The sequence below is a fragment of the Notolepis coatsorum genome (genome assembly GCF_963971535.1).
Source record: "Notolepis coatsorum genome assembly, chromosome: 6".
NCBI lineage: Eukaryota > Metazoa > Chordata > Actinopteri > Aulopiformes > Paralepididae > Notolepis > Notolepis coatsorum.
The window spans coordinates 172,511,217-172,628,716 of record NC_140170.1 but is presented as its reverse complement, the minus strand read 5'-3'; the positions used below and the strand labels follow the sequence as shown (position 1 = coordinate 172,628,716).

Sequence of the window (117,500 nt, the reverse complement as noted above, 5' to 3'; positions counted from 1 at the left end):
ACAGTCCTAGCTGTGTGAGAAAAACTGACCTTGCTAGCTGAAAGGGCAGTCCTAGCAGTGGGATAAACTACACAAAAAAGTGGAGGCCAAGCAGAGGGACCGGGTTAGCTGCTTGGGCCTGGCTAGCTACAGGGCCTATGCCAGCTGCAAGGCTGCATTAACACAGAGGCTGTGCTAACAGCCGGGGCCAAGCTAGCAGACCGGGGCCATGCAGAGGGAAACTGGGTCAGCCGCCAGGGCATGGCTAGCTACAGGGCCCATGCCAGCAGCAAGGGCTGCATAAACATAGAGGCTGTGCTAGCAGCCGGGGCAAGGCTAGCAGACAGGGGCTCTGCTGAGGGACTGGGTTAGCCGCCAGGGCATGGCTAGCTACAGGGCCTATGCCAGCAGCAAGGGCTGCATAAACATAGAGGCTGTGCTAGCAGCCGGGGCTAAGCTAGCAGACAGGGGCTCTGCTGAGGGACTGGGTTAGCTGCCAGGGCATGGCTAGCTACAGGGGGGTCAAACAGGGCAAAACGGGAAGCAAACAGGGGAGCTAACCGGGGAGACTAACAAGGGAGCTAGAGGGAACAAGAAAAAAAAAGGCAAACTCAACATACACAGTCTGTGCTGGCTGGGGTCGTAGACTTGGTGGGGTCGTACTGTTATGGTTTGTAACCGACCCCAATCGCACAACACAAGACAGGTATGGTGGTTTGCCAAGAAACAGATATTTATTGTGAACAGGGAAAAAGGGCACTGTCCCTTTAAGGGAGAAAACACAAAACACTGGAATAACGCCTAAGGGAAGGTTAAGGGAACGCCTTGGGACAGAGGAACTAGAGACTAGGTAAACCAGGGACAAGGAGAACTAGGGAGAGAGGACTAGGGACTAGGAGAACTAGGGATAGAGGACTAGGGACTAGGAGAACTAGGGATAGAGGACTAGGGACTAGGAGAACTAGGGATAGAGGACTAGGGACTAGGAGAACTAGGGATGGAGGACTAGGGACTAGGAGAACTAGGGATGGAGGACTAGGGACTAGGAGAACTAGGGATAGAGGACTAGGGACTAGGAGAACTAGGGATAGAGGACTAGGGACTAGGAGAACTAGGGATAGAGGACTAGGGACTAGGAGAACTAGGGATAGAGGACTAGGGACTGAGGCCCGCGGAGGCGGGCTGGGGTACAGGGAGGAACTGGGGACTGGTGGGAAAACATCTGGGCCGCTCCAGGCGTATGCGTAAAGGTAAAGGGATAGCAACGGGGCGAGGGCATCGCCACCGGGTGGCTGGCTGTCCGAGCCGAGGGACAGAGTCCTGGAACAGTGGCGGTGGCGAGGATGTCGTCCACCGGGTAGCCGCTGTCGGAGCCGAGGAACTGAGTGGCGCGCCACACCTTGGTGTGCGCGTCGGAACAGAGAGACGCATCGGGGTGCGTCTGAACAGTGGCGGTGGCGAGGGCGTCGTCCACCGGGTAGCCGCTGTCGGAGCCGAGGACAGAGTGGTGCTGGAACAGGCGGCGGTGGCGAAGGTGTCGTCACCGGGTAGCCGACTGTCGGAGCCGAGGAACAGAGTGGTGCGCCACTGCTTGAGTGCGCACCGGAACCGAGAGACGCGTCGGGGTGCGTCTGCGAGGAGGAGTGTGCCAAGCACGAAGGTCTAGAAGATGCGCGTTGCGCGCTGGTCTGGAGAGCGTGCCAAGCTCGAGGGTTCTTGGAAGATGCGCGTTGCGCGCTGGTCTGGAGAGCGTGCCAAGCTCGAGCGTCCTTGGAAGATGCGCGTTGCGCGCTGGTCTGGAGAGCGTGCCAAGCTCGAGGGTTCTTGGAAGATGCGCGTTGCGCGCTGGTCTGGAGAGCGTGCCAAGCTCGAGCGTCCTTGGAAGATGCGCGTTGCGCGCTGGTCTGGAGAGCGTGCCAAGCTCGAGCGTCCTTGGAAGATGCGCGTTGCGCGCTGGTCTGGAGAGCGTGCCAAGCTCGAGCGTCCTTGGAAGATGCGCGTTGCGCGCTGAGGACTGGAGAGCGTCTGCGCTGGTCTGGATGTGCGTCAGGACGAACAGCTGCGCGGGGGTCTGCAGTGGAACGCTGGGGTGCCTCCCGTGGAAGTACAGGGAGCGCAGACCAGTCTCCCCCACAGGCAACGGCGACAGCTGGCGAAGGCTGGAGCAAACATCTCGACGCCGGAGAATGGAACAGCATAGGCAGACAGAGGATCTCCCGAAAGAGTCTAGATGTTTAGAGAATATGACTCGGCAAGTATACAACACGACCCCAAGCCAAAACGAGGGGAAGCGCCCTGGTATTTAAAGCCCACAGGGGGACTAATTAGCCTGCCACCACAGGTGCGAGAGATAATAGAATATCAAACAGGTGTGGCCACTAAGGGTAAGGAACGAGAGGGTGGGGGCTAGAGAGAGTGAGTAGGGAATTCCTAACAGTAGGCTTAAAGAAGACAGAGAATAGGGAATTCCTAACAGTAGGCTTAAAGAAGACAGAGAAAAGGTAGTGAGCAGCGGGCAAAACCTCACACAACTTCTCTCAATCATTCCAATAATACACAGTTGGATGTGTTAGTTTGGTTGGATGCACTTCAAGCTGCTTCCACATGGAGGCAACTTGTCTTTTTTGTAGTTGTGGGAACTACTTTTTCTGGCGGATGGTTTTTTCAATAAATCTTCGATTAATGTGTGTTTATTGTATAGAAATAAGGTTGGATGAATCTGGCAGTTGTATAAAAGCTTTACACCACGTGCAGTCGTGGTTTGTGACCAATAAACCATGCCTAGGGGGGTCTAACGACCCTCGGCTGCGCCTCGGGCCTAACGACCACCCCTAGGCATGGTTTATTGGTCACAAACCACTCCTGCGTGTGATGTAATGCTTAATAACACATCCAACTGCCTTTCAACTAAGGCATCCAACCAACTAACACATCCAACTGCCTTTCAACTAAGACATCGAACCAACTAACACATCCAACTGCCTTTCAACTAAGACATCCAACCAACTAACACATCCAACTTTTCTTTTGTTTTTAATTATGAAGTTAGAGGTTATTGGAATGATTGATTGATTGAAAATAGTATTACCAGATGCAGAATGGGTACAATACAGTACGGCTCAATACACACAATTGTTAAGGGGATGCAGACCTACTTTCTATAGAACTTCATTCTTAGATGCTTCTATAGAAAGTAGGTAAAACAAATTAAAACGTTTTCTTTGCCCTATAAGAAAAAAAAAGTTTTCTTCGCCCTATTTTTTTATTTATTTTTTTAGCCTAAACTTAACCAGTTGGAAACCAGGCGTACAGTAATAAAATTAGCAATCAACCAATCAATCAATTCAATAGACCATGCTCACTTAAAACAGCGCTGCTTCTCTCTCAGTCTGACTCCCCCGCTGTTGCAGACAGGAGTGTGTGTGTGTGTGTGTGTGTGTGTGTGTGTGTGTGTGTGTGTGTGTGTGTGTGTGTGTGTGTGTGTGTGTGTGTGTGTGTGTGTGTGTGTGTGTGTGTGTGTGTGTGTGTGTGTGTGTGTGTGTGTGTGTGTGTGTGTGTGTGTGTGTTTGTGTGGGGGTGGGTGGGTGGGTACGCCAGCGTCGGACAGTGTGAGAGTGAACGTTGCAGTCAGGGAGAAGGAAGTAGAAATTTAAAATAAAATTGCAAATAATCAATCAATCAATCAATCAATCCGCGATTTTTCTTTTGTTCTAAAATGACTCATGACCCATCAATTACATCATCCAACATTGTTTAAAGGACTAAGACATTCACCTTGACAGAATCGCTTTATATTTAGTCGTTATGACGCTATCAACATATCCATTTGTTAAAGATTATTGTCCGCCATCTTGTTTTTGCCGACGGAGTGATCCTGGCGGAGTGATGTGATTCGGTTGTGGGCGGGTCCTGGGACCAGGACCGTAGAATGGTCCCAATACATACGTGTAAATGGACTGTTTCAGCCAATCAGAATCGATAAATTTGCATGCCGTTGTATAAATAATAGTAAAAGACAGTAAGAAGGTTCATTTTCTTTTTCTTAATTCAGATATTGATTGAAAAGTATGTTTCTATTCAACGGTGGAACATTTGGTGGGTTTCAGCTGTTTGTTCCACCACATGGAGCGAGGACAGAGAATAGCCTGCTTCGTTTTAATGACGCCCAGGAGTCAGAGATATTTATATTGAAACAGGATGAGTTGGAGGTCAAACAGAGATATTTATATTGAAACAGGATGAGTTGGAAGACAAACAGATATTTATATTGAAACAGGATGAGTTGGAAGACAAACAGAGATATTTATATTGAAACAGGATGAGTTGGAGGTCAAACAGAGATATTTATATTGAAACAGGATGAGTTGGAGCAGGAGCAGGCAGGGTTTCCAGAGGAATAGGTGAAAATCTGTAGAAAATTCGATTAAAATGCAATGTCATCATACAGCACAACAAAAGGAATTTGGCATCTAACCAGAGTTTAAATGTAACAGTAAAGTGCATGAACAATATACACTACCCCAACACCCATTACCCTAAACCGGGTTTGTACCCCAGAGAAGAGCTGTGGGAGGGGATGTAGATGGTACTGAGGCCAGCCTGCCCGTCAGAGAGAAGAGCTGTGGGTAAAAGAAGCTAGAGTTAAATGGCCTAAGGGATTTGAAAATGGTTTAAAGGAACCATGGCTTAAAAGAACAGTGGTAAATAAATTAGAGAAGATGGGAGACATTATTTATGAATATGGTGCTGAAAGATTTGGAATCATTGAGAGAAAGAGGGTGGAGAGATTGCAGTCAGTTATGTCCAGATGGCAGAAATAAATATATCAATTAGTGAAGGAGAGGAGACAGCTAAGAAAGCAGTGGGGAAAGGCATCGATAGATGAGAATGTTTTGCAGGAAGAGCTAAGAAATCGGCTCAGGAGGGCAGAACAACTTAGGAGGAAGAGAAAGAAGAAGGAGCGAGTCAGGACAACATTTTATAGGAATCCATTTAAATCTGTTAAAGGAATGTTCAGCCAAGGAAAGGGAGGACAACTAAAATATATATTAGGCCACCAAGGTGGAAGGAAGTGGAAGCTGTAGTAAGGCAAAGGCTTCTTCAGCCCCATGGGCCAAATGGAGTTCATAAACGTGTGCCTGGTGTACTTAGATTCTTGTGGAGGTTATTGAGAGTAGTATGTGACAATGGTACCAAGAGCTTGGTGTAGAAAAAGTCCTCACTGTTAAGCCAGTTTCGGACCATATCCCTCCTGAATATACAGTAGAAGGTAACTAAATGAATTATTTAATAGGACACCACAGGGCAGAAAGCAGGGATCCCAGGGTTTGCTGGCTGCATATAACACACAATGTTATTCTGCCTACTTTTATATATGAAGTGCCAATATCAAGGTAGAAAGGCTGGAGATCGGTTAATTCATACATTAGGAAATGTCTAGGAGTTCCTTGGTGTATTAGTAGTGTGGCATTGTATGGGAAAGGGATTGTCCAGCTACCAGCAACTAGTCTAACAAAGGAGTTTAAGTTTGTGAAGGCGAGAACAGAGTTATTGCTATCATTGCTATATATATATATATGGTAAATATAAATGTAGCCCCATGGGATTGGGTACTTTGACTATGCCACCCTTTAATAATGAGTTAAAGGGAAACTCTTCAGAACCTTGTGTAACAGGGTGGATTATCCCTGCTTCGTGGGAACGGTTGCTGGCAGTCACAAGGTAGCTGGACACAGTAGAGCTCCGTCTGACTGCACCCTCGTCTTTGGGCCTGGAGCGTCAAACCGGGACCCGGTAGTGGGAGTGAATGGGGCCCGGGATTTACCAACCTGGTTTGGTACTCTGGTCCTCCTCGCCTCTCCGGGGCGGTCAGCAGTACTCCCCAACTCGCTCTCACTTCCTTGATTACCTCCGGGGCCCTCCCACACCTAGTGACTGATATGCCTAAATGGATTCGTCCCTCCCGCAAGCAGTACCCTCCCTTGATGACCACTAGAAACCTTACAATGAAAAGGGGAGAGTTGGGTAGGAAGGGGTCAATCATATATACGTTACCCACACCAAAAGAGTTAATACTGGGCACAGGAATGGACACGCACACACAACAATTCCCGTCTTAGTTGTTTAGTATTAATTATACTGGGCAGTGACAAGTATTACTGCAATGAGTCAAATGGCATACACTATCATTATTCCTGATTACTAATAATTAGAATAATAACATATATAGCACTTATACCATAATACCTTCGACCCCAGGGAGAAACAGTTGGAACAAGACGAGAAGTTAAGAGGCATGACAGTCAATCAAACCATACACTTTATCACACTCAAAAGAACTCAAAAAGAAGCAAAAGGGTGGGCCCACTAATACCTTGCAAAAGTCCTATCTTAATGCCGGCATATATTGTTTGGGGTTCCCCTTATGAACTGTAATAGCAACGCTGACTTCCCCCGCGGGCTGCACCACACTGTGTATGGTGTAAGGCTCCGGAGCATAGATGCTCATTTATACTCATCCAAAATGGCCGCCTCGCAGCGCCACTGTCGTCCGGAAGGCAAGATGGCATCGAACACTCTCGGCGAGGACACCAGCAGGCGGAGCTGGAGCAGAGAGGCAGTGCTGGCTGAGAGCGTGTGCTGGGCGATGACGACCTCTGCTGGTCGGGGCGAACTCCCGTAGGCTGCAGGCAGCCAGGTGTAGATCTGGTCACCGGTAGCCAGGGCAGACTGGTTGCAGGCAGCCGGAGCAGACTGGTTGTAGGTCCACGCGCGTATCTGGGCTCGCACTCTATACCGTCACACTGCTACTGTAACCCGACTGCTATGGACTCCGATATGCTGTTAGCCGCACGTTACTTATACCGCCACACTACTACTGTAACCCGACTACTAGGAACGTTAGTGCTTTGTTCCGTACCGTTTGCTCACACACTATCGCTGGTACTTCTAGGATATCACGTCAACTAGCAAGTACTCCTTATCACCCGTCACTATCTCACGGGGCTCTTCCAGTTCACTCCTTCAACGGGGCTCTCCCGGAGCACACGCCCGTTGCGACTGTTCATGGTCAAGTTCACTGCCGAAGAGGCTCGCCTTCCGTCTCTCTCCTCCATATATCTCCTCCCATCTCTCTCCGACACTCTCTGCCTGCTACCGCCCCCTGCTGGTCCCGCCTACTAGTCACACAGGGGAAAGGATGGTAGAATAGAATCCAGTACTGCCGTTTATAATCCATATTTCGGCAGGTAGAAGAAGGAGAAACTCGCATCATTGTTCGTGAGAATATCAATGATGTCTTTGTGCACACAGGGGAGATAAAAAGCAAGTCAGCAGTTCTGAATAATAGACAATATTTTCAGGCTGCTACACTTGGTTTATCAAATTAATGACAGAAACAGATTGAAAGTAAAAAAAATAAAAATGAATAAATTATCAACATTTATTGAACAAGAGCAATGCATGTAATCCATTAGTTAATCACCATTTCAGTGATTAACTGAACAGCAGCTTCTCCCTCTAGTGGTAACTGGGCTGGGCCTGGGGAAGAGGACAACCTACCCTGGTAGCTAGCAAGCTGGACTTCAGTAAGAAGCTTGAATCATTTTGTGAGAAAATACAACACTCCTTGTCACTGCACACTAATATCACTGCACGCTAATATCACTGCACACTAATATCACTGCACGCTAATATCACTGCACGCCAATATCACTGCACGCTAATATCACTGCACGCTAATATCACTGCACGCTAATATCACTGCACGCTAATATCACTGCACGCTAATATCACTGCACGCTAATATCACTGCGTCACTGCACGCTAATATCACTGCACGCTAATATCACTGCACGCTAATATCACTGCAAGCTAATATCACTGCATGCTAATATCACTGCACGCCAATATCACTGCACGCTAATATCACTGCACGCCAATATCACTGCACGCCAATATCACTGCACGCTAATATCACTGCACGCTAATGCACGCTAATATCACTGCACGCTAATATCACTGCACGCTAATATCACTGCACGCCAATATCTCACTGCACGCCAATATCACTGCACGCTAATATCACTGCACGCTAATGCACGCTAATATCACTGCACGCTAATATCACTGCACGCTAATATCACTGCACGCCAATATCACTGCACGCTAATATCACTGCACGCTAATATCACTGCACGCCAATATCACTGCACGCTAATATCACTGCACGCTAATATCACTGCATGCTAATATCACTGCACGCCAATATCACTGCACGCTAATATCACTGCACGCTAATATCACTGCACGCTAATATCACTGCACAACAATATCATTGCACGCTAATATCACTGCACAACAATATCACTGCACGCCAATATCACTGCACAACAATATCACTGCACGCTAATATCACTGCACAACAATATCACTGCACGCTAATATCACTGCACAACAATATCACTGCACGCTAATATCACTGCACAACAATATCACTGCACGCTAATATCACTGCAAGCTAATATCACTGCACGCTAATATCACTGCATGCCAATATCACTGCACGCTAATATCACTGCACGCTAATATCACTGCAAGCTAATATCACTGCACGCTAATATCACTGCACGCTAATATCACTGCACGCTAATATCACTGCACGCCAATATCACTGCAAACACAAAGTCATACGCCAGGTGGACTAGAAACACAAAGTCATACGCCAGGTGGACTAGAAACAAAATCAGTAAATACAAAAATGTAACCGTCAGGGACTAAAACAAAACACACAGTAAGAACAGCGGAGGAAATCTGTTCCCTGAAAATAAACAACCTTTTGATTTCATCAGCTTGTTTGATTATTCATACAATATAAAAGAAACACTTAAATCAATACCCTTTATCCTACAATAAATAAACAATGTAAAATGGCCAAAGCTTTATTTCACTGTTAAAACTAGATGCATGTTACCGTGCATACCTGCCGCACTGGGCCCAGATCCCTTCCCAGCACGCTCCTCCAATGGCCACCCGCCATCTTGCTAAAATAGAAAACAAGGCTCAATGTTTTTCCTCATGTAAAACATTTAACCTTAACCCTTTCACTGCCACACGACAGCCGGTTAACCCTTTCACTGTGACAATACAGAAGGTTAGCCCTTTACTATCACACAGCCGACGGCGATGCTCCATCATTAGCATCATTAGCTCCGCATTTGCGGAGCTAATGATGCTAATGATGGAGCATCGCCGTCGGTTGTGTGATAGTAAAGGGCCAACCTTCTGTCGTGTGGCAGTGAAAGGGTTAAGTATAAAAATGCCCATTCAACTTTGCTCACCGGTTGAATCCACCGTCTTCAACAGAACAAGACTCAGCTGCATTGAGCCACAGTAACGCAGTAAAACGTTACCGACTGAAACAAAGCCAATGTATCATTTATAATCACTCAAGTCAATAAAAACCTCTAAAAGGCAATCAGAAATTGATCATTGATCAAACAAACATCCAGCTGTTCTGGACGAGGGAGTGCAACAAGCGCTCCCTCAGTATTTCCTACGACTCTAATTCATACCAACACCAGGTGCCACCGGCTACACAAATGAATATATATATTTAAGCAATAGCTCACGACAGGCCGTGGTACAGTATATGGTTATTATATCACAGCTTTGCGTCGGGCCGACAGCCCCTTAGCTGTGATATAATAACCATATGCCATGGTCTGAAGTGAGCTATTGCTTTTATAAAAACGGTTACCAAGTAGGCTATGGCAATAACGAAAGTAAGACACACTTCAATTTAAATAGAGACTGGGGTTGATGCATGCCCAGTTTAACTGGGAATCCCTGTTCAAAATGAGGTTTAACTATCGTAACCGATCGTCCTGCTATATTCCTTTATCTGTAGTTTTTCAGTCTCTCCAGTTAGTAGCTCGATTAATAAACTTAGTGGATTGTGGCAATAATAAAATAAGCTGGATAAAATCATCGTTTTATCTGTCTGATTCAGAAGACGCTATCAGCCATTTTGAACCTCTCTCGGTCCATATATGGGCATACTGTATGCCGTGACACGAGGGCTTCCCCAATCATGGCACCAAGAGGATTCCTCCTTTTAACTGGGCCTGTGTCAGCCCCTGTCTCCTCCGTATTCCAGACCGTCTCATTTAACAAGGCTAACGTTTTTTTTTATAGAGTGATAGTGACTTGTGAAAAGGAATCATAACTGTGGATATACACTCATTATACCATGGCTATGAACCAATCAAATTGTTTGATTTGAGCTACCCGTGTTATAAATACGTATCTACAGCATAATAGTACCACACTCTTGTTCCAGAGCAGAGAAGTACAGTTTGTATCTAAGTCTAACTGTGTGTAAACCAGACTGATTGATTGATTGATTGATTGAAAACAGATTGCAGAATGGGTACAATACAGTACGGCTCAATACAAAACAACTGCTAAGAGGATGCAGACCAGAAAAAATACTTTCGTCTTGTTTACATCGGGGTCCCCCATTTTCAATTAATCAGGACATTTATGACATACAAGACATACATACAGAACTGTGTAGTAAAAAGAGATCACAAAAAATCAGAAGGGGAAGAAACTGTACATTGGTTCCAACAGAAGCACAGATCAAAGTGTTGAGCCTCTCTCCCATTTAGTTTCCCACTAGTGGTGGTAAATTCGGTTCATTTTATGGACTCGGGTTAGTCGGAGTCACTCACTAAAGTGATCCGGTTCACTTGAGTCACTGAGTCCCCCCCATATGGTAAGAATCCACAAAAGCTATGATACTAAGTGGTACAGTCCTAAAGTAGCCTATAAGCCTATTTTTGTCTGTTGTCTAACAATTATAATAATAATATAACTATAGTTTGTTGTTGTTTTGCGTACAATAAAATATGTATTACTAGTCTATACCACTATACTACTGATAATAATAATCATAATTGGTTAGTGGACTACTAGAGGCTCCCATAAACAGCCAAACGAGGATCGGTGATACAGCCTTTATCAACTACACCCCAATACTATGGAACAAACTACCCAAAAACATCAGGGAAGCCAACTCGCTAGATATCTTCAAAAGACAGCTTAAAACCTATCACTTTGCTCAGGCATTTAAATGAAACATCAGGGAGACTTGATATCTTGACAAAACATTTATTTTACCTGCACTATTCTTATTCTGCCTACTTTTATGCACTTCCTATCAAATTCATGTGTCAGTTCTATGCACATTTGATCTCACTACCTCTTATGCGATACACTTCTCTGTTGTAAATGTTATTGTATCTTATTATTTTTATTGAACTATTTTATCACACTTTTTTACTCTGTCTATTCTATTTGATTATTTTTATTACTGCCTATTTTAAAACTGAATCAAACCGTAAACAGAGAGGCCTATGTTAGATCCTAATGTGAAAAACTGTGATTTGCCTTACCTTGCTGCTACCTTTAAAAAAAACCTTTTTATGCACTTTATTGTCTATTTTCAAAACTGAATCAAACCATAAACAAGGTGGCCTATTGGGATGTTAGTGTAATGTGAAAAACTGATTTTATGTGCTTATTTTATGCCTGTCTTTTTTCTGTTGTGAAGCACTTTGAGCTGCAATTTTTGTATGAAAGGTGCTATACAAATAAAGTTTAATTATTATTATTATTATTATTATTATTATTATTATAATAATAATAATTATTATTATTATTATTATTATTATTATTATTATTATTATTATTATTATTATTATTATTATTATTATTATTATTATTATTATTATTATTATTATTATTATTATTATTATTATTATTATTATTATTATTATTATTATTATTATTATTATTATTATTATTATATATTATAATAATAATCACCATCATCATCATCATCATCATCATCATCATCATCATAGTATATGATGAGTATAGATAAATATATCAGCCACATAACGAACACCAGTGTGTTCCCACTTGTTTATTGCAATATTTAACTTATTACTTAGACACACTGACTGGAGTGAAGTTAGTGAACAGAATTCATTCAACCTTTATTTATTCACAAAAGGCACAGAGGTTTCCCTCTTTCTCAGCGATGACGAGATTACATATACATAATTATGATCTGAGTCTGCGGTGTTTCCAATGAGTCCGCTAACCTGAGTCGTTGAATGAATCATCTGAGTCTGCTGTGTTTCCATGAGTCTGTGCAGGTGCTAAGTCGCATTGTGTACTTACTCTAGCGGGCAGCACTGCAGTAGCCAGCCAGTCAGACAGAGGACTCATAGGATCCGGGTTAATGGAGACCCCGGACCTGTGATTCCTGATTCAGTACAAAGATTGGGATCTTTAACTCATTCGGCGCCAGAGGGCGCTGTTTACTGTTATTGTTGAAAGGCCAGCGCTTTAAAGTATACGAATACGTTGCGGTGTTTGCAGGGCTCAAACTATATTATATATCATAGCTATGGATATAATACTATTGCCCATTTGACATTGAGTATCTATCGTTCAATTTGTGAAAAATAAATAACTTTTTCATCCATACATTCCCGTTTTATACTGTAGTGAATATGAGTATAGTTTTAGAGTAATCCTGTCTAATCCCAGAAAACGCCGCTATGCAGCAATACGTGCATTTCACAAAAAAACGTGCCGTTTCTCGCCTGTATACGCTACTATTTCTAAATCAACACTATATTATAGGTATTATGTTTCATCATGAATACATGAAAGGGTGGGGTCGTTTTTCTATGCTTTGATTGTCACCAACGGAATACGTTACACACACACATTACACACATACGCTCGGATCGCAGTGAAGGAATTCTTGGATCAACGCAAGATTGATACTAGGGATGTCCCGATCCGATCACGTGATCGGGATCGGGGGCCGATCACGTGATTTTCAGAAGATCGAAAAAAAAGAAAAGAAATAATTTATTTTTTTAATTCAACAAACATGACCATGTTCACATCTTAAACTCATACTGAGGCCTTAGTTTTGGTTTTTAAATTGCATATCATCATTCATTTATTTATTGTCACACAGAGCAGAAGAATTCTGCCAAAACAAACGCATTTCCTTTGATTTAATTATACATCAAATGATTTATGTCAAGGATGAGGGACATCCACTAGTTGCAGAACTTGCAGTCACCTGATTTTTACAGACGATGGCGCCATTGCTCTCATGAAGCAGCAGGTTGGAGGCGGAGTTTTTAGATTACTCCGGTTGCAATGCCTCGCTTGAATGAAGTTAACTTTTCACCTGGATAACGTCAAGATTCAGGGTGAATGTAATGTGAGAAATTGGGATGGGAGAAAAAAAATATCTTTATTTTAATTTTTTTTATCGGATCAGGAAATATCGGTATCGGTAGATACTCAAAATCACATGATCGGGATTGGATCGGGACCAAACAAATTTGATCGGGACATCCCTAATTGATACCATATAGCCCTTACCTACCTAGGATGTACTCCAAAAAGAATATTCCAATTATCTGATCGCCATTCCAAGTATGTCGATCGTGTTGCCAACATAATTCACCAAAGAACATGAACCGGGAGTGCTTGATTCTCCTCAATCAATGCGTTATAAACGCTTGTCCTGCCCGACAAGGAAAACTCCGCCGGACACTTTTGAACAGGAAAAAACTAAATTACGTAACCACTACACCTCCCTTTTTATGTTTATGTTTTTGTTCGCTGTGTACTGAACAACAGGCTGCCTACTGGTAAGTGTAGTTCTTTTTTTACGACAAATTAAAAACCTTATAACTACCTTTGTTTCAACCAAAAGTCGTTTTAGAACACAGACTGTGTCTCCTGACAAGAGGTGGCTGTCAAAGTCCATAGGAATTTGATGACATTTCCTCTATAGCACAAATAGAATTGCCTTGTGTTAGCAAAAAACAGCCAAAGTCTCACACAAGCTACTTACAAGCTACTTACAAACTATTTACGAGCTACTTACAAGCTACTCACAAACTACTCACAAGCTACTTGCAAACTACTTGGAAGCTACTCGCAAGCTACTTGCAAACTACTTACAAGCTACTTGCAAACTACTTACAAGCTACTTACAAACTACTTACAAGCTACTTGCAAGCTACTTACAAGCTACTTACAAACTACTTACAAACTACTTACAAGCTACTTACAAGCTACTTACAAACTACTTACAAGCTACTTACAAGCTACTTGCAAACTCTTACAAGCTACTTACTGACTGTACAAGCTACTTACAAACTACTTACAAGCTACTTACTGTACAAGCTACTTACAAACTACTTACAAGCCACACCATTTTTCTTCTTCAGATACTCTTCTAGTGGGAAATTATATATATTATTTAGTGTTTCAAACATTTGAAGCTCTTGACATGCAAGTGATCTTTTTAACCCTCCAGTCACCCTTGTCGCAATTCTCAGCAAATAGCCTTTTTTTCATGTGTGTGTGTGGATAGCGTTGGCTATATTTTATGTATATGCCAGGAAAGTAGCTCAGTCTCACATCTTTGACTCACATTCCAATAATCCATGTTTTTTTTCTTTTTTTAAATCACTATTAAAACACTTTGGGAGCCAGCCGTGTTTTCCCTTTTACCCCCTTGAATGCCACCATCCACTCCCAATGTTATCGCCTAATCTATTTTTAAAATTATGGCTGTGTCTAATCTGCCCGTCGCTTATCAAAGACTCATTTTCCAGTCAACATTGTCAAGGCAGATTGTTTTTTTATCGCTTCATTTCCGTTTGATAGCATTTTGAAAATCACTTGTTTTCGCGGAAAAAACAACCCTATGATGATAATCGTCTTTTACTGGAATATTCCAGAACGTTGTCATTTGTCGGCCTATTTATGAATCGTTTTCAAATAAACGCTAGATGATCGATAGTATATGTGTGCGCACGCACGCTCGTGCCGTGCACTGATAATCGCTGCTCTTATTTCCTGATGGCTTTTACAGTCAAAACAGCTATATCACATATAGGGGAAACACTTATATATCCGTGAAAACGAGTCTGATTATCCTAAGACTGATAACATAGATTCCTTACCTGAGGTCAGATGGTATCCAAATGGTTTATTCCAATTTCCGATCGCCATTCAAAAAAATCGATAATTGTATTGATCCACCGTGTGTACAGTAGAACACATATTCGCCGTGGAACCAAGGCTCCAGAATGAACTCTGGTAGACCCCGGTTACATCAGTGAGAAATAAAATGTGGAGTCAGAAATCCATTCTCCCATTCACTTTCATTGAGTCCAATCCAAAAGGGTGATTTACCATCTGGGAGACGATAGGGGGCGCTTTTTTCACATCTGAGCGCCGGCGGTGCCTGGATCTCCAACGGTAGGCTCGCTTGATGCAATATGATTTCAGAACGCTAATCAAAAAAAAAAAAGAGAATACTTGTGACGTGGCATTCAACGGTCGGGGGGTAAACCCGAGAAAAGCCGTGAGTGGCATACAAAGTGTTAAGCGAACTGCATAAATGTGTCACACCTTCCACCCTAATCGCAGAAATGAACAGGTTAGGGTTAGGTTTAGGGGGTTAGGGTAAACAAGAATACCCGGAAGACTCTGGCAGGAGCACTCATTCAAGGGTACTGCGACTATGCTTGCACCTCATGGTACCAAAGCACCTCAAAGGCGCTAAAAACTAAATTACAAACATCTCAAAACAAACAGGTCAGACTACTGCTTGACCTTACTCCTAGAACCCACCTCACCCCTGCCTACTTTGACAACCTAGGATGGCTTAGAGTAGACGACAGAGTACAGCAACTTGCAATGGGCCTGGTCTATAAGATACACTACACGACCAAGGTACCCATGTACATGTCAAAATACTTCCCAAAGGTCAGTGAATACCACGATCACAACACCAGAGGGAGCTCCACAAATCATGTTAAACCCAGATTCGGCTCAAACAAGGGACTAAACACGTTTCGCAATTATGCCACATCAATGTGGAACGCCCTACCCAAAGCTGTAAAGGAATGTGAATCACTACCCACTTTCAAAACCACTCTCAAAGAACACCTACGGGAGACTGCAATTCGAAACTGCCTGTAAATGTCCTAACCCAACCCCCTCCAATGTACAGTAAATTACCAAGTATGGTTTTGTCAATATTCCAATGTACAGTTTTGCTTGTACAGTTGTACAGTGTCCCCCACCCACCCCTCCTACCCAACCCCCCACCCCACCCCACCCACCCAACCACCTCCAATGTACAGAATATGAATAAATATTCGATATGTATGGTGAGGACTGAAGTTAATAATGATATTCATAAAAGAAAATTGGAACAATACATGAAAAAGATATGTTTTTGGCAAAGGGCTAAAGGTGTGATTTTTTTAAAGGTTGACTCAAGGGTTAAGATGGCCGACCCTTGATTGGTAGCCTTTGACGAGCTGATGTTGAGTGGGTCAATAGTTGTTATTCAAATCACATCACAGTGGGATATCTTCAGTACAATCTTTACAGCAGGATATCTTCAGTACAATCATTACAGCAGGATATCTTCAGTAAAATCATCACAGCAGGATATCTTCAGCACAATCATTGTTCTATTCATCATCTACCCTTCACATTTTCCAATTTCTCCACAGATACACAACTTGTATGGATTTTTATCCTGGCGCTTAAGCCCATATATCAAATGACAAAAGCTATTCCGGGAGACAGAGAGGATCAGACTGAGAAACACTATTACATGAGACATTCAGTTAAACTGAATTCCCCCATGAAGGATAATAATACAATACATAAATCATCCTTCCATCCATCCATTGATTCATCCATCCATTGATTCATCCATCCATCCATCCATCCATCCATCCATCCATCCATCCATCCAACCATCCATCCATCCAACCATTAATTCATCCATCCATCCATCCTTCCTCCAAATTAATATAAATCTGTTTTCAGATGAATAATATTACTTATAAATTATCTAAAGACAGTAACATGCCTTACAGCATAGTAATATGTAGATATATGGCAAATATATATAGTTATGTAGATATATGATAAATATATAGTTATGTAGATATATGATAAATATATACTGTAGTTATGTAGATGTATGATACATATCTAGTTAAGTAGATACTGTATATGATAAATACATAGTTATGTAGATATATGGTAAATATATAGTTATGTATATATATATGATACATTTAGTTATGTATGATACATATAGTTATGTAACTCTCACATGTATATAGTTACATAATAGTTATGTAACTCTTTCCTCTTTCCTCTAACATCAAATCTGTTGACCCCCCCCCACTCTGTCCCAGTCCATATCCTCTGCCCTCCCCTGACTCCGCCCCCTCTATAACCTCGACGACTATGCCCCTGATAACCATTACGGTCTCATTCCCCATCTCCATCCCCCTGGTGGTACACCCCTGAACTCCGCACCATGAAGCAGGCCGGCCGTAAAACTGGAAAGATAAACCCATCTCACTGTCCACGCTGACCTCTACAAACAACACATCTCCTCCTACCGTGATGCACTCCAAGCTGCCAAATCTGCTCACTACTCCACCCTCATTAACAGCAGCAAGCAACCGAAACCCCCGGACCCTCTTCTCCACTGTTGAGAAACTCCTCAATAACACACTCTCCTCCCCCGACCTCTGCAACTCGTTTCTCCACTCTTTCAATAACAAAATCTCCCAAATCAACAGCTCACTGACCGTTTCGCATCGGCCCCCTGCTCTTCATCGGCTACGTCCCTCTTGGTCACATCATCCGCAAATTTAACCTTGACTTTCATTGCTATGCCGACGACACACAAATCTACATCGGCACAAAATCCTCCCAAAACCCACCCCTCAGTCACATAGAGTCCTGCTTATCTGCAATAAAAACCTGGCTGACCCATAACCTTCTCAAACTAAACAGTGACAAGACTGAACTACTCCTCATTGGCACCAAATCCACCCTCAGCAAATCCGGACCCATCACACTCACCATTGAAGACTCAACCATCACCCCCCCCCTCCCTGGTTCGCAACCTCTGCGTCATCCTGGATCCATCCTTCTCATTTGATCCCCATGTCCGCTCCATCATCAAGACCTCATACTTCCATCTCTGCAACATCGCCAAAATCAGACACTGCCTCCCCCCCCCCCCCACTGCTGAATCCCTCATCCACGCCTTCATCTCCTCCCGCCTAGACTACTGGAACTCTCTTCTCACCGGCATCACCTCCCGCTCCCTCCATAGACTCTAGATGGTTCCGAACAGATGGTTCCGAACACCTGGTCCTATGATCACATCACTTCTGTCCTCCACTCTCTCCACTGGCTCCCGATTAAGGAATGCATTAACTTCAAACTACTACTTCTCAGGGCGGCTAAGTGGGCAAGGCGCTCGCCACTAACGCAGGAGATGCTGGGTTCGAGCCCAGCTCTCTGCGTTGCTTCCGGCTTGGCTGGTCGTTCATACTAATACAATTGGCAGTATTAGGGGGTGGGAAAGCCGGTGGATGGGGATCGGACGTTGTGGACAGCGACACCTACAGGTCGGTTGGTGCGCTTGTACAGCAGAATCAGGAAGCAACGGGGGGGGGGGGGGGGCAGCGTGAGCCTCCCACGCATTACTCCTCGCCACTGAGAGATCGCGCTGTGCAGGTGAAAAGATGCGACGGCTGCCTCCTCGAGTACCGGAGGGGACACGTGATGCAAGGCTTGGTCCACATTGCAGCCGACCAGTGGGAGGCCATGGTCTAACAACGTTCGAGACAGGGGAGGGTAGAATTGGATATACGAAATTGGGATGGGAGAAAAAATAGAAAACGGGGAGAAAAAGTTGATAAAATAAATAAAATTACTACTTCTCACCTTCAAAGCCCTCCATAGCCTGCCCCCCCCCCCCCCCCATATCTGACTGACCTCCTTCTCCCTTACCGCCCTAACCGATCCCTCCGATCCTCTTCCACTGTTTCCCTCACCGTTCCGTCATCTAAATGAAAAAGTTTTGGAGACCGAGCATTTTCACGAGCTGCACCCCGACTTTGGAACACCCTCCCTCAGACCATCAGAGACTCTCCCTCACTCTCCACCTTTAAATCCCGACTCAAAACCTACCTGTTCTCCCAAGCATACAACCTTCCCTACCCATAACCACCCTCCTCCAACCTACCACCTCCCTTTCCCCTTCCCTACTTTCTCTCCGTCTCCTGCCCCTCCCACCCCCCTCTCAGTTGCCTTACTTCCCTGATTGTCTCCCCTACTGGCTTTTGTATTTGTTGTTTGTTACTTGTGGTTTTATGTCTTGTGTATTCATGCTGTTGCTTGTTCCCTGTGGTTCTAGGTTTCTCTGTTCTTTGTTTTACTTATTGTCAGCGTCTTTGGGTTATTGAAAAGCGCTATATAAATAAAATGTATTATTATTATTATTATTATTTCTTTTTGTATTTTTTTTGTATTATTTTTTAAACAAACACATAAACAAACATAAGATAAGATAAGATAAGATAAGATATTCCTTTATTAATCCCCTTGGGGAAATTCGTGACACACACATACAGCTCAACGTCTCATTAATGATATTAACAACAACACAATCATTAAATTTTTACAGTAACAATGGCACAGCATAAATTCAACAGACATGTACATTTGTTGACACATGTCATCATTACAGGAGGCCTGAGACACTGTATGCGATAGTCGGCTGCATTCCACCATGTAGAAACACAGTGGATCGCGCCTGGTGAACTGGAGGGGGGGCGGAGTGGAGGGGGGGGGGGGGGCATTGGAGATTCGGGTAAGGAATTTGGTTGTGGAGCAGTTAAGGGGGGCCCCCACCGTCGCGCATCAGAGGCAGCCTGCCACGGCGTGGCGCCAGTTGAGTTACAACAACAGGGGCGGATGGGGGGGGGGGGGGTGGGGGGTGGGGTGGGGGTAGGGGGGGCCTCATCAATCTTATCGCTTCCAGACAGTACAGTCTGTCTCCTCTTTCCCAGAAATCACACATCGCCGGAGAGTCAACTCCTCCGCGTTGACCTTGGCCTCGGTTCGTTCCACAGCAGAAAGGATAAGGAGGGTGTGGGAAGGGGGAGGGGGGGGGGGTGATAACATGACATGCAGCTCGAGGCAGAAATGCCGCATATAGTCAGAATCAGGTCAATTTTGTCTAATCATCGTCACCATCGTCGTATCCCCTATTACGGTACGGTGGCATCTTTATTTTCACGTCCCTAATTTCCGACGTGATATCCAGTATGGCCTGTGACCGCGAAAGTTCCTCTGCATGGTTAGAAGCAAGTCTCTCAAGAATTGTCTTCAAGCATGACTGTTCGTCTACGTGGTAGAGTTCGCCTCTTTCCAACATGGTCTTGGAGCTCAATTGTTCATCACCGCGCAGGGTACTTAGGTCAGCGATTTTCTTAAACAGTTCCATTAGGTTTTCCTTGATCCCGGCCAGATCCCTGGCCAGGGAAATCAACTTCTTCCGAATTAGCTTCAGGCAGTACCAGATCCAGCAGCTGACGGTGCCCAGGCCGAGCAGCATGACAATTAGAAGATATACGTCCTCAACGTCGTTTATCTCCAGCGGGAAAAAGCATATTGCGAGCCAGGTCCCGTATGAATTTATGGTGTATCCCGCCTGATAGCTCCCAAGAGGGCATAATGGGTCATCCGCATTCTGCTTCCTTGTAGAGAATATGCGATCAATCGCTGTAAAAGCCCAGCTTATTAGATCCATATTACGGTCAAAAGTCGAGTTGAGTTGAGGATTCTGCTGTAAAAAAGAAAGAAGAAAAAGGTCAAAAAAAGCGTTTCCAGCGAGTGCAGATCTAGGCTCCGGTGAAACGAGCTGTAAGGGCTGGTACGGACGTCTCCAAACCGATAAGAGAGAGGCCTTGAGGTGTTTCTCTGGAGGAGGGAGAGGAGATAAAAATGCGACTGCTCCTGGGAAGAGAGTGTGTTGGACAACACACGATAAGATATACAAGCATTAGTTGACAGTGCACATCCAATGAAATCACCATTTAGTTAATTGTCTTATACAGGATATACCCCTAATACCTGTTATCTAAAAACCTATACTACAACCTATTATTATTATTATTATTATTATTATTATTATTATTATTATTATTATTATTATTATTATTATTATTATTATTATTATTATTATTATTATTATTATTATTATTATTATTATTATTATTATTATTATTATTATTATTATTATTATTATTATTATTATTATTATTATTATTATGTAGATATATAATTATGATACATATATAGTTATGTAGATATATGGTAAATATATAGGTATATATATATATATGATAAATATACATTATGCTTTACTGTATATGCCCCCTCTCTCCCCCCCCCCCCCTCTCTCCAGGGCGACCATCTCTCTGGATGTTCCGGGGGGGAGGAGGAAGCCGGTCTCCACCACCAGGAGATCCAGGAGTTGACCGAGTACCGCGTGGAGGACCACTCCGCCGACTACGGCTTCATCCTGGCCCTGGTGTTCCTGGTGAGCGGCATCGTGCTGGTGGTCATCGCCTACACCATCCCCCGCGAGGCCAAGGTGGACCTGGACACGGTGTCGGCGCGGCAGATGGAGCGCCTGGAGCTGTTCTACGCTCAGCTGGGCTCTCACCTGGACCGCTGCATCATCGCCGGGCTGGGCCTGCTGACGCTGGGCGGGATGCTGCTGTCCGTCCTGCTCATGGTGTCCATCTGCCGCGGGGAGGCCGAGCGTGGCCGGGCCTTCGTGCGGCCCAAGAGGACATACGGCTCCGTCAACCTGCGGATGAAACAGCTGGCGGGCGGGGAGGGGGAGGGGGAGGGCGGCGGCGAGCGTCGTCTGGTGGAACGTGAGGCGGACGAGGCCAAGGCGGACTCCAAACCAGAGGCGGGAACAAGCGGGAATCATCCCTCCTCTTCATCCGCTGCACATGGAGTCAACTAGGTCTCCTTCTCTCGCCCTCTTCCTCGGTGGCTGGTCTGTGACAGGGTTCTCTCGCCCTCTTCCTCGGTGGCTGGTCTGTGACGGGGTTCTCTCGCCCTCTTCCTCGGTGGCTGGTCTGTGACAGGGTTCTCTCGCCCTCTTCCTTGGTGGCTGGTCTGTGACCGGGTTCTCTCGCCCTCTTCCTCGGTGGCTGGTCTGTGACAGGGTTCTCTCGCCCTCTTCCTCGGTGGCTGGTCTATGACAGGGTTCTCTCGCCCTCTTCCTCGGTGGCTGGTCTGTGACCGGGTTCTCTCGCCCTCTTCCTCGGTGGCTGGTCTATGACAGGGTTCTTTCCTACTGACTGACACTTTAATTCAACAGGGATGCCACACGCTGCTAGTGGAAACAGGAAGCACAACTTGAGCACAAGACTGTTAACTGGAATAACAAGTGATTATGGGATATATTAAAAAAAAAAAGGAAAAGGTAGCACATCCCAACATGTTTATCGAAAATGATGAAGTACTTACATTTCAGGTACTCAGTCATTTTTTCTTTTTTTTTTTTTGATATTTTTTCCCCCACCTTTTTCCTCCGATTTTCTCCCATCCCAATGTTAGTCGTTATGCCAATTCCCAATCCCCTTCCTGGTCGCTGCGCACTTACCCCCCACAGTCGGTCTGGGAGAGTGGAGGCTATCACACGCGCTTCCTCCGACACACGTCTAGCCAATCAACTGCTTCTTTTCACCTGGCAGCGCGGACTCTCACTGAGAGGGCGTAACGTGTGGAAGGATCACACTACCGCCCTTAGATCCTATCCGCGCTTAGCAGGCGCCCCGCCCGAACTGTAGGAGTCGCTGTTTACAACGACCCGGACCCACCCTGCCAGCTTCTCCCACCCTCTAATACTGCCAATTGTATTAGTGTGAACGGCCAGCCAAGCTGGTGACAACGCCGGAGCTGTGAGCTGGTGACGAACAGGCGAATCCAGCGTCTCCGGGGTTGGTGACGAACGCAATCTCCGCTACGCCACCTGACCGCCCCCCAGTCATTTTTTTATTAATATTTTGGGATGTACTACCTTTTGCAGTTTTTTTTTTAATTTTTTTTATATGTTGGTCGGATGACTTTGGTTCAGCACTCCTGTTGAGGTGCAACCCTTCCCTCTACAAGGTATTATGGGATGTTCTGTTGGACACAAGGAGAGGTGACTGGATCGGAGCCTTAGAGAGGAGGGTTTGTGACCCGAAAGTTGCTGGTTTGAATCCCAGTGAGGAAGATCTTTATGGAGAAAGTGAACAAGACGCACTCTCACGTCCCACAACAGCTACCATCGAAGTGCCCCTGAGCAAGGCACCTAAACTGTGTTGTGGGAGGTGGTGGCTTCTGTTCCAAGGACCGACATCTAGAATATAATCCAACACGAATGTAATGTTGTAATAAAAGGCAGAGCTGAGATGAAAAGCACATGGTGACTGTCTGCTAGAGGCCTCAGCACGTAGCTCACACCCTCAGTAACACCACGTATCTATCAAATATCTATCCATGGATCCATAATGGGCTAAAATATGAGAGTGAATCTGCTTTCTCTAGTATGTATTATTAGTATATCTAGTATGTATTATTAGTATATCTAGTATGTATTATTAGTATATCTAGTATGTATTATTAGTATATCTAGTAGGGGTGTAACGGTACACAAAAACCACGGTACGGTACGTACCTCGGTTTTGAAGTCAAGGTTCGTTCGGTACAGGTTTTCGGTACAGTGGGGGAAAGTTTGGCTTTCCATGTTCCACTCAGGGGTGATGTAGTGTGCAGTAACGAATTGTACTTGTAGGGCTGTCAACGAATATTCTATATTGAAATTAATAATCGATTTGTAAAACAATAAAAAAAAACACACTGAAACGGTTTGGTTCGGTACGGATACGTGTACCTTTACACCCTTAATATCTAGTATGTATTATTAGTATATCTAGTATGTATTATTAGTACGCTGTCAGACATCCAGAAGATAAGCAAGTGACATCACCGCTGAGGAACATCAGCACTGACAACTATGAATATTTTCACCACAGTAAAATATCACTTTGAGTAAATCCAATACTCACATCATAACCTTAAACACCCAATATCATGTTGAGTAGATCCTGCTGGACGCCTCCTCTTCTTTAGTGTCAGATCAGGGTTCTACCTGCAGAACTCAAACCACTGTCAGTATTATGAATGACATCATGGTGCAGTCTGTATTACATTATGAATGACATCATGGTGCAGTCTATTATATATGAATGACATGATGTAGTCAGTATTATGAATGACATCATGATGTAGCCAGTATTATATATGAATGACATGATGATGTAGTCAGTATTATATATGAATGACATCATGATGTAGTCAGTATTATATATGAATGACATCATGATGTAGTCAGTATTATATATGAATGACATCATGATGTAGTCAGTATTATATATGAATGACATCATGATGTAGTCAGTATTATATATAAATGACATCATGATGTAGTCAGTATTATATATGAATGACATCATGATGTAGTCAGTATTATATATGAATGACATCATGATGTAGCCAGTATTATATATGAATGACATGATGATGTAGTCAGTATTATATGAATGACATCATGATGTAGTCAGTATTATATATGAATGACAGGATGTAGTCAGTATTATATATGAATGACATCATGATGTAGTCAGTATTATATATAAATGTCATCATGATGTAGTCAGTATTATATATGAATGACATCATGATGTAGCCAGTATTATATATGAATGACATGATGATGTAGTCAGTATTATATATGAATGACATCATGATGTAGTCAGTATTATATATGAATGACATGATGTAGTCAGTATTATATATGAATGACATGATGTAGTCTGTATTATATATGAATGACATCATGATGTAGTCAGTATTATATATGAATGACATCATGATGTAGTCTGTATTATATATGAATGACATCATGATGTAGTCAGTATTATGTATGAATGACATGGTGCTGTCTGTATTATATGACATCATGATGTAGTCAGTATTATATATGAATGACATGATGTTAGTCTGTATTATATATGAATGACATCATGATGTAGTCAGTATTATGTATGAATGACATGGTGCTGTCTGTATTATATGACATCATGATATCGTCTGTTCCAAGTAAGGTCCTCTTCTGGTCATTAAAGTCACATGTCACCATGAGAGTTCAGGTGTCCATCCAGGTTTTTCAGATGAGCCTGTGACAAGGATGTCATCCACATAATGCTGGCCTCCAGGTGAAGCGCTCCGTATTGGATCCATTGCTCACTGGAAAGGTGAAAGAGCTGATGTAATGTCGAAGGGCAGACAGCGCTGTCTGTACGTCCCTTTGTGAGATGATTCTCAGCAGCTCCTTTGGTTTCTCATCAACATGCACTTGGAGGTAGGCTTGGTATTGGGTATTGTTCTGACTTCCTGCAATGGGTTAACAGTAACCTTGAAATCCCCACAGATGTGGATGGAGCTGTCCTTTTTTTTTTTTTTTTTTTTTTAAACTGGTACGATGGGGGCACTAACACTAATGAGCACCCCACTCTTCACCCAGAGACTCCAGCTCTGCTTCAACCTCTGATTTGAGTGTGTAGGGAACCCGACAAGCTTTGAAAAGCGCTGGCTTGCTCCCCGGCTCGAGGCTCAGTTTCACAGTGGTGTCCTTCATACCAGCCAACTCTGAACACGTCCTCATTAATGTCTGTTCAGAGCTGCAGTCAGATATGACTCATGTCATCCGTATAGCAGGCCGGTCCACGCACGGACAAGAAGAAAGGGGTCGTTTTCCATGCACTACATACAGTGGCAGTGGAGCTGTTTGCTCGTTAACCCTTTCACTACCACACTACAGAAGGTTAACCCTTTCACTACCAAAGGGTTAACCCTTTCACTGCCACACTACCGAAGGTTAACCCGTTCACTACCAAAGGGTTAACCCTTTCACTGCGACAATACAGAATGTTAACCCTTTCACTACCACACTACCAAAGGGTTAACCCTTTCACTGCGACAATACAGAATGTTAACCCTTTCATTACCACACTACCGAAGGTTAACCCTTTCACTACCACACTACCAAAGGGTTAACCCTTTCACTGCGACAATACAGAAGGTTAACCCTTTCACTGCCACATGACAAAGGGTTAACCCTTTCACAAACAGTCTGTAGTGGTAGTGAAAGGTTAACCTTCTGTAGTGTGGTAGTGAAAGGGTTAACCTGCTGTAGCGTGGTAGTGAAAGGGTTAACCTGTAGTGTGGTTGTGAAAGGGTTAACCCTTTGTCATGTGGCAGTGAAAGGGTTAACCGTCTGTAGTGGTAGTGAAAGTGTTAACCTTCTGTATTGTCGCAGTGAAAGGGGTAACCCTTTGGTAGTGTGGCAGTGAAAGGGTTAACCTTCTGTATTGTCACAGTAAAAGGGTTAAGCCTTTGGTAGTGTGGTAGTGAAAGGGTTAACCTTCTGTATTGTCGCAGTGAAAGGGTTAACAATTTGGTAGTGAAGGGGTTAAACATTTGGTAGTGTGGTAGTGAAAGGGTTAACCCTTTGGTAGTGCGGCAGTGAAAGGGTTAACCTTCTGTATTGTCGAAGTGAAAGGGTTAACCCTTTGGTAGTGTGGTAGTGAAAGGGTTAACCCTTTGGTAGTGTGACAGTGAAAGGGTTAACCTTCTGTATTGTCACAGTGAAGGGGTTAACCCTTTGGTGGTAGTGAAAGGGTTAACCGTCTGTAGTGTGGCAGTGAAAGGGCCAACCTTCTGTATTGTCGCAGTGAAAGGGGTAACCCTTTGGTAGTGTGGTAGTGAAAGGGTTAACCTTCTGTATTGTCACAGTGAAGGGGTTAACCCGTTGGTAGTGTGGTAGTGAAAGGGTTAACCTTCTGTAGTGTGGTTGTGAAAGGGTTAACCCTTTGTCATGTGGCAGTGAAAGGGTTAACCGTCTGTAGTGGTAGTGAAAGTGTTAACCTTCTGTATTGTCGCAGTGCAATGGGTTAACCCTTTGGTAGTGTGGCAGTGAAAGGGTTAACCCTTTGGTAGTGTGGTTGTGAGGGTTCGCCTGTCCCTGGACCCTTCTCCTCTCCTCAACATCCCCCACCCTTGCACAGACTTTTCTCCTCTCCTCAACAGCCCCCACCTTTGCACAGACTTTTATTCCTGGCCTTTGTGTTGTCCCCCATGTGTTTTAACATTGTGTTATCTTTAGTCTTGTTCCCTTGTTAATTGTTTTATTTGTCCCTTGTATGGTGGTTGTTTACTCTGTCTAGTGTTCAGTCTTTTCTTGTGTGGTTAGGTTAGTTTGTTTTCCCTGTTTATTTCCCCAGAGTGTTTGGTCTTGTGTTCCTCCCCATGTGTGCCTCGTTGGTAATTAGCCCTCCTGTGTCCCATGTCTTAATTAGTCTGTCTATATATGCTGTGTGTTTCCTGTCCTCCATTGTCGGTCCATGTTGGAGATCCCTGTCTTGATGTTTCCTGAGTATCCTGTCCTTGCTGTTACCCTCGTCCTTGCGCTGTCATTCGTTCCTTGTCTCCCTTTTTTCAGTAAGTCTAGCTTTTCAGTTTGTATTATCATCTTTGTTTTCGTTTTTACAGTCTCGTTTTATTAGTGTTTATTTTGTAGATTAGTTGTGCCTTTCCCTACCAGCTCTGCTGTGGTTCCTCTGTTTGTTTTTGTACCTGCTCCCGTTTATGAGATTCTTTGTTTTGGTTGCTACCCTTTTTGAAGTAAAGACAATTTTTACACTTCACCCCTGGCTTCACGTCTCGTTCCACTCGTCTGCCTGTTCTCTCCTCGTTCTGTTCCGCGATTGGGTCCTCAGACAACACTATCCCTAACAGTGGAGTATTGTCGGTTAACCCTTTGGTAGTGTGGCAGTGAAAGGGTTAACCCTTTGGTAGTGTGGTAGTGAAAGGGTTAACCCTTTGGGTTTGGTAGTGTGGCAGTGAAAGGGTTAAGCTGGACATCCGTCTTGAGGATGACTCCAGAGGCTGCAGAGGGGGACGTCGCTGTGCTTCCTTTAGACACTGTTTGACACGAGACTGCTGCTCCAGTGTCCGTTTCCATGTGAACAGGCTGCCTGTCCTGGTAACACCCAATAGAGTTTTCAGCCATTCTCTTTTTTTTTTTTATATTTTTTCCCCTACTTTTTCCTCCGATTTTCTCCCATCCCAATGTTAGTCGTTATGCCAATTCCCAATCCCCTTCCTGGTCGCTGCGCACTTACCCCCCACAGTCGGTCTGGGAGAATGGAGGCTATCACGTGCTTCCTCCGACACACGTCTAGCCAATCAACCGCTTCTTTACACCTGGCAGCGCGGACTCTCACTGAGAGGGTGTAACGTGTGGAAGGATCACACTACCCCCCTTAGATCCTATCCGCGCTGAGCAGGCGCCCCGACCGAACTGTAGGAGTCACTGTTTACAACGACCCGGACCCACCCGCCAGCTTTCCCACCCTCTAATACAGCCAATTGTATTAGTGTGAACGGCTAGCCAAGCTGGTGACAACGCCGGAGCTGTGAGCTGGAATCCAGCGTCTCCGGTGTTGGTGACGAACGCAATCTCCGCTACGCCACCTGACCGCCCTATTCTCTTCTTCTTAACCCTTTCATCACCACACTATAGAAGGTTAACCCTTTCACTACCACACTACCAAAGGGTTAACCCTTTCACTGTGACAATACATAAGGTTAACCCTTTCACTGCCACACTACTGAAGGTTAACCCTTTCACTGCCACACTACCAAAGGGTTAACCATTTCACTGTGACAATGCAGAAGGTGAACCCTTTCACTGCCACACAACAAAGGGTTAACCCTTTCACAAACCATCTGTAGTGGTAGTGAAAGGTTAACCTTCTGTAGTGTGGTAGTGAAAGGGTTAACCTGCTGTAGCGTGGTAGTGAAAGGGTTAACCTTCTGTAGTGTGGTTGTGAAAGGGTTAACACTTTGTCATGTGCCAGTGAAAGGGTTAACCGTCTGTAGTGTGGCAGTGAAAGGGCCAACCTTCTGTATTGTCGCAGTGAAAGGGGTAACCCTTTGGTAGTGTGGTAGTGAAAGGGTTAACCTTCTGTATTGTCACAGTGAAGGGGTTAACCCTTTGGTAGTGTGGTAGTGAAAGGGTTAACCCTTTGGTAGTGTGGTAGTGAAAGGGTTAACCTTCTGTATTGTCACAGTGAAGGGGTTAACCCTTTGGTAGTGTGGTAGTGAAAGGGTTAACCCTTTGGTAGTGTGGTAGTGAAAGGGTTAACCTTCTGTATTGTCACAGTGAAGGGGTTAACCCTTTGGTAGTGTGGTAGTGAAAGGGTTAACCCTTTGGTAGTGTGGTAGTGTTCTTCCTGAGACACACCACTCGTGTCGGCCACGCCCTCTTCCTGAGACACACCACTCGTGTCGGCCACGCCCTCTTCCTGAGACACACCACTCGTGTCGGCCACGCCCTCTTCCTGAGACACACCACTCGTGTCGGCCACGCCCTCTTCCTGACACACACCACTCGTGTCGGCCACGCCCTCTTCCTGAGACACACCACTCGTGTCGGCCACGCCCTCTTCCTGACACACACCACTCGTGTCGGCCACGCCCTCTTCCTGACACACACCACTCGTGTCGGCCACGCCCTCTTCCTGACACACACCACTCGTGTCGGCCACGCCCTCTTCCTGAGACACACCACTCGTGTCGGCCACGCCCTCTTCCTGAGACACACCACTCGTGTCGGCCACGCCCTCTTCCTGAGACACACCACTCGTGTCGGCCACGCCCTCTTCCTGAGACACACCACTCGTGTCGGCCACGCCCTCTTCCTGAGACACACCACTCGTGTCGGCCACGCCCTCTTCCTGACACACACCACTCGTGTCGGCCACGCCCTCTTCCTGAGACACACCACTCGTGTCGGCCACGCCCTCTTCCTGAGACACACCACTCGTGTCGGCCACGCCCTCTTCCTGAGACACACCACTTGTGTCGGCCACGCCCTCTTCCTGAGACACCTGCCATCACTGTTGGTCTGGAGTCCACTGTGGTATGGGATGGGGTCGCTACCCTGGGTAACCGGGAGTCTCCGGTCTCCGTTATACCTCCCAGATTTACACCTGAAGATCCCTGGGCCGGCTCTACTGCCCTGACAGGCTGATGCTGCTCCGTGGAAGCCAGCTCCTGGGGGCAGGGGCCACAGAAACGACCCAACAACCCGTCCTGCCCTGGAGCTGTCAAACCGCTGTTCACTGCTGACCCAGGATGCCGGCAGACCCCCATCCGGAGATGAAGTCCTCCTCTGCTACTCGCCTCAGTGAGGGATGATGCTGCCAGGAGGAGTGTGGGCGCTGAAGGCTCCTTTCAGTGAGGGATGATGCTGCCAGGAGGAGGAGTGTGGGCGCTGAAGGCTCCTTTCAGTCAGGGATGATGCTGCCAGGAGGAGGAGTGTGGGCGCTGAAGGCTCCTTTCAGTAGTGAGGGATGATGCTGCTGCTGCCAGGAGGAGTGTGGGCGCTGAAGGCTCCTTTCAGTGAGGGATGATGCTGCTGCCAGGAGGAGTGTGGGCGCTGAAGGCTCCTTTCAGTGAGGGATGATGCTGCTGCCAGGAGGAGTGTGGGCGCTGAAGGCTCCTTTCAGTGAGGGATGATGCTGCCAGGAGGAGGAGTGTGGGCGCTGAAGGCTCCTTTCAGTGAGGGATGATGCTGCTGCCAGGAGGAGTGTGGGCGCTGAAGGCTCCTTTCAGTGAGGGATGATGCTGCCAGGAGGAGGAGTGTGGGCGCTGAAGGCTCCTTTCAGTGAGGGATGATGCTGCTGCCAGGAGGAGTGTGGGCGCTGAAGGCTCCTTTCAGTGAGGGATGATGCTGCCAGGAGGAGTGTGGGCGCTGAAGGCTCCTTTCAGTGAGGGATGATGCTGCTGCTGTGGAGGAGTGTGGGCGCTGAAGGCTCCTTTCCTCCGGTCCGGAACCTTCAGGGATCCTGTTGTTTAAACCGAATATATATATTTATTTATATATATATATTTAATTGTATTTGTATATTCTCTAATATTCCCTGATATCCCTTGTATATTCCTTGTACAATATGCATTGAATATCCATTCTAGCCTACTGAACATCCCATAATAGTCTCCATTCTACTATTGGTCGAGACCTTGGTGCCAGGCTGCCATACCCCCCAGACCCAGTTCAAACGTACCGCTCAACATGTACGAACAAGTCCTAGTTCCGCGTAGGAATCTGGCTACCGCACCACTAATGGGACTATTTGTTCATAGTGCGTATATATACTGCGCTACTAAAGTAGGACTTCCTTTTCAGTCCAGTTTCTTACCCTCCAATAGAGTCACAGACGTAAAGCCTCCCCGCGACGCCACGTGTGGGAGTAAGGCCAAGTTCGGCCTACCATCGGTATTGAGACATCGTGTATATTAATATTTGAATAGTCATATTTGGCACTATATCGTCGAGTTGGACGTAGTCTATTAAGCTAATAATAGTCTGTTAATATATAGTGCTTCGTGCGGTGAGAATACTACCGTAGTCAGCACCCCATCGTTTCGGGCAGAAAACTGGCTGTTTATCCAGGATGATCGACCCCATGTGAGATTGCACCCGAGGAGCCCCAGAGCCGACGAGCGAGTGGACCTGTATACCGGATTATTCTACCGACGACAGCCCGCCTTCCCAGGCACGGATTATGCTTTGTATACGTTGATTATTCCATGGATAAAGACCCCCGACACTGCCGTGTGTTGGAACCCCCCCCCCCTGGAGAGGACGCAAGGTGAGGAGACGCTCTGCAAGACGAGGTCGCTTCACGTCTCTCCTCCGTGGACCGGAGGACGCCGGCTCACAGAGAGTCCACCTGCTTTCATCTGTGGTCCAAGGATCGCCGGCGCATTGAGCGGCACTACAGTGGGTTCACCTGGGATACCCTTGGCCGGATGAGGCAGCCGGACTCTACCCCCCCCCCCCTTCCTACTCCTGTCGGCTTACAAGCGACCGGATTAACCCCCCCTAGTGTATCCAGTCTATAATCATTAAAGTATCCATTGCTGTTATTCCTTAACTATTCCAGGTCGTATATGTACCACCTGCGCCTTCAGAGATTGGACATTCTCTATTGATATACCGACGAATACTCTTGCCATAAAAGTGCATACTAATTCCCATTCATAAATGTGATTGATTTGATTAAGTGCTTGCTCTACACACCATCGCTGTGTAGAAATAAAGACCTATTTCTAATTCGTACATTTGTGTTGGATCCGTTTCATCTACGTGACAGTGTTCATCATAATATATTTATGCCGAGTACTGGGTGGCCGAATATTAAGTACAAAGGTAGTGGTAGTAAGTATCATATCTAGTAATACAGTCAGGGAATTGTACCCCTCAGTTACAATTGGTCCTTCGAGCCGGATGGTAATCAGTGTAATATTAATATAGTGTTATTAATATTGAAATGGCCTATGATGAACACTCCACGAAACGATCCTCCTAACCAACGCCCGCAGCGCGAACGACGGCTCCCTCAGTACTTAGAGGCTTACGCTGTCAGTCAACAACCTAGTCTTCTACTAACAGTAAACGCGGTAAAACTAGAAAGTAAAAGTATGTCTAACCCCAACGCCCAGACTACCCTGACCATAGAGGCCCCTACGGGTTCTAATGTAACTGACCAAGTTCACGGTGGGGACCAGTGGGAACCAGACATGACTTCACACCCCGCCAGTACTGAAGAAGTAGTCCCCGATGAGTCCCGGGAGGAATACAGCGCTACCGAGAGGGAACTCGGCACGGAAGAAGACGGGGAGAGCACCGTGGAGATAGAGCTCCAAGGCTCCGCAAGGAGTACCCCGAGGGAAGGCTCCCCTATACAACCGCCTTCTCCCAGCGAGGCAGAGAGGACCCTACAGCAGGCCTTCCTCATCAGCCTGAACGCCGCTGCTGAACGCGACCGACTGCAGATCCAGCAGCGGAGCGAAGAAGAGCATATACGTCTAGAAATAAGACGCATTCAGAGGGAAGAGAATGTGGCCCGAGACCGAGCAGACAGCCAGCGAGCAGCTGCTGGTGCTCTACGGGACGCAGAGTGCGACAGACAGCAAGCGCAACTAATAGAACAGCTGATCAGACGGACAACACCCTCTCCCTCCGCCAGAGGCTCCAGGAACTCGTCTAGACACACCTCCAGGGCGGCATCCCCTAGCCGAGTAAACAACCCTGAACTTGACCAACAGACGAGGTCTATACCCCCCACAGACCACCTCCCCCCACCGGTCCAAGCGAGACCTAGCAACCGGGAAGGAGCAGCATATCCTGTGGAGAGGCTAAACCAGAGACTACAAGCACTGGATGACCTAACTGAAGACGAAGAGGAAGAGGAGGAGAACCACGCCCGACGACAGCACAGTACTCTACCGGACCAGGAGGTCCGGTACAGCCCAGGCTATACTCCCGCGGAGCTGCGCTACAGACCCCCGACTCTATACCCGGGTGAGCACGACGCACGACCCGCACCGAGGAACAGCACCTGGACAAGCGGGCCATGGTACACTGCCGGTACCAGCCCATACCAAGGAGCGGGAGGAGACTCGCCTAGGAGGCCTCTCCCCCAACGCTCGCCGATGTATCCACAGTCAGCGTCATACATTGGCACGCCTATGGTACCCGACTTCACCCAAGAGAACCGGGCCCAGTATACAGAACTCCGCATGTGTCTGGAGACCATGTTGGTGGATGTATTGGATGAACGCCATAAATACGCCATCCTACTGAAGCACTTAAAGGTACCCCGCGCACATAATATAGCGCTCGCCTACGCGACTTCCACCACCCCATACACAGCAGCGCTGGTAGCATTGGACCAGAGGTATGGGCGCATATGGGATTACGTGATCCAGGAGATCCGACACATCGACCGCTTACCCCCAGCAATAGACAATCGAGCACTGGACGACCTGTCCATCAGAGTGCAGTCCCTGGTAGGGATGTTGGGAGCGCAGAGAGAGAAGGGGAGGCATGAACTTTACGCCAACTCAAATGTGGAAAGGATCTTGGAGAAGCTGCCGCCCGCTCGACAGGAGCGTTTTAGGCGGCAGAGAGACCACCGAGACCCGAATGGCCCCGAACCGAACCTCCTCGATCTAGCGGACTTCCTGGCGAGCGAAGTCAGCAGCCTACGGCTAGATACATTCGGACGGAGCACCCCTGGCTCCAGAGAAGGAACCAGACGACTAAATGATGGAAGAAGATCGGTGACTGTGATGCACCAATCGGAGTCAGTACCGAGCAGCAGGAGCCACAGTACCCCCTCCAGAACGGAGAAGTGGAAGATAGTGTGCCCCTACTGTGAGAAAGAACACTGGCTAGCGCAATGTGACTCCTTCCCCAAGCTGAACGCGGAGGAAGCAAGTCAATGGATAAAGTCCAACAAGCGCTGTTTTCGCTGTGCGCGCTCACACATGGCAGCCGAATGCCGCTTAAAGAAAGGGTGCACCAAGTGCGATGGAGCCCATCTGGACATACTTCACGACAGTAACAGACGGCGCCCTTCACCCGCACCATCCAGCAGCAAAGCGAGCGTCATGTACATCGATCCCGCCAGCAGCAGTGGAGCCCGAGTACTCCTAAAAGTAGTGCGTGTGACACTAAGCTACCAGAATAAAGTCCTGGACACTTACGCCGTCCTCGATGACGGGTCAGAGAAGACCCTTCTGCTCGCCTCCGCTGCGGCCCAGCTAGGGCTGCGGGGAAGCGAAACCCAAATGACAATTCGGACAATAAGACGAGATTTGAAGACGATAAAGGGCGAGAATGTCTCATTCTCTATCGCAGCAAGCGGCCAGCCTGAGCGACGGTACCAGATTACAGACGCTTTCACCAGCCAAGAAATAGGACTGTCGCGGTACACATACCCCGTCGCCAAGCTGATGGAGAAATATGCACATCTGCGCAAGTTACCGATCCCGCTCATAGACAATGCTATGCCGACCCTGTTGATAGGCTCCGACCATGCAGACCTCATTGTCCCGATAGACCGGGTTCATACCGGACTCCGAGGCTGTCCTGCAGCAGTCGAGACCCGTTTGGGATGGACTCTCCAAGGCCCGCTCGCCAAATCTCTCAACCGAAGTACAGCCACTAGATGTCTCCACTCCCGAGTCACGGAGGGAGAAACCGCACTCCTGCAACACGTAGAGCGGTTATGGACCTTGGAACAAATGCCCTTTAAGAACGGAAAGAAAGACATTCGCTCTAAAGATGACATTTACGCCATTCACCTCCTCGAGACAGGGACCAAGAGAGTCCCGGTCAACGGCGTGTTGAGATACGCCACGCCACTCCTGCGGCGAGAAGGAATGCCTACTTTCCACGCCAAGACAGACGCCACAGAACGGTACCTGCTGAACACGGAGCGGCGCTTAGCCAAGAACCCCGCCCAAGAGAGTGTATACCGCGCTGAGATTGAGAAGCTCATCACAGCGGGACACGTCACAAAGATGGACATTAAAGAGGCTGACCAGACCACTGAATCGTGGTACGTGCCTCACCACAAGGTCCATCACAACGGTAAAGACCGCATAGTATTTAACTGCAGCTACCAGATCGGATCCCAAAATCTGAATAAAGAGTTACTGCCCGGTCCCACACTCGGCCCCTCCCTACTCGGCGTTCTACTCCGCTTCCGCCAGGAAAAGGTGGCCATCAGCGGGGACATTAAAGGAATGTTCCTGCAGGTGAGATTAGTAGAGGAGGACAAGCCCCTGTTACGGTTCCTATGGAGAGAGAAGCCAGGAGATGAGCACCCAGCCATCTACCAATGGGAAGTCCTCCCCTTCGGAACGACGTGCAGCCCCTGCTGTGCTACATTTGCACTACAGAAACATGTAGCAGAGGACCCAGCAGCGGACGAAGAGGTCCGACACAGCGTAAAGAACAGCTTCTACGTAGACAACTGTCTACAAAGCCTTTCAACCCAGGAAGAAGCCGAGGCTCTCCTGATTAAACTCCGCGCCTCATTGATCAAAGGCGGCTTTGATCTCAGGCAGTGGGCCAGCAGCGATCCGCAAGTACTACGCAGCCTCTCCTCCGAGGACAAGGCAGCCAGCAGCGAGACCTGGATGGCTACAATCCCGGGAGAAGCCCAGGAGATGACCCTGGGATTGGTGTGGCGATTCAAAACAGATTCGCTTCACTACAGACACAAGCCCCTGACTACGGAGCAGGGAAGGCCGGCGGCGGCGCCGACCACCAGACGGAGTGTGTACACAACACTCGCCCGACAATATGACCCGCTAGGATGTATTCTACCGTACACCACCAGGGCAAAAATGATTGTACGAGCATTGTGGGACAAGGACCAGGGCTGGGACGACCCCATTCCCGCACACCTTGCATCCACCTGGAGAGAGTGGGAGATGGAGCTCCACTCACTCCCAGGCGTTAATATGCGCCGAAGCTACTTCCCACCCACGGTGAGGCCAGAGACATGTAAAATGGACTTACACGTCTTCAGTGACGCCTCAGAGGTCGCATACGGATCAGTAGCCTACTTGCGGGCCCAAGAAAAGGGGGGAGAGATCTACACAGCATTTGTCCTCGCCCGCTCGAGAATAGCCCCACGCAAGCAACAATCTATCCCACGTCTAGAGCTCTGCGCAGCCCTAGCCGGAGCGCACCTAGCCACGCTCATCCAACGTGAGCTCACCATACCGGTGTCTAGAACAATCCTGTGGTCAGATTCCACGACAGTACTCGCCTGGATCAAATCGGACTCATGCAAGTACAAAGTCTTCGTGGGAGTCAGAGTCACCGAGATTCAAGACTTAACCGAAGAGTTAACCGGAGAAACAGAGTGGCGCTACGTTGATACAAAACAGAACCCAGCTGACGTCATCACCCGGGGGATGCCCCTGGATGACCTCACCCGTCGCAATGTCTACAGTGACGGCCCAGCATTCCTAAAGCTCCCGGAAGGAGAGTGGCCCACGCCTATCCCGAGGGAAGCCAGTCAGGAGGAGGCTGAGAATAAGAAGCCTGTGTTCTGTGGATTGAGCACTGTTATCTCCACCGACCCTAACATAGACGATTGCACGTCCATAGAGAGTGCACAACAAAGAACATTCCTGCGGTACCACCCGGAGTGCAAGTCCCCCGCTGATATGTCAGCAGCTAACTACGAGGAAGCAGAATTGCTTCTACGGCAGCGAGCCCAGAGAGACTCGTTCCCCGATGAATTGGCCTGTCTACAGGGAGGAAAGCCCGTCCCATCCGACAGCAGATTAATTCATCTGGCCCCCGAGAGCGACGCTCATACCCTCATCAGAGTGGGTGGTCGCCTACGCAGAGCCCCCAATCTACCGGATGACATTAAATACCCGATCGTATTGAACAGCCGACACAAGGTCACAGAGCTGATTATAAAGAAATACGATGAGGATGTACATCACGCAGGAGCAGAAAGAGTCTTCGCGGAAATCAGACGTCGTTACTGGATCCTACAAGGAAGAGAGGCGGTACGACGCTTCCAGCGAACATGTCTAGACTGCCGCAAGTGGCGCGCGCAGCCCAGCATACCAAGGATGGCTGACCTTCCTCCATGTCGCCTCCGAATCGGTGACAAGCCATTCCACTCAACGGGTATGGATTGCTTTGGCCCGCTGCACATAAAGAAAGGAAGAGGAACCGAGAAGCGGTGGGGTATTGTATTCAAATGCATGACCACCAGAGCGATACACATCGAGCTTCTCCCGACCATGAGCACAGACTCATTCCTTATGGCCTTCCGTAGATTCACATCACGGAAAGGAAGACCGTCTACCCTATTGTCCGATCATGGGACAAACTTCAAAGGCGGCGAAAGAGAGCTGAGAGAGAGCTTCCAAGCTATGGGCCCAGAACTTAAGACCCACCTCGCTCCAGCACAGGTTGATTTCCAATTCAACCCCCCAAACGCACCCCACTTCGGTGGCACTTGGGAACGAGAAGTGCGCTCTATAAAGACAGCCCTGTACGCAGTACTTGGGGCCCAGACTGTGGCGGAAGAAGTCCTAATGACAGTCCTCACGGAGATTGAGGGAGTACTTAACTCGAAGCCCCTCGGATATGTCTCCAGTGATGTGGCGGATATCGACCCAGTTACCCCCAACACACTCCTGATGGGGCGGCTAGATCCCGCGTTACCCCAGACAATGTACCGGCCTGAAGAAGCGAACGGCCGACGAATGTGGAGGTACAGCCAAGTATTAGCCGACAAGTTTTGGAGCAGTTTCCTACTGCACTACCTACCGTCTCTACAGACCCGCCAGAAGTGGGTAAAGGAGAGAGACAATTTGACAGAAGGAACAGTCGTCATGATTATTGATCAATCACTGCCCAGAGCTATGTGGCCGGCCGGCCGCGTAAGCAAAGTGATCACCGGTGCCGACGGCAAGGTCCGAGCAGCTGAAGTGCTTGTCCAGGGTCGCACTTACACCCGTCCCGTGGCGAGGCTCATAGAACTGCCCCGACTCCCAGACACAATCGATGATGACCATGACCCTATAACCCTATGACTTTGTGAAGTTGACTGACCCCTACAGCAAACCCTTATGTGTAAATAGACAACGCGATTAATCTGTCTCTGCTTAACTGATTAGGTCTGGGACCAATCAGGGGGTGGCTGTTGTGAAGGGCCAGATTAAACCGAATATATATATTTATTTATATATATATATTTAATTGTATTTGTATATTCTCTAATATTCCCTGATATCCCTTGTATATTCCTTGTACAATATGCATTGAATATCCATTCTAGCCTACTGAACATCCCATAATAGTCTCCATTCTACTATTGGTCGAGACCTTGGTGCCAGGCTGCCATACCCCCCAGACCCAGTTCAAACGTACCGCTCAACATGTACGAACAAGTCCTAGTTCCGCGTAGGAATCTGGCTACCGCACCACTAATGGGACTATTTGTTCATAGTGCGTATATATACTGCGCTACTAAAGTAGGACTTCCTTTTCAGTCCAGTTTCTTACCCTCCAATAGAGTCACAGACGTAAAGCCTCCCCGCGACGCCACGTGTGGGAGTAAGGCCAAGTTCGGCCTACCATCGGTATTGAGACATCGTGTATATTAATATTTGAATAGTCATATTTGGCACTATATCGTCGAGTTGGACGTAGTCTATTAAGCTAATAATAGTCTGTTAATATATAGTGCTTCGTGCGGTGAGAATACTACCGTAGTCAGCACCCCATCGTTTCGGGCAGAAAACTGGCTGTTTATCCAGGATGATCGACCCCATGTGAGATTGCACCCGAGGAGCCCCAGAGCCGACGAGCGAGTGGACCTGTATACCGGATTATTCTACCGACGACAGCCCGCCTTCCCAGGCACGGATTATGCTTTGTATACGTTGATTATTCCATGGATAAAGACCCCCGACACTGCCGTGTGTTGGAACCCCCCCCCTGGAGAGGACGCAAGGTGAGGAGACGCTCTGCAAGACGAGGTCGCTTCACGTCTCTCCTCCGTGGACCGGAGGACGCCGGCTCACAGAGAGTCCACCTGCTTTCATCTGTGGTCCAAGGATCGCCGGCGCATTGAGCGGCACTACAGTGGGTTCACCTGGGATACCCTTGGCCGGATGAGGCAGCCGGACTCTACCCCCCCCCCCCTTCCTACTCCTGTCGGCTTACAAGCGACCGGATTAACCCCCCCTAGTGTATCCAGTCTATAATCATTAAAGTATCCATTGCTGTTATTCCTTAACTATTCCAGGTCGTATATGTACCACCTGCGCCTTCAGAGATTGGACATTCTCTATTGATATACCGACGAATACTCTTGCCATAAAAGTGCATACTAATTCCCATTCATAAATGTGATTGATTTGATTAAGTGCTTGCTCTACACACCATCGCTGTGTAGAAATAAAGACCTATTTCTAATTCGTACATTTGTGTTGGATCCGTTTCATCTACGTGACAGTGTTCATCATAATATATTTATGCCGAGTACTGGGTGGCCGAATATTAAGTACAAAGGTAGTGGTAGTAAGTATCATATCTAGTAATACAGTCAGGGAATTGTACCCCTCAGTTACAGATCCCCTCTACTGGGAGGGAGCCTGTTCCTGCTGTCTCCCCTGATGCTGTCTCCACTGGTGCGGAGGCTGCCGCTGAAGTTGTCGTTGTCGCCGTTGGCAATACAGTGGCTACTGGTATCATCCTTGCCCCTGCTGGTTCTGCTGCTGCTAGTTCCATTGGGGAGGGAGGCGTGGCTGGCACAGTTGTTGTTGTTGTTGATGTTATTGTTGTTATTGTTGATGCTGCTACTCCTGTGTGTTACACCCTTATTGTTGGTGACTCCATTGTGCTCCATGTATCTGTAAAAGACTGTGAAACCATGTGTCAGTCGGGTGCTACAGTGGAGGACATAACGTACACGCTGCCACGCTTGCTGCCAATCCCCCCGCGCCTTTTGTCTCTTGATTGTTCACGTTGGGGGGCCAGCGATATCAAGGTTGAACAATTAGACAGTCTGGTAAGAGCTACTCTCAGGCCCTCTGTTCTAGGTGTTCCCTATATTGATCATTTCATGTTGTTCCATAACAGACATGAACTGTAAGTAAAAGTAAAGTAAGTAAAACTTTATTTATATAGCGCCCTTTACAGGAGTAATATATAACTATATAAATATCAATAAAATACAGTTAGAGGAAACATAAGAAAAAATTAAAAAGAATAAAACATTAAAATGGGCTAAAACAACAGAATAGACAACACAAAACAAAAACCTCTTAAAAATGAGGGAGCGGTTTTCATGTTTAGGGGGAGGGCGTTCCAGGGCCTTGCGGGGCTGTCACCGCAAAAGCTCTGTGTTTTTAGCCTGGTCCTGGGCACCACCAGGAGCTCCGGGGTCGGACATGAACTGTATAACAGAGATGGAATCCATCTAAATATGGAAGGAGTCAAGTTGCTCTCATTGAACATGCAACTCACACCGAGGTCTGTCCTGTGGGTGACGTCCACCCCTACGTCCCCCGTGTCCCCTGGGGGCCCTGACTGATGCTGCTGACGTCCAAGCCTTCCTACTATAGACAGACACCGTGATGTTTTTATTTCAGAGTAGAAATATTACAGTTATATTTACAACCTAGGATGTGAAGAGCCAGTGGATTTAACAGTGGAAAACAAAAAGCACAAGAAACTATAGTCACAAAACAAATCTAGTTATGTCACAATTGTCACTGGTGGAACTGTTACCTTTTGATTTTTACAAACCAGGACATTGTAGTGATTTGTTGGTTTGGCACATTCATGGTTAATCATGACATCACAACATCTCTTTGCTAAACAGCTTCAGGGTAAAAACTCCAGTCAGAGAAACAAGATACACTTCATATGTGTAGCAATGAATGTACAGGAATAACAGACAGGCAGACAGACAGCCAGGAATAACAGACAGACATGAATAACAGACAGACAGACACGAATAACAGACAGACAGACAGACAGACAGAAATAACAGACAGACAGACAGGAATAACAGACAGACAGACAAGCAGGCAAACAGGAATAACAGACAGACAAACAGAGTGACAGACAGACAGGAATAACAGACAGATATACAGAAGGACAGACAGGAATAACAATGAATGACAAACAATATTTATCACACTGTCCTGGCAGATAGTTCGAAAAAAGAAAGACAACCTGAAATGAGACACTTTCTTGGTGTAAATGTCACGACACTCTTTGCAGCTACAGGATATACATGTCTGTCAGCTCAGTAAAATCAATAAACTTAAACTACATGACTTTGAAGTTATTCATTTGACATTTGTTTACAGTGCAGTTTGATTTTAGAAGGTGTTTCTGGTCTAGGGAACTGTTCATCTAAGGGTTTCTGCCTGTCTAGAGAACTGTTGTCCTAAGGGTTTTTGGTCTAGAGGAATGTTGGTCTAAAGGTTTCTGGTCTAGAGCAGGGGTTCTCAAACTTTTTTATACCACCACGAGTCCGACCCCATTTTATTTAGGATTTTTTTTGGCGACCCCACACTTAACGCGTAATTTCAACGTGGAATTAAGGAATATCAAAATAAAAGCAGTGTTGAACTTGATCATGCATATTTATTAGACAATTTTATTACAGCAGTTATCGATACACATTTATAAAACTAGGCATATTTAGCCAAAATATGTTGCCAGAACAAAAAATAGATAGACAGGAGAGGATAAAGGGGATTGTGGGAGAAGAGAAAGGAAGGAAGAGGGACACTTTGGGAATGATGGAGGAGTGAAAAGAGAGATAAATAGAGAGACAGAGAGAGAAAGAAAGAGAGAGAGGGGGGGGGGACTAGTGAACATGGATGAGAGGAGAGGAGGCAGAGAGTCCTTGACCAAAGACACAGAAAATCAATCTTTATCTCGGCAGCAGTGCAATGAATCCGTTTCTATAGAAATAGTCTATTTATATCAAGGTCTCCTATTGGAGGAGCTGTTATCAAATGTCATAGAAGGTCGTTGAGAGCAGGAGAGGAGATATGAATTCTTAAAAAGGTTGTGTCACTTTAGACATCTTTGTGTTCTGGTCAGCAACATTTACATTTCAACATTACTTTCAACCCAGCCTGTTAGAGAGGTGATACCAGCCTGTTAGAGGTGATACCAACCTGTTAGAGGTGATACCAACTTGTTAGAGGTGATACCAACCTGTGTTAGAGAGGTGATACCAGCCTGTTAGAGGTGATACCAGCACCGCATGGCTGGCACTGAAAGTGTTAAGACTGAGATCCTGTATCAACATCTTCTGAACTTCTCCTTTAACTCGTTGAGCCCCTTCCGGTAAATTAGGCCTAGTACGCCAGCGCTTTAATCAATGGGAGGACGGGAATATTTGCGAGTGCTTAAAATATATCTTAAATTATGGCTATGGGTCTAATACACCTGTCGCTTATCAATGAGTTGCTTGCAGTCAACATGTATGAAACGGATATTTTTTTCATCTGTACATTTCCGTTTTATACCATTTTGAATACGAGTATAGTTTTGGAGATTTCTAGTAATTCCAGAGAAAGACGCGATAATAGCCCTTTACTGGAATACACAAAACACGTTGTAATTTTTCGGCTGATTTATGAATAGTTTTCAAATAAACGCTAGATTATCGATAGTATATGTGTCCTTATGCACGATACAGAAGCGGGCTGAAAAATGTATTATCCGTGCCAGCACCAACGGCACACACACACACACGTTGTGATTGCTGTGAAAAAAACATCTGATTAACCCAAGACTGGTAACATAGATTCCTTACCTCACATCTGATGTTCTGCAAAAAGATTAATCCTATTCCTGATTGCCATTCCAAATATTGATCGCGTTTATTGAGCCAACGTTATATCTCCAAAACACATAATCTACGCTGCTCTGAGTGTCCCCAGTCCATCTGTTCTAACGATACTGTATGCCCGAGAAGGAAAACCGGATTTATTTTTTTATGCACATCCCGTCAATCAAATGATGTGCAATACCATCCGGGAGACGATAGGCGGCGGTATTTGCCCTTTTGCGAGCTCAGACCCATTCCCAACGATAACATCAGGTTGGATGGATGAAAATGAATGGATATCGCTAATAAAAGAAATAACGATTAAAACCCGACTATACTCGTGATTGGCGCTCAAGCGATGGAGCTAACCCGACTATCATGGTTGGCGCTGAATGAGTTAAGACGGAGATCCTGTATCAACAGTCTTCCCCTTCGTTTTCATTTGGCGGAGAGAATAATTGTTACTGGATTTAAACTTTTCAGACACCAGTATTTAGATGCAGTAACATTAATTCCACAATGAAGCGACAGAGAAGGTCAAAACACCAGCTTTTATTGTAGAAAAGTAACGATGAGTCAACAGGAACACGTTGATCTGTTCTGCATAAGAACATTATGAAGCAGAGCTGATAGAAACACAACATTATGAAGCAGCGCTGATAGAAACACAACATTATGAATCAGAGATGATAGAAACACAACATCATGAAGCAGAGATGGTATAAACACAACATTAGGAAGCAGTGATGATATAAACACAACTAGGGATGTCCCGATAATTTCTTTTGCTCCCGATCCGGATCATGTGATTTTGAGTATCTACCGATACCGATCTTTCCCGATCCGATTATAATTTTTTTTCTCCCATCCCAATTTCTCACATTATATTCACCCTGAATGTTGACGTTATCCAGGTGAAAAGTTAACTTCATTCAAGCGAGGCATTGCAACCGGAGTAATCTAAAAACTCTGCCTCCAACCTGCTGCTTCATGAGAGCAATGGCGCCATCGTCTGTAAAAATCAGGTGGATGCAAGTTCTGCAACTAGTGGATGTCCCTCATCCTTGACATAAATCATTTGATGTATAATTCATTTGATGTATAATTAAATCAAAGGAAATGCGTTTGTTTTGACAAAAGTCTTCTGCTCTGTGACAATAAATAAAGGAATGATGATATGCAATTTAAAACCAAAACTAAGGCCTCAGTATGTTAATCTGTAGACCGTTTTCGCCTAAAGGTACATGCCTAAGTAAATGGAAGATTGCTCCACTTCTGCAAGGTCAATTTGCATGTTCTTGGTATCTAGGAACATCTAGGGACCTGGGGGTATGTATTTCCAGTGTCAGAAATATTGTGTCTGTTACTAGGCTGAGTAAATTGTAACGAATAAATTAATGATTAATGATTTTGATGATCAAAAATTGATAAATTGTCTGACAAAAAACCTAAGCAAAATGAACCGCGGGAAGATGATTAAACAGAAGGATTTGTAGATACAGTAATTAATGATAATCGACTTTAATTATAAATTCATATTTGACCTTGACCTTATTATGGCCAAATCATACATCTATGGATAGGGAAAATGCTCCTCTTTCCAATGGCAGGGTTGAATCTGGATTTAGTCATTTCTTGCAGTTTCTACGATAATTAGCATTTTCCAATAAATTTGTATTTCCGATAAAACATATAAAACATCGGTAAAAATGAAAATATACACTTTGACTACTGTTTTTGATAGGGTTATGGTCTTTACTCTTGGCTACAAAAAAATTTATATTTAAAAACATTGACCTCTTAACATCCAAGGGCCCACATGTGGACGATTCTTTGCCGACCTCTAGTGGCTCGGGTGTGCATTTCTTTTAATGCAATATATAGATAGAATTAAAGCCCTATTTGTTGCCTGTCGATTGCCCTTTCAGGTGACAAAATCCGTTCAGCGGTTCTCGAGTTACGTGCCGATATGTGAGGCGTGCCCCAAAGTACGCAAAAGTACACATTACCACCCCCGACTCCCGGGGCTCTAGCTCCGTCAATCATTTGGCGATCTCGAAAATCTTTGCACAGGGTTGTAGCCAATGAGTGTGGCTTTCCAATGATACCCCATGATATGATAATTGGGGATCTAATATGGTCTCTATTGATCAATTTATGATAAAGAAAAGCATGGTCCCGCTATAGGGGGACCTTAAGGCTTAACAGGTTAAGACGTGAACATGGTCATGTTTGTTAAAAAAAAAATTAAATTAAAAAAGGGAATGCCGATATTTTTTTCTCCCCCCGGGGACATCCCTAAACACAACATTATGAATCATCATGAAGCAGTGATAGAAACACAACATTATGAATCATCATGAAGCAGTGATGATAGAAACATAACATTATGAAGCAGTGATGAAAGAAACACAACATTATGAATCATCATGAAGCAGAGATGATAGAAACACAACATTATGAAGAGCTGACAGAAACACAACATTATGAATCTGAGATGATAGAAACACAACATCATGAATCAGAGATGATAGAAACACAACATCATGAATCAGAGATGATAGAAACACAACATCATGAAGCAGAGATGATAGAAACACAACATTATGAATCAGAGATGATAGAAACACAACATCATGAAGCAGAGATGATAGAAACACAACATTATGAAGAACTGATAGAAACACAACATTATGAATCAGAGATGATAGAAAAAAAACATCATGAAGCAGTGATGATGGAAACACAACATTATAAATCATCATGAAGCAGAGATAGAAACACAACATCATGAAGCAGTGATGATAGAAACATAACGTTATGAATCATGAAGCAGTGATAGAAACACAACATTATGAATCACGAAGCAGAGTTGAATCACACCGATCAGTGAGATGGCTCAACGTTAGTTCTTTTAGAAAAATACTTCTAGGTCAGAGAAGAGAACTCCTGCACTCCGTCCTCAGGTCCTTGTTTGAATAAAGCACAGTGTGGAGGAGCTCTCTCTTCTCTGATCTGTGGACATTTCCTCCTACGCACCTGTCTGCAAGAGATTGAAGGTGTGCGTGACTTTTAAAGTCAAGAAAGATACTTTTTAAACATCACATCATCTTTAAACACCACATCATCTTTAAACACCACATCATCTGCATAGAAAGACACTTTATGTTCTTTACAACATAAATGAAAAAGTTTGTCAAATCCAAGACTCACCTGACTCAGCAAAAACTAACAAGAACACAAGCTTATTTATTGCAATTATTGTTCATTACGCTGGGAATCTAGTTCCACAGACGCTTCTTTCATTTCAGAACAAGCTGCGATGAGGCACTGGACATCACCAGGCCCTGCTGAGAGCAGAATTTAACTAGTCGTTACTAAAGTCTTACTTAAAACTTGTAAAAAGAAAAAAAAAATAAAGAAAACGCATCATTGGATGAATGAAAAGACAATCAAACAGATTAAGATATAAACTGTGTAGATACTACACACCAACACACAGCAATGCTGCTCTGACATCCATCAGAAACACTCATTACAGGAGAAAACTATTAAAACCAACATGTTAATGAAATAAAAGCGTTTACTAAGAAAATAAATGTAGACAAAAGCTGAAGATGGCAGACGGGCTGTTCTGGGATCAGGATGTGGAGGAAAAGGCCTCTGTGGTTAAAACAACAAACAGACCTGATAAAAGATCACAGCTGGACCCATTCATATTATTAAGACCCAGATTAATGTCCTATTCTAGTTCCTGGTAGGGCTGTCCCCGATTAAGGATTTGGATGGTCGACTAGGATTGGCCAAAATTTGCCGTTAGTCGACTATTTATTTTAAACTTTTTTTCTTTTTCTTTTTTGTTATCATTCCATTTGGGCTGTGGGGGTGCTTAATGTCTGAAGGAGTCGACTGAAGGCTTCTTGTCCTCTGCAAAAGCATGCAATTGGTCCACTGATGGATACATCTTGATATTTGTCTAGTCTAGTGTGTTCATTAGATGGGTGAAATCCTCTTTCAGTGCCTGTTTTCTTAGGCAGTTAGCCTCTGGTATGCGTGCCATTAGCTTTTTTCTTTTGGAAAGAATGAAAAAATAAATATATATATACCGGTATATATATATTTTTTTATTATATTCGACTAAGAGGTTGGCCAGTCGACTACGGCTCCTTTCGACCGATTAGTCGACTAATCGATGATTAATAGGGGTCAGCCCTAGTTCCCGGGCTCCTACGTGATCGCCATGGTCTCCACACCATCTCCAAGACATTGACACTCAATAGAGTATCTTCTACTATACAGCAGGACGTGTCAGTGGCTCTGTCTCTCAGACACCACGTCCTGAAGGCGTCTCAGCAGGATGTCCTGACTGCCGTTGTTCTCGGGACACGTCCTCTTACTGGGCGAGTCGCATGTTGATGACATCATCAAGTCCCCCTCCATGTTGAACGCCCTCTTCCTGCTGACGGAGCCCTGGCGAATCATCCGGTTGATGTCCGATAACTCCTGGAAGAACAGAGTGGGGCGTGGTCAGCTCTATATATTATATATATAACTAGTGGACACAAATGGGCGTGGTCAGTTCTATACACATGTGGCATGCTCTATCACAATCAGTCAGATGTTGCAACAGCACATTTCCAGAAAGAAAGTGGAGGATTCATGTCAACATCTTGATTTTTGGTAATTTTTTAAGTCTTAGCTTTCAGAATTAAGTTACAATTAAGTAACAATTTCTTTTCATTAGACATCTTTTTAGGAGATTTTTTATGAGAAATATCTATACTAAACACAGTATTAAGACATAATTTACAGATAGGCAACAGGCAACAGTGTGTAAGGTACAAGTCCTAGCCACTGAAAACAAAAACAAAAAACGAAAAAACAAAGTTTTGACTGTCTCCCTCTATAAGTTAAATTTATAAATAAGGTCTAATGTCAAAGTCCTCATTGAGTCCTGTTGGTGCCATAGTTTTAAGATACACACAGGTCCATTGAAAGTGGAAAAAGGTAAAGAAAGTGATTTCGGTATGGTACAGCAAGGCAGTGGGAATGAGCCATTAGAGGGACTTAAATCGATCCTGTAGGTGTACGAGTTGGGCGACGGTTAGTGTGCATGTACCTTAACCCATTGAAACCAGGAAACACATTTGTGTGTATATGCAGGCTATATAATGCATTTATAGCAGGCGTTTTGGGTCTAAATGGGTTAAGAGGACCCATGTTGATCCTGTATGAGTTAGGGTTAGTGTGTGTGTACCTCAGAGGGACTTCTGTTGATCCTTTATGAGTTAGGGTTAGTGTGTGTGTACCTCAGAGGGACCTCTGTTGATCCTGTATGAGTTAGGGTTAGTGTGTGTGTACCTCAGAGGGACCTCTGTTGATCCTGTATGAGTTAGGGTTAGTGTGTGTGTACCTCAGAGGGACCTCTGTTGATCCTGTATGAGTTAGGGTTAGTGTGTGTGTACCTCAGAGGGACCTCTGTTGATCCTGTATGAGTTAGGGTTAGTGTGTGTGTACCTCAGAGGGACTTCTGTTGATCCTGTATGAGTTAGGGTTAGTGTGTGTGTACCTTAGAGGGACCTCTGTTGATCCTGTATGAGTTAGGGTTAGTGTGTGTGTACCTCAGAGGGACTTCTGTTGATCCTGTATGAGTTAGGGTTAGTGTGTGTGTACCTTAGAGGGACTTCTGTTGATCCTGTATGAGTTAGGGTTAGTGTGTGTGTACCTCAGAGGGACTTCTGTTGATCCTGTATGAGTTAGGGTTAGTGTGTGTGTACCTTAGAGGGACCTCTGTTGATCCTGTATGAGTTAGGGTTAGTGTGTGTGTACCTTAGAGCAGGGGTTCCCAAACTTTTCAGGCCGGGACCCAGAAAATAAGGCGTCAGAGAGCCGCTGCCCAATGCACATCGTCAGGCTTTTTTTTTTTTTTTTTTTGCCTGGTGACAGATTTTTTAAGCCAAATATCACTTCAATCCTATTAAGTTAGTTCAAGTTAGTTATTCATTTATATGTGCTATTTATGAGAGGGCTAACTTGTTGCAAAATAATAATGATAATAATAATAGCAGCCTCATTAAAATACTATTGTTGCTTCGGTTGTTTTCAGCGTTTTATGTGCATAATCTGTTATTTAGTTTGAAATGTTAGTTGAAATAAGTAGATTTTTCGTTTGTTTATTTATTAAGTTAATATAAAACCATATAGTCACATTTTAGAATACAATAGAATAGAATTTTAGAATACAACTAGAAACACTGTCCTGGCCTGCTTCTAAGTTCAGTGGCAAAAAAATAAATAAAAATAAAAATCTTTTTTGGATTTTTTTTTTGTGTGGAAATCATCTCGCGGCCCTCCCGTGGCTGCTCGCGGCCCACCTTTGGGTCGCGACCCCGACTTTGGGAACCACTGCCTTAGAGGGACTTCTGTTGATCCTGTATGAGTTAGGGTTAGTGTGTGTGTACCTTAGAGGGACTTCCGTTGATCCTGTAGGTGTACGAGCTGGGGGTGAGGCAGGAGGAGGAGCTCTTGTGAGGAGAGACGTAGAGAGAGTGTCTCTGAGAGATACGACGCGGAGAGAGGGGCTGAGAACGCATCGAGGGGAACGGAGACAGAGGAGGGACATCCATCTGGAGGAGGAAGAGGATGTTACCACGTCAACATGATTCACTTGACCTTTGTAGGACGGATAGCGGTGTAAACCCTCAGCAACATCAGTGCAACTTGACATTTATCTTCTGGCCGGGCCGGGGACGACCACAGGGATTTTCTCTGTGAACAGGAAATATCATATGCGATTTATGTATTACAAAAATGTAAAAGGCTTAAAGGAACACGGCAACATTTTGGGAAATTAGCTTACAGTCTTCTCCAGAGAGAGACAAGAAGATAGATACCAGTTTCCTCTCTGTGCGTTCAGTAGAAAGCTATCTGGCTGCACGTTAGCATAGCTTAGCACAATGAATGGAAGCGGACATGGCCGGTTAGCCTTCAGGAGAGGTGTTAGTTGGACAATGCCTAGGCTAACCTTGGCCATGTCCTCTTCCATTCATCGTGCTAAGCTAGGCTAACGTGCAGCCAGATAGCCTTCTACTGAACGCACTGAAACTGGTATCCATCTTCTTGTCTCTCTCTGGAGAAAATGTTGGTGTGTTCCTTTAAGTCTAATTTCTAGAGCATGAATGTCTCTTCCCCTTGCTGTTAAAGTTACACAGAGCAGCCTTAACCAGGCTAGGAGCTCAGTGAGCTATGTCTGTTGTCATGGAGACATGGAATCACCTGTGTGTGTGTGTGTGTGTGTGGTGTGTGTACGTGTGTTACCCTGTTGTCATTGGTTGCGTATCTGAGAGCGAAGCTCTTCATCCGCTGAATGAAGACCGAGTTATAGAACTGTATGAGGTCACCGCGCTCCTCCTCTCCTGATTGGTCAGAACCTGCCTCTCCAGCGCCCTGATTGGATTTCTCTGCAGCTGAGAGAGAAAGAAAATGGGATTGGATATTCAGAAATAATAAAACAATCAACAAACTAATAATACCAATAGCAGAATTATATGTACAATAATGAAGATATTAAAAGATTACCATATTGACCTGAATATAAGACACTTTTTTTAAATGATTTGTAGCACAAAGCCAGTGATATCATATGCAAGTAGACATTGAGAGGAACCCATAGACACCAAACCTGTCCTACTAGCTTATCAGGGGGGGGGGGGGGGCGAAATAAGTTTAACTTTCTTTACTGCAACACATCCAATCACTAGAGAGAATTGAAGACCACCTCACTTTTCCAGGTGTAATTTGTGGCCAAAAGAATATTCAGGTCAATACAGTAATGAAGCAAATGAGGTGGTTTTATTCAGGTCAACACAGTAATGAAGTGTATGCTGTGGTTTTATTAAAGTCAATACAGTAATGAAGTGTATGCTGTGGTTTTATTCAGGTCAGTATGGTAATGAAGTGAATGAGGTGGTTTTATTCAGGTCAACACAGTAATGAAGTGAATGAGGTGGATTTATTCAGGTCAGTATGGTAATGAAGTGAATGAGGTAGTTTTATTCAGGTCAATACAGTAATAAATGAATGAGGTGGTTTTATTCAGGTCAATACAGTAATGAAGTGAATGAGGTGGTTTTATTCAGGTCAATACAGTAATAAATGAATGAGGTGGTTTTATTCAGGTCAATACAGTAATGAAGTGAATGAGGTGGTTTTATTCAGGTCAATATGGTAATTAAATGGTTCTTACAGTCTCCTCCTGAGGCCAGATCCACCTCCATGTTTTCATCTGAACCCTGCTGATCTCTGGACCTGCAACACAGCAACACACTACGATACACCTACACAGACACACAATGAATAAGGACATTGAAAAGAAAAAAGGAAAAGAAAAAAGAGAACAGCCAAAAGAAAAACAAATAAACAGGCAGCTGGTCTCAGATCTGTGGGACATATAAGATAAGATAAGATAAGATATTCCTTTATTGATCCCCTTGGGGAAATTCAGGCATCATAGCAGCATGGGGGATGGGGGGGGGGGGGGGTAAAGGTAGTAAAAACAACACAAGCAGTGTAAACAAATAAGTCAATATAATTTACTATCTAACTAACTGAAAAAATACAGTATTCACAGTGTCACATAAGGTGCAGTATGCATAAGGTAGTGTTATAATTTACTATCTAACTAACTGAAATATACAGTATTCACATAAGGTGCAGTATTCACATAAGGTGCAGTATGCATACGGTAGTGTTATTGTCCTCCTTGGGTTCCTATTAGTTCTAGTTGGATGTCTGGCCGCAGTCCCTGCCCACTGTTGTGGAGCCTGATGGCCGCTGGTATGAAGGACTGTCCGAGGTGGTTAGTTGAGTGTCGGGGGGGTATGAGTCTGTGGCTGAACGTGCTTCTCATCTTGACTAGCTCATCGTAGAGGGGGTGGGAGGGATTCTCCAGGATGGCAGCCAACTTCCTTCTCATCCCCCTCTCTGCAATCACCTCTAGTCTGACCAACTCGACTCCCACCACAGAGCTAGCCTTCTCTTTTAAATATTCCACAAATGGAAGGTGTGCCTCAGGGCTCAGTTATGGGTCCTGTCCTTTTTACCCTTTATATTAATGATATTGTTTCTGATACAATGTCCATTTGTATGCAGACGATACAATAGTGTACTGTATCACTGCCACTGTTCAGTTGGCTACTGAGAAGCTGCAGCTTTCTTTTAATGGCCTCCAGGAAGCTTTTATTGTTCTAAAAGTCTTAATGCCAGTAAGACTAAATTGATGCGGTTTTCTAGAGGTGGAAATAGTGTTTATGACCTCTTGCATTGAATTAAATGTTCATTTAAGTTTCATTTGCACAACCTTGCCTATAAGCTGAGACAGAAAGTGGGCTTATTATATTATATATAACAGAACCGCTTTCCTATTATTAATAGGAGGATTGTTGAAGCAGTTTCAGACTATGGTGATGCAATTTATAGGCATGCTGCAGCTTCAACACTCTGCCCTCAGATTTATCACTGGGGACAGATATATTTACCATTGTGTCCTTTATAATAAGGTAGGTTGGCCTTCTCTTTCTGACAGGCACAACAATCATTGGTATTTGTTTATTTTTAAAGCTCTTATTGATAAGCTACCTCCTTATATCGCATTATTGTTAGAATGGAATTTTGGAACCTACTTGACCCGTTCTAGTGACTGGCTGGTTCTTGAGCTCTGAACGTGGACGGACCATCAGCCTATTCTTCTATTCTTGCTCCAACCCTTGGAATGACCTCACTCTATAGTTGGAAGTTCTTCCAACATTTACTGAATTTAAGAGAATGATTTCTGATCACTGTGTGTCAACTTGTGACTGTTTTTGTCATTTATTTAAATTTGTATTGTGTTATGTGACTTTGTTTGTTTATTTGTCTTTCCTTGAATGCAAACTTGAATGTAAACTCGTTGTGAGTGAAATAAAGGTTTGAAATGAAATAGAATGAAATTAAATCTTGTGTCACTCACTGCCTCGTGGTCGCTTGCTATTATTCCTTCTGGCCACCAGACCTCTGAATTCAGGTCAAGTAGATGCTAAGTATTAAACCACTTCATCACAACATCATTAGAATTAGTTTGAATGAAAGGCGGTTAGGTGGCCGAGCGGAGATTGCGTTCGTCACCAGCCCCGGAGCTGTGAGCTGGATTCGCCTGTTCGAATCCAGCTCACAGCTCCGGGGTTGTCATCAGCTTGGCTGGCCGTCTGCACTAATACAATTGGCTGTATTAGAGGGTGGGAGAAGCTGGCGGGGTGGGTCCGGGTCGTTGTAAACAGCGACTCCTACAGTTCGGTCGGGGCGCCTGCTAAGCGCGGATTGGACTTGAGGGGGATAGTGTGGTCCTCCCACACGCTACGCCCTCTCAATGAGAATCCGCGCTGCCAGGTGAAAAGAAGCGGTGATTGGCTGGACGTGTGTCGGAGGAAGCACGTGGTAGCCTCCACTCTCCCAGATGATCTGACTGTGGGGGGTAAGTGCGCAGCGACCAGGAAGGGACTGGGAATTGGCATACGACTAACATTGGGATGGGAGAAAATCGGAGGAAAATGGAGGGGGAAAAAGACCAATAAAAAAAAAAAAAAAATTGTTTGAATGTTGGAGTATAAGTGAAGAAAAACAGGAGCCGTCCTTCCCTGCGTCTGCTCCATGCAGGGTGGAACCCAAGTCCACTTTTTTTTTGGATCTACTTTTTCTCCCATTTTTCTCCCATCCCAATTTCGTATCGTCCAATTCTACCCTCCCCTGTCTCGGACATTGTTAGGCCATGCCTCCCACAGGCCGGCTGCAATGTGGACGAAGCCTTGCATCACGTGTCCCCTCCGGTACACGAGGAGGCAGCCGTGGCATCTTTTCACCTGCACAGCGCGATCTCTCAGCGGCGGGGGTCTGCGTGGGAGGGACACGCCGCCCCCGTTGCTTCCCGATTCTGCTGCGCAGGCACACCAACCGACCTGTAGGAGTCGCTGTCCACAACGTCCGATCCCCACCCACCAGCTTCCCACCCCCTAATACTGTGTATGAGTGTGTGATGGTGTGTGTGATGTGTGTGTGATGGTGTGTATGAGTGTGTGTGATGGTAGTGTGTGATGGTGGTGTGTGATGGTAGTGTGTGATGGTAGTGTGTGATGGTGTGTGTGATGGTAGTGTGTGATGGTGTTGTGTATGAGTGTGTGATGGTGTGTGTGATGGTGTGTGTGATGGTAGTGTGTGATGGTGTGTGTGATGGTGTGTGTGATGGTAGTGTGTGATGGTGTGTGTGATGGTGTGTGATGGTAGTGTGTGATGGTGTGTGTGATGGTGTGTGATGGTAGTGTGTGATGGTGTGTGTGATGGTGTGTGATGGTAGTGTGTGATGGTAGTGTGTGATGGTGTGTGATGGTAGTGTGTGATGGTGTGTGTGATGGTGTGTGATGGTAGTGTGTGATGGTAGTGTGTGATGGTGTGTGATGGTAGTGTGTGATGGTGTGTGTGATGGTGTGTGATGGTAGTGTGTGATGGTGTGTGATGGTAGTGTGATGGTGTGTGTGATGGTGTGTGATGGTAGTGTGTGATGGTAGTGTGTGATGGTAGTGTGTGATGGTGTGTGTATGAGTGTGTGTCTTACGTGGCTGCTGGCCTGTGGTTGGCTGCGGTAACACTTCATGATGTCCTGGAAGGTATGTGTCTCTTTAGTGATCTAGAGAGAGAGAGAGAGAGAGAGACAGAGAGACTCTGTGAACAGCTGCCTGCAGTAAGGCTACAGAGGTGACGTGCGTCTGTCTCTAAGAACATAATTCCACCATGAACAGACTGAAATGAGAGACATTTGAACAACATTGTAATATGAATTATAATATGTAGGGGTGCACCGATATGAAAATTGGCCACCGATACCGATTGTTCAACTAACACAATCGGCCGATACCGATACTTGTGGCAAAAAATAAGTATTTGTAATTTTTATTTTATTTTTTTTAATGAAACTACTATATATTTGTATGTGTATGTTTGTATTTGTAGGCCTCTTTACTTACTTAAAAAAAGGAAACATCAAGAAATATGTTTATGGTATCACTACCACTCTCCCAGTATCGTCTGGCGGCCTGCAGAGGGATACTATTTTCTCAACCAGAGCTTTCAACCAATGCAATGGAACCATTCTGGCGGCCTGCAGCGGGATACTATTCTCTCAACCAGAGCTTTCAACCAATGCAATGGAACCATTTTGATTGACAGTCGATTCGGCCAATTACGCCACACCGCTAGCACCCACCTCCTGCTGTTCTTACCACCAATCGGCAAGCGTTTATTCATTTTCTACTTCGGGGCATGCCGCCATTGATCTGCTTGCGAGAATGCGAGTCAAACTCAGAACCACAACAAGCTAATACATTAGCTGCCCGGCAGTGCCCGCCGACCAGCGCGCTCCACAGGATGGCCAAACGAGACACAATGATTTTACTGCAACAAATGTTATAATAAAACAAAGCCTTTCTATACATTTGTCTGGTTGAAAACTGTATTTGTGTCATTTTAACAGCAGATACTTTCTTAAATGCCATCCTCCCGACAGAGCGGTGTTGATGGGGAGCTCTGATGGGTTCGCTTGGTTGTGTTATTAGCATTGAACAGCTAACCGAAAGCTAGCGTTAACTAATGTTAAAGGTTTAGCCATAACGTTACGTTGGCTAAAGTTGGGGCTATTCATAATCCAGCAATAATGGCTGCAGACCTGCAAGCAAAGTACAGCAAGTTGGCAAAGGAGTATTCCAACATAATCACATTTTCACCAGTAACGTTAGTCTTCTGCCTCCCGGTAGCTCATGCTAGCTTATGTTAGCGTCGTCACTGAGCGACCACCTCGCGTACACAATTAATGACATGTTGCGGACAGCCATATCGGTGACAATGTTTAGCTTTTAGTGCCAAATGATAAGAGTCTGAAGCGGAGTCTCAAAAGAGAATGTTGAATATTTAGTAGTAACTTTGATGCAGTAGCTTGTGTGTGTGTGGGGGTAGTTGGGTACGGAATGAGCAACGGAATGGAACTGAGCTATGAACGGACTCGGAGTAATGCCTTGCCGCTATGGGTAATAATAATATGCTGATGTTATTGTCCGTGTAACACTAACTATATAACGTTAATGCCACAAAACGAATGCCTTGTTAATCATAAGTAGTAACTTTGATGCAGTAGCTTGTGTGTGTGTGTGGGGTACGGCGGGCGTTGTGCAGGTAGGTCGCGAGTGAACTTTTTTTTTTTTGCCTTTTGACGCTACACAAATTGATGGTTATTTATCGGCGACTGCTATCGGCACATTTGAGCTTATCGGCCGATAGCAGTCAACAAGGCACTTATCGGCCGATACCGATACCCGACCGATATATCGGTGCACCCCTAATAATATGTACATGTTATTACCACAGCATGGTGGCCCTAAACTGCTAACGAGAGGCGCTTAGGCTCGGGAACTCTCTCCCCCAAGACATTAGAGACACAGTCAAGACATTAGAGGCACAGTCAAGACATTAGAGGCACAGTCAAGACATTAGAGACAGTCAAGACATTAGAGACAGTCAAGACCCGTCTCTTCTCCACTGCCTTCTCTCAGCCCCCATGCTTCCTGGTGTGTTTGTGTTGTCTGCTCGTCTCACTAGCCCCTTAGCGTAAAGCCACTCTGAGCTCCAGAAAGGCACTATATATAGTATTGTATATTGTGGGTAGTACCATTTACCAACAGGGCTGTGCTGTGGCTGGTATTGCGAGCAACGTGGCACTATGAAGGAAGGAGTCTCTTGAGCCGTCGACTTCACACTCGGTGGGTGTATTGCCGACGACCCAAGGGAGGGCAGTGTCGAATGTGGTGCTATTCGGCCAGATGGTGGGGCTATAACAACAAGCGTCACGTTTCGCGCATTCTGCACGGGCACGTTTTGAACACGATGCTGCAAGCAGTACCACCAGGGGCAGAGCAATCGTCCGGTTCAGAACGGGAACGAACACTCGCTACAAACAGCCACACTGTGAACGGGTCAGGCACTACATTGGTTTGTCTCTGTCTCTTTGTGTGTGTGTGTGTGTGTGTACTAGGGATGGCACCGATCCGATACTCAGTATCGGTATCGGGCCGATACTGGTCAAATTCACAGGATCGGATATTGGAAAAACAGGAAGTATTTTCCGATCCGATACATGCCGTAAAGCATGTCATCAAGTGAACAGTATTAAGAAAGAAAGAGGTAAGAAAAAGGCAAAACAGCCTGTGGTGTTATGTTAATGTATGCGTGCTAATACGACACAGAGTACAGGCCACCGTACTGGGGTCACGGACAGGTACGCAGGGCAGAGTAGACTAGGAGCGGATAATGGTGGAGCTACGGAGCTAACAGCTAACAATAAAGACACTCACAAATACAGAGGACTCACGTGTATACTTGTGGAATAACACGACACAGTCGAGTGTAATATCGGCAACGGAAGTATTTCTAGGGGTGGCAGCAACACTGGAAACATCAACACCACGGACTTAATTAAACACTTGCAGATTCATCATGGAAACGGAGTATGACGAGTTTATACGTGCAACGAATGCCAAGAGGAAAGGTTTTGCCACAACTAACGTCGCTGGAAACCATTCAGAAGTGCGAGAAACTCCCTGCAGACGGTAACAAAGCAAAGAAAATAACCGAATTTATAGTGCAGGACAACCAGACCCTTTCTGTTGTTGAAAATGTAGGTTTCGGACACTTATCCTCGCTTCATGTTGCCAAACCGGCATTTTATCTCTGACACGGCTATCCCAAATAAGTACAATGTTGTATTTATTTTTCAAATGTAGAGACCATAACCCTATCAAAACAGCAGTAAAAGTGTATATTTTCAGCACTACGTTTGTTTACCAATGATTTAAAAATCTCTGCGCATTGCACCGGAAAACGGGGGCGAGGACAGGAAGCCGTCATGAAATCGCTGTAGTCTTATTAACTTATTAACTAAAAGATTTGAACAAAATAAAAAGCAGCAGCATTATTGCATAATTCAGCAATGTATGCTATGTATTTATTCTTTTAGGGGAGTAGGATTTGTTTCACAGTTTTAGCATGATGTTGTATAGATGGCTAGGTTAAACACAGGGTATCGGCCGATACTCAAGGCTGTGATATCGGTATTGGACATGAAGAAGTGGTATCGTGCCATGATCCCTAGTGTGTACCTTAGATATGATGTAGATACTGCACAGCAGTAGTTGGTCGAGGTGTCGGTCTCTCATGAGGTCAGATGAATGGACCAGAGAATGTTCAAAGCAGGTCCATATCTTCCCCCTCAGCTCAGAGGAGATGTCCAGCTTCACACACAGGTCTCTCAGACGCACACTGGCCAGGTGGTACACCTGGCAGAGAGACGATCAATACAACATATCAACACGCCTGGCAGAGAGACGATCAATACAACATATCAACACACCTGGCAGAGAGACGATCAATACAACATATCAACACATTTACATTTCGTCATTTCGCGAACACTTTTATCCAAAGCGACTTACAAGTTCTGTACGACAAGTCAGCAGGAAGGGCACAACTTTTACAGCTGAGTAACAATGTTCATCAAACAGTGCTGAAACTTGGGTGCTGCAGTGATGAGTGCATATAGTAGTAGAGACATATTAGTCTAGTAGGAAGAGTGCATGATAGAAGACAGTAAGACGGTTATTATTATAAAAAAAAAATCATTTCAGATATTGATTATAGAAGTGCGTTTTTAGTGGATGGCGAAAGATTGGTCTGGTTTCGGCTGTCCTAACCGTCTCTCACCCGACAGAGAGATGATCAATACAACATATCAATACACCTGACAGAGAGATGATCAATACAACATATCAACACACCTGACAGAGAGATGATCAATTATACAGCATATCAATACACCTGACAGAGAGATGATCAATACAACATATCAATACACCTGACAGAGAGATGATCAATACAGCATATCAATACACCTGACAGAGAGATGATCGTTACAACATATCAATACACCTGACAGAGAGACGATCAATACAGCATATCAATACACCTGCCAGAGATTACAGCAAGTACAGTGATGAGTACAGTACACAGTAACGAGTACACAGTAACGAGTAGCTCTCCCTCACCTTTCTGAAGAACAGAGCCAGTGAACCGGAGCGCCGTGGCCGACTGGTTCCTGGTTGGGGGTCAGAGGTCACAGGCACAGAGATAGTGTGGCTGGGGGAGGCGGTCAGCAGGAGCTGGGTTGTGATTGGTCCAGAGGAGTCACACGGGCCGGGTTGGACCTGGATCAGTGTAATACTGCCACCTTCGGTCTTCATACCTGGAGAACACACACAAGCAGGCATGCACATACACACACACACACACCATCCAGTGTTAAATATGAATGAACCATTTGATTTGTGTTTCTTCATTCATTCATGAAACGTTTTATTCTTTTTTGTATTTTATTTTTTTTATTAATTTTTAAACAAACATATAAACAAACATGACAACACACGATAAGATATACAGGCATTAATTAACCGTGCACATCCAATGAAATCACCAATTAGTTAAATGTCTGATACAGGATAGACCCCCAATACCTGCTATTTAATACCCTACATACATATGCTCTAGCTCGTACCCCCGCCTCCCGGACCCCCCATTGGATAATCCATCCATTATCCCTCGCTCCTAACCAGACACTACCATTATATGCTAGCTTTTATTCTCTCCACCACTTCTAACCACATTGTCATTTTGGATTCATTGAGACCCAAAATTCTTGCTGTAGATATTTCTAGATAAATCACATTGAGATATGTAATAATCCAGACCTTCCGGCACATTTTTTTCGATTGAAACCATCGTGATGCTATCAGCTTTTTAGCCACTGTGATACCCGATAAAACCAATCTCTTTAGCTGTGGGTGTACTGCACACTCAAAAACATCATTCAGCAGTAATACAGAGGGGTGTACAGGTATATTCAGAGTTAAGAGATTTGATAATTGCTAGGTCACTTCTTTCCAGAATATCTTAACTGGTGGGCAGTCCCAGTACATGTGCATAAATGTCCCCTCGTCCCCATTTGTACATAAGGAGCATTTGGAGTCCTGTTTAAGACCCATTCTGTTCAGTCTTATAGGAGTCAAGTATGTCCTATGAATAAAGTTAAGATTTATTTGTTGATGGTCCGGGTTACGTGACGCAAGTCGAACGTTTGCCCAGGCATCTTGCCAATCAAAATCTTTTTCCAGGTCTGGTATATTCCTCCTCCAGACTGAGTCTAGGTGGAGGGTTTCATACGAGGACGTTAGTAATTGATGATAAAAATCTGAAACAAAACCTCTCGATGTCTCTCTTTCATAGAAGAATTTGTGGTATCTGTGGTGTACAATTGGTATCTTTAATGGAACACCGTGAGCCTTCAAACATAACAATAACTGTGTGTAAAAATAATATGTGGAATCGGTGAGATTACATTTTTTGTGTATTTCTTCATAGCTACAAAAACCCTGTTTGTTGAAAACATCTCCTAATGAGTGTATGCCTTGCTTTTCCCATATAGGGAATCTTATAAGTCGTTTTCCAATCAAGAGTGTTGTTATTGAATAAGGGAGTATGATTATGCCATTTATGTGGGTTAGAATATTTTTTTTGTGTTTCACGCCATATCCGGATCGCATGAGTAATTATGGGGCCAAATTTCCGTTTGCATTGCTTAATTGATAAATTGGTGTATGCTATGTCCTTCAGTCTATGTGGAGCTACTATATTTTCTTCAATTTTTTTTTTTTTTATTCTTTGTATTGTATGTTTCCTCATACTTTGTACCAGATAATAAAACCACTCTCCAGGTGATACCAGATAATAAAACCACTCTCCAGGCGATACCAGATAATAAAACCACTCTCCAGGCGATACCAGATAATAAAACCACTCTCCAGGTGATACCAGATAATAAAACCACTCTCCAGGTGATACCAGATAATAAAACCACTCTCCAGGTGATACCAGATAATAAAACCACTCTCCAGGCGATACCAGATAATAAAACCACTCTCCAGGCGATACCAGATAATAAAACCACTCTCCAGGCAATACCAGATAATGCTAAGCTGCTGAGCTGTTGTTCAGGTGTTTTCGAACTTGCAGAGGGATGCTGAGCTGTTGTTCAGGTTTGCTGTCTAACTTGCAGAGGGATGCTGAGCTGTTGTTCAGGTTTGCTGTCTAACTTGCAGAGGGATGCTGAGCTGTTGTTCAGGTTTGCTGTCTAACTTGCAGAGGGATGCTGAGCTGTTGTTCAGGTTTGCTGTCTAACTTGCAGAGGGATGCTGAGCTGTTGTTCAGGTTTGCTGTCTACCTTGCAGAGGGATGCTGAGCTGTTGTTCAGGTTTGCTGTCTAACTTGCAGAGGGATGCTGAGCTGTTGTTAAAGTTTGTTTTCTATAGGGATGTACCGAAATTTCGGCACCGAAAGTTTTCGGCCGAAAATGGCAAAAAATGGCCTTTCGGCTTTTGGCCGAAAGAGTTTTTTCACAGAAAATATATCACCGAAACAGAAACAACCTTGCGTGTTGTTGTGATGATGTTGCACTGTCGGGAGTCGCGCTGTTTCTATGTAAACTCTGCGCGCAACGCGTCCAATAAATGTGTCTTTAACATGCTTTTATATTAGGGATGCCCCGATCACGTTTTTTGCCACCGATACCGATCACTGATCGTCGTGAGCCATATCGGCCGATACCGATCCGATACCGATTGTTTTTGATTAAAAAGAAATTAAAAATTATTTTATATAATTTTTTTTTTTTTTATAAAATATATATATTATATAATTAGACTTGTACTTGTATTATCTGCGACTGCGAGACATCGCCACCACGCAACAAGTCAAAATGCTCACTATCTGCAAACAGCTCCACTGTCTGTGTGTACTCTAGTAGCCCAGCTCCAAAAAGGATTCTCCTGTGCTGCAGCGGGACCCCATTGGTAACGTTAAGTGCTTTGGTCATTTTCACATTCAGCAAGCCCTCAGCTCGAATACGCATTAAATCAATGTTATAAGACATTGATATCAAGAGCTATCTGTAGCTACTGCTAGCCGGCTAGATGACGTTAAGACAGAACTTTAGTTCAATGGGACATTTCGTTTTGAACAGTAAAAGAACGTCAGCTAACGCAAGCTAACTGAGGTATGAACATGAACTACTAGACTTTCTGGATCATTTGTTGATATCAGGAGCTATCGATAGCTAGCCGGCTAAATACCGTTAGACAATGCCTACTAAACGTGAATAGTTGACTGGGTAATTTTGTTTAAACAGTAACGATAGCTAGGTAGCTAACGTTAGCGCAGGTCGAATGCAGTGCACTACAGACTCGAGCAGAGGAGCCGCACCTCTTTGTTTACAAACTCTACACGGGGGCGGGCGGGGCTAGGGAGGAGGAGCAGCGGCAGTTTGCAGGTCCTGTGTGTCTGAGACAGACAGCGAGTGAGAGCTTCGCTTGATCGGTTTCCGCTATCGGCGAATATGACTAATTATCGGAATTCACAGATTGCATATTTATAGTGAGTATCGGCCGATATCGGTGGCCGATCGATCGGGGCATCCCTATTTTATATACTTATTTACTATATTATTTACTTTGCCCGTCGCGGTTAATCACTGAGTGATCTAGACTAATATGCATATTATTCAGAGCGAGAGGGGGGGGCTGTCTGTCTGTCGCGCGTCTACTGTGCCAAATTCAAGCGAGCACATTCAGCTGGGGACTAGAAAGGTGCGCTCAGTAGAGCACAGATGTCCGCTGCGGCAGCCAGAGAAAAGATGGAATTAATCAGAAGTGCTGAATAAATGTTTTATGGACCCATAATAGTGATTATTTAAGTTAAGTTTTGCCATAATCATATATTTTTCCATAATCATAATGTTCCACAACATTGGTAAAAAAAATCTATTCTATGAATCATTTTCGGCCTTTCGGCTTTCGGTTTTCGGCCAACTGTTTTCTATTTTCGGTATCGGTTTCGGCCAAGAATTTCCCATTCGGTGCATCCCTAGTTTTCTACCTTGCAGAGGGATGCTGAGCTGTTGTCCGTTGGCAGTATTGACCGTCAGGATGGTGGTTCCGATCTTCAGAGTTGCTCCAGCAGGGAAGGAGCCGAACGACAGCCTCTTGGCTGGAGACGCTACAGGACCGCAGGCTGGCGGGGGGTCGTCTCCAAACAGACGTCTCTTGGCGCTGCCCGCAGCAGGGGAGCTGTAACGGTCATGGACCGACAGAGGAGAGGGAGGTACGTCTGGGGAGAGAGAGAGAAAGAGAGAAAGGTTCATCGATAGCAAAACTATACAATTTATATAGTTCTATGACTTCTAGTTTATATAGTTTTATATATAGTTCTATGACTTCTAGTTTATATAGTTCAATTGACTTCTAGTTTATATACTTCTATGACTCTTTTTGTGTTTGTACTTTTCTTTATATTATATTGTATTTGTATCTATATACTTTAAGGCCTTGTCCAGACTAAAACGATTTTGATCCGTTTCGTTTTCGTTTTGTTTTAAGGTTTCCGTATCAGAAAGTACCGTCTTCAGGCTGCCAGAACGGAGTTCCGTGTGGCAGAACGATGCAAACGATCAAATACTTTGCCTAAAACGGACATGGCCTAAGGCTGCGGTTACATTAGGGCCAGAACGATTCGTTTCATTTAGCTTTTCAGAATGCTGCGTATTGGCAGGCAAGTTAGTTAAGTTAGACGTCGTTTTGTCTCGTGACCACCGAGTGATGTATATACATGTAGTACAATGCCAAAGCAGTAGGTGGCGATGTAGTTCAAACATGAAGGCCATTTTCAACCAATCAGAAAGGTTGAACGAGTCACTCCACATCCTGCTCAAAATCTCAGAAAGCCACCATCTTTAAATACCTCGCATGAGCCATTTAGCAACATAGCATTTATTTTTCAGCAAGAAACAAAGTGCAATAAACAAAAACGGATACATTCACTGTGTGTTCTGCCTCATTTGTTGATGATTTGTTGATGAAACAAAACTAACATCAACACAATTGACCACCAAGAGCGGAGTTTAGTCTCACAAAAAGATAGCCGATTTTGTTAGCTTACGTGCTAACGTGATTGGGATATGCCATTATAACAGTATAGCATTGTGGCTATCGTACATTAACCTAGTAATGAATGGATGAAAACGTTATTTAACAGATTGCAGAATGGGTACAATACAAATACGGCTCAATACAAACAATTGTTAAGGGGATGCAGACCAGAGAAAGACTTTCGTCTTGTTTACATCAGGGTCTCCCATTTTCAATTCATATTGAATTTTAAGTAAGGGTACAACTTGCTCCGTGCAATCCATTCTTTGTGGATCTAGCCCTCTGTGTTGACAATGACATCATGGTGTGACATCATCAACTACGGCAACTTAGGACGCTCAAACCTCAAACTCAAACCCATTACATCCCGCTCTCTCTCTCTCTACGTTGTCAAACATGTACACTAAAGTTAAGTTATGTTGAAGTTTTATTGTGTTTGAGTTGTTTGAGGGAAAGAAACCTCCTGTCCTGCTGTAGTTTTTATTTTCACTTTGTGCCGCTTGATTTTATTGTATTTCATGAAAAAAGTGTTTTTCAGAGATGGAAGTAACTTGAGAAAAGGGTTTGCATTTTTCTATTGCAGTTTTGCACAATAAATGTTCTTAAAATACCTCTGTACTGTGTGAAATATGTCCTAGTAATACAATAGTACGGTAATAGCTGCCATACCAGTGTTTAACCCCTTCAGAAGCATTTATATAGACATTTTAAGATAAATGAATATACCGTGATATATACCGTTACCGTCTATGCTTCAAATTATACCGTGATATATATTTTAGACTAGGGCTGGGCGATTCTTGCTCAAATGTGAATCACGATTTTTCTCTCTAAGAATTGAGATCACGATTCTCTCACGATTCTTATTTTTTCAATAAAATCATATAAAAAGTAAAGTAAAAAGTAAAAAAAGAAGAAAAAGAATATTGCATTTCTTTTTTTAATAAAAGAAAATAGTCATAACTTTGAAATGAGATTGCATAGGTCTATGAACCGAGAATTTTTTTCGGTGAATTGCCCAGCCCTATTTTAGACCATACTGTCCAGCCCTACCCCCTACCTCTGCGGGCGCTGCCCAGGCCTGTTCGGACCTCTCTGATGCGGGGGTGCATGATGGGAGACAGAGCCACCAGGGGGAGATGAGACGGACCACTGATAGAAACAGAAGCTCCAGAACCACTGTCTAAATTAGAGGAGAAGTTCACCTAGAGGGGGAGAGAGAGACAGAGAGAGAGAGAGAGACAGAGAGAGAGAGAGAGAGAGACAGAGAGAGAGAGAGACAGAGAGAGAGAGAAACATCAGAGAAATTCCCTATCTATTCCCGATCAATATTAGCTGCAAAATGGACATGTCCAGGATTATGTCCAATTGATATCTGTATACATTAGGGTACACAGAAGCCACGGTTCGGTATGTACCTCGGTTTTGAGGTCACGGTTCAGTACGAGTTTGGTTTGTTTTCATTTATTCAGAACAGACAGTAGTACAAGTTACATGTAGTTCCACCTAGACTTGCCACGGTAGTCTGTGATACTAGTGTTACTCTGTGTTCAGGCTCCACCAAGTACATTACTTGCCGACCTCCCCCACCAGTGTAGGTTTTTTTTCTCTTCTCTCGCATGCATGTATATATATATATATATATATATATATATTAAGGCTGTCAAAGTTAACGTGGTATTAACGTGTTATCGCCCGATTCTATTAACGCCACTATTTTTTGTAACTCACAATTAACTTTTAAGACATTTTATTTATTTATTTTTTGTACTCCTTTTTTTTCTTTTTTACTAGACTTCACTCAGGTGTATTATTGATGCTCTCATTGATACTATGTTTGTTTCTGAAGTGTGTGTGTGTGTGTGTGTGTGTGTGTGTGTGTGTGTGTGTGTGTGTGAGATATATATAGAGAGAGGGGGGTGAGAGAGATGATGAAGGGGCAAGAGAGAAAGATAGCTGGGAGAGTGTGTGTGAGAGAGAGGGGGGGTGTGTGATTACTCAGCCCTTGTGTGGGTGAATGTAACAAGTTCCTAATGTTTTCTTTCCCCTATTATTTCATGCACACTTTATTCATTGTTTTAAATTATTATTTTCTTTTAAGTTATTTTGTGCATCACTCTGTTTTGAATTTGATGCAAATTTGCATGTTGATAAGAGTATTAAAACTTGGAACTTGAAAAAGATCTGTTTAACCCTTTCACTGCCACACTACCCAACGGTTAACCCTTTCACCACGACAATACGCAGGTTAACCCTTTCACTGCCACACAACAGCAGGTTAACCCTTTCACTGCCACACGACAGAAGGTTAACCCTTAACTATCACACTACCGACGCGTGTGGCAGCGAAAGGGGTAAGGTAGAAAAAGAAAAGAAAAATGCGATTAATTTGCTATTAATCGCGAGTTAACTATGGACAATCATGCGATTAATCGAGTTCAATATTTTAATCGATTGACAGCACTAATATATATATATATGTATACTAACCTCCTCTACAGTAGGGATCATGTTGCTAGCTGCCTGCAGAGCAGTGCGTGTATATAGATGTGTATATATTAGGGCTGTCAGTTTATTGCGTTAATTAGATTAATTAATTACACAGCAAATTATCGCGTTATGAAAATTAACTACAAATATATATATATTTTTTTATATATATATTTTTTTAATCTCATTCATTCCATAAGAACGTAGAATACACAGTTACAGACTTTTTTTTTATATGGTCCATTTGCATGTTCTTGGTATCTGATTCTAGGGACATCTATGGATCTCAGGGAATGTATTCTCAGTGTCAGAAATACTGTGTCTGTTACTAGGCTTGAGTAAATTGTAATGAACCAAATGAGAATATCAATAAAACATTTTTGATCTTTGACTGTGAATAACACCATGCTCAAATTGATCAGACCTGAAAAATCTAAGCAAATTAATAGATGGAAGATGATTAAACAGAAGGTTTTGTAGATACAGTACTGAATTCTGCCATCCGGACACATGCAATTTGAATATGATAGAATATAGAATATCAGGCATAAAATGGTTATGCGATAAAAATGCGATTAATAACAAATCCTGTAATTAATTTGATTAATTTTTTTAATCGCCTGACAGCACTAATATATATATATATATATGTGTACTAACCTCCTCTACAGTAGGGACCATGTTGCTCGCCGCCTGCAGAGCAGTGTATATATATATGTGTACTAACCTCCTCTACAGTAGGGACCATGTTGCTCGCCGCCTGCAGAGCAGACCAGATGGCGGAGTCAGAGCTCCAGGCTCGGCTCTCTAGAACCTGTTCCTCTATGGAGTTCAGATGTTTCACCATGTCTCTGGAGAGACCTTCCTCTGAACGAATGAACACCTCGATCACCTACACACGCGCGCACACACACACACACACACAGGAATGAGAAGTTGTAGTGTATTATTATTTCTTATTTTAAATCTTTATTTAAACTCTGGAGTCACTGAGGGAGGCCCTCATTTTCAATGGCGCCAAGTGTACCTGGCATTTGAGGTTACAAAACACACAAATATTAATTTAAAACATCCAATAAATCAATCACCAACACACAGTCACAAATAAATACAGCTCATATGGAATTATCACATCAGAGGAAGCACAAGTCCTCGTAGGAGGGTTACTTTAGGAGTCTGAGCTCTTGAGCCCCTCCTCCTCAGAATTTTCCTTTTTTTTGTTACATAATATAAAACTACAGGTTCATACCTTCAAAATAAGCCATCTGTAACTGAGGGGTACAATTACCTGACTGTATTACTAGATATGATACTTACTACCACTACCTTTGTACTTAATATTCGGCCACCCAGTACACGGCATAAATATATTATCATGAACACTCTCACGTAGATGAAACGGATCCAACACAAATGTACGAATTAGAAACAGGTCTTTATTTTCCTACACAGCGATGGTGTGTAGAATAAGCACTTAATCACTTAATTACATTTATGAATTGAAATAGTATGCACTTTTATGGCAAGGAGTATTCGTCGGTATATCAATAGATAATGTCCAATCTCTGAAGGCGCAGGTGGTAAATATACGACCTGGAATAGTTAAGGAATAACAGCAATGATACTTTAATGATTATAGGCTGGATACACTAGAGGGGGTTAATCCGGTCGCTTGTAAGCCGACAGGAGTAGGAGGGGGGGGGGGGTAGAATCCAGCTGCCTCGTCCGGCCAAGGGTATCCCAGGAGAACCCACTGTAGTGCCGTTCAATGCGCCGGCGATCCTTGGACCACAGATGAAAGCAGGTGGACTCTTTGTGGGCCGGCTCTCTCCGGTCCACGGGGGAGAGATGTGGAGAGACCTCGTCTTGCAGAGCGTCTCCTCACCTTGTGTCCTCTCCAGGGGGGGGGGTTCCAACACACGGTAGTGTCGGGGGTCTTTATCCATAGAATAATCAAAGTATCCAAAGCATAATCCGTGCCTGGGAAGGCGGGCTGTCGTCGGTAGAATAATCCGGTATACAGGTCCACTCGCTCGTCGGCTCTGGGGCTCCTCGGGTGCAGCTTCACATAGGGTCAACCACCCTGGGTAAGCAGCCAGTTCTCTGCCCGAAACGATGGGGTACTGACTACGGTAGTATTCTCACCGCACGAAGCACTATATATTAACAGACTATTATTAGCTTTAATAGACTACGTCCAACTCGACGATATAGTGCCAAATATGACTATTCAAATATTAATATACACGATGTCTCAATACCGATGGTAGGCGAACTTGGCCTTACTCCCACACGTGGCATCGCGGGGAGGCTTTACGTCTGTGACTCTATTGGAGGGTAAGAAACTGGACTGAAAAGAAAGTCCTACTTTAGTAGCGCAGTATATATACGCACTATGAACAAATAGTCCCATTAGTGGTGCGGTAGCCAAATTCCTACGCGGAACTAGGACTTGTTCGTACATGTCGAGCGGTACGTTTGAACTGGGTCTGAGGGGTATGGCAGCCTGGCACCAAGGTCTCGACCAATAGTAGAATGGAGACTATTATGGGATGTTCAGTAGGCTAGAATGGATATTCAATGCATATTGTACAAGGAATATACAAGGGATATCAGGGAATATTAGAGAATATACAAATACAATTAAATATATATATATAAATAAATATATATATTCGGTTTAATCTGGCCCTTCACAACAGCCACCCCCTGAATAGGTCCCGGACCTAATCAGTTAAACGGAGACAGATTAATCGCGTTGTCTATTTACACATAAGGGTTTGCTGTAGGGGTCAGTCAACTTCACAAAGTCATAGGGTTGTAGGGTCATGGTCATCATCGATTGTGTCTGGGAGTCGAGGCAGTTCTATGAGCCTCGCCACGGGACGGGTGTAAGTGCGACCCTGGACGAGCACTTCAGCTGCTCGGACCTTGCCGTCGGCACCGGTGATCACTTTGCTTACGCGGCCGGCCGGCCACATAGCTCTGGGCAGTGATTGATCAATAATCATGACGACTGTTCCTTCTGTCAAATTGTCTCTCTCCTTTACCCACTTCTGGCGGGTCTGTAGAGACGGTAGGTAGTGCAGTAGGAAACTGTTCCAAAACTTGTCGGCTAATACTTGGCTGTACCTCCACATTCGTCGGCCGTTCGCTTCTTCAGGCCGGTACATTGTCTGGGGTAATGTGGGATCTAGCCGCCCCATCAGGAGTGTGTTGGGGGTAACTGGGTCGATATCCGCCACATCACTGGAGACATATCCGAGGGGCTTCGAGTTAAGTACTCCCTCAATCTCCGTGAGGACTGTCATTAGGACTTCTTCCGCCACAGTCTGGGCCCCAAGTACTGCGTACAGGGCTGTCTTTATGGAGCGCACTTCTCGTTCCCAAGTGCCACCGAAGTGGGGTGCGTTTGGGGGGTTGAATTGGAAATCAACCTGTGCTGGAGCGAGGTGGGTCTTAAGTTCTGGGCCCATAGCTTGGAAGCTCTCTCTCAGCTCTCTTTCGCCGCCTTTAAAGTTTGTCCCATGATCGGACAATAGGGTAGACGGTCTTCCTTTCCGTGATATGAATCTACGGAAGGCCATAAGGAATGAGTCTGTGCTCATGGTCGGGAGAAGCTCGATGTGTATCGCTCTGGTGGTCATGCATTTGAATACAATACCCCACCGCTTCTCGGTTCCTCTTCCTTTCTTTATGTGCAGCGGGCCAAAGCAGTCCATACCCGTTGAGTGGAATGGCTTGTCACCGATTCGGAGGCGACATGGAGGAAGGTCAGCCATCCTTGGTATGCTGGGCTGCGCGCGCCACTTGCGGCAGTCTAGACATGTTCGTTGGAAGCGTCGTACCGCCTCTCTTCCTTGTAGGATCCAGTAACGACGTCTGATTTCCGCGAAGACTCTTTCTGCTCCTGCGTGATGTACATCCTCATCGTATTTCTTTATAATCAGCTCTGTGACCTTGTGTCGGCTGTTCAATACGATCGGGTATTTAATGTCATCCGGTAGATTGGGGGCTCTGCGTAGGCGACCACCCACTCTGATGAGGGTGTGAGCGTCGCTCTCGGGGGCCAGGTGAATTAATCTGCTGTCGGATGGGACGGGCTTTCCTCCCTGTAGACAGGCCAATTCATCGGGGAACGAGTCTCTCTGGGCTCGCTGCAGTAGAAGCAATTCTGCTTCCTCGTAGTTAGCCGCTGACATATCAGCGGGGGACTTGCACTCCGGGTGGTACCGCAGGAATGTTCTTTGTTGTGCACTCTCTATGGACGTGCAATCGTTTATGTTAGGGTCGGTGGAGGCTACGGTGCTCAATCCACAGAACACAGACTTCTTAATTTCCACCTCCTCTGGACTTGCTGCCCTCGGGATAGGCATGGGCCACTGTCCTTCCGGGAGTCTTAGGAATGCGGGGCCGTCACTGTAGACATTGCGACGGGTGAGGTCATCCAGGGGCATCCCCCGGGTGATGACGTCAGCTGGGTTCTGTTTTGTATCAACGTAGCGCCACTCTGTTTCTCCGGTTAACTCTTCGGTTAAGTCTTGAATCTCGGTGACTCTGACTCCCACGAAGACTTTGTACTTGCATGAGTCCGATTTGATCCAGGCGAGTACCGTCGTGGAATCTGACCACAGGATTGTTCTAGACACCGGTATGGTGAGCTCACGTTGGATGAGCGTGGCTAGGTGCGCTCCGGCTAGGGCTGCGCAGAGCTCTAGACGTGGGATAGATTGTTGCTTGCGTGGGGCTATTCTCGAGCGGGCGAGGACAAATGCTGTGTAGATCTCTCCCCCTTGGTCTTGGGCCCGCAAGTAGGCTACTGATCCGTATGCGACCTCTGAGGCGTCACTGAAGACGTGTAAGTCCATTTTACATGTCTCTGGCCTCACCGTGGGTGGGAAGTAGCTTCGGCGCATATTAACGCCTGGGAGTGAGTGGAGCTCCATCTCCCACTCTCTCCAGGTGGATGCAAGGTGTGCGGGAATGGGGTCGTCCCAGCCCTGGTCCTTGTCCCACAATGCTCGTACAATCATTTTTGCCCTGGTGGTGTACGGTAGAATACATCCTAGCGGGTCATATTGTCGGGCGAGTGTTGTGTACACACTCCGTCTGGTGGTCGGCGCCGCCGCCGGCCTTCCCTGCTCCGTAGTCAGGGGCTTGTGTCTGTAGTGAAGCGAATCTGTTTTGAATCGCCACACCAATCCCAGGGTCATCTCCTGGGCTTCTCCCGGGATTGTAGCCATCCAGGTCTCGCTGCTGGCTGCCTTGTCCTCGGAGGAGAGGCTGCGCAGTACTTGCGGATCGCTGCTGGCCCACTGCCTGAGATCAAAGCCGCCTTTGATCAGTGAGGCGCGGAGTTTAATCAGGAGAGCCTCGGCTTCTTCCTGGGTTGAAAGGCTTTGTAGACAGTTGTCTACGTAGAAGCTGTTCTTTACGCTGTGTCGGACCTCTTCGTCCGCTGCTGGGTCCTCTGCTACATGTTTCTGTAGTGCAAATGTCGCACAGCAGGGGCTGCACGTCGTTCCGAAGGGGAGGACTTCCCATTGGTAGATGGCTGGGTGCTCATCTCCTGGCTTCTCTCTCCATAGGAACCGTAACAGGGGCTTGTCCGCCTCTACTAATCTCACCTGCAGGAACATTCCTTTAATGTCCCCGCTGATGGCCACCTTTTCCTGGCGGAAGCGGAGTAGAACGCCGAGTAGGGAGGGGCCGAGTGTGGGACCGGGCAGTAACTCTTTATTCAGATTTTGGGATCCGATCTGGTAGCTGCAGTTAAATACTATGCGGTCTTTACCGTTGTGATGGACCTTGTGGTGGGGCACGTACCACGATTCAGTGGTCTGGTCAGCCTCTTTAATGTCCATCTTTGTGACGTGTCCCGCTGTGATGAGCTTCTCAATCTCAGCGCGGTATACACTCTCTTGGGCGGGGTTCTTGGCTAAGCGCCGCTCCGTGTTCAGCAGGTACCGTTCTATGGCGTCTGTCTTGGCGTGGAAAGTAGGCATTCCTTCTCGCCGCAGGAGTGGCGTGGCGTATCTCAACACGCCGTTGACCGGGACTCTCTTGGTCCCTGTCTCGAGGAGGTGAATGGCGTAAATGTCATCTTTAGAGCGAATGTCTTTCTTTCCATTCTTAAAGGGCATTTGTTCCAAGCTCCATAGCCGCTCTACGTGTTGCAGGAGTGCGGTTTCTCCCTCTGTGACTCGGGAGTGGAGACATCTAGTGGCTGTACTTCGGTTGAGAGATTTGGCGAGCGGGCCTTGGAGAGTCCATCCCAAACGGGTCTCGACTGCTGCAGGACAGCCTCGGGGTCCGGTATGAACCCGGTCTATCGGGACAATGAGGTCTGCATGGTCGGAGCCTATCAACAGGGTCGGCATAGCATTGTCTATGAGCGGGATCGGTAACTTGCGCAGATGTGCATATTTCTCCATCAGCTTGGCGACGGGGTATGTGTACCGCGACAGTCCCATTTCTTGGCTGGTGAAAGCGTCTGCAATCTGGTACCGTCGCTCAGGCTGGCCGCTTGCTGCGATAGAGAATGAGACATTCTCGCCCTTTATCGTCTTCAAATCTCGTCTTATTGTCCGAATTGTCATTTGGGTTTCGCTTCCCCGCAGCCCTAGCTGGGCCGCAGCGGAGGCGAGCAGCAGGGTCTTCTCTGACCCGTCATCGAGGACGGCGTAAGTGTCCAGGACTTTATTCTGGTAGCTTAGTGTCACACGCACTACTTTTAGGAGTACTCGGGCTCCACTACTGCTGGCGGGATCGATGTACATGACGCTCGCTTTGCGGCTGGATGGTGCAGGTGAAGGGCGCCGTCTGTTACTGTCGTGAAGTATGTCCAGATGGGCTCCATCGCACTTGGTGCACCTTTTCTTTAAGCGGCATTCGGCTGCCATGTGTGAGCGCGCACAGCGAAAACAGCGCTTGTTGGACTTTATCCATTGACCTGCTTCCTCCGCGTTCAGCTTGGGGAAGGAGTCACATTGCGCTAGCCAGTGTTCTTTCTCACAGTAGGGGCACACTATCTTCCACTTCTCCGTTCTGGAGGGGGTACTGTGGCTCCTGCTGCTCGGTACTGACTCCGATTGGTGCATCACAGTCACCGATCTTCTTCCATCATTTAGTCGTCTGGTTCCTTCTCTGGAGCCAGGGGTGCTCCGTCCGAATGTATCTAGCCGTAGGCTGCTGACTTCTCTCGCCAGGAAGTCTGCTAGATCGAGGAGGTTCGGTTCGGGGCCATTCGGGTCTCTGTGGTCCCTCTGCCGCCTAAAGCGCTCCTGACGAGCGGGCGGCAGCTTCTCCAGGATCCTTTCCACATTTGAGTTGGCGTAAAGTTCATACTTCCCCTTCTCTCTTTGCGCTCCCAACATCCCTACCAGGGACTGCACTCTGATGGACAGGTCGTCCAGTGCTCGATTGTCTATTGCTGGGGGTAAGCGGTCGATGTGTCGGATCTCCTGGATCACGTAATCCCATATGCGCCCATACCTCTGGTCCAATGCTACCAGCGCTGCTGTGTATGGGGTGGTGGAAGTCGCGTAGGCGAGCGCTATATTATGTGCGCGGGGCACCTTTAAGTGCTGCAGTAGGATGGCGTATTTGTGGCGTTCATCCAATACATCCACCAACATGGTCTCCAGACACATGCGGAGTTCTGTATACTGGGCCCGGTTCTCTTGGGTGAAGTCGGGTACCATAGGCGTGCCAATGTATGACGCTGACTGTGGATACATCGGCGAGCGTTGGGGGAGAGGCCTCCTAGGCGAGTCTCCTCCCGCTCATTGGTATGGGCTGGTACCGGCAGTGTACCATGGCCCGCTTGTCCAGGTGCTGTTCCTCGGTGCGGGTCGTGCGTCGTGCTCACCCGTGTATAGAGTCGGGGGTCTGTAGCGCAGCTCCGCGGGAGTATAGCCTGGGCTGTACCGGACCTCCTGGTCCGGTAGAGTACTGTGCTGTCTTCGGGCGCGGTTCTCCTCCTCTTCCTCTTCGTCTTCAGTTAGGTCATCCAGTGCTTGTAGTCTCTGGTTTAGCCTCTCCACAGGATATGCTGCTCCTTCCCGGTTGCTAGGTCTCGCTTGGACCGGTGGGGGGAGGTGGTCTGTGGGGGGTATAGACCTCGTCTGTTGGTCAAGTTCAGGGTTGTTTACTCGGCTAGGGGATGCCGCCCTGGAGGTGTGTCTAGACGAGTTCCTGGAGCCTCTGGCGGAGGGAGAGGGTGTTGTCCGTCTGATCAGCTGTTCTATTAGTTGCGCTTGCTGTCTGTCGCGCTCTGCGTCCCGTAGAGCACCAGCAGCTGCTCGCTGGCTGTCTGCTCGGTCTCTGGCCACATTCTCGTCCATCTGAATGCGTCTTATTTCCAGGCGTATGTGCTCTTCTTCGCTCCGTTGCTGTATCTGCAATCGATCGCGTTCACCCTGGAGTCTATCGCGTTCAGTAGAGGCTTTCAGGCTGACGAGGAATGCCTGCTGTAGGGTCCTCTCTGCCTCGCTGGGAGAAGGCGGTTGTATAGGGGAGCCTTCCCTCGGGGTACTCCTTGCGGAGCCTTGGAGCTCTATCTCCACGGTGCTCTCCCCGTCTTCTTCCGTGCCGAGTTCTCTCTCGGTAGCGTTGTATTCCTCCCGGGACTCATCGGGGACTACTTCTTCAGTACTGGCGGGGTGTGAAGTCATGTCTGGTTCCCACTGGTCCCCACCGTGAACTTGGTCAGTTACATTAGAGCCCGTAGGGGCCTCTATGGTCGGGGTAGTCTGGGCGTTGGGGTTAGACATACTTTTACTTTCTAGTTTTACCGCGTTTACTGTTAGTAGAAGACTAGGTTGTTGACTGACAGCGTAAGCCTCTAAGTACTGAGGGAGCCGTCGTTCGCGCTGCGGGCGTTGGTTAGGAGGATCGTTTCGTGGAGTGTTCATCATAGGCCATTTCAATATTAATAACACTATATTAATATTACACTAATTACCCTCCGGCTCGAAGGACCAATTGTAACTGAGGGGTACAATTCCCTGACTGTATTACTAGATATGATACTTACTACCACTACCTTTGTACTTAATATTCGGCCACCCAGTACACGGCATAAATATATTATCATGAACACTCTCACGTAGATGAAACGGATCCAACACAAATGTACGAATTAGAAACAGGTCTTTATTTTCCTACACAGCGATGGTGTGTAGAATAAGCACTTAATCACTTAATTACATTTATGAATTGAAATAGTATGCACTTTTATGGCAAGGAGTATTCGTCGGTATATCAATAGATAATGTCCAATCTCTGAAGGCGCAGGTGGTAAATATACGACCTGGAATAGTTAAGGAATAACAGCAATGATACTTTAATGATTATAGGCTGGATACACTAGAGGGGGTTAATCCGGTCGCTTGTAAGCCGACAGGAGTAGGAGGGGGGGGGGGGGTAGAATCCAGCTGCCTCGTCCGGCCAAGGGTATCCCAGGAGAACCCACTGTAGTGCCGTTCAATGCGCCGGCGATCCTTGGACCACAGATGAAAGCAGGTGGACTCTTTGTGGGCCGGCTCTCTCCGGTCCACGGGGGAGAGATGTGGAGAGACCTCGTCTTGCAGAGCGTCTCCTCACCTTGTGTCCTCTCCAGGGGGGGGGGTTCCAACACACGGTAGTGTCGGGGGTCTTTATCCATAGAATAATCAAAGTATCCAAAGCATAATCCGTGCCTGGGAAGGCGGGCTGTCGTCGGTAGAATAATCCGGTATACAGGTCCACTCGCTCGTCGGCTCTGGGGCTCCTCGGGTGCAGCTTCACATAGGGTCAACCACCCTGGGTAAGCAGCCAGTTCTCTGCCCGAAACGATGGGGTACTGACTACGGTAGTATTCTCACCGCACGAAGCACTATATATTAACAGACTATTATTAGCTTTAATAGACTACGTCCAACTCGACGATATAGTGCCAAATATGACTATTCAAATATTAATATACACGATGTCTCAATACCGATGGTAGGCGAACTTGGCCTTACTCCCACACGTGGCATCGCGGGGAGGCTTTACGTCTGTGACTCTATTGGAGGGTAAGAAACTGGACTGAAAAGAAAGTCCTACTTTAGTAGCGCAGTATATATACGCACTATGAACAAATAGTCCCATTAGTGGTGCGGTAGCCAAATTCCTACGCGGAACTAGGACTTGTTCGTACATGTCGAGCGGTACGTTTGAACTGGGTCTGAGGGGTATGGCAGCCTGGCACCAAGGTCTCGACCAATAGTAGAATGGAGACTATTATGGGATGTTCAGTAGGCTAGAATGGATATTCAATGCATATTGTACAAGGAATATACAAGGGATATCAGGGAATATTAGAGAATATACAAATACAATTAAATATATATATATAAATAAATATATATATTCGGTTTAATCTGGCCCTTCACAACACCATCAGTTGTCAAATTCGAGCCGATAGTTTTCAATCAATGTCCTATCAAACAATCTGGTCAAATCCTAACTACATTCCAGCACAGGAGTTTGAAATGATTCAAGTGAATTCAGCTATCTGATGAAAAAACTACACTCCCAGAATTCAATGTGATCAATGTCACTAGACCAATTCACACCTGGAACAAAGGCCCAGTTTCTAGTCTGTCGTTCCTTTGTTATTCCAATGGCTGGACCCGGCAGGAGGCCTAGCCCTAGAGTGACACACAAGCTAGATAGCATATTATTATATGACCATGCCTAAAACCTATAGGTAGAGGGCCATAAGACTTTACCAAGTCTTCTCCATATGGGCTGCTTTTGTATGTTGTAGTGTTATCACAATACCAACATTTTGACTTTGATACAGATAGGAAAGGTAATGGAATATATTATTAGATGACAGAACATGGAAAATTCTTTATACAATTATTTAATTCATTATAATTTAAACGCTATTGAATAAGTTAATTAATACAATTATTCTGTTACAGCTACTGAGCTATATACACAGTAAATATTGCAAATGTCTCTGTGTGTGTGTCTGTGTGTGTCTCGCTCTCTCTCCCTCTCTCTACATCTCTCCTGAACCAATTTCATTCAAAAGGAAGATATTGATGGACAGTAGCTATAGTACACAGTAAATCTTGCCAAATGGGAACAAATACACTCGGCAATAGTGTTAAATAATTTGACACTGCAATATTTACTGGTGGTGGGGCTGATCTCTAACAATGACGAGAAAGCCTATCGGGAGGAGGTTGATGCCTAGGCAGTTCAGAGTATCGGGGAAGATACTCCACTCCTTCTATTCCGGGGCTGTAGAGAGCATTCTGACTGGAAACATCACTGCCTGGTATGGAAACAGCACGGCCCAGGACAGGAAGGCCCTACAGAGAGTGGTGTGCTCAGCTGAGCGTACTACGTGTATTGCACTACCACCCCTGCAGGACTTATATAACAGGAGGTGCAAATCCAGAGCCTACAGCTATGGAAATGCACTGTGCATTTTTTTTTTATTATATCACAAAGCTGTTAAAAATTTTTAAATGTCAAGGCAATGGTAGGGGAAACACTGGCATCATACTGTGCATGTGTGTCAGTGTGTGCGTGTGTGTGTGTAAGGGGGGGGTAAATGTATCTATGTTCCAGTTGTATGTACTGCATATCCAGAGCTTCAATACACTCTGTACCAATTACAAATACCACCAACCTGGTTGTGTGGCAATAAAGGTATCTTGTATCTTGTCAGTGTGTGTGTGTGTCAGTGTGTGTGTGTGTGTGTGTGTGTGTACCTTGAAGAAGTAGAATGAGGGCAGTTTGAAGATGGAGATGACCCACGGGAAGGTTCTCTGGGAGCTGTAGGAGAACAGGACCACCTCCAGGCAGCATGCCAGCAGAGAACAGTGGAACATATCCTGTTCTAGAACAACCTAACAGAACCACAGCATAGCACATGTTCAAATAGAACCTAACACAGAACCACAGCATAGAACATGTTCTAATAGAACCTAACACAGAACCACAGCATAGAACATGTTCTAATAGAACCTAACACAGAACCACAGCATAGAACATGTTCTAATAGAACCCAACACAGAACCACAGCATAGAACATGTTCTAATTAGAACCCAACACAGAACCACAGCATAGAACATGTTCTAATAGAACCCAACACAGAACCACAGCATAGAACATGTTCTAATAGAACCTAACACAGAACCACAGCACATGTTCAAATAGAACCTAACACAGAACCACAGCATAGAACATGTTCTAATAGAACCTAACACAGAACCACAGCATAGAACCTAACTATTACCTTTATCATTGACAATTTGCAGGCTCGTTGTAGAGTCAATGTAACATAATAAGGAGAGACGGTAGCCAAAGTAATCACAAAGAATATTTAATGAAATAATTACCATGGTTTTGGAATAAAGGAATATAAAGAAATGACAAACAAGATAACATACTGCACAGACAGGATCAGCATCAGACGAAAGGGAAGACAGCATACTTATACATGGGGGAATGACGAGACAAGACACACCTGGGTTAATTGCAAATGGGCACAGCTGAGGGGAGAACGATAAGGACTACAACACCATGACAGGGAACTACAGCTAGACACGACACATCGCATTAGGAGCGCCTGATCAGAGCACAAAACACATAACACTAACACAGAACCTCAGCATAGAACATGTTCTAATTAAATAGGGATGCTCGATATTGGCTTTTTTACCGATACAGTTTACCGATATTGTCCAACTCTTAATTTCCGATACCGATATCAACCGATACCGATATATGCAGGGTTTCCCCCCCCAAAAAACTGAATAATTTCAGGTAATTAACATTACATATCTCTTGTTGTGGAATTAACACAACATTATGCATACTTTTGACAATAAATAAAATCTGAATTTGTTCTTACTTGCTTGCCTGGGTAAATAAAGGTTCGAGAAATGTAAAAAAAAGAAAAAAAAAACATTTTGAAAACAGATACCGATTTTTTTCCGATATCACATTTTAATGCCGATATCGGCCGATATCACATTTTAATGCCGATATCGGCCGATAATATCGGACATCCCTAAATAGAACCTAACAGAACCACAGCATAGAACATGTTCTAATAGAACCTAACACAGAACCACAGCATAGAACATGTTCTAATAGACCCTAACACAGAACCACATCGTAGAACATGTTATAATAGAACCTAACACAGAACCACAGCATGGAACATGTTCTAATAGAACAGATATCCGACTCTATAACAAGCCGATCACAGAGACACACAGACAAAGAAAGAAAGAAAGAAAGACAGACAGGTGTTCTTACGGTCATGTCTTTGCCGTGCAGTCGTTTGGTTTCTTGGACCATGACGTTCTCCAGGACCTTATAGTAGAGAATCTCTGCCAGCTTCATACGGTTCTCTGCAAAGTCTATATGAGAAGGATCTTATAGTAGAGAATCTCTGCCAGCTTCATACGGTTCTCTGCAAAGTCTATATGAGAAGGATCTTATAGTAGAGGATCTCTGCCGGCTTCATATGCTTCTCTGCAAAGTCTATATGATGAGGATCTATGTATGTTACTATGGTTATTTTATCCATCCATCCGTTCCTTATAAAAATGTAAAATAAACGAAACCCTAACTAACCTTACTGTCATGCACTTGTCCTAATGTGTGTGACTATGCCTCCTACATACAGACTGTACCTCCTACAGACAGACTGTACCTCCTACATACAGACAGACTGTACCTCCTACAGACAGACTGTACCTCCTACATACATACAGACTGTACCTCCTACATACAGACAGACTGTACCTCCTACATACAGACAGACTGTACCTCCTACATACAGACAGACTGTACCTCCTACATACAGACAGACTGTACCTCCTACAGACAGACTGTACCTCCTACATACAGACAGACTGTACCTCCTACATACAGACTGTACCTCCTACATACAGACAGACTGTACCTCCTACATACAGACAGACTGTACCTCCTACATACAGACAGACTGTACCTCCTACAGACAGACAGACTGTACCTCCTACATACAGACAGACTGTACCTCCTACATACAGACAGACTGTACCTCCTACAGACAGACAGACTGTACCTCCTACATACAGACAGACTGTACCTCCTACATACAGACAGACTGTACCTCCTACAGACAGACAGACTGTACCTCCTACAGACAGACTGTACCTCCTACATACAGACAGACTGTACCTCCTACATACAGACAGACTGTACCTCCTACATACAGACAGACTGTACCTCCTACAGACAGACAGACTATACTGCTTTCGTCAGCGGTCACATCATCAATAAATACAAGGGAACCAGTTCCATTGGCAGCCATACATGCCCACGCCATAACACTATGTTATACACCATGTCTGTGTGTATAAATGCGTGTGTGTATATATATATACGTGTGTGTGTGTGTGTTACCAATGTGTGATCCTGGTGTGTCCTCAGAGTAGTTGGTATAATGTTGTTTAAAGGTTTCTCCCAATGTCTTCACTCTGCCCTGGATGGAGTCTGTAGGGTCTTTGGAACACGTCCTGAAACACAGTTTAGTCAGGGTTAAATGTGTCCTGAAACACCAGTTTAGTCAGGGTTAAATGTGTCCTGAAACACCAGTTTAGTCAGGGTTAAATGTGTCCTGAAACACCAGTTTAGTCAGGGTTAAATGTGTCCTGAAACACCAGTTTAGTCAGGGTTAAATTAGTCCTGAAACTTTAAAAGTAATATTTAGACCGGTGTGGTTCTTTAAAAGTCATATTTAGACAGGTATGGTCCTGTAAAAGTAATATTTAGACCGGTAAGATTCTTTAAAAGTCACTTTTAGATTGGTATGGTTTGTTAAAAGTCATATCTAGAATGGTATGGTTCTTTAAAAGTAATATTTAGACCGGTAAGATTCTTTAAAAGTCACTTTTAGATTGGTATGGTTTGTTAAAAGTCATATCTAGAATGGTATGGTTCTTTAAAAGTAATATTTAGACCGGTATGGTCCTTTAGAAGTCATATTTCGAACGGTATGGTTAGTTAAAAGTCATATCTAGAACGATATGGTTCTTTACAAGTCATAATTAGAACGGTATGGTCCTTTAACAAGACAGGCAGGCAAACAAGGTCCTCACTTGAATATCTGAGTGAGATGCTCGCTGGGGGCGGTCCTTAGCCCGGAAACCATGCTCTGTAAGCGGCTCACGCTCTGCGTTGCAGAGGAAACCGGGGTGACGAGCAGATCCTTCTCCTTCAGGTAGCTCCGCCCTGTCAAAGGAGTAGAGGGAGCCAGAGAACCAGACTATAGAGAGAGAGAGACAGAGAGATAGAGTGACAGACAGATAGATTAGTTTCCAGTAGTGTTTATGTTTCAGAAAGGGTCACAGACCCACATGAGGTCATGTCTTCATATAGATCTTCCAACCTTAAAGTGGTAAACCATAAGATCCCAGGTTTACTACAGTACTACTACGTTATGAAATGGCAATACTAGTCCTACCATGTTGTGAAATGGTAATACTACAGTACTACTACGTTATGAAATAGTAATACTAGTCCTACTATGTTATGAAATAGTACTACTACAGTCCTACCGTTATTAAATAGTAATACTACAGTACTACTATGTTATGAAATAGTAATACTACAGTCCTACTGTTATTAAATAGTAATACTACAGTACTACTATGTTATGAAATAGTAATACTACAGTACTACTATGTTATGAAATAGTAATACTACAGTACTACTACTACGTTATGAAATAGTAATACTACAGTACTACTACATTATGAAATAGTAATACTACAGTACTACTACATTATGAAATAGTAATACTACAGTCCTATGTTATGAAATAGTAATACTACAGTCCTACTATGTTATGAAATAGTAATACTACAGTACTACTATGTTATGAAATAGTAATACTACAGTCCTACTACGTTATGAAATGGTAATACTACAGTACTACTACGTTGTGACATGGTAATACTACAGTCCTACTACGTTGTGACATGGTAATACTACAGTCCTACTACGTTGTGACATGGTAATACTACAGTACTACTACGTTGTGACATGGTAATACTATAGTCCTACTACGTTGTGACATGGTAATACTACAGTACTACTATGTTATGAAATAGTAATACTACAGTCCTACTACGTTATGAAATGGTAATACTACAGTACTACTACGTTGTGACATGGTAATACTACAGTCCTACTACGTTGTGACATGGTAATACTACAGTCCTACTACGTTGTGACATGGTAATACTACAGTCCTACTACGTTGTGACATGGACCACACACATTGACAGTGTAGTGAAAAAGGCACGGCAACGCCTCTACTTCCTCAGGCGCCTAAGGAAGTTCAAAGTGAGTCAGAAGATACTCAAGATCTTCTACTCATGCACAATAGAGATCATCCTGACTGGTAACATCACCTTCTGGTTTGGGAATAGCACTGCACACGACCGCAGCAGACTACAGAGAGTGGCCCGTTCAGCCGAACGCACAATTGGAGGTGGACTTCCCACTCTCCAGGACATTTACAACAAGCGGTGCAGGAGCAAGGCTAAGAGAATAATCAAAGACTCTAGTCACCCAAACAACTGCCTCTTTGAACTGCTGCGGTCAGGCAAGCGCTACCGGAGTCTCATGGCCAGTACAGAGAGACTCAGAAGGAGCTTCTATCCCCAGGCCATCAGGATGCTCAACGACAATTACACTATTTAACAACAACCCATCATCTACACTCACAGCACACACATCCACACGCAAACTCACTTTAAATAAACACTCACCGTAACACCCACTCTACTCACTTTAACACACTTTATATTTATTAGCAAAGAGATTTGCACTACAATTCATACCTCATAGCACCTTATCCTAAGTTGTAGCTGATCCCATTGCTGCATTGTACCTCACTGTTACTCTTTTTTACTCTGTATTGTATATTATGTATGTATTTATTATGTATGTGACTGAACACTTTTTGTTTACGTACTCTTGACTTTTTCTATTTTATACTTTTATCTATTTTATCTAGCACACTCTCAGGAGATCATACAGGGAAAAGCATTTAATGGAAAAGTATTCTGTATTTTACTGTGACAACTATTAAAGAAACTTGAAACATGTCAAATAGTAATACTTAGGGGTGGGACGATAGATCGATCCAGATCGATACATCAATCTAATTTATCAATGATCCAATAGGATCGATGAAACGTAAAAAGATCAGTTCATATCGATACTCTTATTTTGAAAATCCCCTAAGCGCAGCTCCGGCAGCTGGATTTGCACGCGATGTGAAAACAAACCACCGCGATGTGAAAACAAACCACCTGGCAGCAACAACAGGGCTCCAGAGCGTGCCTATTTGGTCACAATTTGCGACCCGAAATAAGTCCAATGAGTCTAACATGCTTTGCATCCTAAATACCTAAACTAACGTTAGCTGCTAGCGCTAACTAAGCTAAGCTAACCTAACCCTGCTCACAGGCACAGAGAAAACTGTGGAGTTCCAATAGTGAGGGAAAGGGGGGGGGGGGGGGGTGAGCCAGTCTCTCTCTCTACGTTCAATGATTTTAAGTAGCAAACCATTACGCTATAAAAACTAACTGGATAGTTGATGATAAACATTTAACTTCATTAGCTGAAATATTCAAAAAGCATTAAGTCTTCTATAGGGCTGACGCCTATTAGTCGAATAGTCGACTAATCGATCGAAAGGAGCCGTAGTCGACTGCCAACCTCTTAGTCGAATAAAAAAGAAAAAAAATTATCATTCTTTCCAAAAGAAAAGAGGCCTAGAAGCGTGGCTAACGCTAATGGCACGCATACCAGAGGCTAACTGCCTAAGAAAACAGGCACAGAGGCACTGAAAGAGGATTTCATCCATCTAATGAACACACTAGACTAGACAAATATCAAGAGGTATCCATCAGTGGACCAATTGCATGCTTTTGCAGAGGACAAGAAGCCTTCCGTCGACTCCTTCAGACATTAAGCACCCCCCACAGCCCAAATGGAATGATAAGAAAAAATATATATATACTTTTTTTTTTCAAATTTCTTTTTTCCATAGTCGACTAATAGTCGACTATCGGCTAATTTCGGCCAATCATAGTCGACTATCCAAATCCTTAGTCGGGGACAGCCCTAGTCTTCTATAACCATTCTCCCTTTCGCCGCGTGTGTGCACGTTCGCATCCCAGACCAGATGAGGTCAGAGGAGTTTGATAATATTAACTGAGGATGGCCAGATAATGTTGATATTTAAAAATATATATATAATACATAATAATGTATACATGATCATGCAACATAAAACAATTGTTGTAGAAACGGTTTGGGAGAGAGAAGTAGGGAGGGGTTTTAGGTTGTGTGTTGTGAGTTCCAAAAAATGGAACTTAAGTTATTTCAAGTTTCTTTAATAGGATGTGAACATTTTAAAGCTCAATACATCAAAACGTGGCACTTTACAGTGAACAGGAGGTCTATTTGTATTCAAAACAATAGATTGTTTTTTATTTAAATGTCTGGAAGAGCTAAAAAAAAAAATTATTTTCGTTTCCTTTATTGAGTTGATATAAATGTTACTGATTGTGTCAAATGGGCATATGATATCATCTCATATCGATCGCAGGCACCTGAATCAGATCGTATATCGTGGCAGACTTTGTGATATCGGCAAATATCGTATCGTTGTCCAAAGAATCTATATGGTATTGTGATGGAAACTGGTGATTCCCACCCCTAGTAATACTACAGTACTTGGTGAAGATCTTAGAGGAATGTGTCGCTACCTTCCCCTAGTAATACTACAGTACTACTATGTGGTAAAGATCTGAGAGGAGTGTGTCACTACCTTCCCCTAGTAATACTACAGTTACTACTATGTAGGGTTGGGCACCGAGAACCGGTTCTAATAGGAACCGGTTCCCAACTTCCGGTTCTGGAACCGGAAGTAACATATTTGCATTTTCGATTCTTAAAAAAAAATATATATATATATATATATATATATATATATATATATATATATATATTTTTTACTTTGTTAATTAATACCCTAGTTACAGTACAGCAACCAAATAAAACTGTATCAAGTCAACTGACAATGTGAATAGTATGAAACAAATTTAAGATAAAAACAAACAAAAAAATTTAAAATCTCCTGCGAAATAAGCTGTGACCTGTTTTGACCTGCACCTCAAAGAATCGGAATCGAGAATCGTTTAGAACAGGAATCGAAACGGAGAATCGGAATTGGAACCGGAATCGTTCAAATCCAAACGATGCCCAACCCTACTACTATGTAGGGCTGTCCCCGACTAAGGATTTGGATGGTCGACTAGGATTGGCCAAAATTTGCCGTTAGTCGGAGAGAAAAAAAAAAAAAAAAAATATATATATATATATATATATATATGTTTTTATTTTATTTTTATTTTTTTTATAAATTTTTTATCATTCAATTTGGGCTGTGGGGGTGCTTAATGTCTGAAGGAGTCGACTGAAGGCTTCTTGTCCACTGCAAAAGCATGCAATTGGTCCACTGATGGATACATCTTGATATTTGTCTAGTGTGTTCATTAGATGGGTGAAATCCTCTTTCAGTGCCTCTGTGCCTGTTTTCGTAGGCAGTTAGCCTCTGGTATGCGCGCCATTAGCGTTAGCCACGCTTCTAGGCCTCTTTTCTTTTGGAAATAATGATAAAAAAATTAAATAAAAAAAAATGTAATTTTTTTTAATATTATATTCGACTAAGAGGTTGGCCAGTCGACTACGGCTCCTTTCGACCGATTAGTCGACTAATAGATTAATAGGGGTCAGCCCTACTACTATGTGGTAAAGATCTTAGAGGAATGTGTCGCTACCTTCTCAGAGTGCTGTGACGAGTGGTTCTGATTGGTCGGGTGGCAGGTGAAAGGTTCTGGAACGGCTTTCCTTGGTGTTCCGATCTCCTCGTCAGCGTCTGCTCCCAGGAACACCCTCTCATCGAAGTCTCCTACTGTCAACACATACTCCTCATACTCTCTGTTGATGGCCTTACTGCAGCGCGCACACACACACACACAGTTATTCTATCAGTTTGGGAGATCTATTTGTCAAACAGACCCACCACAAAATCAAACAGACCCACCACAATATCAAACAGACCCACCACAATATCAAACAGACCCACCACAATATCAAACAGACCCACCACAAAAGCAAACAGGACCACCACAATATCAAACAGACCCACCACAATATCAAACAGACCCACCACAAAAGCAAACAGGACCACCACAATATCAAACAGACCCACCACAATATCAAACAGGACCACCACAATATCAAACAGGACCACCACAATATCAAACAGGCCCACCACAAAAGCAAACAGGACCACCACAATATCAAACAGACCCACCACAAAAGCAAACAGGTCCACCACAATATCAAACAGACCCACCACAAAAGCAAACAGGACCACCACAAAATCAAACATCCCCTGCTTTACATTTCAAACAGAAGGAACAAGCAGCAGATGTTACTTGTTGTCGATGAAGTTGTGAGGATCCAGCAGCTCCGTCAGCAGGTCCTCGTTCCCCCTCAGGATCTGGAGGTTCAGGTGTGTTTATGAGGTTAGGGGTTCGAGTGCAGACGTTCAGCTCTGAGGGCGTTTACATTCATATCACCTGAATCATATAGGGATTGTAGCCCCTTTTATACATAGTTCCCCCATTTTAGGAGACCAAAGGTAATTGTATAAATTAACATAAACTAAACTGACAAGCTAATGTGTTAGCAACTCAACGTTGTTGTTGGTAGCACTGATAACGTCGCCCAAGGTTCAAGCAACTACGTTATCAATCAGACAAATAGGTTCAACCACTAGATGACAACAGAGAGCCACGGTTTACTAAATTGTGTATCGTCATGATTCTGACCAGGATGAATGTGTTTCATTATAAAAAAAAAATTATTTCAGTTAACAAACTTTGCCATCTTATTTATATTGAAATTTTTAAAATAAATGTTATTAAATTAAATTAAATGTATAATACATTTTGCTCTGGTAATCCACTGGAAATCCACCCCTCTGGTGGGATCAAGATAATACATTTTTTGGGATCAAACTAATCCCAATCCAGTGTTCCGGTTTGAACTACCCGTTTTTAAGATTTGATCCAGATTAAAGCTTGGATTTGATTTCCTGATCTGATCGGATATCAAAGTGATCCTAATCCAGTTTATTGGTTTTGAACTACCCAAAATCCAAATCTGATGCGATCAGATAGGGCCCTGAACACCAATTTAATCATTGAGACTAAGAAACATATAAAGTCCATTTTATGTTTTCAGATGAACAATGTTTTCAAACCTTGTTGTGGTCATTCATAATTTAAGACAGTAGAGGTTGTGTACTTTATTATCAAAAGATGGTAAATTAGAGTATTGTGTTCATTCATAGTTAAAGACAGTAGAGGTTGAGTACTTTATTATCTAAAGATGGTAAATTAGAGTGTTGGGTTCGTTCATAGTTAAAGACAGTAGAGGTTGTGTACTTTATTATCTAAAGATGGTAAATTAGAGTATTGTGTTCATTCATAGTTAAAGACAGTAGAGGTTGAGTACTTTAGTTTTTCTAAAGATGGTAAATTAGAGTATTGTGTTCATTCATAGTTAAAGACAGTAGAGGTTGAGTACTTTATTATCTAAAGATGGTAAGTTAGAGTGTTGTGTTCATCCATAGTTCAAGACAGTAGAGGTTGAGTACTTTATTATCTAAAGATGGTTAGTTAGAGTGTTGTGTTCATTCATAGTTAACACATTCAGCGGCAAGGACGACATATTCCGTGTTTACTCTCCAAAAGTCGGGTTTTAATCGTTGTTTTTTTTATTCGCTATATCCATTCATAATTCATCCATCCAGCCTGATGTTATCATTGGGAATGGCTCTGAGATTGCAAACGGTCAATACCGCCGCCTAATGCCTTGCAGCCGGTATTGCACATCATTGGAATCCCTCTGGCTTGGGCTTTGCATCGATCTAAGAAGTCCGGTCCGGGTTTTCCTTCTCGGGCATGAGTAACGTTATAACACACGGATTGGGGACACTGGAGCACCGTGGATTCATGTGTTTTGGTGGATAAACGTTGGACACACAACTGCAATCAATATTTGGAATGGCAATCAGATAATTGGATTATTCTTTTTGCAGTACATCATAGACGAGGTAAGGACTATATGTTACCAATCTTGCGTTGATCCGATGATCTTTTTGCCGCGATCACAGCGTGTCTGTGTGTGTGCCGTTGGCTGCGATCAAAGCATGGAGGGGCGGCTCCCCCCCCCCTCCCCCCCTTTCGTGCATGCATGATGAAACATAATACCGATAATCTAGCGGTGATTTCAGAATGATTCAATAATCAGGCGAGAAATGGCACGATTTCTAAGGAAATGCATTGAAGCGCTGTTTGCAGAGTTTCTTGGGATTAGACAGGATCACTCTAAAACTATACTCATATTCATCACCACGGTATAAAACGGAAATGTATGGATGAAAGAATTATCTGTTTTTTGCATGTTGACCGGAAGAAACTCACTGACAATCGACGTTGTTATTAGATCCATAGCTATAATATTTAATATAGGTTTAGCACTGCAAACACCGGAATTTATTCCCATTGAACAACGCGCTGGCACGCAACGGCCCAACGGCGCTCAAACTGTTAAAGACGGTACTTTTAGGTGATGTTTCACATTCATAGTCAACATTATTTGGATTGACCTGCAAATACAGTACGACATATATGGTTCTTCATCTCAAGGGTTAAATTATTAGCTGAAACAAGCGTGAATTTGCAATAGCAGAGACCACGTCACACAAACACTTGACCTCCAGGCCAAACGTCAATCTCCCAAGGCGAGATCTGTGGCTGCTAAGAGGGTGGGGAGACTTGTGTGGACCAACCAACTAACAGAGTGAGTTTATAGAGATACTGGTCCTACTCACAGCTAAAAAGCCTCGATTGTGTGTGTGTGTACCTGTTTTTGGAACAGTTTCTGTATGTAGGGTTTGAAGTAGTGCAGTTTGATGCCTTTAGCTTCCACCACCAGGCCGTCATGCAGCTCACACAGCCTGTCCAGCACGCAGGGGGGAGGGGCCTTGTCTGGCACAGCTGAGCCATCCAACCTCCAGTCAGCTGGGAGCCCTGCACACATTATTAAACACATTACAACTCTGATTCAGATTAAACACATTACAACTCTGATTCAGATTAAACACATTACAACTCTGATTCAGATTAAACACATTATGACTCTGATTCAGATTAAACACATTACAACTCTGATTCAGATTAAACACATTATGACTCTAATTCAGATTAAACACATTACAAGTCTGATTCAGATTAAACACATTACAAGTCTGATTCAGATTAAACACATTACAACTCTGATTCAGATTAAACACATTTCATTACAACTGTCTCTGATTCAGATTAAACACATTACAACTCTGATTCAGATTAAACACATTACGACTCTGATTAAACACATTACGACTCTGATTCAGATTAAACACATTACAACTCTTTAATTCAGATTAAACACATTACAACTCTTTAATTCAGATTAAACACATTACAACTCTAATTCTTATTATTATATAGGCGAGGCCACCTGATCTGCCTATACTTGATGAAAACCTATAGATTGAAACATGTTGGCAATTTTAATGTAAATGGTAAATGGACTGCATTTAGATAGTGCTTTTATCCAAAGCACTTTACAATTTGTTCCTCACATTGACCCATTCAGGCTGAGGTTACACCTTTCGTATCATCTTCGTATTGTTTTCTTATACGTATCGCCGCGTATCGCCGCGACGGCATGCGCCTCGAGTCACACTTTCGTTTTTTTTTCGTTTTTGTCAGCCAAGCACACTGATGTAGTACACTGCCAAAGCAGTAGGTGGCAGTAGGTGGCAAACATGAAGGCAATTTCAACCAATCAGAACGAATGTGCCAATACACTTCCTGGTGGAAGCTCCAGCAAAAGAAAATGTCAATAAGGCAGGCGCCTAGAGTAGGGTCCAGCTGCAGACTCGGAGCCTCGAGGTCCAGATTGGTACTTCCGACCGCCACAGGACTTCCGACCGCCACAGGACTAATGCGGAAGTATCTCGAAGTACGTCTGACGTATCTCGAATTACGTCTGACGTTTCTCTTCATAAAATAATATAAAATCAGCAGCATGGGGAGGGCCGGGGGGAGGGGAGGTACAGGTAGTAGAAGACAGAGGTACAGGTCACATAATTATAGTACAGTGGAGAAGTAAAAATGGAATAAAAAGGCAGTGTAAACAATATACAATATTATTAACTCTAATAATAACACGCCTCGCGGGCTCATTATAATACGAGAGCCGTGGGTCTGCATTGTATAGAGCGGATCCCCCGGCCGTATTCAAGCGCTGGAGCGCTTTGCGATGGATCAAACTGTATTAATATAGTAGTAATAATAGTAGTTGGCTAGTTGCGCGCTTCTGGCCACCTCCCGCAGTGCGCGCATACACACATACTGTCTGTAGCTATACAGTACGTGCAAAATTAATTGTCAAGAGCCTCATCTCATCTGGCTCTGCAAATAGATCTAGAGTCTGAATATCATATAATAGCCTGCTGATGATCTCTCTCTCGAGTCAAATCCATTCTGAGAACGGAATGCAGTGCCCGCGACGAGGGTCTTGATTGATTGATTGATTGATTGATTGATTGATTGATTGAAAATTGTATTAACAGATCATGCTGGACCTACAAAAGGCCTTTGACACTGTCAATCACTCCATTCTTGATTGAACATTTTATTAACAGATTGCAGAATGGGTACAGTATACAGTACAGCTCAATACACACAATTGTTAAGGGGATGCAGACCAGAGAAAGACTTTCGCCTTGGGGGGGGGTCGGGTAGGAGGGGTGGGGGACACTGTACAACTGTACAAGCAAAACTGTACATTGGAATATTGACAAAACCATACTTGGTCATTTACTGTACATTGGAGGGGGTTGGGTTACAACACAGGAGCAGAGTATAAACAACAGTACAGGAATGAGAAACAGTACTGTACTGTTGTTTATACTCTGCTCCTGTGTTGTAACCCAACCCCCTCCAATGTACAGTAAATGACCAAGTATGGTTGTCAATATTCCAATGTACAGTTTTGCTTGTACAGTTGTACAGTGTGTCCCCCCACCCCTCCTACCCGACCCCCCCCCCCCCCCCCCCAACCACCTCCAATGTACAGTCCCCCCCCCCCCCCACCTACCCAACCTCCTCCAATGTACAGTTTCTACGTCAAATGTATATACTCTCTTTTCTGGACTCTTTTTGTATCACAAACAATACTGTATTTGCAAATCTGGTATGTCATATATGTCCTGATGAATTGAAAATGGGGGACCCTGATGTAAACAAGACGAAAGTCTTTCTCTGGTCTGCATCCCCTTAACAATTGTGTGTATTGAGCTGTACTGTACTGTACCCATTCTGCAATCTGTTAATAAAATGTTCAATCAAGAATGGAGTGATTGACAGTGTCAAAGGCCTTTTGTAGGTCCAGCATGATCTGTTAATACAATTTTCAATCAATCAATCAATCAATCAATCAATCAATCAATCAATCAAGACCCTCGTCGCGGGCACTGCATTCCGTTCTCAGAATGGATTTGACTCGAGAGAGAGAGATCATCAGCAGGCTATTATATGATATTCAGACTCTAGATCTATTTGCAGAGCCAGATGAGATGAGGCTCTTGACAATTAATTTTGCACGTACTGTATAGCTACAGACAGTATGTGTGTATGCGCGCACTGCGGGAGGTGGCCAGAAGCGCGCAACTAGCCAACTACTATTATTACTACTATATTAATACAGTTTGATCCATCGCAAAGCGCTCCAGCGCTTGAATACGGCCGGGGGATCCGCTCTATACAATGCAGACCCACGGCTCTCGTATTATAATGAGCCCGCGAGGCGTGTTATTATTAGAGTTAATAATATTGTATATTGTTTACACTGCCTTTTTATTCCATTTTTACTTCTCCACTGTACTATAATTATGTGACTCGTATTATAATGAGCCCGCGAGGCGTGTTATTATTAGAGTTAATAATATTGTATATTGTTTACACTGCCTTTTTATTCCATTTTTACTTCTCCACTGTACTATAATTATGTGACCTGTACCTCTGTCTTCTACTACCTGTACCTCCCCTCCCCCCGGCCCTCCCCATGCTGCTGATTTTATATTATTTTATGAAGAGAAACGTCAGACGTAATTCGAGATACGTCAGACGTACTTCGAGATACTTCCGCATTAGTCCTGTGGCGGTCGGAAGTCCTGTGGCGGTCGGAAGTACCAATCTGGACCTCGAGGCTCCGAGTCTGCAGCTGGACCCTATTGGGCGCCTATGCCGCGCCACCATCTTGCTTTACTCAATGCAGCAATAATTTTTCAGCAAAGCCTAATAAAAGTGCAATAAACAAAACGGATACATTCACTGTGTGTTCTGCCTGTCATTTGTTGATGAAACAAAACTAACATCAACACAAGTGACCACCAAGAGCGGATAGTTTAGGCTAAAAAACGATCGGTAGCATTGTAGCATTGTTAGCTGCATGCTAACATCAATGGAGTATGCCATTATAACAATATAGCATTGTGGCTAGAAGCTAACGTTAGCTCACGCTACTTAGCCAGCATCAAAACTGATGATATCGCGAGCTATCAGTAGTTAGATAACATTAGAGACAACGCTGTGTGTATTAAACAAAGGTGAATAGATGACTGGGCCATTTTGTTTAATGCTTCTTAAGTTGAAAGAGGAACTCTGAGCTAACAGGGTCTGAATCCTGATAGCTCACGTTAGCCAGCTGCTCATGCAATCGGTAATGCTAGCAGAATGAATGGATGTAAACTTTATTTAACATATTGCATATGGGTACAATACAATACGGCTCAATACAAACAATTGTTAAGGGAATGCAGACTGTTGTAGCTTGGACTGGGGTCCTTATAACAATAACTTGACAACACATGGTAGCTGAAGCTATTTGGGACACGGAGCTCTGTCCCAAACACACACACTGTACACAGGAAGGGCACGCAGATGGTATCTACTGCGCATGGGCGTTTTCGCAACAACTGCTCCGTGCTGACTACACGCTGTTGTCGAAGGTTTTTTTTTGCGTATCTCCAAACGCAAACACAATTTTGCGTTTCAGCCGTATCCACAAAAAAACGCCAAAAAACGCATTTCTGTGTAGATAGGACATGAAACGTTGTCAAAAACGTATAAAAAAACGCCAGGAATACACTAGTCTAACCATAGCCTCAGTCACACATTCACACACCGACGACGGAGGCAACCATGCAAGGTGCCGACCTGTTCATCGGGAGCAGTTGGGGGTTAAGTGTCTTGCTCAAGGACACTTCGACACGCTGCCGGGAGGGGCAGCCGTTACAATAAAGGCTTAATTGACTTCCTTCCTCTGTCATTATTCAAGTAGAGTGGCTGGATCATCCTCCTTTTTCCAGATACATGGAATGGAATATGGAATACATAAAATGCCACGGGATTCAAATTTTTCCTCAACATTTCCACAATGCCTGTGAGTTACCAGTAACTGCATTTGTATTTGTGATACCATGACAACTTTGAAACAGATCAAGAGATCTAATACATCAGGTGTTCTCAAGTTCTGCAGCTACTGGCAGCAGTCCATGCCCCCGGTTAAGCTTAATATGCACATACACTTTTACGCAAGACACTTTCTGTAAATAATTTACTATTTTATTTTATCTTACCTCATTTTATATTTTATTTTATCTTACCTCTACTACTTATTGTTACCATTCTTGTATTCATTGTTGTTTCCGTTGAGTCTGACCTCGAAACACAAAAATGTCATTACCTGCAATGCCCCCTGTATTGTTGTGTATTTGACAAATAAAGAACTTGAACAGTACAGTGAGAGACAATAATAAGTACCGGTACACAAGTGTGCACGCACACGCACACACACACACACACACACTGTTACCTTTGAATGAAGGGTTAATAAGGTCCTTCCTGTTGGCACACAGCAGGGCGTTGCTGAACACCAGGTCTAAACAACACAGCAGGAGGTGGTAGGAGTTCACCAGGTCGTCTCCAATCATACAGAAGTTACCTGAGAGGAATAGAACATGAATACAGTACAAAGGGTGAATGCAATATTATATAAAAAAGGTGAATATAATATTATTAATACAATATAAAAGGTCAATATAACATTAATATTATATAAAAGTTTAATATAACATTAATATAGTATAAAAGGTTAATTAATAGGGATGTCCGATATTATCGGCCTACCGATATTTTTTTACATTTCTATAACCTTTATTTACCCAGGCAAGCAAGTAAGAACAAATTCTGATTTTATTTATTGTCAAAAGTATGCATAATGTTGTGTTAATTCCACAACAAGAGATATGTAATGTTAACACTTTGCCTGCCACACACGAGATATCTCGGGTTTATTTATAGGTGGTTGAAAGCCACTCACGAGATTTCTCGGAATTATTATTATTTTTTTTTTTAAGCGATCTGAAATCATATTGCATCACCCGAGCCTAACCGAGTATAGCCGAGCGGCGCCGGCGATCATTGTGGAAAAAAGCGCCCCCTGTCGTCTCCCAGATGACATAAGTGATTTTGGAATGGACTCAATGAAAATTAATGGGGAAAAAAATCCGGTACTCCACATTTTCCAGTCCACTGATCCAGCCGGGGTTACCACAGTTCATTCTGGAACCTCAGATCCCCGCTGATCATGGAGTTCTACTGTATCGCGTTGGATCCATACACGTATCGATTTTTTCGAATGGTGATCAGGAATTGGAATATACCAGTTGGATACCATCTGATGTCAGGTAAGGACTCTATGTTATCAGTGTTAGGATAATCAGAGTAAGTTTGATGAAGTTATAAGCTGTTTTGTGAAATGTCTTCTTTCGGTTTCACTGTAAAAGTCCGAGAGGAAATCAACGGGGCGATTATCCGTGCGCGGCTCGAATGTGCTTGCGTGCACGTATAATATTGATCATCTAGCGTTTATTTGAAAACTATTCATAAAAAGGCTGACGAATATCAACGTTGTGGAATATTCCAGTAAAAGGCGATTTTCATAGAATGCTCCAGAATGGGCTGTTTTTTATCTGAAAACGGGTGCTTTTCTAAATGCTCTGAAACGGAAATGCCGCGATAAAAAAACAATCTGCCTTGACAGCACTGACTGGAAAATAGTCTTTGATAATGTGATGGGCAGATTAGACACATAGCCATAATTTAAAACATAGATTAGGCGATATTAACGTTAACATTGGCGCCGATGGTGGCATTCAGCCGGTAAAAAGGAAAACCCGGCGTGGCGCTCAAAGTGTTAATTACCTGAAATTATTCCGTTTTTAGGGGGGGGGGGGGAACCCTGCATATATCGGTATCGGTTGATATCGGTATCGGAAATTAAGAGTTGGACAATATCGGTATATCGGTATCGGTAAAAAAGCCAATATCGAGCATCCCTATTTAATTAACATTTTTATATAAAAGCTTAGTCAAGTCAACATTAAAATAGTATAAAAGGTGAATATAATATTAATACAATATAAAGGGTTAATATAACATTCATATCATATAAAAGGTTAATATAACATTAACATTATGTAAAAGGTTCATATAACATAAAAGGTTAATAAATATAACATTAATATTTGAAGAAATTATACAATTACAAAAATGTAAGACATGTATAAAAATTATATTATAAAAAGGTTAATATAACATTAATACGATATAAAAAGGTCTACAGCCTCTACACCCTCTGTGTTCCTGACCTTTGGTGTAAACAAACAGCGTCCAGCAGAACGTGAAGACATCACTGATGTGGCACGGCAGTCGTCTGCAGAGAGAGAGAGCGAGAGAGCGAGAGAGAGAGACATGGAGACAGAGAGAGAGAGAGAGACATGGAGACAGAGAGAGAGATAGATCGATATATATAGAGAGACATGGAGACATAGAGACAGAGAGAGAGAGAGAGAGACATGGAGACACAGAGAGAGAGAGAGAGATATAGAGACATGGAGACATAGAGAGAGAGCGAGAGAGAGATAGATCGATATATAGAGAGACATGGAGACATAGAGACAGAGAGAGAGAGTGAGAGAACCAAATCAGGTCATGTTTATTTATGAAGCATGTTTTCTGACCCAGTGCTGTACTAGAAGTTTAGAAATGAAATCACAATAAACAGAGTGTAGGGTTGTTGTAGCAGTGTAGGTGAATGTGAGGATGTGTATGTGTAGGGTTTTGTAGCAGTGTAGGTGAATGTGAGGATGTGTATGTGTAGGGTTGTTGTAGCAGTGTAGGTGAATGTGAGGATGTGTATGTGAGGTAATAATAATACATTAATTTATTTGGTGGCGCCTTTCAGGACACCTTACAGATCATAGAGAAAAAAAACACACAAGGCAGTTAAAAGTCTATTTTTTATTTTTATTTTTTTTATTATCTTTTTCCCCCTCCTTTTTCCGATTTTTCTCCCATCCCACTGTTAGTCGTTATGCCAATTCCCAACCCCCTTCCTGGTTGTTGCGCACTTTCCCCTACTGTTGGTCCGAGAGGCCGGAGACTGTCACAATACATGCTTTCCTCCGACGCATGTGCAGCCAGCCGGCAGCCAGCCTGGCCGCACAGATTCTCACTGGGAGAGTGTAACGTGTGGGAGGCCGCACTACCTCTCACCAGATCCTACCTTCGCTGAGCAGGCGCCCCGACCGAACTGTAGGGGTCGCTGTCCACAACGCCCAGGACCCACTCACGGCTCCCCTCCCCCTAACTCAGCCAAACGAGTTAGTATAGCGATCAGCCCAAGCCAAGGCAATGCCGACTCTCCGGGAGTCAATAAAAGTCAAGGTTAACAATAAAACAAGCAGCAGGAAGTATAAAAACAGTTAAGTTAAAATAACAAAACAAACAAACAGCAGGGGGGTATAGGACAGTGGCAGAGGTTACAGTGAATAAGCTAGTTTGAACAGATGGGTTTTCAGTTGAGATTTGAATGTCGATATAGTGAGTCAGACTGTCGGATATGTGGGGGCAGGGCACCCATGGTGCTGAGGCGTGAGCTGGGGATGGAGAGGAGTCCAGTAGATGATGAGCGGAGGGTGCGGGAGGGGGTGTATTCCTGGAGGAGGTCAGTGATGTAGGTGGGGTCTAGATTGTGGAGGGCTTTGAAGGTGAGTAGGAGGTTTTTGAAATAGATCCGGTAGTGCACAGGGAGCCAGTGTAATTGAATGAGGATGGGGGTGATGTGGTCAGATGAGTTGGTGCAGGTGATGATCCTGGCAGCAGAGTTTTGGATGATTTGTAGTCTGTTGAGGAGTTTGGTGGGAAGGCCGGTGAGGAGAGCGTTACAATAGTCGATCCGGGATGTGACGAATGAGTGGACCAGGGTTTCCCTGTGTGATTGGGACAGGGATGGGCGGAGTCTGGAGATATTACGGAGGTGAAAGAAGGCAGACCGGGTGATGTTTTTGATGTGTGGTGCAAAGGAGAGGGAGCCGTCCAGGATGACACGAGGCTTTTAACTTGGGGGGAGAAGGGTACAGGGAAGCCGTCGATGGTGATGTTTGGAACTGGGGTGTTTTGTGATTTGGTGAGGGTGGATTTGGGAGCCGATGAGCAGGCCCTCAGTTTTGCTGCCATTTAACTTCAGGACGTTTCTGCTCATCCAGCTCCTGATGTCCTCAAGGCAGGTGGTGAGGGAGGTGGGGCGAAGGGCAGTGGTGGGTTTGGAGGAGATGTAGACCTGTGTGTCGTCTGCACAGCACTGGAAGTGGACCCCATGGTGACGGAGGATTGTGCCCAGGGGAAAGAGATGGATGGTGAATAGGAGGGGACCCAATACTGACCCCTGGGGGACACCCAGTGAAACCCAAGAACACCATGACTTGTGAGTCCTGAGTTGAACAAACTGTTGTCCGTCAGTGAGGTAAGATGTGAACCAGGAGAGTGCAACACCAGTGATCCCAATGCCAGCCAGGCGGTCCAGGAGTATTGGATGAGAGATGGTGTCAAATGCCGCACTGAGGTCAAGGAGGATAAGGATGGTGAGAAGTCCAGAGTCAGCTGCACGGAGGAGGTCGTTGGTGATTTTAACAAGGGCTGTTTCGGTACTGTGTTGTGGGCGGAAACCGGATTGAAAGGGTTCGTGGAGATTGTTTGTATCGAGGTGGGATTGTTGTTGTAGGGTTGTTGTAGCAGTGTAGGTGAATGTGAGGATGTGTATGTGAGGTGTAGGGTTGTTGTAGCAGTGTAGGTGAATGTGAGGAACCAACTTCCGTTAATATGAGTTTGAAAGCATTTCCTGGTTGATAACAAGATGAGATGCTAAAAAGGCCAATAGCTAACTTTAGATACTTAACCTACAATTTTTTTTGTATCCACTTTTTTTCTCCTTATTTTCTATTTTTCTCCCATCCCAATTTCGCCTCGCCAATTCCCTTCAATTCTCCCGTCCCCCGTCTCGAACGTTGTTAGACCATGCCTCCCACTGGTCGGCTGCAGTGAGGACCAAGCCTTGCATCACGTGTCCCCTCCGGTACACGAGGAGGCAGCCGTCGCATCTTTTCACCTGAACAGCGCAATCTCTCAGTGGCGAGGAGTAACGCGTGGGAGGCTCACGCTGCCCCCGATACTTCCTGATTCCGCTGTACAGGCGCACCAACCGAGTCGGAGTCGCTGTCCACAACGTCCAATCCCCACCCACCGGCTTTCCCACCCCCTAACACTGCCAATTGTGTTAGTATGAACGACTAGCCAAGCCGGAAGCAACGCCGAGAGCTGGGCTCGAACCCAGCATCTCCTGAGTTAGTGGCGAGCGCCTTGCCCACTGCGCCACTTAGCCGCCCTCTTAACCTACAAACATGAAACAGTTCTGACAGCACACTATTGATGTACTTATTGTGCATAGATTCCTAGATTGATCAATTTCTTAATACAAGTTTCACTAAACCTTTCCACATTATGAGGTTGACCACAGAGTGTCACCACAGACTATGAACATGGGAGTGTTTTTTGTGACGAGTCGACCAATCAACGGTCTGCAGTATCAAATTGCAGCACAGATAGTACAATAGTCCCTCCCCCAGAGCAGAGCCTACATCAGCACGGTAGGAGTTGTTCCACAGGGGGCAGTGGAAAAGGCTAAACAAAGCGAGAGCAGGGATTCTGGCACGGGACGGCAAGGTAGAGGAAATTAGCCATATGCCCTTATATGGGCTGGTGCCTGTGATCAGGCTGAGTCATTGTCTCAGTCAGAGAGAGGGACCAGCACACACGATAAGCGTATGATTATTTTGGGAGAACTAGAGCAGAGAACATTTTTGTGAGCGCCTTGAGAAGTGTGTGATCGTTTTGAGGCAAAAAAGACAGAGATTTAGTGAAAATTGAGGGCATGGTTTTAGAAAACATGCACAATTGGGAGAGAAAAGCAGCTCCTACACTCCAGGATCTCAACATTCTGCAGTTCATTCCTATGGGCCAAAACTGACCACTAAAAAGTATTCAAATAAAACCCTTGTTTCTGACCGATTTGAAAAAATATTCTAGAATCCAGGTCCTTGCTGTCAGCCTATGTGCGACAGACAGACAGAACCACAGTGAGTGATTGCAATATCCCCTCCAGTGCTTTGTGCTGTGCAGGTGTAATCCTTTTGTACGTATCGATATCATCATGATTATCCACAAATTCTCATTGTAAAGGAATGTGTGACACGTGTGTGCGTGAGCGTACCTGTGCTTGCGACTGCGCGGCTGTCGCGGTGGCTCCGCCCCCTGTGGGTTCTGGAACATGTCCATGAAGATGGGCTCAAACTTGCGGAATATGACGGTGGAAACCTCAAAGTTCCTCTCTAGTCTGTCCAGACGCAACCTGAACGCCTGACACAGACTGGACATGTCAGCCCACTTCCTCATCTTAGAGAAGAACTGGATCAAACTGAAGAGAGAGAGAGACAGAGAGAAAGAGATGGGGAGAGACAGACAGAGAGAAAGAGATGGGGAGAGAAAGACAGAGAGACAGATGGAGAGAAAGAAAGAGACAGGGAGAGAAATACAGAGAGAAAGAGGAAGAGAAAGAAAGATGAAGAGACATAAAGAGAGAGAGATAAAGATGTACAGTATTAGATGTAGGAGACTGATGCCTCCAGACTGAACCACCACTGCTACAACAATAACATGTATGATGTTCCCTCTATGACTTCAATCAAACTAAAATCAATCAAATACTATTCAAATATTTAAAGAGGCACTTCACCAGAAACAATGCCGATTTGTATATATATTATATCAGTATCTAACCTGAGTTTATATCAGTATTAGGGCTGTCAGTTTATCGCGTTAATTAGATTAATTAATTACACAGCAAATTATCGCGTTATGAAAATTAACTCAAAATTAATTACAAAAAAATGTTTTTTTTTTTTTTATATAATATTTTTTTTGTATCTCATTCATTCCATAAGAATGTAGAATACACATTTACAGATGTTTTTTAATATGGTCCATTTGCATGTTCTTGGTATCTGATTCTAGGGACATCTATGAATCTCAGGGAATGTATTCCCAGTGTCAGAAATACTGTGGGCTAGATCCACAAAGAATGAATTGCACAGTGCAAGTTGCACCCTTACTTACAATTCATTATGAATTGAAAATGGGGGACCCTGATGTAAACAAGACAAAAGTCTTTCTCTGATCTGCATCCCCTTAACAATTGTGTGTATTGAGCCGTACTGTATTGTACCCATTCTGCAATCTGTTAATAACATTTTCATTCAATCACTCAATCTGCGCTGTGATTGATTGAATGAAAATTTTATTTTGAGTAAATTGTAATGAACCAAATGAGAATATCAATATTTTTTTGTTATCTTTGACTGTGAATAACACCATGCTCAAATTGACCAGACCTGAAAAATCTAAGCAAATTAATAGATGGAAGATGATCAAACAGAAGGTTTTGTAGATACAGTACTGAATTCTGCCATCCGGACACATGCAATTTGAAATATGATTATAGAATATAGAATATCAGGCATAAAATGGTTATGCGATTAAAATGCGATTAATTAGATTAATTAATTACAAATCCTGTAATTAATTAGATTAATTTTTTTAATCGCCTGACAGCACTAATCAGTATCTAACCTGAGTTTATATCAGTATCTAACCTGAGTTTATATCAGTATCTAACCTGAGTTTATATCAGTATCTAACCCGAGTTAATAACAGTATCTAACCTGAGTTTATATCAGTATCTAACCTGAGTTTATATCAGTATCTAACCTGAGTTTATATCAGTATCTAACCTGTGTTTATAACAGTATCAGACCTGTGTTTATAACAGTATCTAACCTGAGTTTATATAAGTATCTAACCTGAGTTTATATCAGTCTCTAACCTGAGTTTATAACAGTATCAGACCTGTGTTTATATCAGTATCAGACCTGTGTTTATATCAGTATCTAACCTGAGTTAATAACAGTATCTACCCTGAGTTTATATCAGTATCTAACCTGAGTTTATATCAGTATCTAACCTGAGTTTATATCAGTATCTAACCTGAGTTTATAACAGTATCAGACCTGTGTTTATAACAGTATCTAACCTGAGTTTATAACAGTATCTAACCTGTGTTTATAACAGTATCTAACCTGAGTTTATATCAGTATCTAACCTGAGTTTATAACAGTATCTAACCTGTGTTTATAACAGTATCTAACCTGAGTTTATATCAGTATATAACCTGAGTTTATATCAGTATCTAACCTGAGTTTATAACAGTATCTAACCTGAGTTTATATCAGTATCTAACCTGTGTTTATATCAGTATCTAACCTGAGTTTATAACAGTATCTAACCTGAGTTTATATCAGTATCTAACCTGAGTTTATATCAGTATCTAACCTGAGTTTATATCAGTATCTAACCTGAGTTTATATCAGTATCTAACCTGAGTTAATAACAGTATCTAACCTGAGTTTATAACAGTATCTAACCTGAGTTAATAACAGTATCTAACCTGAGTTTATAACAGTATCTAACCTGAGTTTATATCAGTATCTAACCTGTGTTTATATCAGTATCTAACCTGTGTTTATAACAGTATCTAACCTGAGTTTGGAGCACCGGAGGATCCTGGTGAGGGAGACACAGTTGCCTTCCATCAGACCGCTGCCCACTGTGGGAGTGGAGCCTTTCCTACAGGCAGCATACAGAGAGCAGGCGAGCCAGTGGACAACCTCGCCCTGGAATAAACAACATGACAATATGAATATAACAATATGATGATAAACTATATGAATATTAATATGAACAATAACAACATGGTCTAGACCGGTAGATGGAGGTGCTTACTATAACTGCCTTACACTGTAATCATATAATCGTAACCACCTAACTTTACCTCAAACTATAGTCTACCCATATAACTCTGCATGTACAATAGTGCTGTATAGTGTATACTGTATATATATATACATTTATATTTTCAGCATATATACATATCCACATGTCTCACCTAAATATACTCATTTTTACATATCTGTAGATACTATAGATCAATACACACAATTGTTAAGGGGATGCAGACCAGAGAAAGACTTTCGTCTTGTTTACATCAGGGTCCCCCATTTTCAATTCATCATAACATATGACATACAGATAGACAGTACTGAGCTACATCTATACATTTATGACATACCAGATTTACAAATACAGTACTGTTTTTGATACAAGAGTCTAAAAAAGAGAGTATATACATTGGACTAAGAAACTGTACATTGGAGGAGGTTGGTAGGTAGGAGGTTGGTAGTGCTCTTTGAGAGTGGTTTTGAAAGTGGGTAGCGATTCACATTCCTTTACAGCTGTGACACATTATGCTGTATGATGACAATACATTTTAATCTAATCTAAGCTGTTCAATTCACAATCTCTCTATGACACGAGGAAAACAATGTCTATGACACGTTAATGCAGAAAGTCCAGCAGATGGGAGTAACGTTAGTGACCAGTCTAACCAGAGATAGACTGTGTGTGTGTGTGAGAGAGAGAGAGAGAGAGAGAGAGAGAGAGAGAGAGAGAGAGAGAGAGAGAGAGAGAGAGAGAGAGTATGGGGCAGGGGGAGAGATATGGAGGAGAGAAGGAGAGATATGATATATGTGGTGTTGTATGCGTGTGTAGTAGTGTGTACCTCCAGCGTGTATTTGTTCCAGATGGAGGTAAAGTTGTCCATTGCTTCTGCCGCCGTGTTTTCGTCCATGTTAAGCTCCTGACACAGGGTCTCCAGGCTGCTGCTGCTCTGCTCCATCCTGCCCTCATCTACCCCTGGTACCCCGGAGGCAACAGAACACTTTAAAACACCTTTAAAAACCACCCAAAAAAACACAACCACCAAACAACAATATAGCTCCGGTACAGATTTCCGGTATAATTCCCACAATGCCGCGCGTTGGCGCGAAAAGAGCTACGCCGCAACCAATGAAAGAGGACAGAGAAACCTCGTCCTACCTTCTCCACATCTCGCGAGCTCTGCCAGGCCGAGGAAACTATAAAAGAAGGAAGGGTTACACGACGTCACTGTGTAGCGCGTGATCGCAAATCGGTGTTCAGTTCGGCCGACATTTGAGTTGAATCATGGGATCAACCATCTCTTCGTTTATGACCGTTTATTTAAACAGGTTATTACCTCGGATGTCAGAATAAATAATCGACAATATGTTGCATTATTAACTAGCTAACGTCTGATATATTGGTTGATGTATATTTCCTCAAATAGCTGATACATTTTTTTATTTCAATACAGGCTTCAATAGAACTGACAGCAAAGTCTAGCACCAAGCAAAGCATAGAACGCTGGTAATGTGACGTCATGAGCCTTCCTTCTTTTATAGTTCCCTTGGTCTGTTTGCTCACTCCCTTCTCTCTTCTCGCGCACCCAGTCAGACCGGTTCAAGTCAAGTTCAAGTTTAAAGTTTTGTTTTATTTGTCACATATAATAAAGTACATTTACATTACATTACAGTTAAATGCTTGGTTCTGTATGAGCCCCCTGAATGTGCTTCATACTGTAAAAAAAAAGTTAAAAGAATAAAGTCCAAACACTATACAAGAAAATATACAATATAACCAAAGTACAACCTAAAATATTAAATGCAAACAATGAGGTACTAAATGCAAACTGCCATTCCCAAAACATTTGAAACTATTTTCTCTCGGAAAAGGCGACATATATTTAGTTTTATCCGCGAATAGTCTGGCAGATTTGTTCGCTTTAAATCTGAACTGAACAAAGGTGAGAATTACATTAGAAACAGTGAATACCACGCCCACAACACCAGAGGGAGTTCCACAAATCTTGTGCAACCCAGATTCGGCTCAAACAAGGGACTAAACACATTTTGCAACTATGCCACAACAATGTGGAATGCCCTACCCACAGCCGTAAAAAGATGTGAATCCCTAGTCCCTACCCACATTCAAAACCGCTCTTAAAGAGCACCTACGGGAGGCTGTAATTCGAAACTGGCCACCGTAAATGTCCAAACCCCCCCCACCCTCCTATTAGACAGTCTCCTCCCCACCGTATGTATATATTCTCTCCCCACCGTATGTATATTCTTTCCCCCACCCACCCACCCCCTCCTAATGTACAGTCTCCTCCCCACGTATGTATATATTCTCTGTTAGGATCTATGGGTAACAGTACTGTATATTTGCATATCGTATATGTCACAAATGTAACAGTACTATACCTGTATGTCATGTATATCCCTATGCCACAAAGGTCATGATGTCATCATGTATGTTGTGTATGTCATAAATGTCTCTATGAATTGAAAATGGGGGACCCTGATGTAAACAAGACAAACGTCTTTCTCTGGTCTGCATTCCCTTAACGTGTGTATTGAGCCGTACTGTATTGTACCCATTCTGAAATATGTTAAATAAAGTTTTCATTCATTCATTCAAACTGAGCATGATTCTCCCTAACAGCAAACGGCTGATAATTATGAAAGTGGGTATCCCACTCCACTCCACTGACACGTGCCTTCTCTATTTAAAAGACCACATCAAACAAGAGGTGGACGCGGGCAAATACTGCGGCATGGTCATGCTGGACCTACAAAAGGCCTTCGACACTGTCAATCACACCATTCTGATTGACAAGCTAAAAGCAATTGGTTTTGATAGTCTATCAGTGAGCTGGATGCAATCCTACCTGGAGGGGATAGAGCAGATGGTGGAGGTAAACGGTACCCTACCGCCCCCCCTCACAGTGAGCTGTGGTGTTCCACAAGGAAGCATACTAGGTCCGCTACTGTTCCTAATTTATGCAAATGACATGTCATCAGCTTGTGACTGCAACTTGTTCCTGTTTGCGGACGACTCAGCCCTGCTGGTCTCTGACAAGAACATGTTACAGGTTGAAAAAACCCTCAGCTCAAAACTAGGCAACATCTGCATATGGCTCGCTTATAACAAACATTACACATGGGCAAAACAGAGTCCATTCTCTTCGGTTCAAATAACAAACTCAGCAAGACCGACGGCTTCTCAGTTACAGTGGGTGACAATATTGTCACAAGGAAAAAAGATATTACCTACCTTCATTTCATTTCATTTCAAACCTTTATTTATACTCGTGAAAGCACTGAGGTTTCCCTCATTTACAGTGATGACGAGTTAACAAAGGACACAAATATCATAACAGTTAATAATTACAATGAATTACAATTACTACAATGATGGATTAAAAACAATTACATGATTCAGTACATAGGTCAAGTGCAATGCCTTTAAACTACCTGGGTTCCATCCTAGAGGCAAATCTTTCCTGTGACAAAATGGCATCCAATGTAATAAAAAAAGTCAACCAACGAACTCGATTCTTGTACCGGATCTCCTCACTGGTAAACAAGAATACCCTGAAGACTCTGGCAGGAGCACTCATTCAAGGGTACTACGACTATGCTTGCACCTCATGGTACCAAAGCACCTCAAAGGCGCTAAAAACAAAATTACAAACATCTCAAAACTAAGTTCAAGTTTCTTTAATAGTTGTCATACAGAAGTACAGAATACTTTTATACAAAATGCTTCTTACTGTTTCGCTCCAGAGACTGTGTTAGACAAGATAGTATGAAATAAAATAGTATAGCATGTAAAATAGAAGTAAAAATAGAGGTCACAGTGTTCAGTATAGACATATGTACAATGTTCGATGCAGAATAGAAGTAACTGAGTTACCATACAATATACAATATACTATGCAATGTACTAATATACAATACTATATAGTGCAGAGCAGAAATGGGATGAGGTACAATTTAGGTACAATTTACAGTAAGGTGTGCGAGTTGTAGTGCAAATCCTTTACCAATAAATATAAAGTGTAAAGTGTGTTTAGGTGTTCTAAAGTGTGTAAAGTGCATGGGTGCTGCAGTGAGTTGCCCGTTTAAAGTGAGTGTGTGCGTGTGGATGTGTGTGCTGTGTGCATTTGATGATTGCTGCATAGTGTTTATTGTTCGTTGAGCAGCCTGATGGCCTGGGGATAGAAGCTCCTTCTGAGTCTTTCTGTGCTCGCCTTAAGACTCCGGTATCGCTTGCCTGACCGCAGCAGTTCAAAGAGGCAGTTGTTCGGGTGGCTGGAGTCCTTGATGATTCTCTTAGCCTTCCCCCTGCACCGCTTGTTGTAAATGTTCTGGAGGGTGGGAAGCCCCCCTCCAATTGTGCGTTCGGCTGAACGTGTCACTCTTTGTAGTCTGCTACGGTCTTGTGCAGTGCTATTCCCAAACCGGGAGGTGATGTTGCCAGTCAGGATGCTCTCGATTGTACATGAGTAGAAGTTCCTAAGGATCTTCTGACTGACTTGGAACTTCCTTAGGCGCCTGAGGAAGTAGAGGCGTTGTCGTGCCTTCTTCACAACACTGTCAATGTGTGTGGTCCATGTCAAGTCCTCGGATATGTGGGCTCCGAGGTACTTGAAACTGTTCACTCTCTCAACCGGTGCCCCGTCGATGCTGAGGGGGCTGTAGTCCTTGACCCCCGACCTCCTGAAGTCCACAATCATCTCTTTTGTTTTGCTGACGTTCAGGGAGAGGCAGTTCTCCTGACACCACTGTGACAGATTCTCTACCTCTTCCAGGTAGGCCCTCTCGTCGTTGGCAGAGATCAGGCCCACCACTACTGTGTCATCAGCAAATTTGATGATTGTGTTGTTGTTCCGCTGTGCCACGCAGTCATGTGTGTACAGGGAGTAGAGGAGGGGGCTCAGAACACAGCCCTGGGGGGCCCCTATGTTGAGCGTGATGGATGAGGAGGTGCAGTTGCCTGCTCTTACCACCTGGGGTCTGCCCGTCAGGAAGTCCAAGACCCACTGGTAACTGGTCAGACTACTGCTTGACCTTACTCCTAGAACCCACCTGATGTATATACTCCCTTTTCTGGACTCTTTTTGTATCACAAACAGTACTGTATTTGCAAATCTGGTATGTCATAAATGTATAGATGTAGCAGTACTGTCTATCTGTATGTCATGTATGTCATCATATATGTTATGATGAATTGAAAATGGGGGACCCTGATGTAAACAAGACGAATGTCTTTCTCTGGTCTGCATCCCCTTAACAATTGTGTGTATTGAGCTGTACTGTATTGTACTCATTCTGCAATCTGTTAATAAAGTTTTCAATCAATCAATGCCTCTGAACCAGTGGAGCGGCAGACTAGACTGGGTTAGACTAAGCCGCAATACCCTCCTTGACCACTAGTGGGCAGCAATGAGCCACTCTATACAAACTTAATTTCTTCCAAAACAAAGACTCGCCTTTATTTACCTTGGTTTGAGTTTGGTTTTCTTTAAAATGATTGTTTATTTCTTGTATTTATATATTTCGGTGAACTAGTTTGTAAATTAAATAAATATATATCTATTATATTAAATACAGCTAATTTCATTTATTTTTGTTATTATTATTCACTTAGTTTAGTTTAGTTTCAAGTTTCAAGTTTGTTTATTATATGTCACAACAAAATACTTTATATGAAATGCTTATTTCTGAAAGAGCCCCTGAGAGTGTGCTACGTACAATAAAAAAGAAAGTAAGTAAAAAAAAAGGTAATTATGAAGTAAGTAAAAGTAAGTAAAGTCAGTATACATACAATATACAACACAGAGTAGAATGAGTAACAGTGAGGTACAATGCAGAAATGGGATGGGGTACAACTTAGGGTAGGGTGCAAATGAGGTATGGATGTAGTGCAAATCTTTTTAATAATAGATAAATATAAAGTGTGTTAAAGTATCTAAAGTGAGTAAAGTGAGTGGAGTTTGTTTAAAGTGAGTGTGTACATGTGGATGTGTGTGTGCAGTGAGTGTAGATGGCACCATCTTGTGTAGATTATGGTTTGTTACATAGTGTCATTGTCATTGAGCATCCTAATGGCCTGGGGATAGAAGCTCCTTCTGAGCAGGCACGTGCACACATAGAGCCCAAGGGGTGCTTGAACACCTGCCTTTTTGAGCCTCGTAAAAAAAAGTGCCCTTTTTGGAAAAAAAAATATATATAATTTTGTTACGCATATAGACTGCTTTTCCAACTGAAAAATGTCAGGATAGAATCAAAATATTAGGTAAAGAGAGAGAGATGCCCCGTATTCCATTGCAGTTTGCACGGCCTCCTCAGCGTGCCTCTCCGCGGACCTATATATTTTATGCATAGCGTGGGTGGTGATGATGATGCTGATAGAAACCGCTGTGGCGCATACAGTTGAATGCTGGTATTACACTCACTGAGGGACACGAAGAAGTCAAGTCCGATGGGATTTGGGAATCTCAAATACAAATCGGGATTGGAATAAAAAATGCATTTATATTAAACAATACAGAATATAGGGCTGCTAGGTGGTGTAGTGGGCAAGGCGCTCGCCACCAATGCAGGAGATGCTGGGTTCGACAGCCCTATTTGTTGCCTGTCGATTGCCCTTTCAGGTGACAAAATCCGTTCAGCGGTTCTCGAGTTACATGCCGATATGTGAGGCGTGCCCCAAAGTACGCAAAAGTACACATTACCACCCCCAACTCCCGGGGCTCTAGCTCCGTCAATCATTTGGCGATCTCGAAAATCTTCGCACAGGGTTGTAGCCAATGAGTGTGGCTTTCCAATGATACCCATGATATGATAACTGGGGATTTAATACGGTCTCTATTGATCGATTTATGATAAAGAAAAGGCTTAACAGGTTAGCATTTATATGTCCAGTGATACAGGTAGAAAGACACTATGGTCAGGCACTCTACTACTGGCCCCTGAGCAGCTAACACTGGAGCGGTTAAAGCTGAGGTGCCTTGCTCAAGGGCACAGAGAGCAGGCATGTGCACACATAGAGCCCAACGGGTGCACAAGCACCTGCCCTTTTGTGCCTCATAAAAAAGTGCCCTTTTTATGCCAATTATTTTTACCATATTTTCTTTTTTACTTCCATATAGAGAGAGTGATCTGCAATCTGCTTGGGTTGGGGGTGCAATTCCTAACAGGCTCAACCATATGGATAAAAGTTCCCATATTATGTGCTTTACACAAACTAAAAACAGATATTACATTACATTACACAAACTAAAAACAGATATTACATTACACAAACTAAAAACAGATATTACATTACATTACACAAACTAAAAACAGATATTACATTACATTATACAAACTAAAAACAGATATTACATTACATTACACAAACTAAAAACAGATATTACATTACAATACACAAACTAAAAACAGATATTACATTACATTACACAAACTAAAAACCGATATTGTCTGAATTACTAGAAGAAAGAAATGCACCACCTTTGGCTGATAGTAATTTATTAATTTCTTAGGATTTCTTTTGGTCTAATAAATGTTTAAGGTTCTTAGATGGATCCCCTGCTGCTTCCTCCTCCTCTTCCTCTTCCTCCTCCTCCTCCTCCTCTTACTCTTCCTCATCTTCCTGCTCCTGCTCCTCCTCCTCCTCTTCCTCCTCCTGCTCCTCCTCCTCCTCCTCCTCCTCCTCTTTCTCATCTTTCTCCTCTTCCTCCTCTTCCTCATCCTCTTCCTCATCCTCCTGCTCCTCCTCCTCCTCCTCCTTTTCCTCCCTCCTCCTCCTCCCTCCTCCTCATCCTCCTGCTCCTCCTCCTGCTCCTCCTGCTCCTCCTCCACCCTCCTCCTCATCCTCCTGATCCTCCTCCTGCTCCTCCTGCTCCTCCTCCTCCCCTCCTCCTCCTCCTCCTCCTAGTCCTCCTCCTCCTCCTGCCTCTCCTCCTCCTCCTGCTCCTCCTCCTCCTGCTCCTCCTCCTTCTCATCCTCCTCCTCCTCCTCCACGGGGAGCAGCGTACTGGCTCATGTTAGGCAGGCCATGCATTATGCAGCAGCTTAGGCGCCCGCGCTGGGTCTTCATGTTCTCGGCTACAGTCCACTTGTCGCTGCTCTGGTCGTAGCGCTCCACGTTGGAGATGGCGCTGAAGTCATTAAAGCCTCCGACCACGAAGAGCAGGTCGTCCAGCACCGCAATGCCAAAGTGGCTGCGGGGGGTGAGCATGGCGGGCAGGGCACTCCAGGAGTCAGTCAAGGGGCTGTAGGCCTCCGCGCTACGCAGGACGATTCTACCATCAAACCCTCCCACCTGACGACAGGACACATGAGAGGAATGTTTTAGTGTGTGGCTCAGGCAGGCAGACAATGTATTAATCCATTTAGGGAAATGAGGGCATCACAGAAGCATTGAAAGTCAAATGATACATATCTATAGAAATATCTAGTATAAAGCATTTGTCTCCGTGTGCACCTACCGCATTCACTTGTCCTCCGTACGCAGCGACTCCCAGTACTCTACGCCTGCTGCTCATGGGGGCGATCAGAGTCCACTGGTCGGTGTCTGGGCTGTAGCACTCAGCTGTGAGCAGACGCTCCGCCCTGTTGTCGCCACCACAGATGTAAACCTGTAATAAGAAAGAATATTCTAATTTAGTTTATATATTCCATTTGATTTCATTCTACTTTAATTGTCTGTTAATGTTGATGCACCAAAGGACCCAGACACATCTTTTGTATGTGCAAGCTTACTTGGCAATAAAGACATTTATGATTTCTGATCTAACGTTCCTTGTGTTCATCTAGCAACTGAACATTTTGAAAGATTAAAGATAGAGCTGATAGCGATAGCAACTGAACATTTTGAAAGATTAAAGATAGAGCAAAGAGGGTCACGTCCTCCCCGTCTTAATCACGGGACATTCAACACTCCGGTCATTGCTCCGAGACAGCCGGAGACAGGGAGATAGGGGGCGGCGCAGAGAGGGTCGCAACCTCCCCAACATCATCGCGGGACGTCCAGCACTCTGGTCACCACTATGAGACCGCCGGAGACAGGGAGACAGGAGGGCACGCAGAGAGGGTCGTATCCTCCCGGCCTTCATCACGGGACGTCCGACACTCCGGTCAGCACTCCAGGACAGCAACTCACAGGGAGACAGGGAGACGGGACAGGCGTTAGACAGCTTGCGTGATTGTAGTGGGCGGACATAGCAATAGATACAAGTGGTAAGCATATATGTGAATAGAGTAGATATATGAAGTAAGCATATTATGTGAATAGAATAGAAGTACTTAACCCAGCAATGAAACCGCGTTGACAGGCCAGTTGACAAGACCACGGACAGATGACGGTAAGTAGCTGATCCATGGCCTTGGTGGTGCATGTAGAGCAGTCACTGCAATCTTGGCCAAGACCCCGAGGGATCCATCACCTTAGTCAGCACTAGGAGACAGGCACTCAGAGAGATGGGGGAGGGAGGAGTTCTTAATGGCAGGGATATCCGCAAATTGATCGCTGGCCCGTATTTTCATAGCCAGTAAGTGACTAGGTCTAGAGCCATGAAAGTAGTAGTGTTGTCTTGTTCTGTGCATTTGAAATTCAGACTGTTGGAAAATGGAATTTATCTTCTTTTTCACCACTTTAATTTGGATTTCCAGATGGTTAGAATATTTGCGCTGCATAGATGACATCAATGTTTTATGCTGCTCTTCCAATTCCACCAGCTTGGAGAGACGCCCCTTGCGGAGATTGGAAGCCAATAGAGTGGTATTACTCCTGATAAACCCCTTTACCGCATTCCACAGAGTTCTGGGGTCTTGCACCGAACCAGCATTAAACTGCATGAATTCAAGGAATTTCTCTCTAAATTGTAGATTCAATTCATTGTTCTTCAGCAGAGTTGAGTTAAAGCGCCATCTAGGGGCACGAGACATCAATTTGCTGAGTGAACCCTTAAGGAGGATGTATTTGTGGTCTGACAGTGCAATTGGCTTCAATTCAACGTCAAAACTCTCGAATAGTCTAGGGGAGGAGAAGACATAATCAATTCTGGAGAAAGTCTTATGTCTCGCGGAGAAGAAAGAGTAGTCTCACGAGGTTGGGTTGAGTACCCGCCACATATCCATAACCCCGGTGTCTTTAGACCAGCCACGTAGGGCCGCGGAAGCCTGCTTTTGATCGTGGTTGGCTGCACCTCCGGACTTATCATCCAATGGATCCCACATGGCATTGAAGTCAGCACCCACTATGAATGAGCTACTCAGGTAGCTTCAGCATCTCTGTAGTGAGTGCAGTATAACATTTTGCATCATACACATTAGGGGCGTATGCAGCTATAAGAGCAATTTTCCTGTTAGTGTATTCCATTTTTGCTATAGTGATTCGTCCTTCAGCGTCCGACCATACGTCTATTAGTCTAATATTTAGCTTCCGCTTAGCCACTATGGCTACCCCCCTGGATCTAGTGCTAAAAGAGGATGAACCTATATTATGATAAAATTTGTTCGCAAGTTTAGCACTGTCAGCCTTCACAAGATGTGTTTCACTCAGCAAAGCCACATCGACCTCCTGTCTCTTCATCCATGTAAGTACACTTGTGGGTTTATGATGGATATTAAGCCCCCCTGAATTCCAGATTAAAATGTTTAAGTTAGCCATAGTCCAACCAGGCTGCAGTATGATTGAACATGATTCCCCTGAAGAATAGCACCCTAATATATACACAACCTCACGCTAAGGACCTGTTGGGCGAGAGGAGACATACAATAGAACGAGCAAAAAGAAATAAAAAACAAAAAACCCTGTGCCCCCCCCCCCCCCCCCCCCCCTCAAAAATCTTGTCCGATCAAACATCGCCTGGCACTGTGACCGGGTTACAGCAACCAGGACCACACTATGTAAATTTACCATTCTAACCAGAATTGTATATTGTAACAACTTAGAAATAGGGGAAATACCCCGTCTCCCAACAGAGAGTATCAATCTATGTCTAAATAGACTTCAGTGCATAGAATATTATACATATACGAAAAAGGCACATGGAACATAGCTCATCCGAACTGAACTTGATTAAAGTGACTTACTCTTAACACACGTCGGAATAACATCATCGTGGAAACAAACCCCCGTGCTGTCCACGTTGAGATTGCGCAGTGTCGGCGACAGACCTGTATTCTGTTATGATAGAAAGGAAAATTAAATTCACAACATTGTCCGCCGCTGTAGGATAGCGTCAGCTTGCCAACCGCATATAGTTCGTTACAAGGGGGGAACACCCCCCTCAAATGGACGGATCATAATCATATTCAGTCTGTTTGAGTGAAGATTGTGATCTTCAACCTGCTCGGTCCAAGCCAAACGGAGATAATAAACAGTAAACAAACGTAATATCCCTTGCGCCGTCTACTGGGCAGCCCAATTGATGTATGATAAAACGGCAATAGATAAATAATAATGAAAAAACTGATAAGAGTATAGGGCGTCTGAATTACATTCAATTAGTCCGTAAACATGTCCGTGACTTAAACAGTGCCGTATAGAGAAGTCAGGTATTACCGTCTCGGGGATTGAATAAGCAGCGGACGCGAGTGGTTACCCCAATGCCGGGATGGCTAGCTAGCCGGTGAGCTAAAAGCACATGTGCAGCAAGGATGGTAGCTTGGTTAGCTTGTATGCTAGCCGCCCACATGTGGAATCAGCCCCGCTCCCACGGGGAAACAGCCTGGTAGCTAGCAGGCCCCGCGCGAAGCCCGCCTCAGGTACCCGCTCCGGCCTCTCGCTGCCCGTCGCTCGGCGCATGCCCCACCGCGGCCCGCTCGCTCGCTCCCGTCGGAGCGGCCTTGCTGATACTTCTGATATATTCCTCCGCCTCGGTTGGTGATTTGAACAGCCGGTTGCACGATACTGCTCCCCGACCCGTCTTCACCTTTAATGTTGCTGGGAACAGTAGAAACACCTCCACAGCTCGCTCCCGTGCCAGGTCCATAGCACCCGCGAACGCCCTTCGTCGTCTAGCCGTATGGTCGCTGAAGTCAGCGGAGAATCTCAACGTACATCCATTTACCACCGGCAGTTTCTGCCTGGCCTCTCTCAGTATGTGCTGCCTCGTCTGGAACCTCAAGCAGCAGAAAATAAATGTGCGGGGGTACGCACGACCGCCCTTCATCTGGGTAGCGGGCCTGAAAATCCTGTGTGCTCTTTCGAACTCCGGCCGAGCTATCTTGGGGAACCAATTTGGAACCATTCTTTCAAGATACCCAATCGGGTCGCCATCTTCCGTCTTGTCAGGCAGACTGTAAATCCTCACATTGCACCTCCTTCCGTGGTCCTCCAGGTCTGCCGCCTTCAGTTCACAATCACTCCTTCCGCCTGTCCTCCAAGTTTAATATCCCCGCGACGTTGGTCTCAGCCGCCTGTACAACCGCGGACATACCCTCTTCCGCCACGGTTAACCGGGTGTCTATTACAGCCACCTCCTCTTGTAACATATCCACCCTGCCCGTTAGCTTAGCCAGGATAGCGTCGGTCTCCTCTCGGAATATCACCCTGATGAGATCTCTATCCACCTGGTTCAGGGTCCCCAAATTGCCCTGCACATGTTTAGTCATAGTTCCGACTTCTGGAAAATTAAATGGTGTAAAAAATAAATGGTATTCAAGGATAATGTGGCCCGGTTGCTGAGCACGGAAAAATCAGCCAGCCATGCGCTGTGGGGCGAAACCGGAAGTCCACATGGCATCTCTTCTCTAGTCTTTCTCTGCGTCACGTGAAGTAAAATCTACTCTAGAAGTGAAAGTGAAACTATACAACGGTGGGGGGTGGGGGCAGTAGGCAATTCATTTACTCAAGTGGATTCCTGAACACAGAATGACACCGTTATCACTGACTGACTACCGCAGCAAGCCTAGGTGGAACTAAGTATAACTTAATAAAAAATATTATATATAATAATAATTATTATAATAATTATTATAAATATATAATAATCATAAATATTGTTTTCCTGTGTACCGAAATCGTACCGAACCGTTACCCCAAAACCGAGGTACGTACCGAACCGTGGCTTCTGTGTACCGTTACACCCCTACTACCTACTGCTTTCACTGTCTACAACTGCCCTACACTGTAATCATAGTAATTATAATAATCATAACTAACTACCTACTATAGTCTACCCATATAACTCTGTATGATAGCATGTATAATAGTGCTGTATACCGTATATATACAGTACATTTATATATTTATATTTACAGCATATATATCCATATTAGGGATGTCCGATATTATCGGCCGACCAATATTATCGGCCGATATCGGCAGTAAAATGTGATATCGGAAAATATCGGTATCGGTTTAAAAAAAGAAAAAAACAATAACAATATTTGTTATATATATATCCAGTGAAATTATTAGTTACCTGAAATTATTCAGTTTTTGGGGGGGGGGGGGGGGGAAACCCTGCATATATCGGTATCGGTTGATATCGGTTGATATCGGTATCGGAAATTAAGAGTTGGACAATATCGGAATATCGGTATCGGTAAAAAAGCCAATATCGAGCATCCCTAATCCATATCTATCTGAATATTCCTGCTTATAATCATTATATATCCCTACTTATACACCTGCATATAACCCATACAACTCTGTATGATAATGCTGTACCATATATATATATATATATATATATATTCTTATCGTATATACAGTATATCAATCCACATCTATCTTTATATACCTGCATATAATCCTTCTATATCCCTACTTATACACCTGCATATAACCTATATAACTCTGTATGATAATGCTGTACAATAATGCTGTAACGTTAATGCTTAAATGCTGTAATGTTAATTAACTTTCGCTCAGACAGGGGCCTGCAATTGGCCCCACAGGCTCCATTTGGAAACGGGGAGCTGCTGAAATTAGAGAGAGAAAGAGAGAGAGAGCAGAGAGACAGAGAGAACGAGTGGGG

The 117,500-nt window shown here is 44.2% G+C and overlaps 1 protein-coding gene across 1 annotated transcript; it reads right to left on the bottom strand.

Annotated features, from left to right (window-relative positions):
* Positions 1–43,883: 43,883 nt before the first annotated feature.
* rbl1 (retinoblastoma-like 1 (p107)) lies at positions 43,884–104,556 on the bottom strand. The gene is made up of 22 exons (XM_084316506.1): positions 104,361–104,556; positions 103,283–103,416; positions 100,902–101,105; positions 96,943–97,007; positions 95,106–95,234; positions 90,042–90,208; positions 87,545–87,609; positions 86,882–87,056; positions 82,121–82,287; positions 81,426–81,538; positions 80,289–80,392; positions 78,733–78,870; positions 67,704–67,868; positions 65,547–65,691; positions 63,438–63,668; positions 59,501–59,697; positions 58,559–58,735; positions 54,970–55,041; positions 51,574–51,664; positions 50,646–50,794; positions 49,790–49,954; positions 43,884–47,831 (listed from the first exon to the last, which is right to left on the bottom strand). Exons 1-22 carry the CDS (start codon positions 104,475–104,477, stop codon positions 47,637–47,639), a joined length of 3,165 nt encoding a protein of 1,054 aa, XP_084172632.1. The 5' UTR covers positions 104,478–104,556; the 3' UTR covers positions 43,884–47,636.
* Between the last annotated feature and the right edge of the window lie 12,944 nt (positions 104,557–117,500).

Coding starts and splice junctions, on each gene's coding strand:
- rbl1 (XM_084316506.1), bottom strand. CDS start 104,477: ATGGAGCAGAGCAGCAGCAGCCTGGAGACCCTGTGTCAGGAGCTTAAC. Junction 81,539..82,120: donor CATCTCACTCAGATATTCAA/GTGAGGACCTTG, acceptor ACTGTGTTTCAG/GACGTGTTCCAAAGACCCTA. Junction 49,955..50,645: donor ACGCAACCAATGACAACAGG/GTAACACACGTA, acceptor TTCCTCCTCCAG/ATGGATGTCCCTCCTCTGTC.